Source organism: Rhipicephalus microplus, chromosome 3, assembly GCF_043290135.1.
Source record: "Rhipicephalus microplus isolate Deutch F79 chromosome 3, USDA_Rmic, whole genome shotgun sequence".
Taxonomy (NCBI): domain Eukaryota; kingdom Metazoa; phylum Arthropoda; class Arachnida; order Ixodida; family Ixodidae; genus Rhipicephalus; species Rhipicephalus microplus.
In genome coordinates this window covers 95987974-96132152 of record NC_134702.1, presented here as the reverse complement: position 1 = coordinate 96132152, position 144179 = coordinate 95987974, and the positions used below count along the sequence as shown (strand labels likewise).

At 46.9% G+C, this 144179-nt stretch overlaps 5 protein-coding genes across 6 annotated transcripts; 4 read left to right on the top strand and 1 right to left on the bottom strand.

The window, feature by feature from the left end:
- Positions 1 to 7171: 7171 nt before the first annotated feature.
- Positions 7172 to 29462, bottom strand: LOC119159726 (uncharacterized). The gene is made up of 6 exons (XM_075888395.1): positions 29121 to 29462; positions 23117 to 23223; positions 20480 to 20542; positions 18011 to 18070; positions 13141 to 13200; positions 7172 to 8331 (listed from the first exon to the last, which is right to left on the bottom strand). The coding sequence occupies exons 1-6, from the start codon at positions 29299 to 29301 to the stop codon at positions 8239 to 8241; spliced, it is 564 nt and encodes a 187-aa protein (XP_075744510.1). The 5' UTR covers positions 29302 to 29462; the 3' UTR covers positions 7172 to 8238.
- Positions 29463 to 52291: 22829 nt separating this feature from the next.
- LOC142802883 (uncharacterized) lies at positions 52292 to 67523 on the top strand. The gene is made up of 7 exons (XM_075887959.1): positions 52292 to 52378; positions 54272 to 54421; positions 55215 to 55439; positions 62435 to 62818; positions 64140 to 65074; positions 65879 to 66018; positions 67519 to 67523. The coding sequence occupies exons 1-7, from the start codon at positions 52292 to 52294 to the stop codon at positions 67521 to 67523; spliced, it is 1926 nt and encodes a 641-aa protein (XP_075744074.1).
- A 5256-nt stretch (positions 67524 to 72779) lies between these two features.
- Positions 72780 to 92054, top strand: LOC142803267 (solute carrier family 13 member 2-like). 2 transcript variants are annotated; one of them, XM_075888394.1, is made up of 5 exons: positions 72780 to 72906; positions 79432 to 79600; positions 81215 to 81382; positions 83793 to 83930; positions 91724 to 92054. In XM_075888394.1, exons 1-5 carry the CDS (start codon positions 72800 to 72802, stop codon positions 91799 to 91801), a joined length of 660 nt encoding a protein of 219 aa, XP_075744509.1. In that variant the 5' UTR covers positions 72780 to 72799; the 3' UTR covers positions 91802 to 92054. The 2 variants fall into 2 exon arrangements, with proteins under 2 accessions (XP_075744509.1, XP_075744508.1); XM_075888393.1 differs by lacking the exon at positions 72780 to 72906 and having other exon boundaries at positions 79309 to 79600.
- Positions 92055 to 106244: 14190 nt separating this feature from the next.
- LOC142802882 (uncharacterized) lies at positions 106245 to 122813 on the top strand. The gene is made up of 5 exons (XM_075887958.1): positions 106245 to 106283; positions 107520 to 107666; positions 109148 to 109449; positions 121879 to 122070; positions 122807 to 122813. The coding sequence occupies exons 1-5, from the start codon at positions 106245 to 106247 to the stop codon at positions 122811 to 122813; spliced, it is 687 nt and encodes a 228-aa protein (XP_075744073.1).
- A 9309-nt stretch (positions 122814 to 132122) lies between these two features.
- On the top strand, positions 132123 to 136754 carry LOC142802881 (uncharacterized). The gene is made up of 3 exons (XM_075887957.1): positions 132123 to 132140; positions 133520 to 133609; positions 136242 to 136754. Exons 1-3 carry the CDS (start codon positions 132123 to 132125, stop codon positions 136434 to 136436), a joined length of 303 nt encoding a protein of 100 aa, XP_075744072.1. The 3' UTR covers positions 136437 to 136754.
- The last annotated feature ends 7425 nt before the right edge of the window (positions 136755 to 144179 follow it).

Sequence of the window (144179 nt, the reverse complement as noted above, 5' to 3'; positions counted from 1 at the left end):
TTTGCCCTCCTGTTTTGCTCCTAAGCGATGAATTCGTTCAACTGAGTTAATTTTAAGGTTCAGCAGCTTATCGAAAACGTCGACGTTAACCTTCTCCCGTAAAACATCTTCAGCTTCATTCATGGCTTCTTTTATTCTTCTGAGGATAAGATTATTCCACCGAGAGCGGTTTTCGAGATCGTCAAGTCGCTTTAGGAGGGCATCCCTGTCGGTGCACGACTTAGTAACGAACTCATCAACTTTTTGACTAACAGTTGCTATTGAGGTTTCGGCTTCACTGGCAAACTTCTCAAGGTTAGCAAGCCTGAGTGGGGCTTCGCCCAGAATTTCTAGCCTTTCCTCTATTTTCAATAACCTGCCTTCTAACCCGAGCCTCAAAAGATGCTTATTTTTTTCTATTTTGGTTACTTTCTCCAGGACCGCCTTTTGTGTCTTAATTATTTCGTTAAGCTTTTCTTCAGTGATAGGCCCGGGATTTTCTTCAACATCACCCAAAAGTGACACTAGCAAGCTGGCAACGGCAAAACATTCAAATAAACAACAAAAAAGAGTATGTGGACACGGCAACAGCACTAAGCACAGGTAATCACTACGAAAACAGTATTTTCGATCCCCAACCTGCACAAGGAACGGGAAAGTTGGTGACATCGTCACAGCGGTGCCGCCGTGTCGACTGATGCTTGCAGAAGCGAGCGTCCCTTTTAAAGCATGAAAGCCAGCGGGTCCGGGATGTGCTGGTGACGTCACGGTGCGTGAAGAAGATGCGCTGTAGCCATACTCCACGTGTGCCTGCCGCCGCAGAAGATTGTCATCCAAGATTGCGCCCAGGACGTCGTTTGGCAGAAGCGAAGGCGATGCAGGCTGGCAGCGTCCATTACCCATGTAACCACATTACATTGGTTACATTACCCATGTCATGAACAGAAGTCATAATCTTCAAATAATCTTACTCCCTCATACTTATTTTGGTTTACCCAAGGTAATGGGGTGATCACGAGAGCATACAGACGTAGACCGCTAGATAGCAAGATAGGTATATAAGAAAAATTCGGCAGATCCCACGTACCTGGAAATTGGTGTTATGCCAAGCGTGTGTAGGGAAGGTGACCGTGTTGCAATTTTTAATTGAGCGACACTTCCTATAATGATTCATCTTGCTAGGAAGCGCAGCCACTATTACAAAGAACACACAACACAAGCGCTTGTGTTGTGTGTTCTTTGTAATAGTGGCTGCGCTTCCTAGCAAGATGAATCCTTACCAACTGGCCCGATACAATTGTTTATTGTCCTATAATGACGCTAAATATATTTACAAATGTTGCACGCACAGACATATGTTGAAGAGCTGCTGATTTTTATTTAACCAGTTTGCACTTGCGCAGTGATGTTCACTGGAACATGCGTATTCGCAACACCAGAAGCTCATATAAAGCGCTGATGCTCGCGAAGATGCTGGCCCTGGACCCTGATACATAAATCAAATTCAGTTCATGGCCCCTAACCACAATTGCCGTTAACCCGACGTGATGGCTGTATCAAAGGAGTACATATGTAATGTATATAAAACTGAGTAGGCAGCCCTGCAGCCACTATCGATGTTTCACGAATTTTAGTGTCTGTATAGAAAGTAGTTCTGAGACCTGGCGTAGCTCTATGGTAAAATTTTTCATTGCCAAGCAGATTGTTTGGGTTCGATTTCAGCTGAGACCCTGTTATATTTTTTGCATTCGTTGGGTTGACGCTACTGATGACGGGTATTTCTTAGCATTCGCGCGTTAAAATTGCCCATGTATGTTCTCGTCGTTTTTGGGTAGATCTACGTGTCAATCACCTGTGGCACATACCCGCATACCAGCGAAACACACTCACCCGTGGGTATGTGCCACTGTCTGGGGGGGAAGTGTTTGACGACGTACGTGACAGGATTGTGATAATGTCTTGACCAGCGCGTCATATTTGTCAAACCATCTTACCCTCCCATGCTAATTTTGGTTCACGCCAAGTTAAGGCGGTGACCATGAGAGCACCCGAACGCTAAAATATACGCGAAACGTTCTTGTAGTACGCAAAGAAATGACAAGGTAAACGAATAAAGTAAGTATTCAATATCCACACTAAAATAAATAGAATTTAAAAAGCAAACTATAAAAGGTAAAATAAGGCTAAATGCAGTGAAAAATGAATTGGGAAACAAGGATACGACTCCCAATGCCACAGACAACCAATTTTTCCAAAGCGCACGAAAATGCCACTTTCGTAAGGCTATCTCTACCAAAAAGTTGCCTGACAAATTTCGAACTAAGGCGCATTCTTGTCTATTAAATTTAATATTCTGTTTCGGTTGGATATTTCGTCTCGGTCGGTCATTCTTTCTCGTCGGACATACAGTCTTCGTTTGGCATTCCGTCTCGTTGGACATTCCGTCTGGGTTGGACATTCAGTCTCGTTGGAAATTCGGTCTCGTTGGACTCTCCGTTTCAGTTGGACACTCAGTCTCTTTGGACATTTATTCTCGTTGAACATTTCGTCTCAATGGGACATTTCGTTTCGTTGGACATCCAGTTTCGCCAGTCACGTGACCCATTGGACATTCCGTCTCGCTGTACATTCCATCTTGTTGGACATTCAGGCTCTGAATCCACCAGGAATGTATGCATATATGAAAGGACTGTGGGATGCCTCGCGTTGGATGCTCACGGGAAGACGACGAATAAGGCTGTAAAGGGGGATATGAGATGGACAGGCTCGGAGAAGCTCGGAGCACAATGAGATTTGAAGAGAAGCTTAGAAAAATGAAGGAGAGTAGAAGGCAGGCAAGGTGCTCAGGTATTCAGGAAGAGTGTGAAAACAAAGTGCAGAAAAAAAAACTAGCAGGCTCACCAATAAATATACGGCTGGTTGTGTTGGCGATATGGCAACAATGAGCATTATGCGAAAAGTCAGAGAAGCGTAGATGACTTATTGGATGAGAGCGATGGAACAGAAGCCGGCTCTTAGTAACTACTGAAACGGTAAAAAACGAATGAAGGAGGGAGGGGGTTTATGATAATTCAAAGGGAAGCGCTTCACTGTTCGAAGTGAGGTCGGGTTGGCTTAGAAGGAGTAGTCAAAAAGCAAGTTTCAAAAATAAATAAGAAGAACAGTGTTTATGCTCTCGGGGAGCTAATAAAGCGATAGAACCTGTTCTAATTGACTGTGGCGATATCTACCCAAGTATACGTGTGGATGCAAGTCTACACGAGGCTTTGGGTTTTAGGGACAACCGTGGGAAGCTGAACACGTCCGCAATAGAAGCAAGTAAGAGACGGTTAAAGCATTGGGGGATGAAAAGTAGCGATAAAGTACAGAAATAGTGAGAAAATGAGGTCATTCAGCCTGAAGAGGCAGAGAGATGAATCTGAATCTACTTTTTTTTTGTTAAAATAAGAGATTTAGTCGAAATAGATAAGACACCAGGCCCACATAAAAGGATAGTTTTGTTTTTTTTTGCAAGCCTGGTGACACAGACGCCCCCGCCTTGTTATAAAGGGGACGCTCACAGCATGCATCCATCCATGGAGCAAGGAACATGCTTTGAGTCGAGTATTTTACTTTACGACGCAAGAATAACCGGGTGGGTGTTTGAGGAAACTAGGACTAAAAGGAAAACAGTCCAGCTTCAGGTTTTCAAATCAATTACAAAGCTTAACTGCGTTCTATCTGTCATGCTGACTGTACTCGTTATTGGGCGAACCAAAGATGTTGAACAAGTTTTTCTTTAAACCTTTTTGGTGGGAATAAAGCAAAGGGCGGTGTTACTTTGCGATCAGTAATTAACTATTTGGCAGTATTATTGCAAAAATCACATTCAGACCTGATGAATATATAAAGGCAGTTTCTTTGCGATGTGGTCTAGCTTGATCACTTCTATCCACCAAAGTGGAGTACGATAAATATTCATGACCATATTCGGCTCCTGTATCTAAACGAGTGTTAACGGCACAGTTCAGACGTCGATTTTTTTAGCCGGTGTAGTACTGGCTAGATTTATGAGAAATGTTGAATGACGTTAGTGAACTATCAGCAACTCTCCTCTATATTGCTCACTGGTGGCTAGATTTTACTAAGGAGCAATAAATATTGGCTATATTCATTGTTACCAACAAAAAACCGCCAGGCTTGCGGAGAACGCGCAGTGCCGTCACATCTAATGCTGGAAGAGAGGCCTTTCAGATCGTTTTTTAACACTCTTTGGGTAGCTGCTGCCAGAACATCAGAAGGGTATCCATGACACCATCATTCATTGCGTAGTAGCCAGGCATTGACTATGCCACCCTTCGACAATGTTCGAAGAAGTGTGGTACCTGTTGCACACTTCAAATGAATACTATGCAATCATTTTCTGTCAGTGCTGAGTAGGATGAAGAATTATGCCAGAAGCTTTTGTATTCCACACAATCGCCCACAGTGGGTATCCACTGAGTTAATAGGGGAACAAGACTAAGCTTTTGTAATGGGTAGGAGTATTCCGCGAACAACTAGTTGCACAATTAGCCTTAAGTGACTCCTAGTTGTTCCTTTTCTGTTTTAAAACTCTTTATTACTCATGTTAACAAGATTCCTTACCCGACATGAGGCATGCCTAAGGCCAGTTTGCAAGAAAGTCTCAAGCACCGGCATGGCTCATTGGTAGAATACTGGGCTGGCACGCTGGGACCTGGGTTTGCGTTCCATTGGGTCCTTGGTGTTTTGAATTACGAAGTCTTTTTCTTATTTCGTGTGATAGTGGTTATGGACACCGGCGGCGGCGGCAGACAACTATGCGACACCGCACGAAACACTTGTGATATCATAATAGCTTTTGCTGTAAAATATTGGGCGTGTTTCGTTTGTGGGCATACTTGCAGTCAGTGTACACATCGAAAGTTTCAAAAAAAAAGAGTGTAAAGCCATAAGCGCCGTAGGAGTGGAACGCGTCTGAAAACGTTTTCCTTGCATGTTGACAGCTCTCGTGGAAAAGAGAAATTAAATAGGTAGTTTCTTTGTTCGAATGCGAAGCTTTGGGACGAGGCAAAGAATTTCAGCAGCCTGCAGAGGATGTCGCAGTAGGATTTATTGTGACTCAGCGACTGCACATGCTACCCTTAGGCAATAGAGTTGCAAGTCTATCTTGCAAAGACCACTGAAGTAGACTTGCATTAGTAAACGTTTATTCTCTGTCAAATATTTTCGTTACCTAAGAAGGTTAGGTATTTCTTAACGTGATAGCGCGAGAGAGCTCATTCGGTAGAAATATTGGCGTCGGCGTCGTGGGTTGTGAGCGAAAAATTACCATCTTTGCATGAAAAAAAAAAAAACGAGAAATTGTGGTGGTGAAAACTTATTTATTTTTACGTGATAAATTCAGGCGTCTGTGTCGCTGGTTGTGAGTGAAAAAAAAAACGTCTTTTCGTGACCGAGAAACTGAGAAAGTTGCAAATAAAACAAATAACGGAAATACGGGGCAGGAGTGGGGATGGAAGCCGGGTCGTTTACGTAGCAAGCGGGCATAGCAACAAACAGCCAAGCCTTTGTTTCTGAAGTACATAAGAATCTCATTTTTCACCCGGTCCTGGCAGGAAAGTGTACCCTCCATGGATTTTGTCATCGGCGCTGTCTTTGCGAAGCGTCAATTCTGCACGCAGCTATGCTCGAATGCTGATCCGAAGGTCTAGGAATCTCATCTCGGCCGTGGCGTCCGCTTATTTTGGAAGCGTACTGCTAGAGGCCTGTTTAGTTGGATTTAGGCGAACATTGATTATGATCATGATAACCACCACCATCACCAGCTCTGTAATCATAAGCATGACAAGGCCCGCTGCCGGGAAAGTGCCCTTCCCATGTTCCGCCAATAAACCCAGTCCTGCGTGTGCTGCATAATGTGCTGTGTTTATCTCTCTTCCCTCTCTCCTCTTTATCTTTCATCTCCCCTATCCCCCTCCCATGTACAGGGTAGCAAACCGGGTACCTATAGACTGGTTAACCTCTCTGCCGTTCTTTCCCTCCTACTTTCCTTCCTTCCTGTTGCCATGTTACATCTCCAATCTTCTAAATCTCACCTGCCCACAGAACTTTCTGTCTCCCCTTAGAGCGTTTGCCTACTTTTGGAGTCAAGTCTGCTACTCTTAATTACCAGCGGTTATCTTGCCTTTGCTGCATATGCCCTGTCCATGTCCATTTTTTTTTAAATTTCAGCTAAGATCCCCTTACCACAACTTCGTTCCCTGATCCACTGCGCTTTCTTTTTGTTCCTTGAGGCTGCACCTGCCACTGTCTTTTCCATTGCTCAATGCGCTGTCCTCATTTTAAGATGAACCGTCTTTGCAAGCGTGCTGACGAACCCTAAGTGATTAGAATTTCTGGAGCTCTTCACTAAAGGGTTCATCGAAATCATATCGAGGTTCTGAGACGTAAAACCCCATCATTTACGTCGACTGTTTTGCCGGCTTTTTGAGAATTACAATAGTACTTAATATGGCTCCTGCATGCTCAACTTCCTGGTTGGCCTAGTACGGAGATCTTTGAAAGACACCCAGTGTATTTATTCGATCGTAGTTCAAATGGCGATATTCCCGCGAACCTGCGAGAAATGAAGTCCGGCATACATGAGAAGCAAGAAAGCACTGATAAGCCGTTCCCTGAGCAGGTGGCCTCTCTGGCGAATGTTCAAGTGCTCTGCTCACCTGTTCAGTTGTTAAAACAGGAAAGTACACAAGCATCGTTTTCGTCTTGAAGACCGTCTTTGAGAAGTGCCAACTCCACTACACGCAGAAATGGTGTAGAGAATATGGTGCCCAATGGCTGACTGCAAGGTCGTGGGATCGCGCCGCGGTCGTGGAGTGCGCGTCGAAACGCCAAAGGCCCGCGCACGTAAGTTTATGGGCACGATAACGGACACAGACGCTGATACGTGATGATAATCTAATCGTCTTGTTTCAACGTAAAGCCCCAAATAATTGTATGCCTATTCTGCCGGCTTTGTGAGAGTTGTTGTGAGACTTGAAATGGCCGCTGCGCACTTATTTGTGTATATAGCTGTGCCGGGTGGTTATTGGAAGACACTGGTAATATTTATAGGATTTGGCGGCATCAGCAGAAGGCCATCTCTTGTAAGCGGCAGCGGCACAAGAGGATGAAAAAAAGGCAATGTACATGTAAAAAAAAAACTAGTTTTATTGACTTCAGGTTTATAGAGCAGCTGCCCAATACAACGTACTGGGAGGATTGCAGTGCCACAGCACAGCTTCCCAGAATATTGTTACAATGACCATTAGAACTCCGCGAAACTGATTGCAATATTTTTAATATTTTTGAAGACGAAGAAAAACTTCATTTTGCAAAATCGATCTATAACGTCAGACATTGTCCGTCGCCCTTAGCTGCCGGCGAAATCCCTTGAGACAAGGCAACAGCAAGGGCTTGACTGATGATGTCTAACTGTGACGTTGGCGTCTGCGCTGAGGAGCAGAGCCTATCAGCGTGTGAAGCGTTGTTCTAGCTCGCACATGTTCACACCATGTGGACAAAATTTGCCATTTCATCACAAAATTTGCACTGGTGGCAGACTATTTCAAAGTACGTGTTTTGAAAAAAAAAAACTATTGGCTGCGTGCTCTCTTGCACGCCACCTTCCCAGAACGTCTCAAAGGGTACGTAGAGAACGGGTGGTAGGATTTGTTAAGCAAGTATTTTCCCCACCTATGATTTCTTTTTTCTTAATTTACACTTAGTTAGGGCAGGCTGCCGTTGCCACTGCCGAGGGATGGAATGGCGATAGTTATAGTGGGAGAACAGAACGATGACACAGAGACAACTAGGACATGAAGGACACGAGCGTTCGAGTCCTTTGTGTCCTTCTTGTCTCTGTGTCATCGTTCTGTTCTCGCGCTATAACTATCGTCATGTCACACCAACTAGCCCAAGCTGCCACACTTCCGAGGGATGACACCATGAGAAAGTATTCATAAATTTTGGTTATGTGTTTTGCACCCAATATTTCTGGTGTATTGTCCAAGTGAAAGGTAGCCGCTTCTGTTATAGATTTCGAATCATATCTGAGGTTCCCTCTAGGGAAGTCCCGTAATAAATATTCACTTTATTAAGACCACCAGATAAAAAGGGCCCTCAGCAACAAATCCTACTGAGTGCACTCGCTTTGATATGTACACGAACGAGTTGACTGATTTAATACAGAAACTCCTTCCGGACGGATCGAATATTTCATGGCCGAATGACCTCGAAAATCCAGTGCAAGACGGCGTTGCCTTTTTTCTCGTTTTCCATGGGAAGGTCGAGCCGAGTCATGAAGCATTCCTGCAAAGTAGGGTCTTTTTTCATCAATATAACCTCATTATTGTGACATGCGTTGAGAAAGAAAAACTAATCAACGGGCCTTGCAACACCATTTAAACTAGGTATGAAATGTACACGCTAAAGCAGTTTACTGCCTTAAGAATTTACCACCACAAAAATTTTTAGAGTACGTCCAGTACGAACGGAGTTTCAAGGAATTGTTGTAGGTTGCAATTGCATTCTCTTTTTTCTCGTCCCGATGAAATCACTGGAAGCTAAGCAAGAAAGGATGGCACGGAAAAAGAAAATACGTCACGTGCACGTTGTGACCTTACGCACTTCTTTTTTTTTTCTTCGAATGCGCGGCTTTTCAGTGCGATTGCGCACGTACGCATGGACAAGTCGTGGCCTCCCACGGTGGCCCCCATAACGACCGAGCATGCCATGCTCAAGTTATCCGATGGCTGATACAACAACCGTTATGAATAATTTGATCTACTAGCGTCATTCGTCGAGAGAAGAGAAATAAAATTTAGGTGACCTTGATAATTTATTGTGAAATCCAGAGCGGTTGAGGTGCTGTAATACTTGGTTCGCGTGTTCTCCAATCGGCAGCATTTTCGACCATGCTCAAAAGGTGTTGCGGGGCCCTTTTAAAAGTTGACTTGAAAGCGAATCAACAAGCACATTGAATGATACAGACAAACACACAGCGCGAAAGAGAAAGCTCGTTCACACACACAGATACACGCATACACATTTATCGACCACAGTTTCCCTTTCCTATCGGATAATAGAGACGACTGCTGAATATAATGAATTATCGAAGCTAAAGTTGAATAATTTCCACGTATCGATCATGCACACAAACGCAGACACGTTGGGGCATGCCCACATACTCGCTGCTCCTACACCGTCAATTTCCAGAGTTCTCGGCAATCGTAATGGAAACCAGGGTCCTGTTGAACGCGTCCTCGCTGAGGCCGTCAAGCTTCATCGTGCTGCATGGTACAGTTTGCGATTTGAGCCGATGCGAGCCTCCTCCGACGCTTTTGCCGCCGTGTTGAATTTGAGTCCGAATGTTTAGATCACGTGGTTTGATCTAACCAGCCGAAGCCGCGATGCTGAAACCAGCTGTGCCTTCACGTGGCGGGAAAATAAGTCTCGGGCCAATTTTCGCCCGCCGCGTGGCGTGGTTTTCCGGCCGCTTGGGCGGTAAAACGAGGCAGTTTCCGGAGAGTTTTGCCGCTTTCGCTCCATTCGAGGTGAAGTGTGAACACGCAGTTATTCGCTTCCGCTAACGGCACGCTTGCAGGCGCCTCTCAGACAGAGTGGAATAACACATGTCGAGCTAGTTTTTTGTTCATACCGAAGTGAAAAACAGCACGTACAGACACCAACTTACTAGTATGTGGTAGTTACCACTGACTTTCCAGTGCCTGTGTGCAGGTTTGCAACTCCGCCCGGTAACACAAGGCGTGCAGGCAATGGAAAGTTCAACCTGCCTAACTGTATGACTCTATATTGCAGAAGGTTAATTGAGTTCACTGGTGCTAAATCTAGAACGCAATATCACTTGAAACTAAACTTGCACGCAACTTTATTTAGACCTGCAAAATGTACTCTGTAAACGAATGATGCTCTTCACTAAAGCTCACGTCCATACTTTTTTTACGACTCACCTTGCATATAATTTTTCTTCCCTTTTTGAAAATTACGTTTTGTTTCTTCAACGCAGTCTGGTCCAAAAAACTTGCACATAATTTTTTTTTCTCGTATCCATATGTCCCGCATTCTTAGAACGTATGCCTTAAGCTTTTCCTTATTGTTCGTCTACCTAGAATATAGTAGCGATTTTGTATTTATTGCAGAGTGTATATATGTATATACTATATACTTTGAAGCTATTCTTTTATTGAATTAGTGTTAAGATTCATCGTCATATTAACTGCACCTCTGCTCCTAACATGTACCAAAATACTCATGTAATAATTTAGACCAGTGACTAGCCGCACAGGCTTATGGTTCAAATATTTATGTAGCCGTATCTTTTATTAAATTGATCAAATAAACAAACATACATAAATAAATAGATAGATAGATAAATAGATAGATAGATAGATAAATAAATAGATAGATAGATAGATTGATTGACTGATTGATTGATTGATTGAAAGACAGACATAGCACCTGTGCCGTGTGTTTCTTCCGTTCGTTCTCGTCAGTACGCGTGGTTCTCACTCAAAGACTGAACATCTTTCGTGAATTTCACTTTCTGTTTACTTTAAGTATGATTATACACATGCAGGATAAAGGTACAAGTAAAGGCAAGAAAAGCTTCCGGTTCACAGCCTTACGCGGGAGAAGAGTGAAAACAATATCTATCGCGGTGGTTCCATCCGCCCGCCCATTCGTCCATCCGCCCGCCCATTCGTCCATCTGTCTGTCTGTCTGTCTGTCTGTCTGTCTGTCTGTCTGTCTGTCTGTCTGTCTGTCTGTCTGTCTGTCTGTCTGTCTGTCTGTCTATCTATCTATCTATCTATCTATCTATCTATCTATCTATCTATCTATCTATCTATCTATCTATCTATCTATCTATCTATCTATCTATCTATCTATCTATCTATCTATCTATCTATCTATCTATCTATCTATCTATCTATCTATCTATCTATCTATCTATCTATCTATCTATCTATCTATCTATCTATCTATCTATCTATCTATCTATCTATCTATCTATCTATCTATCTATCTATCTATCTATCTATCTATCTATCTATCTATCTATCTATCTATCTATCTATCTATCTATCTATCTATCTATCTATCTATCTATCTATCTATCTATCTATCTCTCTATCTATTTATCTATCTATCTATCTATCTATCTATCTATCTATCTATCTATCTATCTCTCTATCTATATCTATCTATCTCTCTATCTATATCTATCTATCTCTCTATCTATATCTATCTATCTCTCTCTATCTATCTATCTATCTATCTATCTATCTATCTATCTATCTATCTATCTATCTATCTATCTTGTCACCTACAACATTTAGCTCTCCTGGCCGTTTAGATAATGGGATACCAAAATTCGCATGATATAACAGGACTGTTTGACGAGCCTAATTGAAAATCATATAATAAAAATCATCACATGTGTGTGGTGAATATCCTGATTTACATATCATAGTCTTGCTGCTCTTTAAGTGATTTCCTTCACAATAAAAATTGAAAAAGTGGTATGGCATGACATCATTGCATGGTGCATGAACTTAAGTGACAGGCCCTAACGTGGAAATCATGACAAGGTTGTTATGTAAGTAATGACTTCACGCCGCGTTCATAGTGCACTCACGCTCATTTCTCAAGCTTCACATATAACAACTTTGGTGTTACGTGACGTCTATGGTTCACATACGTATCTGCCTGGTTCAAACATGATAATCATGACTCGGGTGTGATGTAAGAAGATGACAACATACCACGCATAAGATGCGCTCACGGCCGTTTCGCTAGCTTCCCATGTACTAAATTTTGTATCACATGATGTGAATAAACGACGAAGCTAAATAACACGTCCAAACATGATAATCATGATATGCGTATAATGTAAAGCTGTAACACATGACTACATGCTACACTCATAGCACAACCACGGCCGTTTCGCTAGCTTCACGTATACCAACTTTGGATTTGGTATCAGGGGACTTGAATGAACGGCGAACAAAACTTTCAGGCGCAAACATGATAGCCATGACCTGGAAGCAACGTACGGCTTAACTATCAACATTTCTCATTTGTGATTCGCATGTCATCAATTCCCAAGTACAGTCAACCACAAAAGTTTACGGACCACCCGAGCGCGTGGCCAGGAGCCTCTTCACGACATTTCTGCTACGTCAGCGGCTATCAGCAAGAGCGCAGTGCCCGAGACGAGTCCCTCTTTTAATCGATGGCCCGTCTGTTTCCTGAGCGGACGCAAATATTTATCACCTTTCACATTTTAACGCGACGTACAGCCACGGCGACGTCTGTGTAGAGCACGCGAGTAACCGGTTTTTGGCGATTTTAAGGTGACCGTGGATGTACTCTTTGGCCACCGCAGCTAATTGTTTTTGTCTCGAGAGCAGTCATCCAGAATAACTGTTACCAGTAGCGATGTTTCTGGCAGTGATATTTAACCCCACCCCGTTCGAGGCACGTCATATCATTTTTGACTCTGCTCTAGAAGCAGGAGTGTGACTGGCATACTGCAGATCAACGGTTTGCGTGAGAACTGAGAACTAACAATGAGCAGCGTGATAGCAGAAAATTGAAAGGCCAGTGACAATATAACAAGACCTATTTCCGGCCCTACACTGTGGTCGGCGGTAGATGGCGTGCCGCTAGGTGGCGCGGACATTCAGCTTGGCACGCGCTCGCGTGGTTTGTGAACTTTTGTCGACGACTCTACGTGGGATCTGCCATTTTTTTTTCTGTTCTTTCTTCCTGTAGGCTGAACCGCTAATTTTCAGGGAAATATTTTGAGATCCGATGAGTTAAGCTTCTCCGCTCTGCTTGCGCCGCTTAGCAGTTTCACTTTCCCAAGATGCGGTGTATGGTCAGAATGCGTCTGCCGCGGCCATGACGCTACTCCTCTAGTTTGCGCAGACGGGCGAGCCGAACGCAGTCACTCAATCCTCGTTCATGAGCAGCGTGGCTCTTGTACGTGCCCGCGAAGCCGCTTTGTCTCGGCCCGTGTAGATAACGCTACAACAATATTATAATATATATAACAGAAATATAAAGATAACAAAGGAGGCAACAAAGATTATGTACCAACATTGGAGCAACCAGTTCGCGCGGCTGATGCTGATCCCCTGTCGGCAAATCTGGTGGCTGCGAAGTAAAGAAAAAACGATGCAGGGATTGAGACGTTAGCAAAAAAAAAAAAAAAACAACAGTTAGAGCGGGACGCAAGCATGCTGCACAAAATTCGAGCATGTTAAGTGGGGGTGCCGACGCCACCACCGAATTCACGAATAAGTGCGACTATAACACGCTAAGGATCTAAAAAAAGACTGTGTCACCTGCATGTTTCCCTTTGAAATATAGAAGAAAAAAACGCAGGGATGTAAAGAGGAAAAATTGCAATGAATAATTCGTAAACATAGCGATAATGCTGGAGCCAACGTTTTGACAAGTGAACCTGCCTTCTTCAAGGCTGAAACTTCCTGAAAAGTTGCAGCCTAGATCAAGGCAGATTCGTTATAGTCAAACGTCAGTTGCTGCACCCACACACACTTTGTTGGCGAATTAGTGTCGTCAATTGCACGAAGATCTGTCGTCCCTTGTAAGGACAGCCAGACATTGCGGTTAGTTACTGTGTCAGGCAAAGAGAACGATGATGGCGGCGTCCGGTTAGTTGGTATGACATGCTAACTGTCGATATTCCCTATAGCCGTCCGTTGTAACGTGACCGAAACCACAGCCCCTTTATCACCTTCCGCTTGCCGTGCTGAAAGCTGATAAATGCGATCAAGATTATATATGTATGCTTGCTCTATATAAACCAGTTTCAGGCCTGCTCACTGTTCCAGCCATAAGCTCTTACGTCACTTCCCTGTGACCGTTGTGTTTTGCTGCACAAATGTTCGTACAGTTGCTGAAACTAGTCGAAAAAAAAACGCATTCCCAAGCCCGGAGAACTCTTTCGTGGCGTGCTTGTTGACGACTGGGGAGGGCCGCGTTCTTGTGTGTCTGTGAACAGCGGCGTGGATATTGAATGCGCATTATTCACTGGACATTCGCATAGCGTGTGGCTGCACATCCGCATGATTTCGCGATACCGCATGCCGAGTTGTCACGGCAATTACGGCAACGTACCGAAGGTGCGAGAGTTCTCGTTTCTTAAGGACGACTGACGAATGAAATAGGAACGTGCCGTTCATCGACATGACCTCCACATCCGTTGTCTTCATTAGCTGAAAGTGTGTGTGCGTCCGAACTACATACTTTTAAGCCATTCCAATAGCACCAACATGTTCCCATCTTGCTCTAAATCAAGGATGTCGTGTGCGCTTCTTATTAGTCTAAGCAAGCCCTCTCATCGAGCTCTCTTAAAGCTCAATCTCAGAACGTAGTGTTCTTTAGGGGTGAGGCTCCTCTTAGTTTAACCTTGTCCTGCGTCAAGCGTAACCGTTAGAAAAAGAGACGAGAAAAAAAGGAAGGCAGTATCTTCTGGAGAGCATAGTAGACAGCGCTGTCTCATAGAAGTACCTACAAACTGTAATTGAGTGAGGAGATTCTAGATGGCACTGTACCACTACTCTCCCATTGGCTGCGGCGCGGGTTGTGCATGGGTGCGCGAGGAAGGAGTGCCCCTCTGCCTCTTGGATGGTCGCCGCACGTGGCGGGTCGTTGGTTGCGCATGGACCAAGGATAGCGGCTGGCGTGGAGCGCCTCAGCGGCTTGTGCTCATCGCCTTGTTGGTGCGGCATGGAAGAAGCGGAGTGAAGGGCCTCAGCGGCTTGTGCTCGTTACCAGACCGACAAAAAGGCAGCTGGACGGGCGGACACACGGGCACATGGATGGACGGATGGATGGATGCTGCGCGCCACTTATCATTCAATCTGTGGATATGCTGGATTTTTTTTTCTTCAGGGTTGGTAAACATTTCGCTATTTGCGAATAGCATATCGAGCTTCTTGTAATACCTCAGTTTACTTGGTTGAGAAAGAAAGGAAAGATCTGCTAGTGCGTTCCTTAGTGCATTGGTTTTGTGCATTGTACTTTGCTGCTGATGTTTCAATCATTTTTGGAAGCATTATAATTTTGCGCCAGTCTCGTGAATACCTTAGCCTAATATGTTTCCTTGAAATACGTATTGATGTACTTAAGCCGAATTTAGATACCTGACTACACCTGCGGTAAAGCGCGTTCTTAAATGGTCGAGGTATACTTCAAGCCAGAATAATTAAGAACCATACTGATTCAAGAACTAGAAGTTCAGTAGCAGCTACCATCAGAGCGACACGGCTTCTCTGGACGCAATGCCAACAATTTTTTCTAATGCTCCAAGTTATATGAGTGACTATTCATGAGTGCGAGGGGGCCAGAATTTCGTGAAACGAAATATGTCGATGTCTGTTGCAATGGTGATCAGACATTGTGCTAAATAACACCCCTGTGGCAGTAGCAACACTCTTCTCAATAACGACATCTCTATGAAAACAGATGTTCTAAAGAGTACAATAGCGCCAACTCAACTAAGAAAATAGCAGAAACTTAGGAAATGAGTAGGAACAGTTTCTGCCCATCATCTACATAGCTTGTGTGTGTGAGCACGTGAGCGTGCATGCGTGGATGCACTTGTGTATGCAAATAATGAACGAAATCTACTTTGTTTATTTCTTCACTTCGTTGGGCTTCAATTATTGCTTTTCTAAGTCGATCACACGTTCGATAACGCGCAATATGTTCTGACGTTTTTTTGTGGTATAATAAATGGCTTACAGATAAATCACGAAAGACTCAAAAGTGTAGTACATTAGTTAAACCAGTGCTTTCCAGAAGGCAGAATAAAGCTGTTAGGCATGTAAAACTCGCCCCGAATGGTTTTTTCAATCGGAGACGATAATGGCAACAGATTCACAGTTTCTAGAAAGGGTCAAAACGAGTAGTGTCACGGCTGCAGTGAGCAGGCCTAAAAATATTCCTCTAGATGTCATTGTCAGTTTTACCAATGAATCGTCTTCCCTTAGGGCTGGTTGTGGGTTGTAGTCGGGACGGCATTATGCTCTTCCACGGTAGAGTACTATGTACTCTAAATCGTTAAACACTTTTTCTAAACTCAGATGTCATTGTCTAAACACGGTTTCGAGAGTCATAATTTCGGGGTGCTTGTGAAAAAAAAAAAGGCTTACGTTAAAGAAAATCTTAACATATCCACAGAGTGAATGATCATGAGTGGGGCGAAGCGGCCGTCAGTCTGTCCACGCTTCCGTCCGTCCGTGCGTCCGTTCATCCACCCGCCGTGCGTCTGTCCGTGCGTTTGGCTGTCCGTCTATTTATGCGTTCATTCGTGTGACCGTCGATGCGTTCGTCCATCCGTGCATCCGTGCGTGCATCTACGCAGCCATGTGTGTGTCTGTCTGTGCATCCGTTCATGCGTCCGTCCCTGCATTTGTCCACGTGTCCATGCGTCCGTCCATGCGTCAAACAGACAGACAGGCGACGGATGGAAGCGATTAGCAGATGATTCATGGTTTGCCGATAAAGCGCTCGGAAGCTTCGTCTCACTCATCATCATTCACTCCGTGGATACGCTGCGAGGTGGTTTCTGCATACTTGCATAGATACAGGTGACGACCACCCCGAACTTTGAAGAGCTTCGCCCCCAAAAGCTTTTGTAACACAAAATTTCCTCCAACCATGATGTGGAACATATCGTTAGCGAAGCCGACTGACAAATGGAAAAATGCGCGTACGAAAGAGAAACTTCGTTAATGCCACCTTTAATATCTATACGGGAAGCAGCTGAAAGCTTGGAATGAGAAACAATGAAATTTTAACGCAGTCTCGACCACGCGCTATCTCACTGAACAATTGGAGGAGGTTCAAAATCTGATGGCCAGGTATATTCATTTCGTTTATTCGTATGACATCAGCCACTTCATGAAAATAGCGATTCCGCCTTTCACCTCTTGCCCATCAACGCCACCTCGCCAATTAATCACTCCACGACAAGCTGTATTTAGTAGCGAAAGTCCTCAGGCCCACACCCCACCGTTGAAGCTTTCTGTTGAAGCTCCACCCCTATAAAACGGGGGTGGAATCCTTCAGCTTCCAATAAATGTTTTTCACCAATCCATCCACTCGCACCATTCTGCTACCTGTCTCTCTCATCCTTTTTTTTTTTTTTTTGCGTCTCTGCCCTCTCCTCTCGAACTGGCGGACGCGTTGCTCGGACAACGACTGAGGGAGCGTGCTGCACGTTCACTCACTCACGTTATCGATACAAGAAGCAGCAGACGCTCTCTCGACCCGCTCCTCACCCTACCACCTTCATAAAAGAAAGCAACGAAATCAGTCCTCTTCTACCCATTTCTAAGGCGCTTCACTCATCGGTTCGCTCATCGCTTCACTCATTCGTAAGCGAAACAACTGCTGGTTTTCAGCTATCTTCATCAACCAGCCTACATTTAACCCGCAGCGCACACATGTAGCCGCATAGGTCACTCGCACCAAGTTTTGCGTCGACGTACAGTATTTTTTCCCCTTTTCTTTTTCGTAAAACTGCCTCAGAATGGAACAGCCTTGCCGAGAAAATTGTTACCCCCAGCCTCCTGTCTCTGTTTCTATAATGGTTCACGCAATATGTTAAAGCTGAGAATGCATTTTAAAAGTTAACAACACTTTATATATAACAGCATTTCAATAGAATTAAATTACAATATTGTGTAAACAACGCCATTGTATTTAATTTCATGAAGCAACTAGGGCTTATGTAATACCCTCTTGGGGGTCCTTAAAGCATGAAACTGGCCTGGTCTGACGTGATTTTGGAGCTGCGCTTCATTGATTCTTGTTTGTGAAGTATTCGCACCTGGGAACTTCACACTGTGTATTAGCGTTTACTTTTGGCCAGGGCGAAAGAAAAAAAAGAGAAAAGAGTGCTACGGTTGCTTATAATGCTTCAAAAACTTACAAGATGCTCTTCCACGTACTTTTTGAGGCATAGTACGACTTCACTGCGGCCTTCCTTCGTCTGCAACGACAGTAAAAGCGCGATGAGGTAGTTATCGCTGAACACCACGCATCCAGCCGAGTTTCAGAAGGCACCATGGCTTCGAGACTTGCTGCATATGGCCATAAATAAATAAATAAATGAATAAATAAATAAATAAATAAATAAATAAATAAATAAATATAATATATAAATATATATATATATATATATGCTTTGACACGCAGACGCCTGACACTGTTTGCACGAAAGTATGCGAAATACACCTACCGTAAGACTGACGTTGAAGTAAATGTGTTACAGTGGTGCGGCGTTTCACTAGACTTTCAACGCAATATTCAAATGTCGATGAAAAACGAGCTTTATTCCTCTCCTAGCTCGCCATAAGTTCTGGCTGTCGCGATGAACATAGCTCTCTGTAAACCACTTGGCACCTTAAAAGCGATTTCAGGCCACCAGAATACCCTCTGGCCTCTACAAGTGTGTTTTGCTTGCCCAAATGGCCTTTTTGTTCTCGTTAGGTTGAAGACTTCACTGAAACATGTTCTGCGAGGTAAACGTGTTAAGGGTTACGAAAAGACCTGTGGCCAATACAAAAGAAATGCCAGCTGATAAGTGAAACTGGCCAACTGGAAGAAGATTGAATATAGACGAGTTTAGAATAAAAGATTTGTATGTTTCATTCGTGCCGTAAATCCAGGGTTCTTGTGTGAATGTTGCAGCGTTAATTATGTGAAAGAGAATTACTCCCACCGGCACTGAAAGATGGCTTGAGAAACTATGGCTATATATACCACATAGTCGGTGTGTAGTTGTGTAGCCCGAGCACTGCCTGTTTCGTGCTTATGTGACACGTAGTCGACTAAGATTGCTCGGTGGGCTTGTTGGTTTTCCATGGTGTCTGAAGTATAGCGTATCCAGAACAGGACAGAGAAGAAGACAAATAACGCATACAAAGCTAGTAGAGAAAACGACACCTGGGTGTCGCTGTCTTTGCTCCATTCAATTTATGCCATTTTTTTTATAACGTCGAGGCTGCGGCGGTGCTGGTTCGAACGCCGGGATGGCGTAGTTATTTATGCCAGCTGATTCATAACTAAGCGCAGCCAGCCTCGCAAGTCCTGGTAAAGGGAAGCACACAAAATATAAATTCTCTCAGCTCAGCTTGCCTTTGTTGCGTTAGGCGAAGTTGAACTTAAATCAGCCTAGTTAGGTGAATGTAAGTGTAGGCGAATCTAATCCAGCCTAGTGTAGCGCGGTATCAACTGATAAATCCGGGCGTTAGTAAGCTTAAGGTCAGTCTAGGTTCTTTTTATGTTAAGTGTACTAAAGCTTCAATGCGGCCAGATGGCTAGAGAAAAGTACACCTACAGCCAAACCCAATTATGCAAAGTTGATCACGCTATCATTTCAATTAGGCGGGCAAAATTAGTACAAATAATACAAACTTTATTGTGGCCAATTAATCCAAGTCAACTTCCCCATGAGTCAAAAGGTGCCAAACCATAGAAAATGCTAAATATTCTCTACTTACACTATAACAATCAAGCTAGTTTATGTATATTAGTGTAGTAAAGACACGTACCAGTTATGGTTGATTAATCAATCTGATAACCTATTACCCACGAAACATACTGGAGTTTGATGTGGCATAATTAGGCTAATCATGCGTGCTTATGTAAGAGGCGGCGCCAAGGTAGGTATAGAAAAATCTTAGTAACTGTAGTGAAGTATGGCTTCATAAAACTAGTCCGAATATAATTAGGTGCAAATAAACAAGTTCTAATAAAACAATTAAAGTAATTGAAGCTGAATTTTTATGAGCTCAGAGCGTCCAAGCTTAGGAAGATACTAATCACTAATCCCTGAGTCTTGTCTCGTTCTTCTAAGGTAAACGTAAGTAAGCTTAAACCAATTTAATTATGTCTTCGTAATTATTGCGCTTGTTTCATCATAACTAAGCTCATTTAAGTTCCGCTTGGCCTGACTCAACAAAAGCAAGCTGATCTGAGAAAACCTTATTTTGTGTGCTCGGCTTCATCAGGTTTTTGGAGGCTGGCTACGCTTAGTTATGCTAATAAACCGTTATGAATCCCGACGCGAACCCGACGCAAGAACCGGCATCATTGGAGCCGCTACGTGAAAAAAGAAAACAAAAACAACGGCACAAATTTGAGGGAGCAAAGGCAGCGACACCCAGTTGTCGTTCTGGTTACGAGCGCGTCGGAGAGAGCGACATGAGATGCCAACTGATACGACGAGACGCGCATGCGCACCGCAGCAGGCATCTCGTCCCCAGATAGCGCATCGATGCCTTTGGCCACGCGATCCCGTGGTCTGCACACTTATGCTAACGCCTGTACATCTAAAGAAGTAAGATGTGCAGCTGAAACATTGACATCAGCAGAATTGGAATAAAGGTGCACTCACAGCTTTTTTCCCCATATTTTTACCAGCACAGTTCAGGTATTCTTCGCACGTCAGTTGCAGTATCTGTAGTCACGCAGAAAGAAAAAAACAAAAGAGAAAACAAAAGTTATGCCGCCAATTTTTCTTGACGGTATACACTTTGCAATGACACACAAACAAGTTCCATTGACCATTCTTGAATGGTAATACTTGATGTCCGCTAGATAATGCTCGCTGTGCAATTGAAACAAGCAAGAACAAAGAAACAAGCAAGAACGAAAAAACACCAGCGTTCTTTCGTCAGGTCACGCCGGTGATGCCACGCCAGGTACCGATGTGCCTGGCATATACTTGCAGGAGCATGCCACGCTGCGTTGCTTTGACGCTTGCGCGTTTGAGCACGCCTGGCGTCCTTCCATCACGTAGCTAAGCAGACGCGGTGCTGTCTATGTAACGTCGTCGGCGCGAAATGCAGCATGTCGCATTTCGCGCCGGTTGCCGCCGGGCCTCGCCGACAGACGCTGGTCGCGCATAGCCTTAGATAAAGTGCTCGCGTTTTAGTGTAACGTCGCTGCGCCCAGCGTGCACGCGCGTCCACGTTACGTGCACTTGCCGCCGTTTCGCTAGCTTCACATATACCAAGCTTGGTATTACGGTACGTGAATGGACGACGAAGGTATGTGACATGTACTAACGAGATAATCATGATATTTGTGTCATGTAAAACATGAGTACATGGCACGCTCATAGCGTGCTCGCGGCTGTTTTCGCTAGCTGCACATATACCAAATTTGGTATCAGGTGACGTGAACAGAGCACGAAGGTAAATGACACGTCCGAGCATGATGGTCATGACATGAAAGTCATTGTTGTGCTCATAATGTTGTGCTGACTTTCAAGTGACAAATCAACCTTCCTCATTCGTACTTCGCATATCAGCGATTCCCTCTGTACGTGGAGTCTGCCAATATTTTTTTCGATGAATCACACAAAAACGAACAAACAGCATTTTGTTACGTCTCTTGATGCACAAAAGGCGGTTTATTTAGTACTGCTAGTTCGATTAGTAATTATATTTGTTGGAGGTACCACTCACGTCATCGGGATCACTTGGGAAGGTCTATACGCGTAGCATGTGTGTTCTTGGGCATTTAGTTTAATTTCTCGGTATGTAGGGCACTGCTGTTGACAATTTTGTCGTTTTAGACGTTGTCATACATTAAGCTGTCACCGTGACGTAAATTTTTATTTGGCTTTAATGTCCCTTGAAGGTGACTCCAATACTCAGCAACGACACAGACAAACGGCAAAGTGGTTCAGAAACTGCCGCTAATTGAAAAATTTAGGTCACCAATTGTTTTCAACGTAGGTGCCGATTGCAGAGTTGGCGTCATTTTGATCACAGGCAATGCGTTGCAAGTCATATTGAATGCGACACTACTATTCATGTACATGAGATGTATAGTTGTACGACAGAGAGCAATAAAGCGAGATGAAAAAGTTCATTTTTGCGGATATATAAAAAAAGGACCTCCTGAAGTTTACTGTCTAAGCTGCGCAAAGCAGCTTTGAACAGCTTCCGACCACACAAAAGTAGTAAGCTTCTATGCAGTTTTGCGTTTTTCGATAACAACAATGGTCCTTTTGTCAACTTGTTTAATTTTGTTTGATTTTTATTGTTTTATTAGCCATTGAGTGCGATAGCTCAAAGTAAGTTCGTTCAATTTAGTTGTCTCTGTCGTACAGTAGTGTTGTCTTCAGTAACGCACAAAAAATAAAGCATGATTGGCTACTTAATTCATATGCACAAAGGAAAAAAAAACATGAGGGCGATGCTATCTTACGAAAGGAGAACAATGTGACAGCTCAGACCACACAAACTAACATAAATATTTCTTCTACCTGTACTAGTTTCCACTAGTATCCACTAAGCAACTACGCCAAAATCAGACGTCTCGAGCTCGGGAACCGTTCTGGTTAAACTGTAACCAAACGCTTGACTTGGGTAACATGGTGGTGGCACTGGCACGCCCGCGTTCCTGCACTGTTTTTATTCTGTGGGAAAGCGTTGTGTTGCCCGCGCTGCCGAAGCTCGAAGAAGAACGTGGTTGGAACAAGGACGTGTTGGAAGAAGGACGTGGTTGAGGTACACTCCGCGAGGTACCGCAACGATACCATTTTCTCACCACCTTTCGATAAAATTCGTCAAACGGTTTTCAATAATCATTCTGAGACCTAATTGGCTCTTATGTTAAGCATTGTACCGACATCAGTTGCGTCCAATGTAACTTGACTTTATTTAGAACCACTGATTTCAATTTTTTTTCTAGGAGATCTTTTGTGATCATTCGGAAAGCTGAAGCAACTACTCGATCGGAAGTTCTTGAAAGAGGAGTGTTACTCGGGGTTTGTACCTCTAATAATATCAATTCCTTGAAATCTTCAAACAAAGCACCATTTATCACTGCGATTTGTGGTCTCGGCCCCACATGTGAAGTTTTTCAAGGTTTTGGGGCTGTCTTGGGTGTTTCCCAAGGAGCTCTCAAGTATAGACGGAAGCTGGGTGAAGCCGGTGCCCCGACCCCGCACAGCGCAAGTACAGAGATGTAAGACTTACGTGGAGAGGTGTAAGCCAGCGTATAGAAGTGAAAGACTTACCGCGCTCGCAACTTCTCCGCGAACTTTGTACGGCAGGATGACATCATCGACGCATTTGAAGATCGCCTTTGCCACGGGCTTGACCACCTGTAGCATGGTGGCCTCGTCTGCAGCGAGAAAGGAAAAAACGGCGTCCGGCTGCCTCAACTGTTGATTGCAGGCTTCGCCAGCACAACCATTGAGTGTGCCAGCGTACGACAGCGGTGACAGAGCAATAGTGTTGGCAGTAATTGATGGACTGGCACTAGCCATTCTACCGGGTATGAGTCGGAGACGACAGCTATGGGGTGCAGAGGGGCGCTTGATGATTCCCAGCCACGTAGTCGCAGACAATCGGTGTATTTTGCTCTAGATGTTTAGAGAAATTTATCCTCACTAACAGTGAACATTAATTATAATCCAACACAACATCACGACGGAGTACAGCATTCACAAACATACCGAATAAATTGTTACAAGAAAATATGGTGTGTACAATACATGGTAAACGAAAACACACAAACGAATTGTAAAGATCTATATGTTAGGTATTTACAATGTATTTACAAAATATTTGTGCAAGTACTAAAAAAACATCAACCTACCAAAACTGGGCCTTGGTAGGTTGATGTTTTGCACGAAACAGATAGTAGTTCTTTGTACAGTCATTCCAAAATCGGAAAGACAGCGTGACGGTGACGACCTGCTGCAACCGCCTCTTAGGGATTGTGCCAAAGACAGTAGGCACCAGCAACAATGAGAAGGCAGGCAACGCGGCCTCGATAACAACGCCCAGAATAAACAAAGCAATTTACTCTAAGGCCGCCAAATCCAGCATGCACGGCCCTCCAAAAAAAAAAAAAAAGGAGAGACGACGCACTGTTTTGAAACATGCTGATTCGTTTCCCGTGGGTAGCAGTTCAGGCATGTTGCTGATCAGACCATTCTACCTTTCGAGGCGGTCAAGGGTAGGAAGAACAACCCACCCCAGCCGCCACATGAATTCCCGGAGGTGGCCAGGCAGAAATGATGCCGTCGGCGTGCTCCAAGACACATGACTAGAGCGGGTGCGGCGTGCCAAAGGAACTAACGAGAGCAACAAAGCGGCTGTTGTGTCAACGATTGGATTGTCCAACTCATCTACCCCAGGACAAGTCGACTGGATATGGCAAAAAAATGCGACAGCTGTTGCATAAAACAAAGGAAGTACTACTGATTGTGGGCCCTGATTAAGGTGCAAATTAGGCATTAAATACCGAAAGCAAGTGCCTAGAAAATAATATGCAAAAGTTCGCGTGGGGGATTGCTGTTCTTGTGTGAGGTGCAACAGAAAGCGCAGTGCTATTAGCCGGCAGCGTATCGATACCGAAGGGAAAGCAAAGCCTCCCTGGGAACGCTGCTGTCCTAACGCCGCACGAGAAGCCAACTCACTGCCACCAGACCAAAAGAAGCAACACAAGACAGACTGCAGTGATCTCACGATACGTAAAGGCGGCTGCTTCACGTGATAAAGGTACCAATTGCGACCGCAGAACACAATCTGTGCAAGGTACCTCCGCTCAAAAAGCGGGAAGTCGACATCCCGGGCGTTCTCAATTTTTTGTTTTACTTCGTTTAAGTTGTTTGACCAAACAGAGTTACAAACGCCGTTTTGGTTGTACCGATTTCCTAAAATGCAAAGAGATGAGGCCGGCTGAAGAAGAGATGTGGAGCCAATCTGGAGTTTGGACAGCTGATAAACAAATACCGGTATTTAGAGAGGTTTAGCGCGGCACCTCAACTGTCATCATAATGAAAGAATAAACGCAGGCTATGTGAAAAAATATCTTCATCTGAAAGGTACTGGGTTATGTCGTCAGCAAAAGCTGTGACTTTCACGGCGCTGCTGCCCGGAAACGCAAGACCTCGGACATGCGAGTCTGCTTCTAGAGCACACATAGATGGCTCAAGGCTGAGGACAAATAAAACAGGAGACGATGGACGTTCCTTACGGACCCCACGTGTATGGCAGCACTCTCCCAACCATATAGAACTAGTGTGCTTTTTATATCAGAGTGGGTATTTGTAATTATTTCCGCAAAAGAACCAGGAAAACCCAAGGCTGTGAACACTTTAAAGTTATACGTGTGCTCTAGTCAGTCAAATGCTTTCTCTTAGTACAAAGACACAAGGAGATCACGAGAAGATTGCGACAAAGTACAGGTTATAATATCCCCGGAGGTAAAGGACAAGCTGTGTATTTCTCGTCCAGGCATCCATGCATCCTGGTGATGAGATTTATGAGCCACCAGGGTGTTCAACGGGGCTCTGAAACGTTCAACAATCAGAGTCACGAATATCTTATAGTCAACGTTAAGAAGCGTGATAGGTCTGTAATCTTCAAGACTAATAGAGGAAGCGTCAGCGTTTGGTATCAGTACAATGCGGCCATCTCGAATACATTGGAAAGACATGTGACTGGGCAAGTTAGTTCACACTCGGCGAGAAATAAACACCCTGCGTGTCTTTTTTCAACTTCCCATTTCTTAATTAGTGGTAATTTGTTCGGCGTCAAGCATTCCTGCCAATCTTATTGTACAGAAACTTGGAGGCATGTACTGCTGATCAAATGTCGGTGTTCCTCTTGTTTTCGCATTTTGTTCCTCTTTTCTGTTATGTCTAATACTTCCGTGTTCATGTACAGACGCGTACACTGTTAAGGGGAACATCTGCATGCACAGCGTGTTTAGATTTCTTTATCTTGCAGAAGCATAGTGGCTTTGATATGCATTAGACCCCTAGTGGCTGAAAGTTCTCACTTCTCTTGACAGATTAGCGACATGCATGCAGATTGTTTTCCTATCTCCTTGCTGCTACAGGGCCCGCCGTATTGATGGTGTTTGAGTGTTCGCTTTAACAGTGAACCATACTGCACATGTTTATTTTTTACTTTCTGTGAGGGCCAGTGCAAAGGCTCATGGTGTTGTTGAACAAGCCAACAAACAAATTACAGCTAGGCACTTCCTCATGCTTCCTCTTGCGTTCGGTTTACGTGCGCTGTGTATTTTTTATTTGTCCACCCGGCAGATAAATAAAACGTACTCGTCTAGTGTGAATATTAACTGATTTACTGCAACTTACTTCTCAAGCCCATGCAGAAAAAAATTGTGAGAAAAGGGGACTTGAAAGACGTAGCCTGATGTATTGTTCAAAGTAAGAACACATGTTCTACGTGTAACGTCTTGCGTGCTGTCATCTTCATGCCCTAAAGACTACAACATCCTATATCTGCAGCACTCTATTACCAGAACAAACTCGGTGTTAAAAGCACGTGTCAAGCGAGAGATAACATATGTCTTGTAGGTTGTTTGTATGAACATATGAGAGGATATCGAGGCCGATAAATGATATTTAAAACTAAACAGCAGTAAGAAACAAACAGACAAAAAGAATGAAAAATGCCAGCTATGCGTGGAGCATGCAGCACAATCACAGTGAAGCCTGGAAGAACAGCCTTTGTGCAACCCGTTGTAAACCCTCTTGCGGCGACAAATGCAAGTACACTTGCAAGGTACTCACTACACTATAAGTATATATTATTTTTGTGGACTATGGAAATGCCCGCTACACCGTTATTGGTCATTCGGTGGAAAAGCGAGGTACCTGCTACATATCTGTACGGGGTTATGAAGACTTCCTTGATGCAGTGGTTCATGACGATGAACAGTTATGGCTGAAGAGTTGGAAGTGTTTTGTTGATATAGCTTATGACAATGAATAATTGTGGCTGAGCCTTTCGCAATGGGCTGGAAGTATTAAGCGACACACTAATCGGCCAATTGATGTTGTGTGGCACTTGGTTGCTAGACGCCCAAGCTGACGTTCCTTCCACAATGGCTTCTTGCGGTAGGCTACGTTCCCGACTGGTTTAATAGATTCTGGCAAGAACGATTAGGTCGCTGTAAGTCTTTTTCTGCCCTTCTGGCGACAGAGGGCGTTAATACCCATCCGCCTGCGGTGAATACCTCCCTTGAGTGTCGCTGACAGGAGGAACATTGCGTCAGCGAATGCAATGGCTCATCGGCGACCATGTGTTATTGTCTGACGTCATGGAAGGTGGTGTCGTCTGTGTGACTGATTGCTGTCATAAAAGCAGAACCTCTCTTAGGGGGTAAAACGATGGTGCTATGTGCAGGAAGACGCTCAGGGCGTTGGGTTACCAGGCTCATCCACTATCACGGCTCGCCGAACTTCTATATTCTTTGATGTAAATAGTTGTAGAAAGCGTCAGCACACCAATTCGTTTTAGGGCGAAGCTCCTTATAGCGGCACCCGTTCGTCCCTCGTAGTCGTAGTCGTAGTCGTAGTCGTAGTGTGTAAGCAGTCTTACGTTTTGACCTGCAAGGTAGTGCCGGTGGGACATTTCTCCTGCGCGTTGTTGAACAATAAGAAATTCGTAGCATGCGCGTTAACTAAAAGCCGAATTATCCTGTCCCTCATTCCCCATTAGCAGCCATTTGCATGTACATTGAGCACTATCTGATAAAAAAAGGGTTGCTACGTTATACTCGCTGGGCGTAACCTCCTTGGTTTTGGAAAGGTTTAGCGAGCTTGAGCCGCAGTGCCATGAATACAGTGAAGAAGTACATGCCATGAACTCAAGGTGGTTAAAGGTGGGAAGTAGGTACGAAGCGCAAGCCGTAAGAAAGTAAAAGCTGAATTCTCTTGTCTCTTATTCCCCATTAGCAGCCATTGGCATCTACATTGAGCACTATCTGACAAGAAGGGGTTGCTACGTTATACTCGCCGGGCGTAACCTCCTTGGGTTTAGAAAGGTTTAGTGAGCATTGGGCCGCAGTGCGATGAATACAGTGAACTAAAATATACCGTGAAGTCCAGGTGGTTAAAGGTCGGCCGCTGTGGTAGCTCAGTGGTTAGAGCATCGAACGCGTTATTCGAAGGTGGTTAAAGGTGGGAAGTAGACACGAAGCGCAAGCCGTAAGAAATTGTGTATGTGCCACCTCTCGTTTAGTCCTTGGACTGTCCGCTGGATTGCGGTGCTTCTATATCGGGAATATATGATGAAAAGATGCAAGATGGTGGTACTTGGAGTGTTGAATAGAAGGTCGAACGGACACACAGACAGATGCATGGACGGACTCACGGATGGCTGCACCAACGGATGGACGCATGGACGGAGCAGGGGCGGATGCATGGACCAACGCAGGGACGCACGCACAGATGGACGTGGGGACGCACGAACAGACGCACGCACGGACGGGCGAATGGACGCACGGATGGTCACACAGACGGACGCATGGACGGACGGAAGCAATAACGAATGGACGGACGGATGCTTCGCCCCACTCTCCATCATTCACTCCGTGGATATGCTGCCACTGCTTCCTCTTGATGCGATTCCTCTTCTTGCAAGTGAAGCTCGCACCAGGGACATAGCAAGAAATGTTTTTTTTTTAGTTTTGCGAACTGGTTAGCATCATTTTTTGAACCCGGAGACTCACCTCGCTATCAAATGAAGTTCGGGTCCAACGTAACCAGAGCGTCTCAGCAACTAACGGCAGCAGGGAAGCGATGGTCAACCTCGGGTGCAACAGCGGTAAAGAACACCAAATCGTTCAAATTGATGCGGCTTTCCTCTACAGCATGTTTCACATGACTAAACCACAATTTAGTTTAGGCATTTGAAGTTTGGATGTTATATTTATAGTGATATTAGTAATATTATACTAAGAATATATTATTAATATAACGGCTTTCAGCTTCTCCAAAACGAGTTTCACAATTGACACAACGCTTCGCAGATTCGACTGCATAGTTATGATCTTTTTGCCCCAATTGTTATGGTTCAGCAAGATGACTTTGGCTGGACAAATAAGGACGTAAAAGTTGCTATTTTTTGGTGCCCTCCAGTATACGAACGTGCACCTACTCACAGGTTGCACCACGTTGTAGTTCTTGTGGCTCCGTGAAATTAGGTGGAAGGAAAAACCGGTTGAAGGAAAGAGAAACGTTTTGTAAAGCTCACCCGGTGCGACGTCGCAGAGGTTTTTCCCATTGCTAGCAGTTGCAGCGCAGCCCAGTAACAAGACGGCAACCAGGAGTTGTCGCCGGTGCAGAAAGGGATCGCCAAACATGGCGCTTTCCGCCAAGATGGCCGTGCAAGGTAGACGTCGCGCTCTCGCTTTTCCACTTTTCTTGTTGTTCATCTCACTACGCAAGAACGGATTGCGTCATTCATTCAGCGGGCGGCCCACGGTCGAGAAAGTTTAAGATAAGGTCTTAATATTCAAGACAGGAAACTGCCGCCAGGCGGGACTTTTCTAAGGTCATTTCTGTAATTTAACTCGTACGTGGCAACGTTCCTTTGTTATTGCTACCTCTCCTTTTCTGTTTTTTGACAATGTGGAGCTCGCGAGCAGCTGGTCTCATAAGCGCAGTCCCCTACACACGCAGAGGGCACACGCCAAACGTACAGCGTTAGAGCACACTTTCTCCATTTTTCTCTCTCAGTGGACGTCACCCATCTGAACAAATAATGGTGCATAAAATATGATGAAACAGAGTCTCCAAGTTTACCGAGGTCGACACGGACGCTACAGTGGACATTCTTTCACCTTCCTAAATTGTGCTCAGTTAAAGTTTGGTGCCCGGAATTTCTCCTATTTCCTCTTCCTGGTTGTTAACGTTTGAAACGTTCTCGGTCTCTTCCCCCACGCGTCGGTGTTATTGTATACGTATATGCATATTGTAGTGTCAAACAAGAAATGCATACGCAAAAAAACAAACGCACACACAGTCACACACACGTACACACACAGACCCCCCCCCACGCACACACACAAATACACACACGCGCACAGACACAAACACACACACTGTGGTTTAATGGTTCTAGGTTTTGACTGCTGACCGAAGGACAATAGAATCGCGGCCGCGGAAGCCGCATTTTCGATGGCCATGGCAATGCTTGCCGCATGATTAAAACACCAGGAGGTCGATATTTCTGGTGCCTTCCACTACAGCGTCCCTCGTAATCTTATCAGAGTATTAGAACGTTCAACGCAGAGAATTTTCGTATCCCTTCACCCCCCACACACACAAATTACAGAGATTGGTCGGGCAAATTAAAAAAATGAATAGAATTGAGCAAATCTGGTTTTATCTATCTATCTATCTATCTATCTATCTATCTATCTATCTATCTATCTATCTATCTATCTATCTATCTATCTATCTATCTATCTATCTATCTATCTATCTATCTATCTATCTATCTATCTATCTATCTATCTATCTATCTATCTATCTATCTATCTATCTATCTATCTATCTATCTATCTATCTATCTATCTACGACTTTGAGCTCTCCTGGCCGTTTGGATATGGCATCGATACCAAACTTGGCATGGCATAACATCACTGTATGAATAGCATTTTTGACTTGTCATAACATGAAAATCATGATATATATGTCATGAATGTCAAGATATACATTTCATGGTCTGGCTGCTCTTGCGGTGATCTCGTTCACATGACATGTTGCGAAACTGGTATGGTATGACATGATTGCTTGGCGAACCCAAGCTACAGAGCCTAGCATGAGAATGATGAGATGCGTGTCATGTAACAACATGACTACATGCCACGCTCATAATGTGCTGGCGGCCGTTTCGCTGACTTCACTTATACCAAATTTGGTGTTACGGGACGTGATTGGATGAAGAAGCCTCGCGATACTGGTGCAAACATGATAAACATGAGATGCGTGACATGTGACAACATGACTACAAGTAACGGTCATAATGCGCTCACGGCCGTTTCGCTAGCTTCACATGTACGAAGCTCGTTATTACTTGACGCGAACGGACGAACGACATAGGCAAATGACACGCCCAAACATGATAATCACGACATGCGTGTCATGTAACAACATGGCTACATGCCACACTCCTGGTGCCCTCACGGCCGTTTCGCCAGCTTCACATATGCCAAGTTTGGCATTATGCGCCGTCAATGGATGACGAAGGTATGTGACTGGGGCAAACATGATAATTATGAGATGCGTGTATTGTGAGAACATACATACCACACTCAATTAAGGCGCCATTACATTTAGACGTGACGTGGTGCGCGTTCTCGCTGGCATTCATTTCATCGCGTCATGCCGACGTTGCCACGCAAGGCACCGGTCCTGCCATATACTCGCAGGGGCGCGCCGCGATTCGTTGCTTTGACGCATGCGCGTTTCAGCGCGTCCAGCGTTCCTCCATCACAAAAAAGAGGAAGACGCGATGCTGTCTGGGTAACGCATCGGCATAGAGTAATGTTGCTGCATGGCATCGGCGTGAAATGCAGCATGTCGCATTTCACGCTGGTTGCTGTCTGGCCGCGCAGACAGACGCTGGTCGCGCTTGACGTCAGACTATAGAGTGCTCACGTTTTGCTAACTTAGCGACGCAGTGCCCAGCGTGCTCGCGCGTCAACGTTACATTGAAGTATATTGGGCCCTTCTTGATGCGCTCGCGGCCGTTTGGTTAGCTCCACATATACCAAACTTTGTGGTATGTGACGTCAATGGATGATAAATTATATGACTGGTGGAAAGATGATAATCCTGACACGCGCGTCATGTAACAACATGACAACATACCACGCTCATAGTGCGCTCGCGGCCGTTTCGCTAGCTCCACATATACTAAATTAGGTATCACGTGACGTGAAAAAATGACGACAGTAAAGACACATTCAAACATGATAATCATCATACGGAAGTCATGCATGACATCATTTACCTCCACTACGTAAAGTTGTGCTGAGTTTAAAGTGACATATCCACATTTATCATTTCTGCTTCGCCTATCATTGATTCTCACTGCACATGGGATCTGCCATTTTTTTTTCGCCTACGACTTTTAGCTCACCTGGCAGTTTAGATAATTGTACCGATACCAAAATTTGTATGGGATAACTTGACTGTATGACGAGCACACCTGACTAGTCATATTATGAAAATCTTGGCATGTATGCCATAAATGTCATGACTTACATTTCATGGTCTTGCTGCTCTTGAGGTAGTTTCGTTCGCCTGACATATTGCGAAACTGGTATGGTACGACATGACTGCATGGCGAAAATACGTGGCATACCCCAACGTAGAAATCATGACATATATGTCATGCAAGTCATGACTGCACGCCACGCTCATGTTGCACTCACGGTTGTTTCGCTTGCTTCACATCTACCAAATTTGGTATTACGTGACGTGAATGGATGGCCAAGATATTTGACTGGTGCGAACTTGATAATTGTGATGCGCGTGTTATGTAAAATCATGACTGCGCGCCACGCGCCTGATGTGCTCGTGGCTATTTCACTAGCGTCGCATATACCAAATTTGGTATTACGTGACGTGAACGGATGATGACGGTTGAAAAGGATGACGTTCGACAAAGAATGACATGTCCACACATGATAATAATAACATGCGTTTTATGTAAAACATGACTACATGCTACGCTCATAGCGTGCTTGCAGCTGTTTCGCTAGCTTCACATATACCAAGTTTGGTATCATGTGACGTGAATAGACTACGAAAGTAAATGACACGTTCAATCGTTATAATTATGGCATGGAAGTCATGTACGTCATAATTTACGTCTGCCTCGTAACGTTGTGCTGATTTTAAGGTGACATATCAAGCTCCCTCATTCGTGCTTCGCCTATCATTGATTCCCACTTTACGCGGGATCTGCCAATTTTTTCTCTGCTTCTTGCACGGTGCTTTTTCGTTTCCACCGAAGGAGGACGTGAAGCTCGAGGAACGCTGAAGAAGCAGCGTTCTTGGTCTGGCGACGCAACCATAGCCCGAGCACTGCCTCGAAGCATTAGGTTTAGCAGGTGGAGCTAGGCAACTAGCATATCTCGCAAATAACCACAAAAGATACTTGATGCCTTGTCCTCAGAGCAAGATGAAAGAAATCGATTGCTGAGTTCCCGATTTGTTCTTTGCCGTCAGTGCAGGGGGCGTGTAGCATGAACAGGCTCAGATCGAAGTGGGCGGTCACTACGGTATGGGTGCTGCCATGTTGATTTGCTACCGCAGTTACCGGTAGTAAGTGACGCAAGTAATTAAATGCATACGAAATAAATATGAAAAAAACGCATCATGTATCGATGAGGCGTAACACACTAAAAAATGACTACAGTTTCCCGGGTGGGAACACTGGTTAGCATGCGGAGCATATTTGTTGAACTGCGATAAATGTGGTTTGTAATTTGGGACATGCGTGTGTGTTATGAGTAAACACGAGTGAACACGAGTGAACACGAGTGAACACGCACGCACGTGTGCTGCGAAAGACGATGTTTATTGATGAGACGCTTTGGGCATTTTGAGCAAGATGGCTATATGGTCCGTAAAGTGAAGGGTTAGTAAGCCTAGTTGCAGCGGTCGAAGGTCGAAATTTGCAAAGGCGTGGTCGATGTACGTCCTGCGAACCATGGTCGGATGATGTTTGCCGTCGTGCGTTGCTCATTTCATCGAGTGCCGCGACTCCATGTAGTCGACCACCCAATCGTCCTTGATGACGTCCACGTTGAAGTCGCCAACTATCACGAAGGGTCGTCGTTGTGGTCGTTGTTTCCGGTATTCTTCCGCGGCTTCATCGACGTACTTCTCCACGGCGGCACGCGATAGGTTGGGCGCGAGGTAATTCGTCAAGACGTCGACTCCGCAGACGCTAGCGACGCAGTGCTCACCGTTGGCGCATTGTTGAGCGCCGGGCTCGACACTGACGACTCACGTTTATGAGTATACGAGTATGAGTACGTGGTCTTGCTCACGGAACGCAAACGCATCGCGAGCTCTTCTCCGCACGGCCTTGTCCACGGACGAAGTGTCTTCGGAATTGCTTGCGGTTCCGCCAACACATTGGCTCACGCTATTGGAAGGGACGTCAGTAAGTGTGTTTGCGGACTCGTTAGCATACATTTTCACCAGCGACATCGCATGTGGAGTGACCACACAACCAACCGACGAAGGGCGGCGCGCCCCAACACTCGGTGATTTATAACGAGTGCCGACCCCGGCCTGCGCATGAGCGCGTTAGCATACAGCTGGCGCACGTAAAAGTAAAGGTCGCGCGGCGCGCGGAGGGGAGAAGCGAGTGCAGCGTGCGCTGTGTTGAAAGGAGGAAGAGATGCACAGATGGCTGTCGGAGGAGGAGAGGAGGCTGAGGACGGTGACGGCGCATGACTAGCCCCTAGCATCAAATGCTCCGCATGTATAAAACGCCAATTTTCGAGGCAATTTTTCCAGTTTTTAGACACCAATAGCTGTGGCAATGTTTTGCTTGGAAAGCCTGTGGCTTTGTCACTTTTCGTAGCTTTAGCAGTGCTTAACCACAGTTTCCCGTTTCAAAATATCATTGGATTTCTATTGAAAGCACAAATATTAGGTGCCCATAACGCTACTCCTTCCGGAAATTGGCTAAGGGCCCACTACGCATCCGGCAACGCAAGCAACGCAACTGTTCACTCTGTGGATGATTCGGCTGCTACCGATGAATAAATATGTCTTAGCGCTTTGTAATCGGTGGAAATTGAAAGCATGCAGTCCTTGCTCAGTTCATATCTTTTGAAGCCTGGCTTGATTCTATGCATCTGTCACCCAAACAGGGTGTGTCAAGGAGACTCCTAGGCGCCCACTACGTGACGTCCATATATCTTTCTTTTCATATGCAGTTTTTACCAATATTGCCGCTCTGTGGTAGAACAACTGCCTGCCACGCCGATGGCCGGCAAAGCTTCAATACTCTCTGATACTCGGAAATTTCAATCACCCATTTCATTTGCATCTTTCTCGATTTTCTGGTAACGGACAAAATGATCATCTTTCGCTCACAAGCAACGACGCCGACCCGGAATTTTTTCGAAACGAGCCCCTTAACACTTTCGCAGTAAAATGAATGAATGAATGAATTACCTTTACTCGAAGTCCGACAGTGTTCGCGCTAAAAATTTTTTTTTGGCCTTGTGCTTGTGACATCTTCCTCGTGCCGTGTACGAGCTTCGCGTTTCGAGAACGAACAAGACCGTGAGTGCACACACTGGTCGTTCGGCGTTGTCGCGACCAGAGCCATAGCTCAACCATCAACGCTTGTTTTATGAGTAAGTAACCGTAACGCGTTCATCGCTAAAACAAGGGCTTCTCGTGCCTCAGGGTTCGTGAGATGGGGATTTAGGAATAACTTCAAAACAATGTCGCTTGTGCATCAAATGATGCATTCGCCGGTTACAACCGAGGAATGAATACATGCTGCGTCCCCACAACAGCGGTTTGTCTGCAAGGAAGCCGTGGTAGGTGCAAGGAAGCCGTGCAATAGTCGTGTTGGATGGCTTATGTTGTAACCATAAGTAGGTTCTTGCTCGCAGTACAAGTACTACAAACACTAATTATTACGTCGACAGCATCTTTGCTGGAATATGCCAGGAAGCTCAACTTCGTCTACTGAAAACCAAATACATGAACCTGTGTCTCTGTGGGAAGAACACCTACTTGAAACACGCGAGAGGTACCCAAAGTCACGGAAATGAGCACACGTATTCACATGGGGCCCACATCAAAATTTTCTTGGAAAGCCGGGGCACAGCTATGACTGCGGGCAAAGCATACATTATTTTTGGCTCGTAAACGAGTGCTTGTTGTTATAGTGATATGTGTCCATGCCGTTATTGCAGTTTCCTCAGCCGGGACACTAGCGTTGTCGGAGACAGAAGCTTCACAATTATGGAAATTTAAACTCATCACAGAACTTTTAAAACAAATGCATGGGTGTGCTGGTGTAAAATGCCGAGTAAGATTAACAAATCGATGTGTAACTAACGCGGGTGTGCACTGTGGTGTACATCGAAACTTTTCATAGTAGCACCGACCTATAATTGCCACAGCGAAGTGCGCGTGTTTGATTGATCATAATTGTTGAGCAATTCGCAGTGTTGGCAGGATCATGATATAATTTGAAGCGCCTTGCATGAGAGCTTCTGAAATTGATGGTCAATCTGTAACAATGCTTTACCCACTTTAAGTTGGCACCTATCTGTTTCAGAAGTTGCCTTCAGCACTGTGGAGGCTATAGTGCCCCTTAGCCAATAGGAAGGGCCATTAGCCTCTCCACTTGTATTCTACTGCGCCATGTCGTCTGCTGACAGTCTTCACGGCGTCTGCTCACCAGATTTTCTATACGCCCTCCTTGCAGTTAATATGACCATGATTGATTGATTTGTGAAGTTTAACGTCCCAAAACCACTATTTGATTATGAGAGACGCCGTAGTGGAGGGCTCCGGAAATTTTGACCACCTGGGGTTCTTTAACGTGCACCCGAATCTGAGTACACGGGCCTACAACATTTCCGCCTCCATCGGAAATGCAGCCGCCACAGCCGGGATTTGATCCCGCGACCTGCGGGTCAGCAGCCGAGTACCTAAGCCACTAGACCACCGTGGCTGGGCAGTAAAAATGACCAGTTTATTAACCTAAATGTAAAGTGACCCTGTGAAACAAGCAACTATACCGAGTCACCAACTTCGCCTCTTTCGAAACATTTGGTAGCTTCGAAATGTAGAGTTGCGGAGGCTCACTTGAGGCCATTTGTGCGGTATACACACGTGTATAATTGGTAACTGGGTGCTACATATTGTTACGTTTATAAATGGGTTTATTACGCTGTGGCAGACTGGGAGGCTTCAAGGGGTCGTGCACCGGAGGCCTATCTCGCTAGCCGAACGTCCTCTTCTCTATTCTGCCTGTTCCCCGCTACCCAGAGGCTCATACCCAAATCGCAAATGCAGTAACATTTCCCTCCGCGCAAACGAAGCCCACCGGGCTAGTTAAAGAGTCTCTCTGGGAATATAGCGCTTCAAACGTGCTATATGGACAAGTTCAGTCTTTGCAGACCGTCGGCCATTTGAATGAAGACGTGCTACGCGGTAAGTTAAATCGCTTATACGTTCTAGAACAACATATGGTCCCGTATAGTGTGCAAGCAGTTTTTCACACAACCCACGTTTCCTATTTGGCGTCCACAGCAACACGAGGTCTCCACGATTATACGTCACGTGTCGACGTCGACGGTCAAAACGTGTCTTCGAGCGATCTTGCGAAGCGAGGGTGCGCAGGTAAGCAAGACGTCGGGCTTCTTCTGCTCGGCAGACGATCTCAGATATACCTGAATTATGGTGGTCCAAAAACGGGAAGACAGTATCTAGGGTATGACGAGGTGGCTGAGCATACAGAAGAAAGAACGGACTGTAGTTGGTAGTCTCATGCTGTGTGGTGTTAAATGCGTAATTGATGAAAGGTAGTACGCCATCCCAGTTTTTGTGATCTGCTGCGACATACATAGAAATTATGTTCATGAGAGTCCTGTTAGTTCGTTCCGTCAGGCCATTTGTTTGGGGATGATTTGGCATAGAGTGCCGAAAGCTTGAAGCGCATAGACGAAGCATCTCTTCCACCACGTCTGCAGTGAATTGTCGCCCACGATCACCGATAACAATTTTTGGAGGTGTATGTCGTAGAACCACAAAACGCTGCATGAATAAACACACATCAGCTGCAGTTGACGATGGTATAGCAGCTGTCTCGCAGTACCGTGTTAAGTGGTTGGTACATATGACTATCCAGCGATTACCACTAGAAGACCTCGAAAAGGGACCTAGAAGGTCAATCCCAACTGGCTCGAATGGAGTTATAGGGGGTCGGATAGGATGTAGTCGCCCTGGAGGAGCACTGGTAGGGCGCTTGCTGCGTTGGCACTCGTTGCAACTAGAGACGTACTGTTCCGTCGTCTGGCGCATTTTCGGCCAGTAAAATCTTTCTTGAAGCCGGCAAAGAGTTTTCGCTGTGCCTAGATGGCTGGACGTTGGGTCATCATGCATGGCCTGCAAGACGGAAACGCGAAGGCTCTTCGGTACTACTAGAAGATATCGTAAGCCAGTCGTAGCATAGTTCTTTTTGTACACAAGCCCGTCGCGCATGCAGAAGCGAGTCGCCGATGGTCTTGACTCGGTAGGAAGGAGCTCCTGAACGGTGTGGTCCCTCTGCTGCTCAATCTTAAAGGCATTGGTATCGGGAAATGGCAGGTCCAATGGCGCAATGTAGGTGTCCAAATTGCCCGCATCGCAGTCCGTCAATGGGAGTGGTAGTCGCGAAAGACAATCTGCATCAGTGTGACGTCGACCACTTTCATAGAAAACCATAAAGTCGTATTCATGCAGACGGAGTGCCCAACGCGCCAGTCGACCAGATGGGTCACGCAGATTGACTAACCAGCAGAGTGAATGATGATCTGTCATGATGGTAAAGGGGCGTCCGTACAGGTAGGACCGGAAGCGCTGCACTGCGAAGACTACTGCGTGGCATTCTTGCTCTGTGACGGTGCAATTACGCTCGGACTTGCTTAGTGAGCGACTTGCATACGCAACGACATGTTCTTTGGTATCCAAGCGTTTAACCAGCACGGCCCCAACACCGACACCACTAGCGTCCGTGTGAAATTCTGTGAGAGCTAGAGAATCGAAGTGCCGAACAATCGGATGGGATGTCAAAAGGAACTTCAACTTAGAAAAAGCGGATGCACATTACGGAGTCCAGTCAAATGGCGCACCTTTCTGAAGCAGGCACGTGAGTGGGCGCGCGATATTGGCAAATCCAGGGATGAATCGACGGAAGTATGAGCAGAGGCCCAAAAAGCTGCGTAGTTCTTTCGCTGAGTGAGGTTGCTTGAACGCCGCCACTGCAGCCGTTTTTGCGGGATCTGGCCGTATGCCTTCTTTGTTCACCAAGTGTCCAAGAACGAGTGTTTGGCGTTCTCCGAAACGACATTTCTTTGTGTTGAGCACTAAGCGTGCTTTGCTTAGGCAGTTCAACATGAGGTCGAGTCGTGTGTTGTGCTCACAGAAAGTGGCCCCAAAAATCACAACATCATCCAGATAACACATGCATACTTCTCACCTAAAACCACAGAGAATGTTGTCCATGAAGCGCTCAAAAGTTGCAGGCGCATTGCATAGTCCGAATGGCATCACATTGAATTCAAAAAGTCCATCTGGTGGAACAAATGCCGTTTTCTCTTTGTCTTCCTCGTGCATTGGAATTTGCCAATACCCTGACCTCAAATCAACAGACGAAAAGTAGGAGGCTGATGAAAGACAGTCTATAGCATCATCAATACGTGGCAGTGGGTACACGTCTTTCTTTGTGATGGCGTTGAGACGGCGGTAGTCAACGCAAAATCGTCATGTGTCGTCTTTCTTCGTGACCAATATTACGGGAGCGGCCCACGGACTGCATGATTCCTGAATCACATTCTTCTTTAGCATCTCGCCAACCTGCTAATTTATCGCTGCGCGTTCCGAAGGGGATACCTGGTATGGCTTTTGTCGGGGAGGTCTATGGTATGCCGTATATATGCAATGCTTTACACGAGAAACAGGGATTGACAGTGGAGTCTGTAGCTGTGCGAAATCGAAAAGACCAGCATGTTTGAGCAGAATACTCGCCAGGTCATTACGCTAGTTGGGGCTAAGAGACTTGTCAATCAGTGCCATTATGGAGGTGTCCCTGGCATGCAAATGATTGGAATCGGGCTTTCTGGAGAATCACTGCTCTCTGCAAGAATGGCAAGAGAGAACACCTGATGCTGACGGATCTTAGCAAGTTGTAGACCCTCTGACAGTACCGAAGGTTCATTGGAGCCGTTGATCACCCACAAACCAGTATGCCCTTGCACAACCGACAGCGTACAATAGAGTATTAGATCATTCTTCTTTATGCAGCTGAGGTCACTGGGCTCTACAGTGGCATCAAATGCCGTCTCGGTTGCAGGGGAACTGATGACAGGAACACACTTTGCAGACAAGAGTGGTACAATTGTGTCCATGGACACGCAAAGGGTACTTTCCATACAGGGCGGGCTTTCCATAAACGCTACTGGAGCATTTGAACCTACTGTGATCTTTCCTGTGCGGCAATCGACAGTGGCACCACAAAGATTTAGGAAATCGAGTCCTAGAATTACATCATGCGTTGAATGAAAGAGAACAGCAAAATCAGCAGTAAAAGTCTGGCCACCCAAACTAACAGTCACTGTGCAAACACCAACAGGTTGTAAGACATCTCCGCTCACTCCACGAAGTGTATCAGCATGGTCCCAACGGAACATAACCTTTCGTCCAAGAAGGAATTTGAATGCTAGACTCATCACTGATATGGTTTCACCTGTGTTCACTAAGGCCATTGTTGAGACACCGTCAATTAGCACACGAACCTTATTTTTAAACATGCAAAATAGAGGAGGCATTTCTGTGAAAATCGAAGACTGTCAAGCGACCTCACCTCCAACGGTCGCACCGACTAGTTTTCCGGAGGCGGCGAAGGGTAGCGGCGCCTAGGAGACGGCGACCGATTGGGACGAGGGGCTGAAGGGGGTGTCAGACTGTGGTCAGAGGCTGGAGAACGGTTTCACAGTGACCTTATCTCGTGAGATGTGCTTCAAGGGAATGTTGGTGCTCGTGTGGACAGGGGGGATCTTGGTGAGCGTTCGTACCTCGGCGGCTACCGGTAGTTGCAGTACCTGGCAATGTGCCCTTCGACGCCACAGTTGTAGCAGACGGGTAGGGGTCGTTCGCCGAACCACTGCTGAGAGCGCTCCGCTGTGAAAGGTCGCCTACCCGAACTGAGTGGAGCAGCTTGCTGAACGGGAACTGCCCGCCTCTGTGGAGCGGGGCCGGTACGAAGGCGTCGGTCATACCGCTGGTCAGGTACGAATGAGTCTCGGCGTGGCCAAGCAGTTCCAGCTTCGCTAAAGTCCGTCACACAAACCGATGGTGGCAGAGGAGCAAATGGCACCGGGTAATAGGATGAACAGGCAGGCGGATGATGAATGGTGTCGTCGACCAGTGTGTCTTGTCGCTGTAGCTCTTCGCACACTATTGCCCTGATAGTAGCGGCAAGGTCAGCAGGCGGGCTTACGTCGACGCTGGCGACCATTGTTACATTTGCCAGCCTACCAGATTTCGGGGCAATACGACGGGCCTTCAGCTTTTCGAAAGTACGGCAGTGACGTTGGACGGCGGAGACGGAAGTGAGGTCTTCCCTTGCCTATCAAGAAATTGCAGACGTCCTCTGCTATACCTTTCAGAAGGTGTCCGACCATGTCCTCTTCAGACATATGCGGGTCTATGATCTTGCAGAGCATCAGAACCTCCTCTATGTATGGGGTACACGTTTCTCCAGGTGTCTGGGCTCTTTGAGCCAAAGTGCGCTCCGCGCTTTTCTTTTTCGCATCAGAGTCGCCGAAGCATTTTTTGAGTTCTTTGGCGAAACGATCCCACGTTGTTAATGAATCTTCGTGGTTTTTGTACCACATCAAGGCGGTTTTCGTGAGAAACAGCGCGACAGTCCCCAGTTGTTCGGTGGGATCCCAGCCGTTGTACCGGCTCACCCTTTTGTAGTGTGTCAGCCACGCATTCACATCTTCCCCTGCTCTTCCCGCGAATGGGCGGGGTTCCATATAGCGATACCGAGGTGGAGCCGGCACTGACCTTTGCGTGGTTGAGAAGCCGGGACCTTCGCTCTCGGCCATGACGGTTGTTGTTGGTGGCAGACAGGCAAGACGACGGCTCCGGCAAAGTTCAGACAGCTGTGACTCCGTGGTTCGTCGACGTGCTTTACCCAGCACCTCCACCACTCTGTTACGTTTATAAATGGTTTATTACGCGGTGGCGTACTGGGAGGCTTGAAGGGGTCGTGCACCGGAGGCCTATCTCGCTAGCCGAACGTCCTCTTTTCTAATCTGCCTGTTCCCCGCTACCCAGAGGCTCATACCCAAATCACATATGCAGTAACAATATTAACAGGTGCAATTGTTTGAACTTAGAAAAAACTTGGAAAAGCTCCCGCAAAAGGGAATTCCATGTGTACATGCGAAACAGCGTGCGGTTACGCTTACACCGGCGGTGACGTTGACGATAATGCTCATAAAGAATATGCCACGTAAAGAAGCCCTTGACTGAATTCCAAACAAGCGATTCAATGCCTACATATACAGGGTGGCCAGTGACCGGTAGTGCAACGCGAACAGCCGATTTTAATTGCGAAGCATTTTTTAGCGAGCTTCAGCGACTTTGAGCGTATCTATCTATCCATTTATCTATCTAGCCGCCTACGACTTTTAGATCTCCTCGCTGTTTCGATGATGGTATCAATACCAAACTTGGTATGGCATAACATGACTGTATGAAGAACATATTTCACTAGTCATAACATCAAAATCATGATATGTTTGTCATGACTTGCATTTCATGGTCTTGCAGTTCTCGCGGTTGTTTCATTTTCAGGGCATGTTGCAGGACTGGTACGCTATGGCATGATTGCATGGCGAACACAAGCGACAGACCCTGACATTAAAACCATGACATGCGTATCATAAAAAAACATGAGTAACATGCCACACACATGATGCGCTCGCGGCCGTTTTGCTAGCGTCACATATACCTAATTTGGTATTACAGTACGTAAATGAATGACGAAGGTATGTGACTGGTGCAAACATGATTATCATGAGATACGTGTCATGTAATAACATGACCACAATCCACGTTCTTGATGCGCTGGCGGCCCTTTCGCTAGCTTCACATATACCAAATTTGATATTAGGGGACGTAAATGAATGGCGAAGGTGTGATACTGGTGCAAACATGATAAACATGAGACACGTGTCATGTAACAACATGACTACATGCTACGCTCATGATGCGCTCGCTGCCGTTTCGCTAGCTTCACATGCACCAAACTCGGTATTACGCGACGCGAACGGACGACATAGGTAAATGACACATCCAAACATGATAATCACGACATGAGTGTCATGTAACAACATGACTACATGCCACACCGATGATGTGCTCACGGCCGTTTCGCTAGCTTCACATATGCCAAATGTGGTATTACGTGACGCCAATGGATGAAGAAGGTATGTGATTGGTACAAACATGATAATCATGAGATCCTTGTCTTGTAAGAACATGACTGCATGCCACAGTCAAGGCGCCATTACATTTCAATGTGACGCGGTGGGCGTGCTTGCCGGCGTTCCTTTCATCACGTCACGCCGGCGTTGCCACGCCAGGCACCGGTGCTGCCATATACTCGCAGGCACGCGCCGCGCTGCGTTGCTTTGACGCATGTGCGTTTCTGCGCGTTCGGTGTCCCTCCTCCCCGAAAATATAAGTGACTTTTGAAAGGGGAAAAGGAAGAAGTAAGCGCAGTTTCGTTACTGCCTCTCTATCAATGAAGGGTACTTTCACAGTTCTGTGCAGAGATGTGGGGAAAGGAGGGATTAAAAAGGTATAGGGAGGAAAGAAAGGTATAGAGATAAAGAGAGAAGTAGGAAGAGAGAGGTGCAGGGACAGCAGCATACGGAAGTAAAGAGAAGATAAGATAGGTGGACACGGTCGCAGAAGTCCCAGGACGGGGCACCATTCAGCGAGAGCTCTTGTCGGCGTCACGAGATGACGATGGGCGAGCCAGTCGGCCAGAGCTGCGCTGTCGTCGGAGGTCACGGGGGCACAACCGGTCGGCACGAAATCCAGCGAGTGAGTCGTCACGAAAAGAGGGAGATGCAGATGCAACGCATAGGTGCGAAATGCAGCTTGTCGCATTTCGCGCCAGTTGCCGTCGGGCCGCGCCGATGGATGCTGGTGGCGCCTGGCGTAGGAATGTAGAGTGCTCGCATTTAGCTAACGTTTCGTCGCTGTGCCCAGCGTGCGCGCGCGTCAACGCTACATTGTAGTAAATTGGCCCTTCATGATGCGCTGGCGGCCGTTTGGCTAGCTCCAGATATACCAAATTTGGAGTTATGTGACGTCAATTGATGACAAAATACATGACTGGTGCAAACATGATAATCCTGACACGCGTGTGATGTAAGAATATGACATCATACCACGCTCGTAGCGCGCTCGTGGCCGTTTCGCTAGCTCCACATATACTAAATTTGGTATCACGTGACGTAAATAGATGATGGAGGTAAACGACACATCCAAACGTAATAATAATGACATGGAAGTCTTGTACGGCATCATTTACCTCCACCTCGTAACGTTGTGCCAATTTCAAAGTAACATAGCAACATTTCTCATTCCTGCTTTGCATATAATCGATTCCCTCTGTACGTGAGATCTGCCAATTTTTATTTATTCCACAAAACTAAATAGGCAGCTTGCGAGCTGACGTGCCTTTTAAGCAAGAAGTAGATCACAGGAGGAATGATAGATAAAACATCCTTTCAAATCAATGTGTGAAACTTGCATGTGTGACGAGGTTTATTAGTCGAAAACGACAACGGCAAGACAGCGTGAAGAACCGTCCAGCAGAGATCAGCACAGCAGCGAGCCGAAGCACGAGGCGAGAGAGCCGGGCGTTGGCGATGCTGGGCGCCGCAGGCACATCTTCTTCTTCACAATCGCCCCCGCTGAAAAAGGAGCCATCCTGGCAACTCAAGAAGTTTCAGGCAGAGGCTCATGGTATGGTTTCAGTCGGGAAACATGGACGATGTCACGTGCGCGCCGGCGCATGTCGTCCGATCTGGAAACTGGCTCAATTAGGAAATTAACCGCAGAGGTTTTTTCCAAAACGGTGTAAGGGCCCTCGTACCGGGGGACAAGTTTCGAGGAGAGTCCCGGTGTTTGGTGTGGAATGGCGAGCCACACAAGAGACCCTGGGGCATAGCTGTTATCTGAAAGGGTGGTGCTACGGTGTTCTTTCTGGTGTTGCTGCTCTTTTAAGGTCAATGCACGGGCGAGTTGGTGGCACTCTTCGGCTTGTCGAGAAGCATCAGAGACAGGTGCGCATTCGGAAGCATCAGGACGGTAGGGTAGTAGGGTGTCGATTGCATGGGAAGGCTCGCGTCCATAAAGAAGAAAGAAAGGTGAGATTCCCGTGGTGGTTTGAACTGCGGTGTTATATGCGAATGTGACGTATGGGAGAACACGGTCCCAGTTGCTGTGATCAGATGCCACGTACATTGAGAGCATATCACCCAGCGTGCGGTTGAACCGTTCCGTTAGCCCGTTAGTCTGCGGGTGGTATGCTGTCGTTTTCCGATGAATGATGTGGCATTCCGAAAGCAGAGTTTCGACGACCTCAGAGAGGAAAGCGCGGCCTCTGTCACTAAGGAGCTCTCTAGGTGGACCATGTCGAAGGATAAAGCGGCGTAAAATGAAAGAGGCGACATCCTCAGCTGTAGCGCTCGGCAAAGCGGCTGTTTCGGCGTAGCGTGTCAGGTGGTCAACTGCTACTATAATCCACTGATTACCATTTGATGTCAATGGAAGGGGGTCGTAGAGGTCAACGCCGACGCGATCAAATGGCTTGGCAGGGCATGGAAGTGGCTGCAATGCGCCAGTCGCTCGTGGCGCTGTTGATTTGCGTCGCTGGCAGTCAGGACAGCATTGCACAAGTTTGCGTACAAAAATGTACATGCCGCGCCAGTAATAGCGATGGCGAAGGCGTTTATATGTTTTGAACACCCCGGCGTGGCCACATTGCGGATCGTCGTGAAGAGAGGCACATACTTGAGATCGTAAAGTGCGTGGAATGACCAGTATCCACCGGCGGCCATCGGGAGCGCAGTTGCGTCGATGAAGGAGTTGATCGCGGATGGCGAAATGGAAAGCTTGACGTCGGAGGGATCGAGATACTAGAAGGTTGGGCGTGCCAGATAGATATTCGATAAGAGATGCGATCCACGGGTCACGACGTTATTCGGTGGCAATCGAGTCGAGATTTAGCGATGACAAGGTCTCAAGGCGAGTGTTTCTGCACGTCGGATCTGGTGATAAAGGTGAGCGGGACAGGGCATCAGCGTCAGAGTGTTTGCGTCCGCAACGGTATACGACGCGAATGTCGTACTCCTGGATGCGGAGTGCCCATCGCGCAAGGCGGCCAGAAGGGTCTTTCAAAGTGGAGAGCCAGCAAAGCGCGTGGTGATCAGTTACTAGATCGAACGGGTGGCCGTATAAGTATGGCCGGAATTTTCCAAGCGCCCACACCAGAGCCAAACACTCTTTTTCTGTCACGCTGTAATTAGTTTCGGCTTTCGTCAGACTGCGGCTAGCGTAGGCTACAACGTATTCTGAATAGCCGGGCTTTCGCTGAGCGAGGACAGCGCCTAGCCTGATGCCGCTGGCGTCGGTGTGCACTTCGGTAGGAGCCGTCGGGTCGAAGTGGCGAAGAATAGGTGGAGAGGTGAGCAGACGGCGTAGAATAGTGAAGGCAACGTCACATACAGGGGACCAGGAGGAGAGGTTCGCGTCACCGCAAAGAAGCTGGGTTAATGGTGACATGATAGATGCAAAATTGTGAACAAAGCGCCGGAAATACGAGCATAGGCCTACAAAACTGCGAAGTTCTTTGATGGTCGTTGGCTTGGGAAAATCTGCGACTGCTCGAAGTTTTGCCGGGTCAGGTAATACGCCGTGTTTGGACACGATGTGGCCTAGTATGACGAGCTCGCGTGCAGCGAAGCGGCATTTTTTCAGGTTAAGCTGCAGGCCAGCGTTGGTCAGGCAAGTCAAAACGTGCCTGAGGCGAAGGAGGTGCGTAGGAAAATCATGGGAGAAAACTACGACATCGTCGAGGTAACAGAGGCACATATTCCACTTGAGGCCACGTAGCGTATTATCCATAAGACGTTCAAACGTGGCAGGCGCGTTACAAAGCCCAAAGGGCATGACGTTAAACTCGTATAGTCCGTCTGGTGTAATAAATGCCGTTTTTTGGCGATCGGCTTCAGCAATTGGGACTTGCCAATAGCCAGACCGCAAATATAGCGACGAGAAAAATTCCGCTCCGTGAAAGGTGTCGATGGCGTCATCAATGCGCGGCAAAGGATAGACGTCCTTGCGGGTTATCTTGTTCAAATGACGATAGTCTGCGCAAAATTGAATAGATCCGTCTTTCTTACGCACGAGGACGACAGGAGATGCCCAGGGACTGTGAGATGGTCGAATGACGTCTTTAAGAAGCATATCTTTGACTTGATTGTTGATGACGCGGCGCTCTTCAGCGGAGACATGGTATGGTCTTTGACGCAGTGGCTGGTGTAGGCCGGTATCAACATGATGTTTGACTTGCGACGTGCGGCCCAGTTGAGGCTGCGACACATCGAAACAACTCCTGAACTCTTGCAGAAGATCCAGCAGGTCGGCATGTTCGGTGGGAGTGAGAGTGTCGGCAATGGCGCTAGAAAACGTATCCTTGGACGACTCCTCGAGTGCCGACAGTGATTTTGGGTGGTCGCAGTAGTTATCCGGGACATCAACCAAAGCCGAAGGGTCGAGATCCTGCACGCGGCCGAGACATTCCCCCGCAAGCAAAGTGACAGGTGTGGAAAGCGAATTGCTTACGAACATTATGCTTCTTCCGGCGGCAAGGTCAATTGTTGCGAAAGGCAGCGGCAGAGCTCGACGACTATCGGAAGGCATAAAAAGGCATGTAGCGTCAGTGTAGGCGTTGCATGAAACGGGAACAAGGGCGAAATTTCCAGGTGGAATATCGGTATCTTCGTGAACGAGCAACTTCGCCGGCTGATGAATAGCGTCAAGTAATGGGACATCACACAAGGGTGAAAACTCAACTTCGCCACGAGCGCCGTCGATGACGGCATTATGGCGGGATAGGAAGTCCCACCCGAGGATGACGTCATGCGAAGAGACAGCGAGAACAATAAATTCCACGATGTAAAGATTGCCTTCGATTGACACTCTTGCAGTGCAGGCTGCGAGAGGCGTTACTTGCTGTGCGCTTGCGGTGTGGATCGACAGTCCCGAAAGCGGCATCGTGACTTTGTGCAATAAACGGCAGAGATTAGCGGCAATTACAGAAACAGCTGATCCGGTGTCCACAAGGGCGAAAGTACAATAACCTTCAACAGTTACTGCGACCACGTTAGCAGGAGAAGGGCGAGGGCCCTGACAGTTCAAAAACGGCGCAGTTCTCGCCTCTTGAACTGCGGTGCTTAGTTTTCCTGTTCGGAAGGTCCGGGCCGGCGACGCATAGGGGAGGGCGATCGCCGACGAGGAGACGGTGCGCGCTGCGGCTGGAAGTCAAGGTGGTCAGTAGGGGCATAGCGAGGTGACGAGACCGGCCCGTATTGGTCGAAGGGTTGGCTGCCGGGTTGCGACGACCGGGCATAGTTGCCGAACGTCTGAGGTCGACGGCGGCAGTAGCGGGCAACGTGTCCGGGAGTGAAGCAGGCGTAGCAAATCGGTCGGTTATCGGGTGTCCTCCATGGATTGGCGACTGGTGGTGCCGCCCAAGGTGTAGTATAAGCAGCCGGGTGTGCGCGCTGTGAGCGCGTGGTGTAGGGCGGTTGCGGAAGCCTACGCACAGCGTCTTCATATGTGAGCGGGGCGGCTACGGGCTGCATCTCTTGCGAACAGGCGACAGGAGGAGCCACAGGCTGTGCTGCATACGTTAGGGGCGCGGCCACCGGCTGAATCGCTGGCTGATAGGCGACAGGGGCACCTACCGGCTGTGCGACAGGCGGGCAGTGGACACGGCTAGATAGAGGCGGCTCGTAGTGCGCAAGGGGAACACTTGTGCAACCTCTTACGATATAGCAGTGCGAAGCGGGGCGGGTAGACGGGTGGCGGTCTCGTGAGCAAAAGGCACTAGAGAAAGTTTGGCGGGCGAGTTCCTCACGGACGAAGGCTCGGACTTGCAGAAGCAATGGTGAATTGTCAGGTATGGTGTCAAAACTGGACAGCGACTCACCAGCACGCTGAGGTTGTCGAGTCAGAGAGCGTTGCTTCTTCAACTCGTCGTAGCTTTGACATAAGCTGACGACTTCAGAAACTGTGCTCGGATTTCTAGCCAAGAGCATTTGAAATGCGCCATCGTCGATGCCCTTCAGGATGTGTTTGACCTTGTCCAACTCGGGCATGGTGTCATTCGCGCGTCGACAAAGGTCGACGACATCCTCAATATAGCTGGTGAAATTTTCGCCAGTCTGCTGAGAGCGGACGCGCAAGCGCTGTTCTGCCCGCTGCTTGCGAACAGCCGGCCGACCAAACACTTCAGAACATGACGTCTTGGAGACGCTCCATGTGGGGATGTTGTGTTTGTGGTTGTTAACAATTCTGCGACGCCGTTGAGGTAAAATATGACGCGTCCCAGCTTGTCGGCTTCATCCCACTTATTATTGGCGCTCACCAGCTCGTAGTGCTCAAGCCAGTCTTCCACGTCGGTCCCATCCACACCGCTGAAGACCTTCGGGTCCCGTAGCCTAGGATGGCCAGGGCAGTTGAACTGGGTCGACAATGCCGATGGGTTGGCGTTGTCTGTCATGACGGGCGGTAGCGTGCGGCTTCGCAGTTCCAGGGTGTAGCGACGGGGATGAACAGCACTCTCCACCAAATGTGACGAGGTTTATTAGTCAATAACGACAACGGCAAGACAGCGTGAAGAACCTTCCAGCAGAGATCAGCACAGCAGCGAGCCGAAGCACGAGCCGAGAGAGCCGGGCGTTGGCGATGCTGCTCGCCGTAGGCACATCTTTTTCTTCACATATGTAATGTTGTATACACATTGTAGTAGCAGCCGAAGTGATATGTAACACCCGCTGCTAGAGCAATTAGGTGTGCGGCGTGGTTGGACGCTGACCACATGTACTGACGTTGGCCGGTTGAGGGACAACTTTATGCTGTACGTAGTGCCAATTGTTTGCTTTGAACCCGCGAACCAAATAAGAATGTCGCGCTATTCCGAACAAGCTCACAGAAAATATTGCCGAACCTTGCTATCTAGCGTCGGTTATCATCAGAGCCTGTGTTACTGCTACTTGGTTATAGCTAGTGACAAGCCGATAATTAAGTACTTTAACAAGCTACAGTACGTGTTTTATGTTTTTTCGAAAATAGACAGAATGGTGACTGCGGTTTGATAAAAATAGTGTGGGAATGCTTGTGATGCACAATCCAATGCACCCAGGTGGTGCTTCTGCCTCCGGGAGGTCATCTCACAAGGCATAGATGTTTCTGCTACTGTAGACTAGCCGAAGACGAAGTTGAAGTGACTGTTGCTTATAATGATGGTGTTGTACTTGTCATAGTGCGCCAGCGCTAAACCTCGTACGTATTGTAGATGTACTGTAAATACTGCAACGCTTCGCGTAACTATATGATCCCGTGCACTGTGGAAGCTGGTCCTTTTTGGAATAGTGTAACCAATGGCACCACTAACCGAAGAGCTTCAATTGCCTTGAACACTGCTAATTGCCTTGAGCACTGCTAACTGGTACATTCTACGGCCTCGTACAAACTATGGGTCACAGCTACTGCAATTTATACTACCCACTGCACTAAATGAGTTCAAATTAATAAGTGATACTCTATGTGTAATGGCTAAAAATTCCATTTTAATTATGGTTTCATTAAATGTTTAGCTACCCAAAAAATGTTTCTTGAGAGTTTGCAGTGATTTTCGCTGTGCAACTTGAAATGTTTTGCCTTAAGTAAACCTGTCTCTGTCCCGCACGTTGCTTCCATTGTGTCGGGATGGCGGGGTTTGTCAAGCTGCAGATATTGCAGCTTTCACCCTGCTATCCTCCTCATGTATGATATTTTTCCTCTTTTCTATTCGATCTTTTGTTCAAACTGTATATATCATTACACATCAATTATGGCAAAATAAACCAAGTCTGAAATCTCAAAATCTCAAATATATAAAGAGTATTAGGGACATAATAGGAAAAAGGGAGAAGGATGACATACAAATTAATGATGAAAAATTTTCTGTTATGGCGAAAACAATGTGCGAAGCCCCTGATGTGCTTTATCGCGGTTCTGTTCAATCTTAAACACACGAATAATCCGTGACTACCTATACAAAAGAGGAGACTTCTGCTCCATGTCTCGCAAGTTATTTCATCTCGTCAAGGTTACCTGACGCCGTAGAGTTTCTCCCAAAAATATCTAGAGGGAAATTCGGCGCTAGTGAGTTGCTGTATGCAAGAGAATGCCGGAATATGTGAGCTTCGAACTTGACTCGGATTTGTGTTCCTCAAGTACACGTCTCATTTCACGTTAAAATTGTTGATTTTTCAGTAAAAGGGCACGTACTAAGACATTTATGTTTTGCTATTGCACAGAAACGTGTTTTATTTTGTGTCGTGTGGAAATTTCACGAAGCGTAAAAAGTATTCAACAGCCGCTAAACTTCAGGCAGACGACGAAGCCAGTGCTCCCTCTGCCATTTTATGTCGTCTGTTTCTTGCTTTCGCCGTTTGGATGAGCCGTAGGCTTGAGTTGACTTTTATTATAGAGTATAATATGCGTGAACGAGATATACTTATAAAGGTTTTGTTTTAGAGAAGCTTTCTTTGCGCAGTTGTATCCACTTTTGATCTGAAGCCTCACAGAACACCAGCCAACACAAGCCTCGCTAACACGTATACCGTCATTCCAAGGATTCCAACGAGGCCCCTTAAGAAAATTGCATAGAGGATGGCGCCATATTTTACGCTAAGTATTTTTGTGAAGAATTTTGTGTCTCGAGCTGCCCGAGCGCTTGTGTTAGAAGCGTGACGTGACGCCACAGTTTCACAGGGAAGAGGTGTCACATTTGCGCTCCATCGGAGCCCTGCCGCTGCATTACGACATGACAAAGGGAAGGTTTAATGTCAGCTTCGGTGGTGTTTGACTTCTCTGCCTCGCTATAGATGGCGCGCCTCTGCGCAAGCGACTGGTTGAATCCAATCATCCCGTAGATATAGCTGGATGGCACATTTCAGAGTTTTAAACCAAGCAAAGTACCCATTTTAACATTGGGGCAAAGGGCGGGCAGATAACCAGCGGAGCGACTATTCTGAGAAACAAAGGCGAAATCAAGCCAATACTTAGCCGCTGTACCGTTTAGCAAGAAAAACGGCAGTGAGAAGAGTACTAAAGTTCAACGAAACAATGTGTGCACAGTCTATGCGAAACAAAGCCCCACATTACTTTCTCTCGCACCATAGGCTTACACGAGTTTAACCTACTCCACCTTTTCATTGCTTTTCTCCAGAGCTGGCGAGGGGAAGCTTGAACCAGGGGATCGTTGTGAAGTGATCTGGGACCACCAGCGGGGTTTCTGAATGGCCAAACAAGATGGTAGCATCAAGGCACTTCTTGGTGTCGCTGCACCCTTGTACCTGGCACCGCTATTGCTGATCAAGAGCCTGGTACCTTGCTTTCAACCTCTTACGTTCTGGCACCTGTTAAAGGTCTCGCATTTCACGCGATGGTCCTAGACAGAAACCACAGTTGCCTACTGACTTTAGAGAAGAACTCACTCAGTGATGGTGTTTGAAATTCCAAAGTTTTAAAAGAACAATGTTAAAGTATAAGCCATGTAGATCTTTTTTTGTTTATAAAACCATCTACATGACCTAAGTGATGTAGATTGGTAAATAAACAGCTGTCCTATTGCAAAGCGGCACTCTAATGCACCAACTTGCGTAGTATATACTACCGCCCAATGAAGTATATAGTAACGGCCCAATGAAGTCACCTTTACGTGATCATGGAAACACGGTTGAGGAATTCAATCTTCTCGAGGTCGGAGTTCTTCTAAAATGTGCTATTCCCGATATCGACGTTACGCGTTCTCCATGAGGTCACTTTTAGCCTGTCACCACGGAATATTTCAATGAAGTGTCCTTAGCAAGTATACTGCTTTCAATTGCACATTGCTCAGCTCCCATTGGACAAGTGCGTGTACACCTTGCCTTGTGTTCAAAGCGCTCGTTTTCATACTGTGGAGTTCGAGCCCTGGAAAATTTATTTCGTTTTATTCATCATTAATTTTTGTTCACGCGTGCTAGCTGTAGGTTAACAAGGTTTTTTGTTATTGAAGAGTGTTTTAGGAACACCCCCAACTTAACAGTTTCATAAGCACAGGGCTCAATTAAAAATATAAAGATCCAGTTAACGTGTAGGGCACAATTTGTGAAACTGGTTGGCCAATGGCGAATACACTGTTCGAATTTATAGAACAGCTTCGTAATGTCAGTCACTGCATGTCTCACTAAGCTTGCATCTGTTAGCAAACTGGCCACACACACACACACACACACACACACACACACACACACACACACACACACACACACACACACACACACACACACACACACACACACACACACACACACACACACACACACACACACACACACACACACACACACACACACACACACACACACACACACACACACACACACACACACACACACACACACACACACACACACACACACACACACACACACACACACACACACACACACACACACACACACACGCACGCACGCACGCACGCACACTCTTATAAAACGAATGGGAAACTGGTTGCGAATTCTGTAATCATGGTTGTAAACGCGTGCCACCCTTTAAATGTGGCGCACGTATCAAATCTTTCTACCCCGCCTCGCCCAGCAGTCATATGCAGCGTACGCTTTCACCAACGAGGTGACGACGATGCGAAAACAGTCGCGCTTTGTCAGCTGGATAGCGTGTTAGTCGCCGTTGACATATGGTCTTAGAGCAATATTGCGCAATGAGGCGATGAATGCGCGGCATGTGAAGTGCTTCACGCGCCGGCCGGTCGACATAAAAAAGCAACGCTTCCTCGTTCACATATTAGCTGCAATCATCGCTCAATTTGACAGTTCAGACGGGCTGGCACAGCTTGACTCCGTAACGGATGGCATTGAAAGGTTGCTTTTCGCGCCAAAGAAGAAGCACGGGTGCTACGTTCACACCCTGGCCAGCGGTAATGGCGTGTAGCCTTGCTTTCGTCACGTCAAGGTAAACACATACGAGCAGCTGCCTGCTTTGGTTTCGGTATTGACGCGTCGTTTATTGCTCATTTAAAATTATTGATGAATCTCTTGAAAAAATGAACCACCATAGCTGTTACAGATCTGCTTATGCTATTCGAAAGCGGCATCAGCCAAGTATGGTCGAAAAGACACCAGAGTCCTCTTTTGATGCTGCACAAAAGCGACTTTCATTAATAGGAATAAAACTTTGCCATTGAGAAATCTGTCAGTTACCCTTACTCAACGCAGGCGTTGCCTTCTGCCGTTATGCTGGTGGTTGTGCTCACAGTATTGGAGACCCTACCGCTTCCCGTCGTGTCCCTCGTACCATGGGTAGCCTCGGCCTTACTCGGTCGCTCTACGTCAGCCTACGAAGACGTCCTTGACAACAGTGGCACGGTGAGTCAGCAAGCTTATATCAGCAGCCAATGACTGTGATCGGAAATTGATATTATTTAGGCAACTTTTCAGTTAATAGGGGTGCTAAATATACTGCAGAAAGTTGCGGGGTTAGTTCGTTGATTTCCTTGTGAGCTTACGTTATGAAAAACAAATCTTGATAATAGGTGCCACGGGCCATGGCACTTGAATAATAGTGATGATAATCGAGTGAATATTCAATAAATCTTGATAATTAGTGCTAATGCAATAGTCCCATGGGCCGTGGAACAAGTGATGGAACTAAAGGAACTCAAAAAATGGGCTTGAGTTTGGCCTAGTCCCTGTGTAAAGGCTGACGGTAAACTTTAGCAGCAACAGTGAGTGGTGATATAGCGTTAATAACAGTAAGAATTCGCATTACACATACGTTCTCTGTGCTATATACGCAAGCCAGATGCTATTTGAAATGGCATGCGCTACGCAACTAATAACACATGCGAACACTATATACAAAATACACAACGCGACAAATTTTTTTAAAAACGAACATATTAGATAGCCGCCCCCGTGAAGGCACCGAGAGTCTATTTAAAGTTGTCCAGTTTGATAGCATAGGTATATTCAAGATAGCGAAAGACAATGTTGAGGAGATTTGAAATATAGCCTTTAGTACTTTATCGAACGCCTTTTCCTCGACATCCTTATAGCCAGAGAAAAATCAGGCCACGTTGAAAACCATAATGACAACTCTATGTGTTTTACATGTCCCCTTCGAAGAGTGCTTGATTCATTCGGTGTTTTGTGTGTTCAGGAACTGGTGTCTCTGACGGGTTTCCTGGTCGTCTATGTGATGGTGGACTCTACGCGGCTGTGGACGAAGCTGTCGACGCTGCTGCTGCGTTGGCAGGGCGCGCGATTGGCACCTCTCTTCGCGTCGCTCATGTTTGTCGCCTTCGCGGCGTCTCTCGTGCTGCCGGCAACATTCATCACCCTCCTGCTCGCTGCCTTCGTTTGTCGCCACTTGGAAAACATCAAGGCACGTGATCGCAGTTAATTAGGAAAAAAGCTGACGGAGAAGTATAAGTTTTGCTGCGTTTTTTTTGCTGTTCTATTGAGAAACACAAATGACATAATTTTGTGCAGGCCATGTTGTGGTAAAGATAACACCGGGTTTAGAAGAATTTAGAAGTGAAATTCAGAAATCAGCTTACTTTTTGAGCAATCTCTGTGGATTTCCTAGCATAGGCGCATGAACAGGAGAGGCGCGGGGCGGGGTGAAAGGAGGAGGGTGTGAGGCGAAAGAAGGAAGAACGCATAGCCATCCCCATACATTGACATGATAGGGAAAAGGGCGTTGCGAGAAACCTCCTCCCCTTCATGAAGGGGAACTCTGCGCACGCTTACCTTTCTTAGTGTCTTCGTGCCCAAATGAGGTGACTTTCGATTTCACCTTCTTGACCTTTCGGTGAACTAGCGAAATTCAACGGAACCGATTAGCAGTATACAGTGTCCACATGCTCTGTGTTGTAGATTAATACACCTTGTCTTCCTCGTTACTATTGATATGTGGGGTTTAACGTGCCAAGGCCACCATATGATTATGAGAGACGCTGTAGTAGAGGGCTCCGCAAATTTCGACCAACTGGGGTTGTTTAACGTGCACCGAATTCTGAGCACACGGGCCTACAGCATTTTTGCCTCCATCAAAAATGCAGACACCGTAGCCGGGGTTCAATTCCACGACCTGCAGATCAGCAGCCGAGTACATTAGCCACTAGAACGCCGTGGCGGGGCGTCCTCCTGGTTCCTAGCTTCCTGGTTGGCTCAATTGGTAGAGCGACTATATCGGGATGGCGTTGGTCACAGGCTTGACTTCTGGGCAGGGCGAATGTTTCGGCTACAAGGCATCTTTCCCGCATATATATATTCCACAGGGACTTCCATGTGGCTTCGTGAAACAAAATGAGTAGTTGTCACCTTCCCTTGCTTGATCCTTCCGCCACCTGACGGGATTCTCAGAGCCTAACTGCTGAGTAATGGTGGGTTACCGGGCGATGAGTGACATTTGGTGAAGCTTCGTCCAACCGAGTTTGGAGGCACCAGTGGGAAAAAGATGGGAAACGACAAAAGAAGGTAGACAAGAAAGGAATTCATCGCACTAACTTTAAACAGTACCCGCAGAAAAGCGGCGTAATATGGAGGATGTATTTGTACTAGCATTATCAGCCAGTGTGACTCAACACTCAAGGCATATGCGGCGGCATACGCAGTCGAGCAATCACTTAAGGTTTACGACATGTTCATACTACGCCATCCGAAAATTGAACTCAATGGTTCTGGCGTTAGGATTCATAACGAATACATACGATGTTGAGTATTACCCATGTTAAAAAAAATCGACGAAGAAGACCACGATTGGTTCGGCCTTCGATTCACTCGCTGCAGCAGCAACCCATGTTGTCGGGGTGCTGTTTATTCTAAATAAGCACCTTTTTCTACTCAACGGGAGGCTAGATTTTCTTCAAGTGGTGCCGAAAGCGATCGGAACAGAGAACTACTTCGATGACCCCAAGGTAACCGCCTCCCCGCCTACATATCGAATGCGCCGGCCTACAGCCAGCTGTTGAACGCGGGTACGTAATACGGAAGCTCTAAAACTCAAGCGTAAATTTGAGAGAGCTTCATTAACACGCCTTATTTACGAGGCAGAAGCAACGCTCACTCAAGAAAGCGTTATGGAAGAGGAGATTTGTGTTCCCAATGAACGCATCAACCAGCTTCACACCGACTTGAAGGCAACCGACTCCGACATCGTCCCTCTGCTGTCAACCATGGAAGCAGAGGTAGAGTTTGTCCGGTTTGTCGATTATAATGATCGAGCCACAACTATTTCAGCGAAAGTCTCGTATTAGATACGGGAGCTGCAAGGATCTTAGAACAGACCACTACCACCAGCATCTACTGAACCCGTGCAACGCACGCCCCAGCCCACCACCCAACTTTCAAAAATTGACTTCATGAAGTTCGATGGCCAACCGCCATCGCGGACGCTTTTTTGGGAACAGTTTAGTTAACTGATCCACAACAACGGTGGGCTCACCGACGTACACCTGCTTACCTACCTAAGTTTGGTTTATTGGGGACAAGGCATCAGCTATCGGGAGACTTCCAACAACTGCAAGCTGCTATAGTGAAGCCCTCGACATTTTCAAACAGCGCTTCGCCAAAACCAACGTCATCATTCAGGATCACATGCAGCGACTCATCAAAATGACCCGAGCAGTCCTCAAACAAGCTTCGAGGACTTCGATATCTTAACGACATGGTCCAATCCCAGACGCGTGCCCTCAAAACTCTCAAAGTATCGGAGGGCAATTACTCCATAATGTTATACTCTATCCTGCTGAAGTCACTTCCTTACGACATCATCCTCGAGTTCAACAAAATCATTGCTCGCCAACGTACAGAGCACACGGGCCAGCGAGGGCAGCACAGCGAGCACCAGAAGGCCAGCATTAAGTATTTACTGCTTTCCGTTCAAATGAAAGTTGAGGCTCGAGAGCAAAGAACTCTGCACGTTTCTGTAAGAGAAAGTGCGTCGAAAAGCCAAGGTAAAGATTCTCGTATAAGCACGACATCCTCTTCGCGACATCGATGAACCACGTGGTGTTTTACCTCATTCGGGAAACCAGCTTCACGGAAGATTGCCCACTTTTTTGTGTGTGTGACGCAAACAGCCATAACAAAGAGCAGTGCGACTGTCCGATTCTCCACGAGGAAAAAAAACGACTACTCAGTGCGGGTTGATGTTTCCGTAGTACATTGCGACATCATTTGGTAATAAATGACAGACGGAACTTTACATGTACAATGTGCAATCAAAACAATGTGCAAGCCTCGGTTCTTTAATTCGATTACCAGTCCCCAAATGTCGACAGCGCCGATGCAGCACATGATAGAAACTAGCAGCTGTAAACAGTGTGTGTTCCTTCAAACATAGAGTTTCCTAAAACTAACTAGAGGGGACTCTGGTGCTGCGATCGTTCAGTGACCATGGAAATTATGGGTAGTACACATATTTGCCTAGCCTTAGTACCTGCGGGCGGCGAATCGTACTTGCGGCTTCGTTTATTGCTGTGTTTTGGTTTTGTTTTGAAAGAAATTTTCAACCACTTTAAACTTTGTGACCCTATTTGAAAAGGTAAGTTTAAAAAATAGGGTGGTGAAGCGCAATTGTTGAACATTTGCTGATTTTTGTTTCGTGAGAAAATAACTTCAAGCCACACGAACACACACGAAGCCAAAAGCAGGCCAGAAGCACGAAGTTTAGACAAATGTTTGTACTAACCGTCATACCCATGCTCACTGAAGCACCATGCGTTGCAACTCCCATGGACACTTGCGCCAGAGTTCCCTCTAGTGTATATTAGGAAACTCTATGCCTTCAAACAGCTACTAAGCTTGGGCAGCCGGACAAGAAAACAAATGCCTTGGTTGAGTTTTATTCAATGGGGGCAGCCAGCGCAGTTTCGTGACGAAGCGACTGGCTGAACTGGCATTGTCGTTTATTCGGTCACAAAAGCCTTCAGTGTGCTATTTTGGAGGACGACATGACGAGAAGCCCTTCTCTCGTATGTTTGTTGCCCTGAGTACAGCGCATGGCTGCAAGTCACAGCAGATAGAAGCTGTCGTCACGGCGAAGATTAGTCACCAATTGATTCCACGACCGACTAGAGACCGAATCCAAGGACATTACTTCTCTGCCATCGACCAAGCTCAGAGCCCAAATGCTGTTGACATCTTGATCGGCAGTAACTATTACTGCTCATTTGTCACCGGAAACATCGATGATTTAGAAACCGGACTAAAGGCCGTCGAGACCTCTCTAGCCTGGACGTTACAATAACCAGCAGCCTCTTGCGCTACTGCAACGCATTGTAATGAGGTCATTCTACTCAAAGCAGCAGTGAACAACAATAAAACCACAGTAGAGAACAACAACGGCTTAGGAATCATCGAAATTATGTCCAAGAAATATAATGTGACCCGGAACTGAAACCGAGAAGCTGGTTGCCTCAATATAGTTACACATTTCGTCTTCGATATATCCATGTTATCTTGTTATGAAGTCTAAGCAGCCTCCGTACTTATCAAACAGGGGGAAGAAATGCAAAAATCACAGCATATCTGCAGAGTGATTGATGATATGTGGGGTGTAGCGTCCGTCCGTGCGTCTGTCTGTCTGTCTGTCTGTCTGTCCGCCCATCCAACAGTCCATTCGTCCATCCATCCATCCGTCTGTCTGTCTGTGCGCGTGTCTGTCCAACCTTCTGTCTTTCTGTTTGTCTGTAGATCCACTCGTCCGCTCCTGTAACACTAGAGCACACATTGGACGGACGGATGCCTCGCCTCACTCATCATCATTCACTCAGTGGATATGCTGGCTTCGCCGGATGGAAGGACAAGTACGATGGGAACACAACGGAGTACAGATGATGGTCGACGGTCGACGGCCGACGCTGCTCGACAAAGCCAGGTTTCGCCATAAGGATCTTCGCCCCCAAAAGCTTCAGGACTGGTAAGACATCCAGACACAGACATACTGTCTTTCAGTCCAGAAAACGCTAATGAAATACCTCTGCAAAACACCGCTAAAATATCGTTTATCCTACCGACGACATCTTGCTTGTGTTACATGTCATCACAAGTTGAATTGATTGATTGATTTGTAGGGTTTAACGTCCCAAAACCACCAGATGATTATGAGAGACGCCGTAGTGGAGGGCTCCGGAAATTTTGACCACCTGGGGTTCTTCAACGTGCACCCAAATCTGAGTACACGGGCCTACAACATTTCCGCCTCCATCGGAAATGCAGCCGCCACAGCCGGGATTTGATCCCGCGACCTGCGGGTCAGCAGCCGAGTACCTTAGCCACTAGACCACCGTGGCGGGGCATCACAAGTTGAAGTCTTCCCCAGTTAAAAGGAAGCGAAACTCCGGAAAACGGAATTCTTCTGACTTTCTAACAAGAAAAGCGTATGCCCGTGAATGAAAGTAGAAGTTGATCTGGTCGACGGGACTCGCACGGCTTAACTGTGAAGAGAGTGAGTGGCCACCACCTGGTATCTCTATCAACTATAACAGTGCTACAACTGGCTTACAACGACATGTTTCGAAGGTGAAGTGGTAAAGTGTGTTTCAGTGAGCCTTAAACGGAAAAGGCAATACGGATTGACAAGACAAGATCCTGGCCAGATGAATATATTGTCAAACAGGCCATTCCACATGTGTGCTCACCGCCAACATACCTTTTCGTGAGCATCGGCGCGAGGGGAGCTTGTTGGAAAAATATCGACGAAGAAGACGGTGATAAGCTTAGCCTCCGTTTCACGTGCTGCAGCAACAACCCAGGGAGTCGGGCTGCGGTTTATTGTAAATAAAAATGGCAGCATATCCACGGAGTGAATGATGGAGAGTGGGGCGAAGCATTCGTCCGTCCATGCGTCCGTCTGTGTGACCGTCCATGCGTCTGTTTGTGCGCCCGTCCCTGCGTTCTTTCATGCATCCGCCCCTGCGTCCGTTCATGCGTCGATCCATGCATCTGTTTGTGTGTCCGTTCGTTCATCTATTCAACACTCCAAGTCCCACCATCTCGCATCTTTTTATCATATATTCCCCATGTAGAAGCACCGCCATCCAGCGGACATTCCAAGGACTAAACGAGAGGTGGCACACGCACACTTTCTTACTGCTTGCGCTTTGGGTCCACTTGCCACCTTTAACCACCTCGAGTTCATGGTATATTCTAGTTCACTGTATTCATGGCACTGCGGCCAAACGCTCGCTAAACCTTTCGAAAACCAAGGAGGTTACGCCCAGCGAGTATAACGTAGCAACCTTTCCCTGTCAGATAGGGCTCAATTTACATGCCAATGGCTGCTAATGAGAAATGAGAGACAGGAGAATTCGGCTTTTACTTTCTTACGGCTTGCGCTTCGTATCTACTTCTCATTTTTAACCACCTTGAGTTCATTCATGGTATATACAAGTTCATTGTATTCATGGCACTGCGGCTCAACGCTCGCTAAACCTTTCTAAAGCTAAGGAGGTTACACCCAGCGAGTATAATGTAGCATCCCTTCCTTGTCCGATAGTGCTCAATGTACATGCCAATGGCTGCTAATGGGGATCGCAGCGTGCGCGTTGACTAAAAGCCGAATGCTCATGTCTCTCATTCCCCATTAGCAGCCATTGGCATGTACATTGAGCACTATTTTTTATTGTTATACAACGCACAGAAGAAATCTCTCACTGGCACCACCTTGGAGGTCAAGTGTTATACCTATTTCGGGTATGTGCCACTGGTGGTTACGTACGAGGGACGCCCAAGCCACGTCATAAGGAGCTTCGCCCCTAAAACCCCTTTTTCTACCCAACGAGAACCTCGTTTTTCTTCAGCATCAGTTAGTAAATGAACCAATGAACTGCCGTTATAACTAATGGGATTCTTTTCACTGAAGTATTGCGAGCCACAGGGTGGTTAAGGCAGCTTACAGGGCAATATCAACCACGCATTCCACTTCTGCAGCACGCGGAACACTAAGTTATCCCTTGGAGTACACCTGGGCACACTGGCGCTAACAAGCGAGCACCACTACCACACCTATGGTATTTACTGAAACGTGTCAATCAATCAATCAATCAATCAATCAATCAATCAATCAATCAATCAATCAATCAATCAATTAATCAATAAATCAATATCAATCAATCAATATGTCTGTCTGTGTGTGTGTCTGTCTGTCTGTCTGTCTGTCTGTCTGTCTGTCTGTCTGTGAATGCATCAATAAACTCGGCGGCCGTGTGGTGATTTTTTTCAATACTGCGGTTTTCTTGTGTGCTCTGCGAACGTGGTTCCAAATCACCAACTAGTCCAAGCAATCATTTTATCAAACAAACCAGGAAGTAAATAAATTTATTCACAAAGAAAACTGCTCTCTGTTTTGTTTTCACTTTCGTATTCTCTCAGGAAGACATAGCAGCGCTGCAGGGTCATGTAGACCTGCGACAAGCCCAGGCGCCTCCACGGGCACCACCTGCACGCCACAGCATGGACCGCACGAACGAGGACCATTTGAAGCCGCGGGATGGACAGTTGGTTACGCCCAGGTTCAGGACGGTGAGTGAAGTCCTGCCGGTGTTCGAGAGCGGGCCATCGGCGGCGCTAGTCCGCATCAACGACGTCGCCAGGCAAATGGTGACGGCGCTTCGCTCAGTGTCCACTGACTCACCCTGGTGGCTGCTTAAGCGATCAAAGAGGCGTTCCCAACTCGGCCATTTTCGCGATGTGCCTACCTCGTCCAACACCGATGGGATTCATGAGAGCGTCATTTCGACGGCGTCTGCTTTAGAGGTATAAACTTTAGCTTTAGATTTGGATCACTGTAGTCCGCAGAAGCGTGTTATTTAGGGTGTTGACTGGCGCAAAAACAACTCTAAGCTAGTTCAATTGAGTAGTTACATGTGCACATCTAGTTTTTTCCCGAGATGATGTGTAGGGTACAAATGATGAAGCGAAGCATTGAACCTGAACCAAAACGTTTCGCACATTGGTAATGTTGTGAAAATAGTTAGTTGAGTGCAGGGAGAAACAAATAGGAAGGGGTGGAGCATTTAGGGAATGGTGTTTCAGCTCCTCTCATGGAGAAATCTGGGAAGCGAAAAATTATACCTCACTTTGAGAGAGATTTTTTTGACGAGGTACTTGTGGTGCCAAACCTGAAATCCGGCATGTAACGGGTGTTCTCTCGCTCCACTCACGTCGCCTGAAAACTCCGTCTGAAGGCAGGTTACCCAAAGGTGGTGCTTCTTTTTACCTACATGCCGTAGGAAACAGACACGTGCCCTTTTTTACTTCCCAACTGCGTGTAAGGAAGGGTGGTTCTGCTGCACTAGCGTTGTGGCCTATTTGTTGGGCTAACTTTATCCGTCTACATCTTGAGTGAACGAGTAGTACCATTTTTGGTTCATGCCCATTTGTATAATGGACCGTAACTACATGATACAACGCGATGACGGGAGACACCGACAAGACTAACCATTAAGCTGCTTCACATCTGATAGCTTTATTCTAAGCCAGATTGTTCACCAGATTGAACGGGTCTGTGGTGGGTAAGGTTACTCCAGTTCGTGCGTACTGTGTCGTCAGCTGTTAACCTAAACGCCAACGATCTACATTGACATGGCGGTAAATGATATGACGTGTGCGTGCGAGAGGGGAGGAGTCGAGATTGGTTTGCTGGCAATGGGGATTACCGCAACCATTAAATTATGTTCTACAGTTTTGATGTTCTTGCTGGGAAGTATTCTGTAAGAAATACCAAGCACTCTCGGATTACTGAAATTTTTGAACATGGTTTTTAAAAAAGGACTAGTATTTGTGTAAAAAATTTGGCTGATAAGCGACACACTGCTCCGCTGGGTTGTCTGCTTCAGGAATGAAGCATCCATAACCTGTATTTCTTCGGCTTGTCAGTAGGGTTATTACGAGAGTGGACCAATGAGGGTCTAAACTACCAATGTATGGATGAGTATAAGGGTCGCGAATTTTCTATTCAGTAAATTGTTCATCTATTTTTAGATGGGCTATTGATTGAGTCTGTCTTGCTCGGTTTTATTCAGGTTCCCATACTAATAGTTAGCTGTCTGTTCAAATCTTGCATTATTCTTTTTAGCGCTTTCACTTGAAGCTGTTAGCGCCATCCCGATCATCGCACCACCCTCAGTTTCCGAGTGGAGCGCTTGGAGCACGCAGACGCAGCGGCCCTCAACACGAAGATGAAACGGAGAAGGGGACAACGTTGGTACCCCACGTCAGGTCTCTCTGGTCAATCCGCCGCTCAATGTCTCGGCAGGTACTCTCTGGTTCCGACTCACTACACAATCCACTCGAACATTCACGAAGCGAGAGCATGGACGGTGCCACTGATTCGAAAGGGCTAGCGTCCCTCTCGAAATCGCAGATGACGATAACTTTTCCGCTTAGCAGCCAGCTACAACTGCACAGAACCGAGGACGGCCACTCGGGATCGTCAACGCCTCGTGACCACTGCTACACAAGAACTCGACCGAAGGAGGCGACGACCAAGACTTCGGCTGACAAGTCGCGACGCTCGAGGCTCCTGAAATCTCAGGGGTTGCCCACTTTGCTTATCACGTGCGTCGGTGGTAGGACGGCAGGACGCCAATCCAAGGGCTGCCCGCCTCGCACGTTACCATCGAGAAGAGCTGACAGTGCATCTGATTTCTTGGGTGACTCGTGGTTAATCCTGCACCCACCCCCATTTGCGTCACCCTCGGATTCTCCCGATGAGAGCGTAATCGAACAGAGTTGCACCGTGAGGAGCCGCACTCCGTCACCTCACGGAAGGTTTGCACCCTCGCCGAGGACCACTCCTCCGAAACAATCAGACGAGCAAGGTGGTAGCAGCTCTCAGTCCCCGAAAACCGGATACGACACGCTGTCTCCGAATCGGAGCAAAACAAACAGCGGCCAGCTGCCATCTTCGCCGTCAGGACCAGTGAGCACATGCCCCACGGTGAGCCGGGTGACATCGCCTAGTGGAGTTGCAAGCCCAGCGATCAGCGGGCTTAGGCTGGAAAATACAGGGTAAGTGAAAGCAACGCCGTTTTAAAAAACTGGTACAGAAGAGAAAAGCTGGAATTAACCGAAGCCACTTTTTTATTTATCGAAGCCAGCGATTGTCGATAGCACAATAGTTTTCGTATCGGGCACTCTCCAAAAGTGATTCCTCAGATGCATCACCAAACTAGAAATACGATTGCCGGTGGCGTCAACATAAGTGATGCAAACAATCATCATCACGAAATCAGTCAACATAAGGTGTCATCAGATGTTAAAGATTGCCACATTTTGTGTAGCCATCATGAACTCAGTTGGATAGTATGACTTCACATGATGGTGGTATTGTCATGGGGAAAAAGCTGGTCCGATTGCAGAGACACTTATAGACCGTGAAAGTGTGGTGCAGAACAGCTGCAATGAAATTTGAAGCAGGGTGAAAACATTTTACGCACATAAAGCATTTTTTGCATGGTGGTGGCGGCGTGCGGGGGGGGGGAGAGGTCCATACAGTTTAGAGATAAACAAGACACTTTTACTTTCGGGTCAGCGTACGCAAATGCCTAAGAGGCCACGTGACAGTTCTTATATAAATACATTTTCCTGATATAAGTTGTGCCTGTAGTGTAGCTATCGCCGAGCCCTTGCTCCTTTTGCCCTCATTCTCCATACAAAGTGCGATACTTCACCACATATAAGGTATAAGGATCACGCACAATATAGCCCTCAACCTTATTTTTGCTAGAGCAACACCACTCTATATTGATGCTAGGCAGATTATCCTGAATTCACATGATCCCATAATTTATAGTACTTGTTTTGTTGGTGCAGCGTCTTCAGATCATACAGTAGCGTACGATCAGGCCACAGTTGCTTCTCCCTGAGCAACGGCTCCGGCTCAACAGAGTTTGGCGCCCACCAAAAGAACGTCACAGTGAACAAGAATGTGTCGGGGGCTCCTAGAAAACAAGGTAAATACTAACATCAAATGCATTCAACCTCAAATGACATGTTCAAGGTGATTAACAGATGAATTTTTTTCTGACTATAAGTTTTCAGAAAAAAAAAGATGGAGTTTATTCTGGTTGACCTGTGATCAGAACCAGCGTCATTTTGTTTATTCAGACTCACTTGTACTAAGACTGAGGAAAACATAGCTTTACTGCATTTTTTCGGGCCCAAATTCATCAACATGTGACTCACCCGAACACACTGGAACATGCGATTTACGGCTCTACCTGGGTCTCTGGCAGTGTGAATGAATCGATTTATTAGTGAACTTACCGGCCTATGTTGCTATCAGTCATATGATGGTTCACAACTTGGTTCACTCTCTGCAAAAAAATTTCATAGTTGAGTATACGCACGTTTCAAGTCATAATATTTTTGTGTCTGCACGCGCTTTGGGCTAAGCTTTGATCTTTCGGCTTCGTGTGGCTACGTGTGACCTACCACCGATATGTCGCGACACTCACAAGTTCATGAAGCGTTCAGCAGTACCGTTTTACTACCATGACCTCTTTAGGCCCGACAGTCGAATTCAGCTCCGCAGGCTCACAATAAGTCGTTTTTTTGCCAAAACTACAATAAACAAAGACACAAGTGCGTTAGAAGGTGCAAACACGAGTTCTAGGTGATTCCACGTTCTGTAAATCATCGCCATGGCGACTAAGTGCTCACAGTACGAAATATTGTAGTGAAGTCTTTGTACCCTTTCATACTTGTTTGTTTTGTATGAAGACCTTATACCAAAAACCTAATTGAATTGATCAACTTAATTGATCAGTACCTTAGCCACTAGACCACCGTGGTGGATCTAATTAAAGGTGAACAAACCTTGACTGGGAAATCGATAAACACTGCTTATATGTAATAAAATGATTCGTCCTTTCTGTTTAATGGCTGACGGGGTGGCAACTACAACGTGGGCGATTTCACGCAATATAGCACCTCAATCTTGTCAGAGTTTGATGGTTATAGCGACAGACGAACTATATGAACTTCGATCACATGGATATTATGACATAATGTGAGCAAGTGATGCGAGCTCATGACATGTCTGACGACGTCATGACATGACGCACTCAGAGCCGTGGATTCTTCGGTACGCTATAAGGCCATCTCGATGGCTCTACTCAGATGAGTTTTCTTCCAATTTGATGTTAGTTTCGCGTTTTGTGGAAAAGCAATGTTATTTTGTTAAGGGAAACATTCAAAGAAATTAAGACATTGATATGTGCTGTCATATGTATTTATTCTATCCCTGCCTTATGTGCCACAATATAATACGTGAAGCTTTGAGTTCCAAAACCGAGATATGTTCATGAAAGATGCCACAGTAGAGGGCTCCACAACTTTCTATCATTAGGTGTTGTTCAACGTGGACTGGCATTGCACAGTACTTGGACTGCTACCATTTTGCCTTCATTGAAAGTGATCGCTAGAGCCAGAATTAAACCCTTGTTCTTCAGGCTGAGAACGTTAGCCACTGATCCTCCGCTCACCACAATGTTGAACATGTCCTATATAGCATGTTGTAGTGCGTACTGGGTATGCTATATGGCTAGAAAAGTGCATGGCATGCGTTGAAAACTTTTCGCATAACATTGCTACTAAAACATTGACCGGTAACGTCCACAAATTACTGTTGGTATGTGTGCTACAGCTTTGCGGTACTCAGACGCCCACATTCTTTTGCTTTCCAGAAATTCCTGCAATGGAACCAAGTGCCGAAGCCAGTGAGGCGTGAGTATGCTTCAGCCCCAACGCATTGCAATGAGAGTAGACTGTAAATGCTGGAATAGTTTGCATAGGATTGTACAGTGCGGTCCACTCTTATGGCGAATTACATTGGGAGAACAGGAGTAGAGGGGTTGTGCAGTGAGGAGGGGGGGAAGAACACTGAGTGCATGGCCACTCGAGCTGCCACTGGAAGACGCAATGCTTCCGGAGAGCAGGTGAGGGGGTTACAAGTCGGAAGAATCATACCATGCCATCATTAAAATCGATGGCCCTGCATTTTGTAAGACAGCGCCAAAATACGCCTAAATTATGTCGGTCACATGTTCGTTATCATAGAAATTCACATTTACGTAGTATTTTTGTGCAACAATGGATTTAAAAAAATTGGCCCCGTATCTGCATGTTACATTGCAAATGTCATCGAATGACGATAGTCTTGCGTCTGGAGAGAGTGAACAAAACGTTTACTTGATGTTCTGCGCTAGGAAAAAGGTGAATAACATTCGGAAGACACTGCGTTAGAGTGCCTCGACCGTGCATCGGAGGCGAACGAGCACATCAAGTCACGTTACACGTGAGACATGAGCGCTGTCTGGCAGTTATCTTGGAAACCGAAGCGTGCGCGCCCTCGCGCCGGTCTCGGAGGTGATAAGGTGTAGAACGCAAGGCGACGGGTATGTGTCACCACCGTGTCATCTTAGCAAAGCGTTGGAAACACTTGCCTTTTTTTGCAAGCGTTGCATGGTCAGCCCAACGTGATAAACGATACAGTCCTTACAAATACTTATGTATGCCTTTTCTAGTATAAAGGCACACATACAGAATATTGGCGTGTTGTTATAATGCCTCAGATATGCGCAATAATAGCTTTTTGTTTGACAATCGCACAAGCATGAACGCTGAGCCTTGAGCAATACTGGTGGGCGCTGCGGATGGGGTCGGCCATTTGGAGTATCGTTTGGCCACTTCAGTGCCGCCTTAAGTACCGTTAAGCGTGGAAAAATAGACAAAAAAAAACAGGCAGACCGAAATTTTTGCATTGAAGATCCCCAAGAACGACTATCATCTTTAAAAACATGGCTGCATACTTTCCTAGCCATCATCCAGCCACTCGTACGAACGGCTAACATCAGTGGCACGAATCGTGAAACTCTACGAGTGGTGCCACTCATGGCGTCAAACATCGTTGCTACCCTTCCCGCCGCGCAGGTTGGCTGATGTAAAATAATAGAAAACACGGCGTCTATTGCCCTTTTTTAGGAGAAAGCAATACAAACTGCTCCTTGCTGCTTTCCGTGCAGCAACAGAGCTCTTGCTCAGCCACTGGATGCCGGTGCTCCTACTCCTGTACCCCCAACACTTAAGTGCCCCGGCTTTAAAGTGAGCTCTTTCAGCGCGATTTTGAGTGCTCGTGTTCAACCATTGGATTTTGCTCTAGAGTGCCTAACACGGCGGAGCGCGGCTACAGTTTTTAGTACACTTTATCATAGAGTTTCCTAAAATTAAATAGAGGGGACTTTGGCGCTGCGATCGTTCAGCGACCACGTGAATGATGGCTAGTACACAGATTTGCTTAGTCTTCGTACTTTCTGTCGGCGAGCCGTACTTGTGGCTTCGTTAATTGCTGTGTTTCGGTTTTGTTTTGAAAAATTCAATCCTTTTGAACTTCGTAACCAAATTTGGAAAGGTAAGTCTAAAATAATAAGATGGTGAAGCGCAACCGCGGAACACCTGCTTGTACACCTGCTTGTAAGCCACACGAACACACACGGAGCCAAAAGCAGGGCAGAAGTACGAATATTAGACAAATGTGTGTACTACCCATCATTCCCATGCTCGCTGAAGCGCCGCGCGTTGCAGCTGCCATAGACACTAGCGCCAGAGTTCCCTCTAGCGTATATTAGGAAACTCTATGCACTCTATAGCGCGGCTCTGCTTCGGCGAGTGCCATTGCACCTTGCAAGACCGTGCATAAAATCGAAGCAGCTCTGGCGCACACGAGCACTCCAGATGGACTATGGTCAGGTACAAGAGCTGCGCTACAGCCAAGCAACATCTGCGCCACGCCAATAGTGGCTACTATAGTAAGCGGCGCACTCCTGCGCCGTAACCGACAATTCTAAGTACCAGTTGTGGGTCCATCTGCGCATGCGCTACTATGCTTCTATTCGCCGCCATGGTGGGTGCGGTGACACTGCGTGGAGCATGGCCACGCTGCACCGTCTTCGCCCTAAGAGTGGACGGCAGTATACTTTAAGACAACACTTTAAAACGAGACGTGGAACTAAACGCCGAAAACTATGTATACTAGGCGTGTTGATACATTATGATTGAACGTATACACTTCATCAGACAGAAGAGAGGGTGCAGAGCGCTGAACTCCCAGCAATGTATTTCTCAAAAAAATTTTCATGCAGCTACGCACTGTTGCAACAGCCTGTGTATAACTGTGTAGAAAAAGGATTTCCGAAAATGTGAATTTGCGGTTACCCAGCACATACAGGCGTATCCAGAAAGCGCTCATAGTGGGCGCTGCATACACGTCCATCATTGCCGAAGAGTGCGGATTCAAGGGGAGAACCAGGCTCATCATCAACGAATATTATGCCACGTACGTACATTTTACTCAACTGAACTTGTAGCAAGCGTGCACACTAGATCAAAGGAACTTCCTCACGACACTTTAGAGTCGATAGGAAATAAAAAACGCACACATGTTTAGATCTTGATTTTGGTATTTGCTTATTGTCAGCTTTTTGATCGATGATTGACACTATGAGAAAAATAAACATTGATAACATGAAGTATAAGCGTATTCTCTAACAGTCGTTAAGCGGCCGGTCGGCCGGTGACAGTAGGTAAGCGGTTGTGATAGGTGTGGCTTGTCATATACAGGGTGCTTCACCTAACTGGGGCCGAATGTTAAGAAACAAAGATAGACAATTCACGTGTTGAATCTGCACAATGTTGCTCTGTACAACACGAAGCTTTTTTCAGTCTGCTGAACGGCGTAATGCACAGAAGATGTCGCCGCTTTACTACTCCACGTCATGTGGCCGTCATGTGAAAGTTTTCATGTCTTGACACTAGGGTTTTTTTTCCACGTGATGACAACTCTCTAAATCATGACGGGCTCAATAAAAATTATATATTATTAAAATACGGGTTTCACCATTGAGTGCTTATCAGTCGTTACCGGGAACCAGTGAATGCATTCGGAAAATGTTTTCACAAACGCTTTTTGACGTTATAATGTCAACTGTTGTCGCGCAGTCAGAAGCAGCCGAGTCTGTCAAATACGGCGTCATTTTTGTTCTGCCTGGTTCCCGCCTCGCTGGTCTCGATCGTGCTTTTCTTGGCCTTTATATATTACTTCTACCTCAGAGAGGTGTAAGTATTTAGTAAGATAATACTGTTTATGATTATTTGCTATGTAATGATTAAGCATCGTGACATCGATGTCATGAGAAAAGTGCATGTGTGCTCGTATGGGGTGTAGTCTTTTAATCACACCCGCTTTGTAGTATTCATGAGGTAGTCCCCAGTTTCAAAGCCAGGTATGAAAATAAGTGATGTGAGATTGTGGGATGAAGCTCGTAAGATATGTCTGTTAATTATTAGTCGAAGTTTAAGAAGTGATAAGTTATCGTAAAATTACAACAGGACGAAAGTCAAATTGCAATTACTGGAAAGTCGAACCCACAAGCTTCCATTGGGAGGTGTGGCGTAGGAACAAATCAAAAGAGTGCAAGATGGGCGGATAAAACTAATCTGAACCGCGTTAGCCCTGGCGTTCATCAAATTATAGAGCAATAAAACCCTTCTCCCTTAATAGAATGGGGACTAGTCTAGAACAGTAGTAGATACTAGTCGTTTATTATGAGCACTGAACCTGTGGTAGCTTGCGACAAGAATGCGCCTAATAGCAGCTTATCCTTTCTGTTAGCAAGACTGCATATTACTCTCTACAGAAGAACGTACATGTAGTGCACTAAGCTGCTCATCATTTCTTTCAATCTAATGAACTCCTCTAAACTTATATACTTCAATATCTGCGAACATAATTATGTAAACTATTTCTGAAGTTTCACGTGCTCAGACTTGCATATGGTGGTGAAGTACGTGGCACTAAGGTTAATATGAGCTGTCAGGGCTGCACGTGGTCCTGATTCGATTTACATGGGCGTTTGCATTTCTCCCCCACTGAAATGATGCCGCTGTGGCCTGTGATGGAAACCGCACCGCAAAGTTTATGTAAAACTATAAAGCGTTCGCCTTTCGTTCTACCTACTCGTGCATCATACGCTATTAGGGAGATTGTTGCTCACCTCTAGTAAAGTGAATAGCACACTGAATTGTCAAGATTTTTGTATGCAGAAACGGCCCAGAGACAGCCCCCCAACTGTTGAATAGGGGCGTTTTTTAAAATAGCTAAAAACATCGTACGCTTAACTTTTGACCATTTAACCAAAACACTAGCCCAACATCTTGCTATATTAAGCCACAAGCTTCAAACTACGTGCTCAGTACTATATGGTACCAGAGCAGCGGTTCATGGCACGTTCATGCCACTGCGTAATTACGCATGGGCATAAAATTTGATCCGGGCAGTTTAAGTTAGCGCCATTCTTGCGCCGGCGTTAAACATTACACGCTTTGTACTGACTGAAAATCACGTAGTCCTTATAGCATATACATAAGACAGTTTCTCAAGAACACCACATTAAGGTTTATTGAACGATTACTTGTATGGTATTCCCTTGAACGTGCTGCAGTAAGTTGCCAGAAATACCTTTCTTCTTGAGAATATCGTGTCAAGAATACTTGAGGGCTTAACAACCGCGTTCAGCCGTATGACAGTTAAAATGTCATTCGATTTCAGCGTGCCAGGTGCAAATTTATAGTACGAAAGTAGGGCTGACCATACAAGCTTTGTTTAAGAAGCTAGTTCGCAATAATTAAGCATACGACATTCCTCGGAAAACAGTAATGGTAAAATTTTCTACAGATATGTACAAATATAGTATACTTTGCAGAGACTTGGCTTCAACACCAGCATCACGCACTGCCATTCACGAAGCCTGCAAGGTAAAATGCCAACAGGAAGACGGCTTGTCGTGAGTGCCCTTCAAATAATCATATTGCTCGTATATCTTGTATCGGTGCTGCTTAGGGTAAATTTGCACGGAATAAGCACCTTATGTCCACCACTGAAGCTTTCCTTGCAAAACACTAACGCTGTTACTGAATGTTCTGCTAAAGCTACTACTGGCACAGCCACGGTAATCAACGAAAGCACATGTTATGAGACATGATATGTAGATATACGAGTGCTGACGGTGCCTGAAATCAGCGTAAAGGTTTATACTTGCTATATAAGTCAGGCCCGCATGGTTTTGTTAATTGGTGTCGTCAAAAGTGGTTTCAAAAAAAAAAAAACATTGCTGGAGTTACCAGGTATGGCAAGAGTCGACGCATACAGGCATGCATTAGCTACATAAGCACCCTCCCGTTCCTTTTTTTCGTATTAAGGCATCTGTTTCGAGAGGGACTGACGTCTTTCTGCACTTTCATTAGTCATGGGAGCTTGAACGAAATTTTAGGCTACGTTACCATTGGTAAGCTTGTTTGAAACAATGTAATTCCCATATCTCGTATGTGGGCTATTTTGGAAGGGGTCGTAGCGGGCGTTAGGTATCCTTAAATACACCTATACGAAGCAGATCTGAAGAATAACTGATAAGTGCACGTCGATATTCATATTTAGAGTTTTTTGTTAATTTACGGCTATGTTTTACACGTGGTGATCTGATTGTATGCCTCAACAGCAGTACGCCTGTGTAATCTCATGAACATACTCATTAAGAAAATAATTATGGAATCAAGACTGTAAAGATGGCGCCAAGCCGCTAGCAAAAGGTGCAGACACGTGGGTACAAGGGCCTCAAGCGACTCACGGGCCACGTGTTTGAGACCCTTGATTAGAGAGTCTCGAACATGGCACTAAATCCTGCAATGCATTTCTGGAAAGTGTAGATGCTTTGAACGTAATCTCCATCCTCATCCGCAATTGTAGAGAGTATATACTAAAGATGCACACTGGATTGGAAATTAATCCCGGTGCTCACTCAAATCAGGTCATTGGTGATTGCTGCAGCGCTGTGATTGTCCGAACCTTCCATGTTGGCAAAAATGAAAGGAGACGTTGTTGGGATTCGAGATCAGTTCATTACTTTCCAGTAGTGGCAGGCACCTTCGAAAGAAGTGGTTAGTGGAACATTGAGCGTAAACGTGACTTCCCTGCAACTCGTGTGCAGGACGCGAGAAATCCCATATGGTCGTCTTGCTGCTCATTGCCATCGGCACCTCGCTTATTTTGGACACGGAGAAGGGCCTCTGGTAAGTAGGACCAAGGTGTCTGTAAAGGCGCGTTTACACTAGAGTGATACGACACTGAAATGACCCCGACGAATACACAAGGCAGACGCAAACCATCGGCCAACGAGTCGCCCGCTGACGAAGTCGCGAGACCACATGGTCTCACTAGGCCGACGACGACGTCTGAAAAGACAGCATTTAAGCGTAGTGTAATATTATGGCAGACTGAAAACACCAGCAAGCACATCCACAGACCTGTCCTCATTGTGTTTGCTGGATATCTGCGACTGAACAAAAATTTTCCGCATGTCTTTGTTTCAAACGACCACGAAGCGGGCAATCTTGGGGGAGTTAACAATGCCCTCTCCTAGGCTTCCCCAGCGTCTGAATAGGCAGCTTCAGCACACAACAGAAGTATTTTCACTGCTTCCCTATTGTGTCTAACCATCCCGTCTCTCATCACCGTGGATCATGGCGCGGGAGCTGCGCCACGTAGCCGGAGAGGGACAAAGACAGAGCCGGGAGCATAGCTGAAAATCAGGTGCAGGTGTCCAAGTTTAGTCGGTGTCGCTGCGTGTGCCTCCAATGTGACTACAGAATGGGCCAACAAAAGACTGTGAGCACGGCAAGGCACGGGCGGAGTCTTCGAAAGACCGCTTGTGGACTGTTTGTGTCCTTACAGTGTATGTAGGGCGACGGCCAGACAAGACACTCCCAAAGACAGCTCGCAGACCAAAAGCGCCTTAACTGATAATTTCCTCCAACATTTATGCCATTATGAGGCAGTGATGTGTAGGCAGCACACTATTGCCTACTTTGCTCGCGCACTGTAAGACTGCTGTGTTCTGTTGCTTTTCCTCCAATATCGTCCACCGCGGTGAATGACCGGGTGCTCTGCTGCTGACTCGAGGGTGCAGCTTCTATCCTGGCGGCGGCGGTCGTATTTCTGTGCAGGCGAAATGGTTGAGGACCGCGTGCTACGTGATTTCAATGCACTTTAAAATACGCCAGACGGTCGAAATTTTCGGAGTCTTCTACTTCGGCATCACTCATAACCATATAATGGTTTCAGGTCAGAAACGTTTCACCTATCCTTCGGGTAGGTCAACGTAGTGCCAAGCGACGACGTCATTAGATAAGGTCGTCATGTTACAGCATGGCTTATGACGTGATGATGAAGTCACCTACCATGCTTGTATGGTATGTGTTGTCATGACGTCGTGTGTGACGTCATGACATCATGAGATAAGGTCGTCGTGTCACGGCATGGCTTATGTTTTGATGATGACTTCACATACAATGCTTGGAACATAACGCAGCTTCGTCTTTGACGGCTTAATTTTTTAAGACAAAGGCGTACTGCTATCGCCTGCATTCACGTCAGACTACTTGGACCGTTTGCTTTGACAACCACGATGCAGATGGCAAATTTTCGCGTTTATTGCGGTATTTGAGGATCCTGCATACAAAGTGTAAGGTGCATACGCTGTAATGTACTTGGTTTTAGCAAACCAACCACGTCTTACGCTCCCAACAGCCTGTCTGCGCTTTTTAAAGACGATAGTCTTTCTTGAGGACCTTCGACACAAAAATTTTGGTCCGTCCGTTCGTCCGTCCGTCCGTCCGTCTGCCTGCCTGCCTGCCTGCCTGTCTGTCTTACCCCAAACGGCTGACCCCATGCGCAGCGCCCACCAATGCTGCTCAAGATTCAGCGTTCATACTTGTGCGGTTGTCAATTAAAAAGCAACTATCGCACATATATGAAGCATAGGCTTGTGCGAATATTCGAATGCTTCGAATATTCGAACGAATAGGTGAGTATTCGAATTCGCTTCGATTTCAGTTTAAATTATCCAATATTTTCTAAGTATTCGCAATGAACAAATTAATGTACAATAGTCTGCCTGTAAAGGTGGTTTCACTGCATTGTGCTAGTGTGACACCGTGAAAGTATTTTTTCAAGAGAAATTCGCTTTGCCGCGAAGCCTCCCCTCAGATTTATAGGGGCCCTGCAACACTTGCTGAGGATGGTCAAAAAACGTTGCCGATCGGTAGTAGAGGCTACCGAGAACACGCGAGGCAAGTATTATTGCGCAGCACGCGGCCTGAAATAATTCACAATAAATTTTCAAAGCTGAAAATTTCTCTCTTCCCTCAGCAAATGACACTACAGGCTCAAAAATCACTTGTCACAGCCAAGAAAGAAAATACGGCTCTGGTCACAGTTACTGGCTGATTTGAGAATGGCGCGCTCGTCGTTATCGGACCGCCGCGTGAGGCCACCGCTTGTCCACAAGTAAGTGCACGGTTGCACTGAAAGGCCTCGTATTCGAAGAAAAAAGAGAGAGAAAAGATGCTCAAGGTCGCTAGGTGATCATGACGTTTTTTTTCTATTCTCGTGCCATCCTTCCCTACTTAGCTTCCAGATCTTTTGACGGGTCAAAAATGGAGAATGCAATTGCAGCATGCGACAAATTTTTGGAACTCCGCTCGTACTGGACCAATTCTAGAAACTTTGCGGCGGTGAATTTGTGAGGCGACAAGCATGTTTACTGGCTCCATGGATACTTGAAAAAGTGTTGCAGGGCCCCTTTAAAGGAACATGTTACCCTCAAATCAATCCATTTTATTAAGCTTGTCATTGATGGTTTATATGAATTAAGTAAAATAAATTTTAAAACGTTATGTATCTTACAGGTTATCACTCGGATCCTACCGAAACTAATAATCAAGGTTGTTTCGACTTCCTTTCAACGAAAAAAAAGGCATTTGCATAGAGCCCCTATTTCAATTCAAAAGAAATATCGTGCAGGTTAGTTCGGCTATGATAAATATTCTCTTTTTTATATGTCATACATACTATTTGAATTCGATTCTAAATTATTCGACCAAAATCACTATTCACTTCGAATTCACTTCGACCCTTGAAATTCACTATTCGCACAAGCGTACTGAAGCACCATAACAACACGTATATATTTTGTATGTGCCTCTTTTACTAGAAAAGGCATACATAAGTTATTCTAAGAACCATACCGTTTATCACGCGGCGCTGCCCATGCAACGCTTGCCGGAAATGGGAAGCGTCTCCAACGCTTTGCTAAGACGACACGGTGGTGGCACCTACCCGTCACCTTGCGTTCTACACCTTATCACCTCTGAGACGGACGTGCGTGCGCGTCTCAGAGTCACGCATTTTGTTTTCGAAGATAACTGCAAGATAGCGCTCATGTCTCACAGGTGACGTGACTTGGTGCGCTCGTTCGCCTCCGCTGCATGCTCGAGGCAGTCTAACGCAGCGCCTCCAAAATACCATTCACCGATCTTCTTGCGCAGAGCATCAAATCAACGTTTTGTTCAATCTCTCCAGACGCAAGACTATCGTCTTTCGATGACATTTGCAGATTAACATGCAGATATGGGGCCATTTTTTTGTCATACAGGCCGATTAAGTATACAAGGCTGCTGCATCACTTACAGGATGGGTTTTTCTCGGTAATTTTCAGTGGCGCCTACCCATGGACCTCGTCAGATTTTTCAGGTAGTTCAGAAGAATTGAGCGTTGGGCGAGTTGGTATTTTATTGTGGATGGCATTTTGCACAAAAAATAGACAAAAAGGAAGAGAGCACAGGCAGGCGCATCTGTGCCCTTTTTTTCTTGTCCGTTTTTTGTGCGTTAGTTTTCTCGTTCTGTCTGTGCTTTCTAAGTCGTTATTGTGTGCCGTTTTGTATCACTACTCCCAACATGTTGCGCTGTTTGATAAAAGTGTGAGTGACGATGCTTCGACAGCGAAGTACTAGCGATAGCTCCATGGTGTTTCCTATATGCGATCTTGGTTGCTTGAGTCGACAAGCTTAAGGATAACAGTTATTCCTCAATTGAGTGTAGCCGGATTGAATCCCGGCCGTATTTTCGATGCAGGTGAAAATACTAGAGGCCCGTGTACAGCGCCCCTCATATTCCTTGCGCAGTTTTAGAGCATTGGACGCCGATAATTAATAATCGTCTCTTTGAGCGAGTATGGCCTGTGAGTAAGACCTTAAGACTACTATTCGCTTGAGACCCGGATGGTGTCACAGCTAATGCCAGGCATCTATAGAAGGTAGCACTATCATTTACGTGATGGATTTAATATTTTCATAGTGCTTTCGTTATGGCTAAGTTAATAGGCGGTCACCTGATGGTTTCTACAAGTTTTTTTTTACTACATGGCTTGGACCATGGCATCGAAAGCGCACAGCTGTACATGTCGATCCTCTTAAAGGTGACGCTAGGTCGTGTAGACAAATCTTGAAGTAATACGTGCAGAAGAGTCAGGATGACCATGAATTGACAAGGCCATTATAAGCGCGCATCATCATATGTCTTTGTGTCTGCGATCAAAAACCGCGCTGCAGAAATATGCTTTCGGGTATAAACTACATGAAAGTGTCATTGTGCAACCTGTTTCCGTGTACAAAGCACGCTCAAACAAGAGGTTGTCCAGCATTAACATCAATATAATATGTATTTCATTGTCGATTAAGAATCGTAATAAACCAGGAACAAACAAACGCTTTCCTGACAGTATCGCTTCTCTTTTGGCAGATATCTCGTCACAGCGAGGTGTAACCATTCATAACATCGCTAATAGTCGGTTGCGACCAACGGATGATTGTAAACTCCGCTCACAGCAACTGCTACCGTACCCGCATACACACTCTGTGCAGTCGTTTTTTGTTCTCATTCCCGTGACACCCAGCATCATTCGCGTATTCGAGGTAGACGATTTTCCCACTAGCGTCAGAGGTCTCCCCTGAAAATTTCAACTTTTGCACAACTACAGCCAAGATGCCGACACCACTGCTCAGCCAAACGTAATATTTGAGATAAGCATGACAAAATGAATGATTACTACGCTTACTATTCGCATTAGCAGCCAAAACCTATTTAAATTGGGAACGAAAAGATTCTAGCATCACTTTCTTGCAGACATGAATGGCCTAAAAGGTGTCGTATCGCTGACAAGCACGAAAGACAGGGACAAACCGCAACGAGCACTTGTGTCTCCCTAAGGCCTTCTTTGACGGTGTCTGTTAGTACTATGACACCTTTTGATACTTTTAATAAACTAGCCCGAAAAGCTGCGGTGAATGGCTGATGCACCTATGCTCTGGGTGCGCATCTTGTGTTTAATTCTTCGTTTAAGCCACACTAGTGAAGTACCCTTTACTGGGACCCCGAGCGCGACTCCAACAACTCAAGCGTTCTTCTATCCAATCAGGGTTGACTGGACGACAGTGTCCTCGCTGTGTGCCGTGGTGGCCGCCAGCTTGCCACAAAGGGCCACGCCCACAGATCACGTGTTCACCTGGCCACAGGTACTGCGCCACATGCCTTGGGAGCTGATCATGGTGCGACTTGGAGGAAGTGCCCTGCAAGTCATTGCCGAAGTATGTTGCTCAAGATGACTTACATTGGTTGAAAATGGACCTATCCTCAAACGTCCGAACATCTTCAAGTCTTATGAACGAAACAGTATTTTGAACTTCTTCTTAATCAAGATAGTGTCCAGCACGACCTAGCAGCGATTTGTCATGGCTGATAATGTTTCTTGATAGTTGCAATACGTTGCGTCAAATATATTTCCATGCACAGTAACTATTTTACAACTTGACAAAAAGTAATACTCAAAGATTTAACATTTGACCATCCATAGTATGCATGTGTTTCTGTGCTTTTCTGTTGTTCATGCCCTCAATTTTTTATAGTAAGCTATTCTACACCACATGTGTATTCCTGTCTATAAACGTCATAAGTTCACAAGGTTCTCCGATAGGCTAACCCATAAAAACGAGATGGAGCTTCGGCATTTAGCTCTGAATACTGTAATAAATTAACAAAACATAAACTGCTGACTTTGAGTGGTCAGAGCTTTCCCTTTGCTCCAGCATTCACTGTAGTTGCAGCGGGCTCCTCTTTTGTATTACGAAACTACGTTCCATGACGGGCAACTCTGTACAGCCAATGTAGTTCCGATGAAAATATATTTTGCAAGCAATTTCCTTTAATGCACGTAAGCTACGCGAGTCGCAATGCTTTCACGTTAGCGAGACACTGAAAAGCCGCAAGAAAAATAGAACAATAAACGAGATTAGATAGGCGAAGTTCGTGATTGTGCTGCGCTCATTTATTGATTTGACAATACAATTAGTAAAGAATCAGAAAAGATGAAAAGTGTAGACGTGCATGGTGCAAAAAGTAGGCATGATTGTACCAAGTACGTTTGCTTGTGCTTCGTTTATTTACGTCAGGTCTTCCGTTTTTCTCGTCAGTAACACTAAGCCGAACGCAAACATGGACTACGACTACACTTGCCTACGCAGTTTGTCATTCCTGCATGGACTTTACTATCGCCACTTCTTTTTCTTTCTAACTGCCTGTAACCTTCACATTCCAGGTGGAGTGATTCCTAAACGCAGAAAACTTCTTTTTTGAAGGAATACTTCAAACGGGGTCTCTAAATTAGTGAAATTAGGTGAACTGTGACAGTAAGCAATATACGGATCACATGGTGCATTCACGCACGCACACACAGACACATTCAATGAAGCCTTTCTCCCAACCCATAATGTAAATGATTCCGTATATCTTAGAGGCTGCATTCAGATGATTTAAATATTTATAGGAAACAGTTAGTACCCATCAATGTTTATGTTTCAGGCATCTTCTGGCGTTCTTATCCTAAATTTTGGCCATAGACGCATGTATTCTTGAATGTTCAAGCTGACCACTTGCGTTGAAAATGCACACAAAAAGTAGCTTTTCTGGCAAATAATTGGCTGGGTGATTTGGTTGAGCATTCGGACGTCTGTGATGGCAAAGTTCTACTTAATGTTCGGGTACATCAATCTCGATGCCACAATTTTTATACTACAGCAATAAAGAACTATGCACTATAACTTTCTTGGCATTATTGTTTCTTGAATTCATAAGCTTATGACTACAGGCATATCTCCACGAAGATTTGCTTCGACGCCTTTCTAGCAGAGATTGACGCTTTTCAGGCTTCAGTGGCGCCCTCGTGGTTGCTGGAGACGGTACTGCTGGAAAATATGGACACGAGGACGCACTCCGCGTGGTGCCTTGTCGCACTGATGGCTGCGACGGCGCTGGTCTGTGAAGTGGACAGCGTCGCAGCCGGACCCCGTCTCGTCTACAAGCTGATACATCTAGTGAGCGGCAGATACCATAGATTTTCCTATGTTACCCAGAAGGAGCTCTGGCGATGCGGTCGTTCAGCCTTCATGGGAATGATGAGTATACCACACTAATTCGCCTGGTCTTCGTGCTTGCGGCTTCGAACACACTTGTGACATTGTTTATTGTTTTGTTTTGGCGTTCGTTTCGAATAAAAGTATGGATCGCTGTGAACTTTTCGTCCAGATTTGAATTGAACGAGCGAAGTAAAAAAGTTAATGGCTTGTTTTTTCTGTGTTAGACCTAATATTAACGAGATATAACAGACAAATATGCCAAGGAAAGTATACAGGGAGGGGGTAGTAATTGTTATGTTGATGTGAAGAAAGAAAAGTGGAAGAAAATGGATAAAAGGTTGGATCCCTGCCATGAGCATGGACCAAACCTGTGGCCTTCGAATAACAAATCCGATGCTATTGCAGCTGAGCTACCATGTTGGCTATCACCCCGTCCCATTTATGGGGTATATATGTGCAATGAACGTGGGAGCTAGATTTGAATTGGCTAGCCTAAAATGTTTAGGGGTGAAGTGAAGCTACTGAATGTTGCGTACGCAGTGTGTCATTCCTGTATTCCACTGTCGCCGCTTTTTCTTTCTTTATAACTGCCTTTAACCTTCAGATTCTAGGTGGATGTTTAAACGCAGAAAACTTCCTTAATTTAATGAATAGTTAAAATGGAGTATCTTATTTGGTGGAACTAGGTGAGCGGTGACAGTAAGCAACATACAAATCACGCGGTGAATTCATGCACGCACACACAGACGCATTCAATGAAGCGTTTCTCCCAACCCGATATGTAAATGTTTGCTAAACCGCGTCTTGCAACAAAGTGAATGCAGGCCATATCAAGCCAAACGAAGCGAGAAGTATGAACCTTAGACAAATTCGTTCACTACACCCATCATTCCCATACCGGTTGAAGCGCCATGCATTGCCGATTCCCATGGATAGTATAGTGGCAGAATATCCGTTAGTTTACTCATAAGAAACTTGACGGCAGAGAAAATGTCGTTTACAAACTAAGGATAAATTAAAGCTTAGTACATCCCTACTCCTACTAGACAGAATCAGCATAGACTTGCCAACCAATCAAATCGGCTTATTTTCGTGACGTAAAGAACGTCTTGCTTGATTCAAACAGCCTCATGTTGCCGTACCTAACTTTAAGTAGATAACTGAAATCCAATCAACCTAAAAGAAATTTGATAGGGCGCTAAAGTTAGTGGACATTTCACATGAAACTTTAAGTTCGGACATAACGTCCTGACAAGTTTCATCAGATAATCTGACATCACTCCTTAGACTATATAATGGACTGGATAGGTGGACCTTTAGTTTTTGTATGCATGGTATTTTCACGTGGTCATGACGTTGACGAATGCAGCAGTCGAAGTGTTGAAGACAGAAATAATACGCGCAGTGCATTGATAGCGGTGAACAGACGGCCGGAAATTGATAATTTCTTCCACAGTAAGACGCGTTGGCATTCATACATACGTCCTCGAACAATCACACCTTATCGCTGATCACCGTGTTAGATTCAGAATAAACACGATTGCTCACGTCCTGCGCTATTCTAAAGGAATGATTTTAAACAATCACAAAGCTGCTGAAAGTAGCGGCATGGTGAGCTGCGCGCCACGAACAGTCTTCGCGGGGGAGATATGAATACATCAATATAATACGCGTGGCAACGCCCCCGATCTGGAAAAGTATTACTCCGTTGCTTAAAACAATATTGTCTGGAATTTAACGTCGAAAACCTGAAACATATGATTACGAGAAGCGCCTTAGTAGAGGGCTCCGGAAATTTCTACCATCTGGTGTTCTTTAACGTGTGCTGTGTAAGAGTCACAAAGGCACTGAGTAGTAGGACAGTAGGAGTCACTTTATTACCGCTCCCGTTGGGCTACTATAACTTATGTTGTAACAACAAAGTAAACAGTGCTGCTGCAGATCTGTGTGAAAAAGCTTTACCATCAAAGAAAAAAAGAAGGTTGGGGGAGGGGGGTTGTGTGTCGCCTGTGGAATTTTCTCTTGGGAAACTTGCATCGTTTCTCAATGGAGGCAAAATTGCTTGAAGCCAGTGTGCATAGGTTTAGGTGCACATTAATGAACCACTGGTGGTTGAAAATTCTGGAGTCCCCCACCATAGCCTCTCTAATGATCATATGGTGATGTTGGGACGTTAAGCCTGAATGATTAATAATAAAACCTACACCGTGTATATTAAGACTGTTCTGGAGTCACTGATAGGAGCGGAGCGGGGCAGGTGGGGCAGGACAGACTGATACTGGCACGCATGGACGTGCGCAGAAGGGGGTGGAGAGTGGCGGATGAAATAATAAAGCTCTCTTGTGTCTTTTTATCCAACTCAACACAGTCGGAACGATTCAAGCTGCACCCGTTATACTTCGCGTTGCCCGTGGTGATGCAGTCTCGCTGCGTCATGCTGGTGCCCTACACGAGCACGCCGCTCGTGTTCCTACATCTGTACGCCCCGATTCGAAGCGCAGAACTGGTGAGTACATGTGATCTCTAGCTTGCGCTTGAGATAACATTTCTATCTAGCACGACTACATTTAAGGCAGCGATGATTTCCAGAGAGTAATTCATAAATTGGCCATCCTTAGTACAACCGCACAATACTTATCATAACTTTCCGTAACCTCGCAAAACTGAGGAAATTTAGCATGAACTCGAAATATTTAGAAAATATTAGCGATCCCCTACAACACCTAGCCTAACCACGCAATATTCACCAAAACCTAGTATAACCTCGGAAAACTTAGCAGAAGCTTAGCGAAACCTCGAAGGTGAGGACAAGGTTTAGGTGTGAATCAGTTCTACTGTGTGTCCAGCCTTGCGCCGCTATAGCGCAAGTTGCTCCCGGTTATTTTGCTGAAAGTGCATGAACAAATATCCATAGAAAGAACACATGATAGGAATAGATAGAGTTTTTGGAAGAGAAAAAGCAAATGGAGCGTACAGTTGTTCTTTTTTGTGTATAAATAAAATCTGGTTATATGGTGGTACTGGTTATCGAAATGCCGAAATGGAAATCGAAGGATTCATCATACTGATTGGTTTAATTTGTGTTTCTTGTACACCATTACATAGTGGCTAAGACGGATGATCAGAAGGGCGCAGCACTGCATAAAATATGATTTCTACGTGTTCTTCTGGCAGTGAAATTCTTGGCTGGCAAAAGGAGATCTTGGTAATGGGTATTCCAAAAATACAGACTCGCGTATCTGTAAAACATGTCCTGAAAATGGCAAATCTGTTTCGTCTAAATGGCAGTCTCTAACAGTATATTAACCTAACAGTGCAAATGTTCTTTCCTGTCAAGCGCAAAGTATGCTCGTATTTTCCATCACAGAGGGGCGCAACTTCTATAGTCGTTGGTCAAAGTTGTCTTATCAAGTCATGCTCCTAGCGCTGGGTAGTTCACATAGATGTGTATCATTGCACAAATTGCTGAGTGACATGACTAATTGGAAATTATACGTGTTCCTAATTTTCTGCCAACAGTGCTTCGCGATTAGTAGCATATTAGATGGGAAGTATCTTATGGTCGAGTTGAATCCAGCGTGCGGCGTGACCACCCTGACTGCACACGCGCGTCCCCCCCCCCTCTTCATTTTTTACAATCCCTCCACTCTCCCCTCGCAACGCCGACGCGAGCAGCGTCTGCTAGCCTACGCTTCGTCCCCTCTCTCTCCTCGGGGTACCCTTTCCGCGGCGTTTATGCTCTATTGTGGTTGCGCGTCCCCTCCCACGCTCATACGCTCCACCCTCTCTCGCATCGCAACGCTGACGCAGGCAAAGTCTGGTAGCTATTTTTTTACGGTTCGCTCTGCACAACCGTTGTCTGGTCACTCATACATACAGGCACTGGATCTGAACCTCCAAGGCAGTGCTGGTGGGAGATGTCTCGTGTGCGTTGTTGAACAATAAAAATTCTCAGCATCAACGTTAACTAAAAGAGGACAGCGGGCCTTCATGTCCAATCGGAACCTTCTGTCTCTCATTGCCCGATGTCTTCACTCGGCCGTGGAACGGAACGGACGTATTTTTCCACCGCTCCTCCCAGTCCTTTGACGCTTCTATGGGTTTTTGTCCACCGCGCTCTCGTTGACCAGACCTACTTTCGACTTTCACATAAGGACTTTCACAGCCAAATATGTTTAAAGTGTTTCGAAACGTGAAAGTGCTCTTCTCAACAACTTTCTGGTCACCAGGCATGGCCGATGCAGCGGCGTCTCCGTGACACCGCACCGACGCCGCTGCAACTTTCGGCGCTTGGCCGCGTTCGCGCGAACGCCGAGCGCGTTGCAGTGACATTCGGTGTGTGCCTGAGCTACACTGCTTAGGCACGACTTCTCCTGTTTCTACCATTGAATCAGCAGCAATGGATGCTGCAGACATCAACGAATATCTAATGGATCCGGACGATGGTTCTTGGTTCACTGCTACCCGCCGACGCAAGCCAAAGACCGCAACGAATTCCGCACGCGAGCCCTTGCCTGCCAAAAATCAAGTGACCCCGCGGCCACCACCCCTACCTGTACATGACTTAAAGGTGATCTTCCGACCACGAGGAGGCCTTCGCCTCAGTGAATGGGCACATCACGCTTTGGCACGCGCCATCTGCATGACTGCTGGGTTGCCAGGAGAAACAGTCAACAAGCTCCTTTTTCGCATCCAATCGGAACGCAATATAGCGATCGCAAGCACACCAGACGAAACTATTGTTACAAAGTTGCAAGCCGTCACTGCACTAAATCTAGGATCGCAGAGATATAAAATTCAAGCTGATGTAGCCGCTCCTGGCAATTCTTGTAAGGGAGTCATCATCGTCCCCGAGAAGAATACTTCACCCCACCGAACTCCTCGACAACATCTACGCACCCGACGCCGAAGTCTTGCACGCCCGAATGATGGGATCCGCAAACACGGCGTTGATAACTTTTGCAGGCCTTCAAAATCCATGGTATGTTTACTACTACCACGCGGAATACCGGGGCTACATTCACTGACCTCGCAAACAAGTTTGCACAATCTGCCTTGCACTTGGACATCGGGCAGACGTGTGTCCAACCCCGACAAAACGCCAATGCCAAGCATGTGGAGTTGAGACACCAGCGCCGGAGCATGACTGTACAACTCAATGCTTCTACTGCAAGGGTGACCACCCAGCTACGCACCCCAAATGTCCTGCGAGATAACTGAAACCTCCAAACAAGCATTACGTCAAGAAAGCACTGGACGCGAACGCGTTAGCGCCACCACCTACATCACCACCCAAGGGACACTGGCCCAGGTCCAGAACGAGGCGCAGCCAATCCAAGAGCAGAGAGAAGTCTCAGGACAGGGCCTTGGAATCCTTAAACAACGAGCCAGGAACCGCATCCAAAACCAGCACCACCGCCCTGGGACTGATCCCCCAAAAGAACAGAGTCGCGAGTGCGGAGAGACGAGAATCGCCACCAGCCAAGAAGCCAGCGCCCGCTGGACAGACGCCTCCGGCTAAGGTGAGTTGGGCAGTGGGGCCTCCCAGCCTGAAACATTCTTTACCTAATTCCTCCCATCCGCCCTCATCACATAACCACCCCAACGTACCTCTCACATCTAACGCACATAACTGCACTCAGCAAGAGCTGCGAGATGCCCTCACAAACTGAGAGACTCGCTTAAGGCTGAAGTAACCAGGATGATCACCCAGGCAATTAATGATTTCCGTGTAGAACTTAGGGATATGTTAAAGGCCCATACCCAAGCACTTGTAACAGAGCTAAAGCAGCACATACAAGAAAGCTTCGCGTCATTCAGTACAAGGCCCCAATACTCATTGCCACTAGCTACAAACCCCAAAAGTACACTGCCACTTTCGTGCACCCTCTGGATATCGTGTCTCTGCAGGAGACGCATTGCACACCTACCCTCTCGGGCTTCCATACATACACAGATCAACAAACACTATCACTTGCGGCAATACTCGTATCCAAACACTTGGCAACTATAGAACACACACTGACGTCATCCATTCCACATGTGTTTGTTGAAATTATTCCTCAGAAACGCAGTCAGCAGAGCTTGTTTACACTAAACTTCTACAGCTCCCCTAAATCTAGGAGGGACGACTTCGGGTACCTTGTAGCGGAAACGTGCAAGCTAGGAGAACAAGTTGTAGTGGTTGGTGATTTTAATGCCCCACACACGTCATGGGGATTCCTATCGGCCACCCGTGAGGTACCAAATTAGAACGCCTCATCTGCAATCACAGATTTACACTGCTCATAGATCCTCAAGAGCCAACCAGAATCGGAACCGGCGCAACCAGAGATACGTGTCCTGACCTAACGTTTGTATGGGGACTAAGCAATTATAACTGGTCAAATCTACATGAAACGTTAGGTAGCGATCATTGCATAATTTCTACTACACTGCACATCTCCAACCCCCATGCTCCAGAGTGGAAGGTCCGTCTCACTAATTGGGATACATTTAGAAAACAACGTTCTCAGACTGACAACAACGGGAGACCTTTAAATGAATGGCTACATTGTCTGCAAGCTGACCTTGATAAAGCGACCAAGAGGATAAGCACTACAACCGCAATTCCAGGTGTTGACCGGCACCTTCTACACCTGTGGGAAGCACGCAGAAGCCTTATAAAACGCTGCCGTAGGCAGAGACGCAATCGCAAGCTTAAGCTTCGCATTGCTCAACTCACGTTGCAAGCCGAACAATACGCCACAGAGCTCACGAGGAACAATTGGCACAACTTTTGTAAGTCACCTAATGGAACACTAAGCACTGCACGCACGTGGGCCATACTAGGAGCCCTTGTTGACCCGAAAAGTACCAGGTCCTACACGAGCAGTACCATCCAAACACTTCTTCACAAGCAGGATGGGGACGACAACACCATCTTGCAGATGCTTCAAGAAAAGTACATCGCTGCAGGCCCTCAGCCAAAATATAAAAACTACCCATATACAGAGTCAACACCACTGGATGCTGATATCACTGGGTACGAAGTTCGAGCTGCCCTTCTGAATATCAAGCGCAACACAGCGCCAGGGAAAGACAACATCCAATACTCTCTCATACGAAACTTCAACGACGATCTAGAGCAGCTCACGTATTTTTAAAACACTCACTGGAAATCCGGAACGTTACCCCAGGAATGGAGACATGCCGAAATAACACTAATTCCTAAGTCCGCCAAACCCCTAGAGCTTGGAAACATGCGACCAATCTCGTTGACGTCTTGCCTCGGTAAATTAATAGAGCATGTCGTCCTCCAAAGACTGCAACCATATCTTGAAGACCAGGGATTTTTTGCGGACACACTGTTTGGGTACCGGGCCCATCTTTCCACGCAAGACGTACTTCTCCAAATAAAAGAGGAAGTAATGGACAGGCTCCGTTATACGCAAACTAGAGCTCTGCTTGCCTTGGACATCCGCGGTGTGTTTGACAACGTCTCGCATGACCTAATACTGGAGAATCTCGCGTCAACACGCTGCGGACGACGAGTTTACGACTATGTGAAAGCATTCCTAACAAACAGGACGGCCACCATAGGATTAGGCTCTCTTCGCAGTGGCATCATTAAGCTCGTGGGTAAAGGCACGCCACAAGGATCGGTGTTATCCCCGACACTCTTCAACATCGCCATGGCTAAGTTACCGCCTCTACTCGCCACCATTCCAAGTCTGCGACATGCTTTATACGCCGACGACGTCACTATATAGGTCACCAAAGGCTCAGACGAACAAATACAAGATGCCCTCAAAGAAGCAGTAAATACAGTTCAAGCATACGCACGAGCAGGTGGTCTAACGTGCTCTGCAAATACGTCAGAACTTCTATTCATTCGTCGTCCCCAGCGAAAGCCCGACAACAGCCCGCAAATCACAGTCACCTTACAGGACCATGTAATTCCCTGCGTACAGAAACTCCGCGTCCTTGGCCTTCATATACAAGCTGATCTCAAGGCAACGCACACGATGAAAATATTAGAACAGCAAGTTTCTCAAATCACGCATATGATCCGCCGCATCACCAGCATGGACATCAGGAACAAGACATTCTACGTATAGTTAATGCCTGCATTGTAAGTCGCATCACCTACCACGTGCCTTATGAAACTCTAACGCTTGCACAAGAGAGAAGACTGGACATTCTCCTCCGTAGAGCTGTCAAGGTGGCGCTTGGACTACCTACGTACGCATCCACCAACCGTCTACTAACCATGGGTGTACACAACAACCTGAGGGAGCTAACCGAGGCACAACGTAATAGTCAGCTACGAAGACTCCGCAGCACCCAAGTGGGAGAGCGACTACTCGTCAGGCTAGGGTACCCTCCGAATAAATGTGAATACAGCGCACCAGGGAAACAGCTACCCACTGACTTCTGAGCAAGAATTACAGTCGCGCCACTTCCACGCAATATGCACGCTGAACGCAACGCTCAGCGCCGGCGGGCAAGGGTGAAAAACCTCATGCACCTCATTAATCAGTCTCCTCCAAACACTCTTTTATACTGCGACGCCGCTAGACACCACTCCCACAGTTTTACAGTTGGAGCAGTGGTGAACAATGATCACGACGTAGTAGCCTCAATCAGCGTACCTACAAAGAACATATCTGCAGGCGAAGAGTGTGCCGTCGCACTGGCGATTTCCCACGCTGCCATAAACCTTCCTCACGCAGATGTTATTCTAATCTTTACAGACTCAATGGATACCTGCCGTGTCTTCACACGGGGTATTGTCTCACAGCACACACACACCGAATTTTGAATACCACATTCCACACGCCACACAAGTTCAGACTTGTCTGCACCCCTGGGCACGCCTCTCTCCCCGGTCATGACTGTGCTCATGCAGCTGCCCGAGCACTCACTAACCGGGATCCAGAGGAAGAGCTGTCCAACCCAGATGAGGAGGACACAAACACGAAAGTTCTAGGATATGGAGACACTCTCGATTACTATAGACGAGAACGAATTCGGTACCCTCCACCAAACCACACGCTCACACGAGAAGATGCAACTGCGGTGCGTAAACTGCAGGCGAACACGTTTCCGAACCTCTATTTCCTCCACATCCTCCATCCCACTTCTTACCCTGACAAATGCCCTGGCTGTGGAGCGGTACCGACGTTATTTCACGTAACGCTAGAATGTCAGCGTCCGCCAGCCAGGCGCTCTGCCAACTCCTCTCCTATTCCTACCCTACTAGACTGGGAGGCCATGCTGCGTGATGAAAGCCCGAGTGGCCAGCGGGCGCTGGTTCAGCGGGCGCGGGACGCAGCAGCGGCTGTTGGAGCTCTGGACTGAGAGCCCCACCCGACATTTTTCCATGCTTGAAATAAAAAGTTTCTCTCTCTGTCTGTCTCTCTCTCATTGCCTATTAGCAGTAATTGGCATGTACGAGAAGGGAATACCGGCCCATCGCTGCTTGCTTTTCGCCTCCCCAGACTTCTCTCCTGTGCAACGCCGCGAGGAGCGCGAGCGTTACTGGCGCCGCGTAGCATACGCGTAAGCTCACGCAGCTTCGCATCTACATGTGATTTCCTTTAACGATAGCTGACGTAATTATTTTATTTACGTGGATGTGAGGATGTGAGCATGTTAGCATAGCTCGCTGTGCTGTAGGCGCTGTACTCTCAACGCTTTTTTTTTTGGCAACGACTGCTCGTCCTTCGTCCTTCACTAATGACAGATCCCGCATTACGACTGATTCCTTCCTGCTCGCAGGCGAAGATACTTTAAAAATAGGAATCGGGTAGGAGGACTTAGTTGACAGCATTATTTTCCCATGCCTCCATGGTTCATAAGGTTTTGTCTCATTTCTAGCAATCACGTTCTATCAGCAGCCACGCGTGAGCTAAGAAAGTACATTGAAACAGCCAAGTGAATGCTCAAGTTGAGTGAGACATGATCATGTGATTCATGTTTAGCAAACTTATCACACTTAGTCGCACCTCATGGGCCTCATGTTCAGAAATCTCACCACACCTATTCAAACCTCATGGACTTCATGTTAGGCAGACTTTTCCTACCTATTTGTTATGGGACATCTGTAAGTGGCCACGACCACCCTCAGTTTAGCCTTATTACCATGATAACTGTTTTCAGTGACTGTGCGAAAGCACGTCTATATTGAACGGCTTCCTTCAATAGTGGTTTTGTGAACACGTGCTCTTGGAATCGTAACAATAGCGACGCAATTAGAGATTTATCTTCCTCAAATCAATTCGTCTCTGATCACCGCCTTACGTCTTTACTTCGCAGTACTGGCTGGGACTGCTGCTCAAGGCCATCTTGTGCGTGAATTTGGTGATAGCGGCCAGTACCGTGCTGCTCGTCTAGTATCCAGTTGCATAACACCACCTCTCTTACCTGTGCGGCACGGACAGCCTTGTTGTTATTATTTAGCAGGTTGCACTGACAAATACTTACTGGTGTTTTTCAATGGGTACACTTTCTCTCCTTTTAGATCTACACCACCGGACAGAGCATGTATGTGCTTCTTGACGAGAAATACTTCAAAGCGAATGCGTTAGTAACATGTTATTCATTTTCATGTTTACACCATGTTGGAGTTTTCTTTATTTACGGATTCCTGTTGATTAAAGTTAGGCGAGACCCACTGCACCGTGGCGCGATAGCGTTTCCGGAATACATCGCAAGAGAAAACACAATTTTTGTAAATGCTCCGAACATACTCTCTATATGACATGCATGACACAATAAATTTATGCATCGATGGTGAGGCGTTTGTGTTTATATATAGGTAGCTTAAAACAGGGATGATACGATCACGGCTTGTGCGAAATTCGGAGTAACAAAAGTCCTTCTGCGGTGAAGGTCAAGGTCCATTAACCTGCAGTCTAAAGGAGTATGGTTCTTGCGATCCGAATTTAGCCCCATGACGTTTCACACGAACGCACGCTAGCGGACAAAAACGAACAGGTGCTGCCGCCAATGTCGTGGACTACACAATGGCACACAGTTGCGGGAAGCCAAGAGTGGTGTGCGCATAAACCTTAGCGGCCTTAAATGTGCCTTTTTTGTATTCTCGTTTGTATTGCAGATGGCGCTGCCGTCACGTTATTTCCTTTTTGTCAACGCGTCGAAGCGTGCTGCAGTGCTCGCGGCAGCGCCATTTGTGTTCACACGTGCTTGTCATGTCGATGCAAGCTATCTTCTCACAATCGGACGTCGGAAAAAAGACGGACGGCCGAAATAGGAAGCAGAAGTTATCGGCAAAGGCGCCAGGCATCACAACGTCAACGCGGACGATCGTTGGGGACATGCACACCTGCCGATTCTCCTGTTTTCTTGGGAGACTCCCGATGTTCAAGCAAATGTTCCAGTTTTGTTGTCACAGCCGGGTGTCTCCCGAAAAACAGCCCCAACACCCCCATGATGAAAAGCAAAGTCGTTCTGAAGCCTTGCGGCCTTCATCTATCGCGTGCAAAGGAAAGCGCGTCTTGAATTGTTTTTCCAGTAGTACTTTTGTGTCGTACGAAAGAGCGTACACAGGTTAGGAAGGAGCTACTAGTAGCCTCGGATCCTAGCCCATCAAGTTGTTGAACTACCCTCGCGCGCAGGCACCGTGTATTTGGCGCTTCCAGTATGATCCCTCACGTCTAAAACTTTTACTGGCAGCGATTCGGAGCTGTCCATGAGGTTGCTAATGACCTTGAGAAACAATAAATGAAAAATAAAAATTTTCACTAGCTTTCTTTTGTCGCATACTAATTTTGCACATTTTCTTGTGACATGGTGAGATTCTATAGCGAGTCTTTACCTAGGTAAGTATGCTGTACTTTGGAAACTAAATACGCATTTGTTGTGGTGGCTGTTTTGTAATTATATTGCGTACAAGTATTTTGAACGGCGCGACCGCAAAGCTGACTTGGTCACATGTGACGCCCAAAAACTAGATAGCAACAAAAATAATGCAATGTTTTTATACAGAAGGGTAGATGAGCCAACGAGATTTTAAAAAGTAAACTGAGTCTTTTTGAGAAAAGTATCATATTGAGAGCTTAGGAATTTTCGGTAAACCTCAAGTTTCGCCATTTATGTGGTGTAAAACGAAAACTCCATCACACCGTGAGAATTGCTTAAAAAAAGCGCAAGCATCAAGTTATTACGTGCCAAGTTTCACTAAGTTGTTTGGAGGAATATTTATTTGGAATGCAGACATTTTGTGCGCTCTGCATTGCTTTTTTTTTCTATAAAGCATTTTAATGCATAAAAAAAGTAACTCAGAAGATACCATTTTATTTGTTGTTTTTGACTAAGAAGCGCACAGTTTTTTTTTACTTCGGTGCGCCTAAAGTTGAAAAATCTCGAAAGTGGTTGAAAAACGTATCTCGCCACCAAAATTTTAATTTGTTTTAGATGAGCGCATTTTTTTCCCACAAAAGTGGCTCTCAAGCCATCGTTCCGGCTGCATTGCCTAAGCTCGCAGTTAGTTTCAAATTTCATCACACTCGGGAACGGTTATCAGGACCTCGGTATTCAGCCTCATCCGGACACACCTTTGAGTCAGTTTGGGTGACCGGTATTAACATAACGTTGTATTCCTTGCGCTATATCTCGTTCAAAATTGACCTGTACATGAGGTGTGGGAAGGACCGCTTATAGCTGCTCCTTTCTGCCGTCTATTATTGTAGCGAACTCGGCCTTAATCGAATGCCGTGGAGCGCCAGCAAGTGATTGGACCCACGAAGGCTACTCGGGGCGAGAGAAAAGGATTTAGAGCTAACTGCTTCGCAAAATAGCTTCGCGCCGCTTCAAGATAGTGGTTTTGTGGTTCGCAATGAATCGATTCAAAACATTCATGCAACGTTATGTTTTTCAATCAGCACACAGCGTCTTACTACGAAAAAATCGCACCATGCCCACGGAGTGAATGATGAGTGGAAAAGGCTGCGGAGGTAGATCGGTAAACCGCGAATCCTCCGTAAGTCTTACCCGGTTAATCGTCATGTAAATACATGAAAAACATTTTGTGCGCGTTTCACCGCCGCTTTGCGGGCTCTCCGCTCAGATTTTTCTTGCCGGTGCTTCCATGAAACTTCAGCTCCACGGGCCCTCACCTGTAAATCTTGACGGCGAGCATGCGCTGCAACCGATTTCCGAGCACTCCACTGTGCCGCCTTGTCTTCGTATCTACTACTTAAGTGGCGCTGTGTGTATATGTCCTTGGGATTAATATTATATAGCAGGATGGCGTCAGTGGTTTTCACAGAATATCTGCGGAGTGAATAATAATGAGTGGGGCGAAGGGTGCGGCCGTCAATCTGTGTGTCCGACGGTCCATCCGTCCATGCTACCATCTATCCGCTCACGCTTCCATCCATCTGTAGGTGCGTGCTTCTGTCCATGCCTCCGGGTGTTCATCCATCTGTCTTTCCATGCATGCTTCCAGCCGTCCATCTGTGTGTCCATCCACCCGTGCGTGCGTGCGTCCGTGCTTCCGTCTGTCCATCCGTTCACCCGTGCTTCTGTCGGTCCATGCTTCCGTTCACCCATGCGTCTGTCAGTGAGTCCGTCCATCCATGTGTCCGTTCGGGCGCACGGACAGATGGACAAAGGGACAGAGACACGAGCGCATGGACGTACGCATGGACGAGCGCACGGACAGAAGCTCGGATGAACTGACGAATGCATGGACGGACGGATGGACGGAAGCAAGAACGAAATAATAGACAAAAGCACGGACGATTGGACAGACGAACGCATGGGCGGACGGGCAGAAACATGGACGCACGAACGGACGGATGGACGCTTTTCCCCACTCATCATCATTCACTCCGTGGATGTGCTGTGATCTTTTTCTTGTTAAGAACGCACACGAGAAATCTCCCACCGGCCCCAGCAAGGGATGATTCACCTAAATAAAGGGGGGGGGGCATGGAAAGGACCCGCACGCACTGCACTCAGGAGGGTCGCGACTGACCGGTCTGACCTAAAGTCTGATCTCATTTCCTCGACGCCTTTGTTGGCAGTACGCTATCTAGTGAGCGTTGTTGGAATCACCGCATGGGATGATGTGAGCAGCGACAGGAGAAACATACATTGGCAACACTGGTGTACACGCCCGACAGTACCGCCGGACAAGGTGCGAGTATAAGAAGCTTGCCGAGCAGACTCCTGAAATTGTGACAAGTTTTATGATTGGCTTCCATCGGGATAGTCGATTCCTTCGCGTAACGTGGGCGTCTACAACAAATGATGCAAAAAGTCATAACTTTATGACGTCATCATGGCGTTACAGCTCTGCGCAATTTGTAATGTCATTTTGGCGTCATCGAGAGGCTGCTACGGCGTCATCGTGGCGTACCGTAACACAATGGGATACTGCGAGAAGGGATCGAATCCCGGCTGCGGCGGCTGCGTTTCCGATGGAGGTGGAAATGTTGTAGGCCCGTGTGCTCAGATTTGGGTGCACGTTAAACAACCCCAGTTGGTCGAAATTTGCGGAGCCCTCTACTACAGCGTCTCTCATAATCATATGGTGGTTTTGGGACGTTAAACCCCACAAATCAATCAATACTGCGAGAAGCTGTCATACCGCGACACAGTTGATTAGTAAAAGATTGGCAGATATAGGAGGCAATGCTGCATAACCACGTCAAGTGTTGAGAGTTGCTCCAATCCTGGAGGGGCCTTCAAGACCTCGTTAAATACGGAAAGCTGTTGGTACAATAGAATTTAATTAATGCAATTGAGTCAAAAGAAAAGGAAAAGAAGGTGGTTATTGACTTCGATTTGCTTAGGCGAATGCAAAAGGTACTGTGTGACTACAATCTATCATCATCATTATCATCCTCATCATTATTAGCCTGACTCTGCTCACTGCAGGGCAAATGCATCTCTCATGTTTCACAAATTAACCCGGTCTTGTGTTTTCTCCTGCCACGTTATCCCTTTGACAAGTCTGCCCTAAAGTCTGATGGAATGAAATGAAAAACTTTATTTGAATGAAAAAACTTTATTTGAATGAAAAAACTTTGTTTACCTAAAGTCTGATCTCATTTCCCGACGCCTTAGTTGGCGTTGGAATCTCATGGGCCTACTTAACTTTCAGTCTTCCCTCCGTATGTTTGCCTTATTTGGAAATTCAGTCCGTTACCCTTAATTTGGTAAGCCTCCAGGTATCTGCTTCGTAGGTAAGTACCAGCAAGATACCGCTGTATATACCTTTCTATTGGGGGTTCCAATAATTGTTGCGACTCTTAAAACATCTTTGCGCTTTGTGCACATTCTACCTAGCCCTCGTAAGCGCATCTAAACTTTTCTTTTTCTACATTTACACCATTACTTCAAGAACCCCTTTTTTAATCATACTTGCAATGTGGTAAACTGATTATGAATGTATAAATAACCTTTCTTCCTTTCTTCTAGTTATTAGTTTCTTTAGTAGTCGTTAATGATGACGATACTGATGTACTACGTCACCGGCTTACACTCATGCAGTGGAAGTGACCAAGAAATTGTCAAATTTTAGAAAATGAATATATGAATTGTATGACTTTTGAGAAATTACATAAATATGGCTAATGAAAATTATAGAATAATTGACAACAAGAACTTCTCAATTTAGAATGATAACCATTATGAGTCAAGTGAATATTTTTAGATGATGAAGCTGGCATCCCTGTGATAGCCGTCGAACGAGGATGAAGTGTCCTTGTCACCTTCATGATGACATTTTTTTGCCATTAACAGTTGATCATGGACGAACTTTTAAAATAAATTTTGTTGAATAATCTTTCAATAATCGGCTGCATTAGGAAAGGAACACTTTAATTTACAAGTCATTTCATGTGAAATAATTAACGCCTAAGTAATTTCGGATATTGCTTTTTTTAGACTTCATAGGAAATACATCAAACGTACTTTTGATGATTTTTGCATCTACACAGTGACTACACAGTCCAAATATTGACTTCCTCTTATTTTGTACACATTTGCTTATCCGCTTTTTCTGATGATCTTGCTGATGAATCCACAACCGCAACAGTCCAAATACTGACATTGTCACCCTTTATTTAGATCACACTTCTTCCTTGTCTTTCTTTTTAGGGGCGAAGCTCCTTAAAGCGGTACCCGTTCGTCCCTCGTTGTAGTAGTAGTAGTAGTAGTCGTAGTGTGTAACCACTTTTAGATTTTGACCTCAAAAGAGGTACCGGTGGGAGATTTCTTCTGTGCGTTGTTGAACAATAAAAAAAAATCGCAGCGTGCACGTTAACTGAAAGCCGAATTCTTCGGTCTCTCATTACCCCTTAGCAGCCATTGGCATGTACATTGAGCACTATCTGACAAGAGAGGGTTGCTACGTTATACTCGCTGGGTGTAACCTCCTTGGTTTTTGAAAAGTTTAGCTAGCGTTGGGTCACAGTGCCATGAATACAGTGAACTAGTATATACCATGAACTCGAGGTGGTTAAAGGTGGGAAGTAGACACGAAGCGCAAGCCGTCAGAAAACGTGCGTGTACCTCCTTCGTTCAGTCCTTGGAATGTCCGCTGGACATTCCAAGGACTGACGGTGCTTCTATATGAGGAATATATGATGAAAGATGCGAGATGGTAGTACTTGGAGTGTTGAATAGGTGGACGAACGGCCACACAGACAGCCATCCATACGTCCGTGCATAGACGGACGGATGGATGGCTGCACGGACGGATGGACGCATGGGACGTGCGGACGCATGAACAGACGCACGCACGGACGGGTGGATGAACGCACGGGCGGCCACACAGACGCACGCATGGACGGACGGAAGCAAGAATGAATGAACGGACGGATGCTTCGCCCCACTCTCCATCATTCACTCCATGGATATGCTGCCATTTTTTTTCAATTTTTGCACAGCATAGATGGTTACCTTAGCTGATACTTTTTTTTCTAATAAATCGTCTCACTCTTTCTGTGTTTTATTCCTTTTATTCATTTGACGTTGCAATCGACAGTGTGGCCAACCCCCTTCGTGGGTTTTGAGATACTTTCCCCGAGGCTAGGTGTTGGGAACCTTTGTGGCGATAGGCCAAGTTGCATGAAGCCAATTTGGCAGCCAACAAAAAAGAGTGGGTGGCTTCACAGGCAATGACAAAAAAATTTGGCCAATTGACAAATGTACAATACTGCAATAAAAATTGCTTATTTTCAGCACAAGTGTACTATGGTTGCAATTTAAAAACACCAGTTGGAATGTCAACTGGAAGTGATCATTCTCTGTTCCTTACTCACCTCTCTTCAGAGAGAAACTGCCAACGTGGGTCTTCTGTGCCGAGAGGAAAAGGGGGAGGGGGAGTCCCGACAGCGTGCCGTGCCGCAGGTTTTCAACCCCTTCACCAGGTCACCAGGTCACCAGGTGGTTGCGGTGTCATCATATTGCCGCATTCAACCTGCAGAGGAGAGCTCGCACAGCCAGAGAAGACGAAGCTCTTGCCCGGTCCTCTTTACGAGCGCCTTTCATTTTTAATTAAAGTGAGCTCTTCAATATCGACCTCCTGCTGTGTCTGCGTCGTGACACTGGTGGAGGAGCTGGGTACATGTCCAGGACACCTTCCAACAGCCCAGGATCTAGTCCACAAAGACTTCCGCTCGTCGAAACACCCGTTCACCGCGCCAGCCGCCGCCTGTTAGGCCTGAGCCCAGAGTTCAGTCCTTCGACGGAAAACATGACCCTACCGGGAAGCAGTTGCCCCACCATGACGAGCCCAAGCATGACACAGGTGACTGGTTTCACCCCTAAAACTCCTGTGGACTTCCATGGCAACTCATATGAGGACGCAGATGACTGGCTTGAGGAGTTCGAGCGCACAGCCAACGTTAACGGGTGGAACGCCGCACAGAAGTTGGGGTACGTGTATTTTCCTCTTCAAGACGGGGCTCGCACGTGGTTCACGAATCGCGTGTGGTCAACGTGGGACGAGTTCCGGCGGAAGTTCCTGGACACCTTCGCAAACACCGAAAGGCGGGAGCATGCACAACGACTCCTTGAATCACGGATTCAAAAGCCCAACGAGTCTGTTGCTATGTTTGTTCTGGACATGGCTCGTCTCTTTCATCGAGCTGATCCCGACATGTCCGAGAACAGAAAGATCAGCCACCTCATGCGTGGTGTTAAAGAGCAGCTGTTTGCTGGTCTCGTACGGAACTCACCTTCAAACGTCGACGAATTTTCAAAGGAGGCGACCGCCATAGAACGCGCCCTACAGCTACGGTACCGCCAGTACGACCGTCCAAACAACAGCGGACAAATCAGCGCAACCGCCGTGACCACGGTGACTCCTGACGAGCGTTCTTTGCGTGACCTGATACGCGAAATTGTGCAAGAAGAGGTGAAGAAGCTCGCCGCCACACCAAATGACTGCGCGATTGCGTCGGTCACAGAAGTTGTTCGCCAAGAAATAAGGCAAGCGCTTTCACTTCCCGAGCCGAACACTGAAATAGTTAGGCCAACATATGCAGATATTCTCCGTTGACAGCCTAGATCTAACGTGCCGCCACCTCAACAGTACCACCAGCAACAGCCGCCGACAGTGCCTTGGTACTACAGGGAAACGTCGACGCCGATGCGACCCCCACTCCGCAAAACCGACATATGGCGTACCCCTGACTACAGGCCCCTGCGCTTCCATTGTGGGGAAGCAGGCCACTTCGTGCGGTATTGTCCTCATCGCGTTGCCGGGTATCAAAGATTTCCGTCCACTACCCCTCGGCGCTATTTCGACGGAAGACGCAACGTTGAAACGAGCGCGACGATCCCGCGAGACTTTTCTCCTGGGTTCCGGTCACGCTCGCCCTCCCCAGGTCATTTTCCCCGATCTAATAGAGGTAGCACCATGGACATGGCGAGAGGAAGGTCTCCCAGTCCACGCCGGGGAAACTAAAAGCAGCGACCTTAAGGGGGAAGGTTGCGAATTGCCGAAGATTTGAAAATCCCCCATTGCCGCCGCATGAAGTGCCACACATTTCGAATGAACCGACGAAAGACAAGATTGTCACCGCCGACATTACACTTTCAATTGACGGTCACGACGTGACCGCATCGGTCGACACTGGTGCGGACTTTTCAATAATGAGTGCGAATCTGGCCGACCAACTCAAGAAGGTAAAAATGGAATGGACGGGGCCGCAAATTCGAGGAGCCGGAGGCCAGCTGCTGACACCTACCGGAAAGTGCACCGCACGAATCAAGATCGGGGATTCATCATTCGTGGCAACCTTCATTATTCTTTCTGAGTGTTGTAAACAGGCCATCTTGGGTATGGATTTCCTGTGGGAGTACGGTGCCATTATAAATATACCGGACGGTGTACTGACCTTCTCAGCGGACCATAGTGCAGCGCTGCAGCGCAAGCCCATGCGCGTGATTGACGACGTGACCATGCCACCGTTGTCATGCCGCCTCGTCTCTGTCACGTGTAACACGCAGCATAGTGGAGAAGGTGTCGCGGAACAAATATCGACGCTTTTACTCTGTCGAGGAATCGCTATTGCCAGAAGTCTCGTCAGTGTAGTGTCTGGGCAAGCAGAGGTCCTGTTGACAAACTTCAGCAACGAGCGTCGACACATTGCAGAGGGTACCACAGTTGCATACTTCGAAGAAATTGTAGAATTCCGCGAGTGCTTCGCAGTACAACAGGCAGAGACGCCGGCCGCTTCAACACCACTGCCTGTCGACGTGAGCACAGATTTCTCGCCAGCGCAGAGGCAGAGTCTTCTAGATATTCTCGGCCAGTTTGAAGATTGTTTTTCGTCGACCTCGAGAGTAAATCAAACGAAGCACCGAATTATAACGGAAGAGACGGCAAGACCAATTCGACAAAACCCATACCGCGTGGCACCGAAAGAACGGGAAGCAATCCAAGAACAAGTCCAGAAAATGCTCAATGATGACATCATTCAGCCGTCAAAAAGCCCTTGGGCATCACCGGTAGTGCTAGTTAAGAAGAAAGACGGCAGCTTACGCTTCTGTGTGGACTACCGCAAGCTGAACCGCGTGACAAAGAAAGACGTATACCCACTACCGCGTATTGACGATTCACTTGAAAGGCTGAGGCATGCACGCTTCTTCTCGTCGATGGACCTGAAAAGCGGTTATTGGCAAATCGAGGTCGATGAGCGGGACAGAGAAAAGACTGCTTTTGTTACGCCTGACGGGCTTTTACGAGTTTAAAGTCTTGCCCTTCGGATTGTGCTCAGCCCCAGCAACATTTCAGAGACTGATGGATACCATCCTATCAGGCCTTAAGTGGCACACGTGTCTGGTATACCTCGACGACGTCATTGTTTTCTCACCAACAGTCGAGGAACATCTAAGACGGCTGCTATTAGTATGTCGAGCAATACGGTCCGCTGGCTTATCGCTGAAACCTGAGAAATGTCATTTCGGTTTCAAGGAACTCCGATTCTTAGGACATGTGGTGAGCCATGAAGGTGTTCGTCCGGACCCCGACAAGATCGACGCCGTCCGAAAATTTCCGGTGCCAACAGAAAAGAAGGCCGTAAGACGTTTTCTTGGCCTTTGCGCCTACTACCGCAGATTTATCACCAATTTCTCGCACATAGCGTCGCCCTTAACGCGCATAACGAGAGACGATGTTCCATTTTTATGGGGCGAAGAGGAACAAGCAGCATTTGACGGTCTACGACAGCGCCTGCAGACACCCCCTGTGCTTGCTCACTTTGACGAGGACGCTCCAACAATGATCCACACTGATGCCAGCAACGTAGGTTTAGGCGCTGTACTCGTCCAGTGGCAAGACTCAGCCGAGAGAGTGATTGTATATGCAAGTAGGACGCTTTCCCGTGCCGAGTCCCATTATTCCACAACAGAAAAGGAATGTCTTGCTGTAGTATGGGCAGTTCTGAAGTTTCGCCCATACCTCTACGGCCGTCCCTTCCACGTAGTCAGCGACCACCACTCTCTTTGCTGGCTGACCAACTTGAAGGACCCATCCGGTCGGCTAGCGCGCTGGAGCTTACGCCTACAAGAATTCGATATGACGGTCGTCTATAAGTCGGGACGACAGCACTCTGATGCTGATTGCTTATCCAGGTCGCAAGATGATGTCTCAGAAGATGATGACATGGCATTTTTAGGAGTGGTCGACACGGTCACCATTTCGTCTAAGCAGAAAGAAGACAGTGAGTTGCTCCCTGTTATTAATTTTCTTAACGTCCAGTGTACAAGCGTTCCCAAGATATTTGCAAGGAGCCTGCCATCATTCTGCTTGCGCAGTGGTGTCCTATACAAGAAGAACTTTGCCCCCAGCGGAAATGCCCACTTACTTGTCGTCCCGACATCCATTCGCGATGAGATCCTGAGCGCTTGCCACGATGAGCCAACCTCCGGCCACCTCGGATACACGCGCACATTGGCCAGAATCCAACAAAAGTACTACTGGCCGAAGCTTCCAGGCACTGTAAAGCATTACGTCCGCACGTGTCTCGATTGTCAACGACGAAAATCGCCACCTTTAAAACCAGCCGGATTGTTGCAACCAGTTCACGTGCCAACCATGCCTTTTGCACAAATCGGAATGGATCTCCTTGGACCATTTCCGACTTCGCACACTGGAAATAAGTGGGTAATTGTCGCTATACGGACTATCTTACTCGCTATGCAGAAACAAAGGCTTTATCAAGTGGAACCGCAGTAGAAGCGGCACGATTTTTCATTGAAAATATCGTTCTGAGGCATGGTGCTCCTAGAATTATAATTACAGACAGAGTTACCGCTTTCACGGCCATGCTCCTCAAGTCAGTGCTTGATTTGAGTGGAACAGCGCATCGAAAAACTACCTCCTACCACCCACAAACCAACGGCTTAACAGAACGCCTCAACAAGACAATTGCTGATATGCTTAGTATGTACATCGACGTGGATCATAAAAATTGGGACGACGTTCTACCATACGTGACGTTTGCTTATAATACGGCGCAGCAGGAAACTACGCGGAGCACGCCATTTAGTCTTCTTTATGGCCGTGAAGTGACGACAATGCTTGATGCCATGCTGCTGCACGACTGCGAGGATACAGAAACGGATGTTCAAGCCTTTACCCAACTAGCTGAAGAGGCACGGCAGCTAGCACGCGTGCGAATCGCCCGACAGCAGAGTTATGACACACAACGTTATAACCTGTGACACCGATACGTCACTTATCAACCAGGCGAGAAAGTGTGAGTCTGGAGCCCTATTCGCCGACGCGGCTTTTGTGAAAAGTTATTGAAGAAGTACTTTGGTCCCTACAATGTTATACGGCGCCTAAGTGACGTGAATTATGAGGTCATCCCTGACAGTTCCTCGCAAGCTCAAAAATCTGAAATCGTACACGTTGTGCGGATGAAGCCATATTGCAGTGAGCCAGTTGCGTAATACGTCAACTACATACACCGCGTATTCTGTAGCCGAGCATCGGGTCGATGCTCTTCCTGGAGGGAGGTAAATGCCGCATTCAACCTGCAGAGGAGAGCTCGCACAGCCAGAGAAGAAGACGAAGCTCTTGCCCGGTCCTGTTTACGAGCGCCTTCATTTTTAATTAAAGTGAGCTCTTCTATATCGAACTCCTGCTGTGTCTGCGTCGTGACAATATGAAAGAAACAAATAACTAAAAAATGGATGCACTTTCCTACTGTAACTATGCCGTGGTAAAGAAGCAAAACATTGGGCTTGCGAGAAATTGTGAGTCATTATCGTCTCTCCCTCACTACTACAGCTTTCACCATAACCAATATTACTGGAGTAGTGAGTGAAAGGCCCCCCAGTAACCAGCAAACCTCGCGTGCTTTCTTGTACCCTTCCGTGAAAAGGAAAAAAATCTGCACGTGAGCAGCTTGTTTCGTGGCCTGGTATAGAAGAAGAAGTGAATTCATTCCCGGGCGCCATGTCGGACTCCAGCAAGGCCTCACCAAAGGACGTCGAACGTGAGAAGTTGCGTCAAAAGCTAACGCCGAGGCACCAATTTCATCGTAAGTAATGATTTCTCTTTTCGCTCGAGTCGTTAGAGCAAGTGGTTGTAACATTGAAAACTTAGTAAAGGAACTGAAGGATTGGGTGTGTCGGTACACGGTCGAGAGGGCAAATCAGCGCAACCGAAAGGAGGAGACCGAAGAGAGCACACAGAGCGATGAAGTTCCAACAATTTATTGTTGGATAACAATTAGAAGCTCAGCGCTAATAATATTATTACTATTATTTAAAAATACTGCAGGCCCTACTCGGGCCCAAACAGGCAGGAGTGCGAATATCAATAAAAAAAGAAATACCCACAATAAAGCTTAGAACTATCGACAACTTAAGTAGTAAACCACAATTAACAAGGAAAATAAAATTAACAAATAAATATGCTTCGCAATAACAAACAGTAAGAAACACAAATTTCAAAAACACGCACGTAGAATATTTCAACACATGAGATGGACGCTATGCATAAAAAGTGAACGCCAGAATCAACTGCAACAGAGCTGTTAAGCATACACAACGTGAAATATCAAACGAAAAGCTATTTAAAGACACAAAAAAATATTCAGCTGCGTTAGCGTTTCCTACTTCTTCGGGTAATTTATTTCATTGCGATATAGCATGTGGAAAAAGGAAATACTGATGTATATCAAAATTACTAAACGGCTGCTTGATTGTTTTGCTATGGTTTGCACGACCAAACCACATGGGGGGCTCAGTTATGTAGTTTTCACGTGGTATTTTGATTGATAGAATGATTATTTGATTGATTGATTGATTTGCGGGGTTTAACGTACCAAAACCTCCATAAAATTATGAGAGACGCCGTAAAGGAGGGCTTCAAAAATTTCGACCACCCGGGGTTCTTTAACGTGCCCACAAATATGAGCACACGGGCCTACAGCATTCCCGCCTCAATCGGAAATGCAGCCGCCACCGCCGGGATTCAATCGCGCGACCTGCGGGTCAGCAGCCGAGTACCTTAGCCACTAGAGTATACAGTGGCGGGGCACGTGGTACTTTGTAGTGACCTTGGTACACCTGATATAAAAATTTCAAGCTCGATACAGTTCTGCGATGAGCTAGTTTTTTTTTCTCAATTTGGCCCTATCGCGAAGAAACGACACACTGAAACAACGTGAGTATGTAGTGTATATATAAGCCTCGAAGCCAAGTTTTGTTCTCTGATTTCCGGATCAAGTACTTTTGGTGTGGGCTGCAGATCAGATCCGCATATTCTAATATCGGGAATGCACCGCGGTGGAAGGTCTAACCTGCCGACCTGAAGGTCGCAAGTTGTAGCGCGAATGCTCGGAAGTTTGTTAGATGATATAACTAGGCCAACTTTCAGCACTAGAACGACTTCACGTAATTCTGAATCACTGCGACATTTGTCGGGAAACCTGACAATAACTTCGTGTTTGCTTTACGCAGATACAAGATCGTGGGACCTTCTCGGCTATTTCGTGCCACTGTACCTCTCCCCGTTTCTCTACTTTGGCGGAAAGGTAAGTCGATTTGTGGAAAACTTAATTACATCTCGCCACACGCTTTACGCGGTGCCAACACTTTGAAGAAAAACGTACTCGCAGGTGAACGTCTTTTTTTCTTTTAGTGGAAAAAGTGAAGGTGATATGCAATCTAAACAAATGTGGATCTGAAGTATCAAAGTAACATGACAACGTTTGAAATCGCTTCATTTGCGTAAGAGATTCTTCACTTAATTTGCAGGACGCTGAAGTAGCTTAACCATGAGGTTTCGTGAAGGAAGCGATAAAGTAGTTTGCAGTTCAGATTAAAAATATCGAACGCGATGACGTCTAATAATCATAAGGGCAAGCTGGACAAGTTGGTAATTAAACATAATTTTGCTCAGCGTAGTGTGACTCAGACGGATGAATAAAAACTAACAAACGCAGATAAGCTCTGACTGACAAGTCTTTTTCCCTTCACAAGCATGCATTTTATAAGTACAAAAAGATGATCAAGTTGCGCTTACATGTTGCGAAAGGATTTCATTAATTTATATCATTCAAAAATCGCACTTCATTTTGCAGAGAAGTCGAGGCCTGTTGTCAGTCAGTGCTTGTCTGTGTCCGTTTCTTTTTGTCTTCTGTCCGGGTCACCCTACTTACGGCAAAATTATGTTTAAAGCGTTGAAGAGCTCGTTTTGGTGAAATTTGGGTGTCGGCGTCGTTAATTGTAAGCAAAAAATCGGCGTTGCGCGGAAGCGAGAAAGCGCGATGAATAGAAATAATAAAAGTCATTTTGTATGAGCTGCAATCTAACTCAAGTGAAGCTACGCCAGCGCTCAAAACTGTTTCGGTAAAAAAAAAAGAAAAGTTGATCATATCCGTGCAAAAGTAAAAAAAATAACAGTGAAGCTGGTTAACCTTAGGGGCTTACCCCGACTTTTTTGGTTGATGTTAGGTCTTTTCTTGGTGTGGACAAAATAGAGTGGAACCACAGCCTTTCCCAGACCATGCAAGAACGTCCAATCTACAGCGACAAAACTAGCGTGTAAAGCTGGCTGTGGCACCACCAGTAGAAAGCGCTGGTGTTTCTTAGCTCGTACTCGGCTTGCGTCACGCCGGGAAACTCGACCCGGCGTTTGAGCGGACTGTCTTCACCGGATGGCGCGGCTGATAAGCTATGGCGACAATAGTTTTTTGTAGATACCCAAAAGATATTAAAGTTCCGCAACAAAGTCGAGGTGCCCACCGAGGATATGGCTGGCCAATGAAAAGGCGATGCAAAAGGGACCGAATCGTGCTATCGCCTTTTGCTTTTGAAGAAGCAGCTCAGTAGTTCTACTACCTTCTTGTCGCTACCTTCGGGTTATACCAGTATTAAACCTACTATACTTAAGCGCTTTCTCGAATAAAATGCACCAGTTTTTGGCAGCACCTCTTTCCGTGTTCTTTATGCGGTGACGTCGCTTTTTGCATGCTTTTTCACGTCCTGAGTCATGTGTTTATTGAAAGAATTTGAAATAACCATAACGAATGATTTGTTGACTTCCCAGCAGAAACAACTCCTGCTTCAATTCGTTCTTTTTATTGCTTCGTTTGCCGGGCCACCATTGCAGGGCGCCTACCTTTATGGGGCCTTTCTCCCGTTAAGCTGGTGGCTGGTGGGCACACTGCCCAAGGCTCTTGCGGGGTTCGTGCCCGTGGTGCTCCTGCCGCTGCTCCGTTTGGAAGCGGACGACAATTTCGTTGCACGCTACTACTCTGTGAGTTGATCGATTTATGCCGAACGCTCTAAACTCAATAGCTGCGCCATGTCTTCAAATATTTTTCTAAATTTTTTCTACTGACATTAGCGTTAGCTCAATATTTCCTCAGGCCAACTCTGCATGTACAGTTTACCCTTTCGTTGAGGAGCCTTGAATGTGCAGCGATTTCAGGCTCAGCAATGCGCATATTGCGATAGCAATTATATGGGCACATTCGACGCGTCTTTCCCGTCACCATCACGTTCCGCATAAAGGCCAAATTGATAAGGTACCCCACGCATCGTAGGTTTTAACCGCACGTAGAAGCGCACGATCGGCGGCGACGAAAGCAGCTGAAGCAGACATCAAACGAGCCGGCCCATTTCTCTGTAGTTCGGAGGAAGCATGCGATGACATCATAGCCCGTTTATTCATACACCATCAAATGCTGTCAAAACCGAGTGAAAACACTGCACCCGCCTTGATGAAGCATGAAATGATGTGGAGGAGGAGGGATCGGTGGTGTCATTAAAAGTGTTCGTGGTGGGGGATGGAAAGGGGGCCTAATGTCAGTTGCTTCAACTCTGCTGCGCACACAGCCTGTGAACCGAGATATCATGACCAAGACATCGCCTCGAGATCAATGGAACAGAGCTCTTCTTGTTTGGAAGCTTAAACGTCTACCTAGCATACTCTTTTGTGTGATTGCATCCATTTCAATGCGCAAAGACAAGAACTCACTGCAGCTCTAGATAGACTGGACGATCGGCCTTTGTTGGAACAAAGGATTCTGGGTCATTGGCCGAGCCCATCCTCCGCTCAGAAGGCTTTGAAAGCGTTGCGGCGCTTTTTGCGGACAACTGGCCTCAGAGACAGACTTTAGTGTCTCATACTCTTTGATGTTGTCTTTCTTCTGTCGCATTTTTTTTGTAATTTCTCTCTCTCTCCGCAACATTTCTTTTCAACATATTTCAATCCCCTCACCCCTTTCCCCAGCACAGGGTAGCCAGCCGGTCTAAGAACTGGCTAACCTCCCTGTCTCTTCGCTTAAACTTTCTCTCCCGCTCTCCTCCTTTGAAAGTAAAGCTCGCTTGCTTGTTTGATCACTCACTGCAATGATTATTTAAATAACTAAATAATTAATAATAAATAATTTTGTTATAATCTACTCACTCACACGGCTGACATCAACAAAAATAAAGTCCCATGACGAACTTTGATCAGAAAAAATAAACGAGCACATTTCATCTCGTAATAAATGAGCAGAATGTTCATAAGTTTGCACGTGCGATGGTTTCAGTTCACTTTTCTTAGAAGTGATAGACAGTAAGGAGCTAGCTTCCCTCACCAGGTGGTTAAAATTTCCGGAGCCCTCCACTACGGCGCCTCTCATAATCATATGGTGATTTTGGGACGTTCATCAGGTATCATCCCTCGATAGAGTGGCCATACTCCTTTACCTCAGAGTTTTGCAGAGTTCCCTATTGGCGCGTTCGCAGCACGACGTGCTTACGGCGACGGCGCTCTTTTTGCTCGCTGTTCGCACCAAGAGCCAGCTGAGCGATCTGCTGAAGCGGATGTCACTCAACGTGGGCCTCTCGTTCGGCTTGCACGTGCGGTGGCTCTTCTTCAGCGTCTCGCTGCTCGCCTTCCTGGTCGGTCTGGTGCTATCCGAGGGCCCCGCATCCGTGCTGTTCGCGTGCCTCGTGGACACCATGATTCGCATTTGGTACGACGACACCATTCGCATGTTCAGTCTTCAAAGCGGTGCTTTCGGCATTCGGCGAGTCAGCGAAACACAGTGAGTATACCGCAGACACATCTGAGCCAAGGCGTTGCCGACTCAAGGTTCGAGGGTGGAACCGCGTTGGCTAACAGATGCTGAAACAGCACCATCTGCACAACTTTATTGAGGTGGCTACTATGTGGACAATCGGTGCGCATTTTTAAAAGCTGCGGTCTTTCTTGGAGTACTTCGCAAAAAATTCTGCCTGCCTGCCTGCCTGCCTGCCTGTCTGTCTGTCTGTCTGTCTGTCTGTCTGTCTGTCTGTCTGTCTGTCTGTCTGTCTCTCTGTCTGTCTGTCTGTCTGTCTGTCTGTCTGTCTGTCTGTCTGTCTGTCTGTCTGTCTGTCTGTCTGTCTGTCTTCCATACCGATGCCCCAAACGGCACAAAGCGATACCACAAACGGCCAACCCTCGCAGCACCCACCAATGTTGTTCAAGTTTCACCGTTCACGTTTATGCTATTATCAATTAAAAAGCAATTGTTGAGCATATCTGAGGCACCATAACAACACGTCAATATTTTGTATGTGTGTCTTTATACTAGAGAAGGCACACATAAATAATTCTGAGGACCGTAGCGTTCATCATGCTGCGCTGGCAGTGCAACGCGATGCTCAAAAGAGCAAGTGTTTCCAACGCTTTGCTAAGACTAAGGTTCTTAGATGAAAGAAGCAACTTGTTTCATCTAGCGACCTTAACAACCCGGTGGTGGCGCCTGTCCGTCGCTTTGCGTTCTACATCTCATCGCCTCAAAGACAGGCGCGCATCTTTCTCCGTGGGCGCGCACGTGGCGTACGCCTTCCTTTGTTTTCGAAGATAACCGTCAGAGCGCGCTCGTGTCTAACGTGCCTCGATGCTCTCGTTCGCCTTTGCTGAACGGATCGAGACTCTATAACGGAGCGCTTTCAGAATAAAATTCATCGATTTTCTCGTGCAGAACATCAAATACACGTTTTTTGCAATCTCTCCACACGGAAGACTACCATCTTTTGACGACATTTGCAGTGAATCATGCAGATACGGGGTCATTTTTTTCATATATAGCTACTCCGGGCTGTCGTAGAGTCATCACTATCTGAATTCATCATCATCATCATTATCATTATTATTATCATCATTTTCTACAGTCAACACACCTCCTCTCTCGCGCGTCTCATGCGGAGTTCGAGGCGCGAGCTGGAGAACGAGCACACTACGATGGCAGGGACGTCGCGGCCTGTCCGCTTCGGCACTTCGAAGTGGCCAGATTGGCCCGGCTGAATCGGCCGCCTTCACCTCTTCTCTCGTCCCTCAGACTACGGTTTCTGCGTAAAGTCTAGTAAGATAGCATTGTCCCACCCTTCGTACTATGTCCCCTGTGCGAGTGAAAGCGCGCCATCGCTGCCACCTGTCACGGCTCAAGCGGAGATGAAACGCTGCGGCCGCCTTTATCGATTTCAACTGGGAGCTCACTATGTAGTCTATCTTTAAATGATGAAAAAAAGGGCACGCCAACAGTCGGTCAATATACAGTTTTGTAGAGACACAAAAATGAAGAAACGCGTCTGATGATTGAGACATGGCATATTGGTAATGTTAGCAGCATATGCATGAGCCAACTGTCGTTTAAATAACATTAAATCAAGTGCAAGAGCAGTTGCCTTCCTCGTAGGCTACTACACGTACCGAACTGCTAGGTATTACTTCTTTTTTGGGCACAGCAAGATAGCTTTTGTGCCTCCTCTTTTTCGCCGTTTACACATACTTAGCGCTACATAATGTATGCTGCATTCCGGTCGTTTTTCATTGTTAGTGGTCATTAATGGTGTAATTTACTCTCATGTGTCTATGTTTGACGCCTTGATATTTTACCATCATTCATTTTTTTTCGGCCGAAAAGTAGGCCTCGTTGATCATGGCGTCGTCGGCGTCTACACGAGTGATGCCAAAAATCACCGTCACGTGATGATGTCGCCATGAAGACATCACAGATCGGGAAATCTGTGACGCTATTACACAATCATTATGTCATTGTTATGTCATCACGTGAAATCGTCCCTTTGTACTGCCTCTGTGATCGCACCACCAATCACGGAGCCAGTGCAAAGCCATGGCGAGTTGCACAAATCTAGCAGTGCCCCGGATCCTAGACCTGGATCAATGAAACACTCTTTTATTGAAGGTACCGAAACCCATTAGGCGGACAAAGCTTTCGGTGGTGGGCAGGGGAAGATTAATACATTTACTGCAGTCCACCGAGTCGTCTTGGGTGAAGCATAGGGACCCTGCGAGATTCCCTGCCTCTTATTATGCTTCTCGCTCTTTTTTAAACCAGTATGTTTTCCCCAAGTTCACTAGAGTGAACTCAGGCGCTCAGTGTCCATGGGAGCTGTCGTGCACGGCTCTTCAGCCAGCATGGGAATGATGGGTATTGCATGGATTTGCCCATTCTTCGTTATATCAGCTCCATTTGACTTCACGTGGCCTGGAAATCCTTTGACGCAAGACGAAAATCAGCGAATATTGAGCTGTTGCACTTTAACACCTTAATATTTTAGGCTTCCCAAATCAAGTCAGTTCGCGAAGCTTAAAATGAGGCATTATATTTTTCCAAAAGAAGTGCCAAAACACAACAATAAATGGAGCTGCGCGTGTGTACCACACCACGAGTACGATGTTAAGGTCAATTCACGCACTACCTTTCATTCCCATGGTGGCTGAACGATCTCAGCATGATAGGTTTCTGTAGTTAATTTTGGGAAATTCTATGGTTTAAACATTCTGAGAGTCTGGTTGTTGGCGTACACAAACAATCTCCCTTCGCAAGAGGGTCGTGCCGTTGTCATTTTGTATACGGACCATTTTGTATACCGAGAGCAAAAGAACCACTCGTTGCTGATATAAAACCAGCAGCAAGATGGCGACCCCTACCCCTTTCAGGTGATTACCAGCTCTCGCGTAATCGCCTTGAAGGGGGAGGAGGTCGCAATCTTGCCGGTGGTTCCACATCAGCAACAAGTGGTTGTTTTTCTCGCCGCGAGATGACGCAAAAAAAAAGTGTGGTTGCTCTCTATCCCACATGATTTCGCTGCCAGCAGTAGCCGGAGCACGCAGGCCACGCGCTCCCGTGTTCTCCTGCATAAAAATTGACACTGTACATCGCTTCTTGCATTTAGCACACAGTTAGCGTACCCAATGTGAATTACGTGACGACCGTCGAGAAAAAAAACATCCTAATATCGCAAAAATTATTAGAACGTCTGGCTTCTGCAGGGGCCTACACACAGAGTATCCTCAAGCGAAAAGAAAAAAGTAGGTTTAATCTAGAGGCAGTATTCTACCGACACTGTGACCCCTCCCCTAAAGCCCATTATATAATATTGCCTAATCCCGTAAAACGAGTTGTAGCGAAAGAGAAATAGCAATTCAAGTTAAACTTTCGTTTGATTAAAAAGGGAAAAATTCTTAACGTCGAATAGCTTATTCGTTTTTCGCAGGCAAAAACACCGCAATTTGCAGCACGGCCTACACTAATCACCTCGGCTTGCTTTGTCGGACAGCGAAAACTTTTCGCGTTCGATAAAATAATATTCAGTGAGGTAGCCATTGTGGACACTAACCTTGATACTAGACGATACTCAGTTCTAACAAACGCGGGAGCGGACGCCTCGCAAGCGGCTCATTCACTCCTCACGACAAGGTGACCAACCAAAAGCACGGGGCTTCCGGGGTCATGTCAATGGTCACAGGGGACTTCTGCCCCTGCTGGGGGCCTCCGAGTCGCTGCTGGATATTCGGTGGCGCTTGATGCCAAGGCTCTTGAGAGAAGACGGTACTAACGCGTCCAAACTATCCCGGCTGATATAGCTTGGAGTGCTGTCATCGTCTATCTGCAGGGCCATCTCACTCACTGTGCTGTTCGAGTCCTCGTAGATGGAAACATCGTCCCCTTGGGACAAATTCGCTTCAATTACAGGACGACTAACAGGAGACTGGGAGCCAAGAAGAGAGCGTCAAATACCGCATCGTTAACTGCGACGCGTTTGATGAGAGGCGCCTTCTATGGCGAGGGCTCGAGCTGTGGTTCTGTGGGAATGACCATTGGTCGTGGGCTGTCGAATGAATCCTCCGTACTTTGAAGGTGTGCCTGGTTCGGGCTGGCTAAAGACACTGCGGGCGTTTGGTGTGGCGTCTGGTGTGGCGTCGCAATCCGGCAAACTTCGTCCTGGCATCCGGGCCTGGCATCGATGAGGCGACATCCTTCATCTTGGACTGCATTCCTGGTTGAAGTGGCGCGTAATTCTTGGACGCTGCCTCTGAATACGACAGCCTGATGGTGCAGGCGATGATGGCATGCAGGGCATCACAATGGTGATTTGACAGCGAACAGCCTTTCCCCTCGTGGCCATAAACGCCGTACCTTCGTCAAACCAGAGCTGTGCAATTGATACAGAAGGGCCCATTGTCTTCACATGAACGGCACACCCGCTGGATCCCTTCATAGTCACAGGTTACTCGATGGCCCGCGACCATGAAGTAGTTGGGCACAGGCGACGATCTCTTCATTTCTACCCGAACGTATCACGTCCCAGTGGTCACGGTTGGGCGCGACCCCATACGTCCTCTGCTGATGTGCAGCATCTTGCCGTAGGAAGACCATGCTTGCGCGAGGACCTCACTGGGGAAGTGGCACGGCAGGAACAGAACGTTCACTTGAGTGACTTGGGGCCCCACGGGCACGACAGCAACGCGCTCTCCTCTGATGATGAGGTGTGACGTGTTGGCGATTTGAGCCAGAGTGGCTTCTCTGTTAGCAGTGGCTTCATAGTTCCAGCCTCCAAAGTGCTGTACACAGTAGACCTCTTTGATCCCTACTATGGAAGACCTCGTGTCAATGACGTCTTCGGGACTAGTCTCCTCAGAGACGACAACGTCGGGGCTGGCTTGCCATAACGGGTGTCTGCCATCCCAGGGACGTCCTGAGTCACTTGCAAAGATGACGAGCCAACTAGAAAGGCTTGCCTTTTTGCTCTTTGCCTCGTGTTTTGTAACAAAATGTTTTATAATTTTAGAGTACTATATTGTCACGGCTAAAGGCCGGGAACAGAGGACGATGAAGTGATGAGCGTGGACAGCACCCACGGTTCCTCCGAGGAAGAAGAAGTCGAAGCGGCTGCTCTTTTTGTTCTGTTAATACAGACCTCGTTTTTTCTGGTCGCACCGTCGTCCTGTATTCTGTTATTTTCCCCTAGCGACATTGGTGGAGGTGCTGGACTTCTCCAACTGATGCTTGGGACAACTCCGCGCACTAGCACATCGAGTCCACCACCGCAATCCGTTCCTGCAGTGGATACTCCTGTCCACCGCTACAGTCGCCGACAGCGAGGCCTTAGTCCCGAGGCGATCCCGCTCGAACTCCTCCAGCAACACACCGTACCAGGAGAAATGGCTACCGGAGGGCCTTCACAGCTTACTGTTGATCAGCCTATAATTCCTGAGACCTTCCACGGTGAGGTTTATGAAGACGTCGAGGACTGGTTAGCCCAGTATGAGCGAGTCGCCAAAGCCAACCGCTGGCCCACTGAACAAAAGCTATCACGCGCCTACTTTGCTTTGGCAGACAGCGCTTGTACGTGGTACGAGAACCACGAGTCAACGCTGTCTTCGTGGGAGGAATTTCGGCAGCAAATTCTCGGGACATTCGCAAACATCGACCGCCGTGATTCTGCTCTGCAACTCATCGAGGCACGCATACAGAAACCAAACGCGAGCGTCGCCATGTTTGCGGAAGACATGGCCCGCCTATTTCACCGGGCCGACCCCGAGATGCCTGAAGGTAAAAAACTCCGACATCTGATGAGGGGCGTCCAGGAAGAGCTGTTTGCCGGTCTTCTAGCAACCCACCAACAAGCGTAGTGGAATTCGTCAAAGAGGCTACAACAATCGAGCGAGCACTACAGCAATGGCGCCGATACCATGAACAACCAAACAAAACATCTCCCAGCCTCTCTGCTTTGAATGCCGGTAGTGAGTGTTCTCTGCGCGAACTCATTCGTGAGGTCGTTCGGGAGTAGATCCGAAACCTCCTTGTGACTCCGCAAGAAAATACCATGGCTTGCGTTGCAGAAGTTGTGTGGCAAGAACTCCGCCAGGCATTTTCGTTGCCCGAATCGCTCTCAGACCAGCGGTCTGTAAGCTACGCATCAGCTGTCCGTCGACCCACTCCAGTGTCGTACAACTCGTCACCACTGGCTTATCGCGACGTCAGCCAAGGGCCTTACAACGAGCCGCGGGCCCCAGCTCCCAATCCGCCGCAGCCGCATCCACAGTACAACGTGCCTATGCAAACGGCGCCGATGTACACTCCGCCGACATCTGCATCTTGGTCGCAAGGTAGGCCCACCAGTCGACCATTCATCCGTAAGACGGACTTGTGGCGCACCGTCGACCGTCGACCACTTTGCTTTTATTGCGGAGAAGCCGGCCATATTTTCCGCAATCGCCCGTACCGTGACCGTAGACATCATAACTTTCTACAAACCTCCCCTCGTGCCTATTTCGATAACCGCCGTGACAGCAGTGCAGGCCCGCAAGCACAGCAACCCGAAGTGCCATGTCGTCGACCCCGCTCTCCTTCACCTGCACCGAACTCGCCGCCGCAGCGCAGTTACTCCGAGGTGGTCCGGGGCAGATCTCCTAGCCCTCGTCAGGGAAACTAACAGCTGCGACCTTTGGGGGGAAGGTTGCTGCCCATCGAGATGCTATCACACCCCAACATCTTCTATACGACGCGATACGACGAATGATACCGCGGATCGTACGACGCATGATACCAAGGACGATACGACGTCACCGACATCAACGGAAATCGTAAGCGCCAATCTAGACATTTGTATAGACGGACGCCCAATAACAGCACTGGTAGATACTGGTGCGGACTTCTCTATTATCAGCCGTAAACTCGCCGACTGCCTAAAGAAAGTAAGAACAATATGGACGGGCCCAAACATAAGAACCGCAGGAGGTCAATTGGTGACGCCGACGGGCGAATGTACAGCTCGAATTAATATCGGCAGTTCAGATTTCGTCGCTACTTTCGTTATTTTACCAGAGTGCTGCAAAGACCTGATCTTAGGCATGGACTTCTTGCGTGAATACGGTGCCATTATCAACATTCCTGAGAGATGGGTTACGTTTTGGACGGCCTCAGATCAAGTTTCAGATGTGCCCTGTACAGACCAGTGACGCCAGCCTTTGCGCGTCTTCGAAGACGACGTGACCATCCCACCGCGGTTGAGTGCACTCGTGGCTCTGACATGTGACACGTCGAGCGATTCTGAAAACATCGCCTAGCAAATTCAAACACTGCTATTCAGCCATGGTTTATCTATCGCAAGAGGCGTCGTAAGCATAAAATGCGGACACACGCACGCCCTTGTTACGAACTTCAGCTCTGAACGCCGACATCTAACGAGGGGCATGGCAGTCGCGTACGTGGAAGAGCTCACCGAGATGACGGACTGCCTAACTCTTGAAAAAGATAACTCAACTGATCTGACCCCCGCACCTCTATCTGTTGATATTGGCCCAAGTTTGCTGCCGGCGCAGAAGCAAAGTATCATGCAGCTTATTAACAAGTTTGAAGATTGTTTCTCTTCGATTTCCAGGGTCCGTCAAACGCCGCTGACGAAACATCGAATTATAACGGACGACATGACCAGACCCATCAGGCAAAACCCGTACCGGGTAGCTCCGCGAGAACGTGAAGCCATCGAAAAGCAGATGCGACAGATGCTTGAAGACGATGTTATTCAGCCGTCGAAAAGCCCTTGGGCTTCACCGGTTGTATTAGTGAAGAAAAAAGACGGCACCTTACGTTTCTGCGAGGATTACCGCAAGCTGAATAAGGTGACGAAAAAAGACGTCTACCCACTTCCACGTATCGACGATTCACTCGACCGACTACGCCACGCGCGTTATTTCTCGTCGATGGATCTAAGGAGTGGGTATTGGCAGATAGAAGTCGATGAAAGAGACCGGGAGAAAACAGCTTTCGTGACACCTGATGGCCTTTTTGAATTTAAGGTACTTCCATTTGGCTTGTGCTCAGCACCGGCAACGTTTCAGCGGCTAATGGACACCGTACTCTCAGGCCTCAAGTGGCAGACGTGCTTAGTGTATTTAGATGACGTCATCGTATTTTCTGCCACATTCGACGAACACGTCAGGCGACTGCACTCAGTATTTCAAGCTATCCGTTCCGCCGGACTAACACTTAAGCCGGAAAAATGCCATTTCGGCTTCGAAGAGCTTCTGTTCCTGGGGTATCTTGTCAGTAGTGAAGGTGTGCGGCCTGACCCTGGAAAAATAGCTGCCGTTACGAATTTTCCAGCGCCAACTGACAAAAAGGCGGTCAGACGGTTTTTAGGACTGTGTGCTTACTACCGACGCTTCATTAAGAACTTCTCGCGCATTGCCTCGCCGTTGACCCACCTTACCAGAGAAGACGTCGCATTCGTATGGAATGAAGAGCAGCAAAAATCATTCGACGAGCTGCGGCAACGCCTTCAGAAGCCACCAGTCCTCGCACACTTTGATGATGACGCACCGACAACAGTGCACACCGACGCTAGCAATGTCGGCTTAGGAGCTGTACTCGTGCAGTGGCAGGATGGCGCCGAACGAGTAATTGCTTACGCGAGCAGAACTCTTTCACGTGCGGAAGAAAAGTATTCCACTACGGAAAAAGAGTGCCTTGCTGTGGTGTGGGCGGTTATAAAATTCCGCCCATACCTGTATGGTCGTCCTTTCAATGTTGTCAGCGACCATCACTCCCTCTGCTGGCTGACGAATTTAAGAGACCCTTCAGGACGGTTGGCGCGCTGGAGCCTGAAGCTTCAAGAATTTGACATGATGGTGGTGTACAGATCGAGGAAGCGACATTCAGACGCTGATTGCCTTTCTCGTGCGCCATACGAACCTGCGACGGCAGAAGATGACGATACAGCCTTTGTCGGAGTTGTAAACACAGCAGCTGTCGCACAGCTGCAACGAGACGACCCCGAACTAGAACCCATAATACGTTTTTTAGAGGGTCGCACTTCAGCTGTACCAAGACTGTTTGAGAGAGGGCTTTCGTCATTTTGCTTGCGCAACGACGTCCTGTATAAGATGAACTTCACGCCACACGGAAACGACTACTTACCCGTCATCCCAACATCTCTAAGGAGCGAAGTATTGCAGGCATGCCACGATGAACCAACAACCGGCCACCTGGGTTACACGCGTACGTTGTGCAGAGTGAGGCAGAAATACTACTGGCCAAGACTGACGGCGACCGTTCAACACTATGTTCGAACGTGCCTTGATTGCCAGCGCAGAAAAGTTCCACCCGTCAAACCAGCAGGCCTCCTCCATCCTATTGACGTGCCTGTTACTCCATTCGCTCAAGTCGGAATGGATCTTTTAGGCCCATTTCCAACCTCATCAGAAGTCGCAGATGGATTATAGTAGTCACCGACTACCTCACTCGTTACGCCGAAACCAAGGCTTTGGAGAGGGGCACGGCAAGTGAAGCAGCCCGATTTTTCGTAGAGAATGTGTTGCTGAGGCATGGTGCTCCATCAGTGGTAATAACTGACAAGGGAACTGCATTCGCAGCCGAACTATTACAGACAGTTTTAAAACTTAGTGGCACATCCCACCGGCGAACAACGGCGTATAACCCACAAACGAATGGTCTTACGGAGCGTCTCAACAAGACACTAGCGGATATGCTCTGCATGTACGTCGATGTGGAGCATAAAAACTGGGACGAGATCTTGCCGTATGTCACGTTTGCCTATAACACGGCTCATGAAGAAACAACAAGAACAACGCCATTCCGCCTTCTGCATGGTCGTGAAGTCACCACTATGCTGGATGCTATGCTGCCGCACGAGTGCAAAGACGCTGAAACGGATGCTGATTATATCACTCAGCTGGCCGAAGAAGCCCGACAACTTGCACGCCTACGTAGTAGTCGCCAGCAGGACTACGATTCAAGATGGTACAACCTTCGTCACCGACCAGTCTCCTACGAGTCGGGAGAGAAAGTTTGGATATGGACGCCTTTTCGGCGCCGTGGCCTCTCAGAAAAACTGTTAAGACGGTACTTCGGTCCCTATAAAGTTCTGCGATGTCTCAGTGACATTAATTATGAGGTTGTTCCTGATATTGCGCACTCTTCAAGGCGTCGAAGGTATGCTCCAGAAGTTGTGCACGTGGTACGCATGAAGCCTTATGTCTCCGAATGAACTCATGCGTTTCCAACGAGTACAAACCGCTCTGATTATAAAGCATCGGGACGATGCTTTTTTGAATGAGAGGCTAATGTCACGGCTAAAGGCCGGGAAAGAAGACAGAGGACGATGAAGTGATGAGCGTGGACAGCACCCACGGTTCCTCCGAGGAAGAAGAAGTCGAAGCGGCTGCTCTTTTTGTTCTGTTAATACAGACCTCGTTTTTTCTGGACGCACCGTCGTCCTGTATTCTGTTATTTTCACCTAGCGACAATATTATGCAGGGTTTTCCAGGTAACTTTAGCCAGAGTTTGAAACTATGCTGCCACACGCGATGACGACGCGACCAAATGCCTGCTGCTCACCGTAGCCTGGAATTAGAAAATTTTTTGTGTTCTGAATTATTGTTTAATTAAATATGTTTAAATAACTAACTCTTATATTAACGACTGTAAATAAAAATTTCAATGAGAAAGTTGTAGATAGGTTTGCAAAACGTCGGATTAGACAGTTTTGAACTTTATATCTGTTAGGTATTAGCGTTTTTCTTCTAATTACAAATGTACGTGAAATGCAAAAAAAAAGTTCCACGTGACAAACCCGCTCGTGTGCCAGTGCGCACAGTGATTCTAGTGCTCCCTAACGTTCCGCGTACGAACGACCATAGCATTTGCCCCACTGTGCTGTCTCGACAGGGCCGCAACGATGGTGGTGGCTTCACGACGAACGCGTTTTGCTATCGGCCACAAAAACGATAACCGCTGTGACGGCTTTTTGCTGTCATGAACCGGTGTGCGGGAAGCGTGTCGTTCGTACGCGAAACGTCAGGGAGCCCTAGAATCATCTTGCGCACTGACGCGTGAGCGGGTTCGTCATGTGGTGATTTTTTTTTATTTCGCGGGCGTTTGTAATTAGCGAAAAAACACTGATACATAAGATATATAAAGTTCGAAACTATCTATTTGAACGTTTTGCGAACCGATTCACAACTTCCTCATTGAAATTTTTTATCCATCATCGTTGTTTGAAAAGTTAGTTAATTAAACAGATCTAGTTTAACTATATTTGGGAACACAAAAAATAGTCAGACTAACTCCAGGCAACAGTGAGCAACATGTCTTTGGGGGCGTCGCAATTACGTGTTCCGGCATATTTTTAAACTCTGGATGAAGTTACGTGGGGCACCCTGTTTTGTCTACTATAAAGAGCGGTAAATTCTTTCATCCAGGATATTCACGGCATTTCCTTCGTCTATCAACCTTTTCACTCAAGGCTCCCTGGGCGCCCCCATAGTCCTCTCTGGGCTGTTGTTAGTGCGCGTAACCCCGCAAAAAAATGCACTGCTGAGGCTGTGATGTCGGCTTTTGTACTCTCCTGCAACAACCAATGTAAGGCGGAAATCCTCCTCAATGAATAAAAGATAAATACTGCCAATAGAATCGAGTCGAAGATGCGATGGGCCACTTAAGTGAAGTCTTCTTTGAAAGCCCCCGGATTAAATCTGGTCAGATTTCAGAGTTATAGTGTGTGTCCGAGTATTTTAACGCTGGACTCGCAGAATAGAAAACATCGTAAACGAAGATTACGTCACCCTTTCGTCTTTTTAACCACACGACTGTAAATAACAAAACTGCCTGAAATAGTGGTGTGAAAATGTCTTCCGCGAATTCTTCACCAAGAAACAGCCTTGTAGAACTTGCTGTTAGCCACGGAGTGCTCATAAAAGTGCTGGATTGGATTGGGGATCGGATAAACTTTTATTTGGTCCTCCAAAACAAAACACAGATCACTGTGTTGCGGGCAGCTCCCACGTGGGGACTGAGATGCCAAGCTCCTCAGCCACCTCGCGGGCTTGGTGGACAGCCCAGCGCTGATCTGCCAAGGACGAGCTGCGGATTGCTTGCATTGCAAGCAAGCACGTATACGTAATTGCTTACGGACGCATTCATGCACGCACGAACAAACGAACGAACCAACGCACGAAGGACGAGTGGTTACCACGTAAACTCGTGTGGTGGTCGAATGGTGCTTTACGTTTGCCCAAGCGACGCGGGCAGGCGGACCATTCAAACTTAAAATGCAATGGATCACCGTATCATTCTGAAGCCACGCGAGTTTTAACAACTCGTTTGTTTATCAGCAGCATGTCTTCTACAAAATGTGGCCGATGCTTTTCCTTGATGCAGTGGTTCCTTGAGCGGAAGCGAGCCACCACCGACCGAGCAGCAGACCACAAGCGAAAGCTCCAGGTACCATACTGGCTCTGAAGGACGGCCGGAACCAATAGAAACAGTCGCCCTCGCGCTCCACAAGGGAGCCGCCGCAGCAACCACTGAAGGGCCATCAGATTCGACCGCAGCTGGACCAACGCGCCGCAGGCAAGTCTTGCGGTGTGATAAAAAATATGCAGAGCAGTTAATGTAAGACCAACAATGATTCCGCCAAACAATGATGCTATGAAGTTTAAAAAGCTAATGTTTACACGGAATGCTGAAGAAAGACAGATTGGAGCTAGAAACAAGAGAAAATCTTCGAAAAAAAAATAGAGCTAAGAGACTGATATGAGCACTCCAAAAAGTTTCGAAATATGAAGGAAGACGTAAGTCGGAAAATTTTATTAGGCCTATTAAATGGCCAGGTTTTTTTATGCATGACTGCGAAACCTCGATCAAAAATCAATTATTAATATTTTTCAGGAAGACACGTGCAGAAAGACAGTTTTGAGAATCCTCCAGACTGCGATAAAGTACCAACATCTTGTTCATCGAAGCAAAAACAAATGTTAGCAAGGGGGTGTATTGGGTGGTACAAATCCTCCACTCGACCCCCTCCGAAATCTTGAAACTTCGCTTTTGTATTTATACGCAGACATACATGCGAACGCACGGGCACACACAACGTGTGGTTGAACCTCCTCTCCCACCGCGAAAGCATTTCTGGCTTTTTTATTGATACTAGCTAAAGCAAAAAAAAAAAACAATATCTACAAAGAGAACCGCCTAAAAATGTAATAAGTAAGTAAACCCACTAACTCTTGCTTAGTAAAACAGCGCGACAGTCAATGAGGGTAAATCTAACTATTAACAGAATAACTGTTATCGGTATGATTTTTAGGTTCTAGTAAAAGCCCGCCCACGCTCGGCATTTTGGTCGGATCGAAATTGAGCGGCATGCAGCGGCTGCAGTTGAACACGCGGCCTGAAGCCAAGCAGCACAGCGCCACATGCATCCTGCAAAACAGCCCAAAATGGCTTTCGCCGAACGGCTTGAAACAGGGCAAACGAACTGTACTTCCGTCATTTGACAATGATGCAGGGGTATGTGTGCAATTCCTTTCAAATACCTCGTCGTAAATGCCTGCAAAAGCATTGCTCTGTGTCGGCTGAATTATGCGCTCTCAATGAGCTCAGCCTACAGCCGCCATTATGTGTCTTCCGCCACCCTGGCATGCTTACTTGCTCATTCCGTTGAATTTTGCATTAACGAAGACATCTGTCTTCGAATAATTTCAAATTCGCTGAACTTCACTTGATGGCGCAAATGTTTATACAGGGATGAAAAAGACACGTAAGACGCGGTTGCACGCATGCTGGAGGGTTCTTAAGCTAGGCCATCGGAAGATTAAAATTTAGTTGCGAGTGTGCGCTTGTCTCTGTCTTGCGTGTCTTCTTCGCACCTGTCTAAACATTTGTGTCTTAAATGCAAGTTCAGCTATGCAACAACTAGCACAACAGCAAACGTTACTAAATTTTAGAATTCACTACTGAAATACAAAATTGGGGTATTCTATACGCCCTATGAAATTGAAGCATTACAAAGCCACTGTAGTGCGTCTCAGTGCAGGCTGCTTCGAAAAAGAATATGCAACAGTCTTGTAGCCTTTCTATGTAGGTCATCGCGGTTCCTTATGTATCCGCTGCAGCCTTCCTGGTCTTACGAAAAAAATGCATAAACAAAAGTAATTTTCTCTGCAAAATTGTTCAACTCGTTTTCGGAGGTCACTAGGCCAGCGTCAGTGGAACAAATTTCTGCGGCATGTTTTTTTTCTCTTTCTCTACAGGGTCAGCATCAGCCTCAGTGCGGAACAAAAACGGGATTCTTTTGTCTCATTGCAAAATGACAGCGAGGTACGTGGAATTTGCCGACTACCGTTCTTAAAACAAAGAATCAAAGCTTTTATTAGGTTCTCGGACCCATAGAGTTTCATAAATATACATTAGAGTGAACTCAGGCACTAGTGTCTATAGGAGCTGCAACGCACGGCGCTTCAGCGAGCATGGGAATGATGGGTAGGGCACTTATCTTCCTATCCTTATAGGGGTCTTATCTTCCTATCCTTCTGGCTCCGCGTGTGCTCGTGTGGCTTGACGCTGTTTTCTCATGAAAAAAGATCGGCAAATGTTCAGCGGTAGTGCTTCACCACCTTATTCTTTTAGGCTTACCATTTCAAATCGGGTCACGAAGTTCAGAACGGCTCATTCTCTCTTTGAAAAGACAACAGAAACAGAACACTTAACGAAGCCACAGAGTGCGATTTGCAGTCCGCAAGTACGAAGACTAGGCAAATCCGTGTACTGCTCATCATTCCCATGGTCGCTCAACGATCGCATCGCCAGAGTACCCTCTAGTTAATTTTAGAAAACTCTATGCTTGGACCATCTTATTTTGCGTTCAAACAAAGATACGCCAATCATTCATCACGACCGTCGTATTAAGAGCAGTCAGCGCATGGGTTGGTTGTTATGGTTGTTGTGTTATTTCCATGTAGTGGCTGTGTCGGTACACTAAATTTATAGCATCTTTGTAGTGCCAGTGAACTGTTGCAAAACGGGTCACGTTTACCGCACAATGCGTGAACTTAAACAAAAAAAAGTCAGCTTTGTATAGATTAATTCTTTCCTGAGCCCCCCTCCTTCCCCCATGCCACCGCTTTTCTCTGCGCCTAAAGGTGTCTCATGACGAACGTTATCGTGAAAAGATCATTAACGTGACATGTGACGTAATTGCTATCCCTCCGCAACTATCATTCTTTCCACGGGGGCAGAATTTAGTGTATAGAAGCGAGGTTTTGGGCATCGGTCCCCGACGATACTGTCACGTGAGAGTGAGGGTAGCCCGAAGACAGGAGACCGGGAGGTTAGTAGAAATAGAAGGAGATCCGTTTATTTGGCGGACTTGCGCCCACTAAAGAAAAAAAAAAGACACACCGGCTTAGCGGGAGGCGAACAGCGCGTTCGACGGCCGTCGGGTAACAGAAATGTCCCACTGGAACGCAAGGCGCGTTCGACGGCCGCAGGTAACAGAAATGGCCCACTGAAACGCAAGGCGCGTTCACCATCCGAGATACAGTCGATGAGTCGCGGTGCATCCTGGACCAGGATAAGGCCGCGTGCCGGCGGTATCGGCATGCGCAACACTATCCGCAATACGCCTCGTAACATTGCTCCCCTCCTCAACGTAAGCATCGACCCGATGCTTTGTTTAAAATAAAACCAAAACAAAAGGACAGCCTGTGCGAAAGTAAATGGCAAATAAGCACGAATCACGCACACATAAACAAAATAAGAGATGCAAACAGGGAGCCTCCTTTAGCGCGCATGATAGGGCTTCAAACGGGTGACGTGTACCGCTTCTTGTCGTGCGCGGCGTCGTTGGGATGGGCTAGCCCCATCAGGGACCACTTCATAGTCCACTTCACCCACTTGACGGATGACTTTGTATGGGCCGAAATAACGGCGCATGAGTTTTTCGCTTAATCCTCGGCGGCGAATGGGCGTCCAAACCCAGACTTTGTCAACTGGCCTGTATGTTAAATTGCGTCTCCGCAGGTTGTAGCGTCTTGCGTCGTTTCGCTGTTGGTCTTTTATGCGCAGACTAGCAAGCTGCCGGGCTTCTTCTGCGCGCTGAAGGTAGGCGGCCACGTCTAGGTTGTTTTCATCGGTGACATTAGGCAGCATGGCGTCCAGGGTAGTAACGGCATGCCTCCCATGGACGAGATTAAATGGTGTCATTTTAGTGATCTCCTGCACCGCGGTGTTGTAGGCGAAGACCACGTAAGGCAGAATTAAGTCCCAGGTCTTGTGTTCTGTGTCCACGTACATGGCGAGCATATCGGCGATGGTCTTGTTCAAGCGTTCCGTGAGAACATTTGTCTGCGGATGGTACGCAGTTGTTCTTCGGTGATCTGTATGACTGTAATGTAAAATTGCCTGAGTAAGATCAGCCGTAAACGCCGTTCCCCTGTCTGTTATTAGTACCTCAGGTGCGCCATGACGAAGTAGAATTGATTCGACAAAAAATTTGGCAACTTCTACGGCTGTGCCGTTCGGGAGGGCCTTAGCTTCAGCGTATCGGGTAAGGTAAACAGTGGCCACTATGATCCACTTGTTACCGGATGTTGACGTGGGGAAAGGTCCAAGCGGGTCCATACCAATCTGTTGGAATGGTCTCGACGGGGGTTCAATTGGCTTGAGAAATCCAGCTAATTTTGTTGGAGGTCTCTTCCGGCGCTGACATTCGCGGCAACTCTTGACGTACCGCGCAACATCTGAGGAGAGGCGGGGCCAGTAGTGTCGTTCTTGAATTCTGTGGAGTGTGCGTGTAAAACCGAGGTGGCCTGCAGTGGGTTAGTCATGTAACGCTTGTAAAATTTCTTCTCTGAGGCTGCTTGGGACAACAAGAAGGTAAGCTGCCTTATTTGGTGCGAAGTTCTTTTTAACTACCACCCCGTTTTGCACACAGAAGGAAGATATCCCACGCTTGAACAGTGCAGGTGGTATGAAGGCCTTTCCTTCGATGTAGTTGATCAACTGTTGTAGGATCGGGTCTGAGCGCTGCTGTAATGCAAAGGTGCTGCTGCTGATAGGCCCAAGAAAGGCATCGTCGTCTTCATGGCTTGGTGGTGCGCCGACAGGGGCTCTTGAGAGGCACTCTGCGTCGGAGTGCTTACGACCAGATGTGTAGACTACCTTCACGTCAAACTCCTGAAGCCGTAGGCTCCATCGAGCGAAGCGGCCAGAAGGGTCTTTCAAACTGGCCAACCAGCACAACGCATGATGGTCCGCTACGACCTTGAAGGGTCTGCCATATAAGTATGGGCGGAATTTCGAGGTGGCCCATACTATCGCAAGACACTCCTTCTCAGACGTGGAATAGTTCACTTCCGCTTTCGACAGTGAGCGGCTTGCATACGCGATGACGCGCTCGCAGCCCTTGTGCTTCTGAACGAGAACGGCACCTAAGCCGATGCTGCTGGCGTCTGTATGTATCTCAGTTTGGACATTTTCATCAAAGTGACCCAGCTTAGGCGGCGACTGTAAACGTTGTTGAAGTTCTTTTAATGCCTGACTGTCTCCGTGGCGCAATTGGCTAGCGCGATGGGCTGTTAACCGAAAGGTTGGAGGTTCGAGCCCACCCGGTGGTGGTGCGTCGCTTTTTTTCGTTTGGGCTGATAGCTTTGAAGATATGTTCTTTGAATGCCTCACGTTTCTCAGCTTTCCATTCGAAAGGGGCGTCCGACTTGGTGAGCTGCGTCAAAGGGGCAGCAATGTGTGAGAAGTTCTTGACGAAGCGTCGGTAATAGGCGCACAGTCCTAAGAATCGGCGCACTGCTCTCTTATCTTGCGGTTGAGGAAACTGTGCGATAGTGGCTGTCTTCTCGGGATCTGGTCTTACGCCATCTTTGCTTATAACATGGCCAAGGAACTGTAGTTATTCATAGGCAAAATGGCATTTTTCTTGCTTCAGTGTCAGCCCTGGTGACCTAATTGCATCCAGTACCGTCTGGAGCCTTTTCAGGTGGGCGCTAAAGTTGGAGGCGAAGACGACCACATCGTCCAGGTATACTAGACGTATTTGCCACTTGAGACCTGCCAGTACTGTGTCCATTAGACGCTGGAAGGTTGCTGGAGCAGAACAAAGTCCAAATGGCATTACTTTGAACTCATACAATCCATCCGGCGTGATGAAGGCGGTCTTTTCTCTGTCTCTTTCATCAACCTGAACTTGCCAATACCCTGTCTTCAGATCAATGGACGAGAAGTACCTTGCATCACTAAGACGATCTAGGGCATCGTCGATCCTTGGCAAAGGGTACACGTCCTTCTTGGTTACACTATTCAACCATCGGTAATCGACGCAAAACCGAAGACCTCCATCTTTCTTTTTGACAAGGACGACTGGTGCCACCCATGGGCTTTTCGATGGCTGAACTACATCGTCGTGTAACACTTCCTCAACTTGCTCTCGGATGGCCTGACGTTCACGTGCCGACACACGATAAGGGCTTTGATGGGGAGGGCGGATGTCTTCTTGTGTTATGATTCGATGCTTTCCCAGAGAAGTGTGTCGGACCTGTGAAGAAGTGGCGAAACAGTCGTCATAACATGATGATGATGATATGTGGGGTTTAACGTCCCAAAACCACTATATGATTATGAGAGACGCCGTAGTGGAGGACTCCGGAAATTTAGACCACCTGGGGTTCTTTAACGTGCACCCAAATCTGAGCACACGGGCCTACAACATTTCCGCCTCCAGTCGTCATAACATCGAAGGAGGTTCTGGAGCAGTTGCTGCTTGAACTGAGGCAAGGAAAGGTTAATGTCGAATGACAGCTGCGAGTTGTGGGTCTGTGGGATGATGGTCGCTGGATTCGAGAAGGCGAGGGTGTCACTGACTTCCGCAATTTCATCGAGAAAGGCAATGGTCGTGCCTTTGGCCAGGTGACGGTGTTCTTGACTGAAATTTGTTAGCAGCACTGGGCCCTGTCCATTCCGGAAGCCCGCAATGCCTCTTGCGATTGCGATATCACGGCCAAGCAAAAGCTGTATGTTACCTTCGACGACGCCATGAGCATTTTCGGCAGTACCAGTGGTTACGGGAATTAGGGTCGTTGATCGGAGTGGGACGCTCACGTCATTCTCGAGCACACGGAGGGCTGCGCGATTATGTGGTGCGGAGTATGAATTTATGGCTTCATCCGAGGAAAGTTTGATGGATCGGGACGCCAGGTCAATAACCGCGTGATGTTGAGTCAAGAAGTTCATGCCGAGAATGACGTCACGGGAGCACTGTGGGAGCACCAAGAAAGTGGCAAGGTATGTGTGACCATCGAATGTCACTCTTGCAGTACATCGCCCCGATGGGGTGAGGAGGTGGCCTCCCGCTGTGCGGATCTGCGGGCCGTCCCAAGCCGTCTTAACCTTCTTCAGTTGTGCTGTCAATGGCCCGCTGATGACCGAGTAGTCAGCTCCTGTGTCAATCAAGGCAGTTACCGGGTGGCCGTAGATAGATACTTCAAAATCGGTGGCACGTGGGCTGGAGTTGCGCGTTGGTTTTGGGTTCGGGTCACGGCTTCGTCTTGTTGCTTCGTTTTGCTTCGTCTCGCGGCTTCGGTTGTTGTGCGTTGTCGTCGTAGATGATGTGCTGTCGTCATATATGGTCATCGGTGGAGGGTCTTCAGCTTTTCCTCTTGAAGCAACCTCACCTCCAAAGGTTGCTGGTTTAGTTTCCCCTACGGGGGCTTGGGGACATTCTTCGTTCGTTGTTGCTGTGGTTCGGTGACGTGAAGCGTGGGGATGGCGGTGATGGAGAACGGCTGGACAAGTACTCTGTATGGCGCAAGTAGTCTTCGATTGCCGGAGGTCGTTGTCCAGGGCGTGGCCGTGGTGCCTGAGATGAGAAGCCATGCAGTCCCATCCACCTGTAGGGGCAGTGTCGAAGAATGTGGCCAGCCTCACCGTAGTGAAAGCATAGGGGACGGTCGTCGGGAGTTCTCCAGGTGTCGCATTTTCTTTGGCTCGGGCGTCTCTCGTATGTATGGTGGGCGGGTAAGGGCGGACGGCTACTTGGGGCTGCAGCGTACCGTCGAGGACTGGGCTCGTTTCGTCGGGGTGGCCTAGTGTTCACTGCAGCGACGTAAGTCATTGCTTCGGCCTCTGTTCGAGTCGTCGCTGATGAAGAGCCAAGCGCCTGCTGGACTTCATCACGCACTATGTCCAAGAGAGATGCTCCTTGGGGGGGCGGGGGGGTAGGAGGTAGCAATCGGCGTAGTTCTTCCTTAACCACTCCTCGAAAAGCTTCCCGCAGATCGTTGGTGGTTAGCCCACCTCGAATCGGTTCCGAGTAGGGCGAGCTGAGCTGAAACGGGCGGTTGTATTGCCGAGTCCAGGCGTCCAGGGTCCTTTCTATGGTGTGCGCTTCTTCAGTAAATTCGGCGACTGGTTTAGGAGGGTTCCTTATGAGACCGGCGAAAAGCGACTCCTTCACCCCTCGCATTAGGTATCCGAACTTTTTGTCTTCGGACATGTCTTGGTCCGCTCGCCTAAAAAGACGTTTCATTTCTTCGACGTACACGTTTAGGGTCTCATTGGGCTGTTGGGTCCTCGATTCTAGCAGCAGCTGGGCCTTTTCTTTTCGCATGACGCTGGTGAAGGTCCTGAGCTACTCATTCTTCAGAAATTCCCAGGTGGTCAGTGTGGTCTCATGGTTTTCATACCACGTTTTAGCGGGGCCGTCCAGAGAAAAGTAAACGTATCGCAGCTTCATTTCTTCATCCCGTCTGTTTATGGTAGCCACGCGCTCGAATTGGTCGAGCCAGTCTTCTGGTTCTTCAGCGGCATAACCATGGAAAGTTGGGGGCACCCGCGGCTGCTGCATGACAGGGGTAGGTGATTGCGGGGTGCTCATGGTGGCTGTGGAAGCGTCCTTTCGTGGTCGCGTGGGGTGCGGTAGCGGTCCCAGCTCAGGTGGCAGGTTTCGGAGGCGGCGACTGCTTCGAGTATCTGTGTCTTCAGCGTCCCCGTTCTCTGCAGTGGCTGTTTTAAGGTCGTTTTCGTGCATACCCCGCACCTCCACCAGATGTCACGTGAGAGTGAGGGTAGCCCAAAGGCAGGAGACCGGGAGATTAGTAGAAATAGAAGGAGATCCGTGTATTTGGCGGACTTGCGCCCACTAAAGGAAAAAAAAGACACACCGGCTTAGCGGGAGGCGAACAGCACGTTCGACGGCCGTCGGGTAACAGAAATGTCCAGCTGGAACGCAAGGCGCGTTCGACGGCCGTCGGGTAACAGAAATGTCCCACGGGAACGCAAGGCGCGTTCACCATCCGAGATACAGTCGCCGTAGCGTCTGGTGCTATCTCGTTATCAATGAATGGTCGACGTGCGGGCCATGATCTTCGCAGATGAGTCGCGGTGCATCCTGGACCACGATAAGGCCGCGTGCCGGCGGTATCGGCATGCGCAACACTATCCACAATACGCCTCGTGGCAATACCTACTTCGATTTAGGCTTCCATCGTTTAACAAATCGGTCCATACAGACTGAGCGACAAAGCGGAAAAGGGCTGACGTATGGTGACGTGGTACGCAATCCGCAGGCTCGAATCCCAATTTAATCCGTCGGGTCAATACAGCTTTGCGCGTGTTTCTTGTGCCCCCCAGGATCCACAAACCTCTGAAAAAGCGAAATTGTCACGTGATGAAGTCATCATACTTACATCACAAGATTTAACAGTATGTAAAGTTCTCGTGACGTCGCATGGTGAAGCCATGATGGGGAATTACCACTAGGAAGACACAGGGGCTTTTAGACGGAAATGTACAACTGCTAGCCCGTACGATTCTGAAAAAAAAACTTGGGCAAGTATTGTGGTCGGGATTGCCAACAAAGCCACTCAAGGTTTTCGCCGTAACGAGAACCTCTAGTTAGGCGCAATGTGATTTTACTTTTTATGTTGTTTTCTTCCACTGACGTTGTAGTGTTCTATACAAGAGTTTTTTTATGCGGAATAGGAAGCGAAGACTCGCTAGTTCATTGCGCATTATCATATCAATGAAGGCTTTATTGTTTAATTATTGGCGAACATGAAATAAGCTTCGGTAATTGTCGTCAGTGTCTTTTTGACGTTTGTCTATGGCTATAAGAGAGCGCTATCCCTGAACTGGTAACGGTGGTTTTGATTTCAAGATACGATCTAAAAACAATTGACCGTCTTCGATTATTTTACACACCCGAACGAACGTGCAAAAGCTAGTTCTACAGTTTCTTAAACTCAGAAAAAGCAGGTAATTGTTAGGAATAGTTACGAAGGCTCTTTGCAATACATTAACGCTACCTCCTTGGTACGAAAGTATAAGGTTCTGCATTAAGTTCCCGTTTCACGCCCAGATTCAGCGGCACGGCTCCGACGCATCGACGAAAGACAACAAGCCGACGAGGAAGCGACGTCCCTCAGTGGTATTTATTACCGCTCTGGAGTCACAGGCAAGTTCAAGTGATCCGCAATACCTGCCGGCAAATGTATATACTGGCAAATATACACTGTTCTTAGTGTGAAGTTCCGGTCAAAACTTCTGGATCTTGCGCCGTTCGTTACTTGGAACAGTGTCCAATAAGATGGGAGCGTAGCTCCAGAATCAAGTCGAATATGGAACAGCTTTTGCAAGTACAAAAATGTTTTATACCGTGGTCCACCAAAAATTCACTGACGTCATTTCTTCCACGAAAAGGACATTGGTAAAATTTCATTTGCCAGATGACAAAAAAAAAAAACCTAGAACAAGAAGGCTTCGTTGACGAAGATGACCTGTCAGTTCAACACCCGATCTCTCCTCGGTCGGGCGTTGAACCTGCGCTAAACTAAGCACCTGCGCTGCAAACCAGTCTGCACACTTAAGGGTGTTCTGCCATGTACATATAATTGAAACCCCGTGATAAGACTGCTAGTTATAGGCAAGGCAAGTACCCTTGCCTTGCCTATAAAAGTGATCAAAACAATGAGGTTTCAAGATTGTGACAACCAAAAAATTGCACCATTTCCCGCTAAAAAGAACTATGTATAGATGCGAAGCAGCGGGCGCTAACGCTTGCTCTGGCGACAACGATGACGATGGCGCTTGTCACTGCGCTGCCCAGGATAGAAAATTTGAGAGGCGCAAAGCATGCATTAATGAACCGATGTGTCATACTGGAACATGCCAATTGCTGCTGATAGGCAATGAGAGACAGAAGACTCCAAGTTGGCACAGGGACCAGCAGTCCGCTTTTATTGAACGCGCACGCTGCAAATATATATTGTTCAACAATGCAGAGGAGAAATATTCCACCGGCACTACCTTGGAGTTCAAGGTCCAGTCAGTGCTTTCAAAGAAGCTCACTAGCAGCAGACATTGCCTGCATCAGCGTTGCGAGGCGAGAGAGGGGCAGAGGTTGCGCATGCGCAGTGAGACTAGCTACGCCGCACACTGGATTGAGCTTGACCACAAGAAGCTTCACATCTAAAAACTGCTAAAGTGAAAGTTATGTTCGAAAAGTGAATCCGGAACACCGCCATGTTACTCTAGGCACAATGAGACGTTAGCACAGAGCACAAGAACAACAGCGTGCGGCTCACATGCCGTACAAATTCAATGCTGGTAGATTCCTCAGATAGATACTGTTCAAATTCTGTCCAAGTATATTACGGGAAGTCTGGACAAATATGACTGAAGATCAAGCTATCTGTACAAATACAGCATCATTTTTTGTGTTAGGAGCAGCCGCTTCTCATTTTATTTTTAGGCTAGCATTCACTTTAGCAGAACAAAGCACTTAATCTCAGGTTCGGTATCACGTGAGAAAGCCATGCTTTTTCAAGTAGACTCCAAGCAAATGCTGGCTTCACAAACACTGAAAAGACGTATATGAAAGCTTCCTTCCACTCAATTTTTTTCAACTTCCTTGGTTGTAAGCGAGCAAAGTTCCTCAGGCACACTAGAACAAATATTCACATATTGCTGTCATAACTGCTAACATAAATGCTACTACAACGAGTTTTATTTGCAGCCAAGTGCTCCTCCTATTTTGGATCCGCTACCACCGGAGTCGAAACTACGCAGGCCTTCCATTCTCAAGGACTCGTCCCGGTTTTCTGAGGTACGGAAGCGCCCTGGTGTGGGCACTCTCGACTTTAGCTCTACTCTCTATATGTACACGGCAGCCAGTGTTAACGTCGCGCGTGGCGGCAGTTGGATGCCACCACCAGCAAGAACTGGTTTCTCACAGGCGGAGTGAGCACCACGTGAGGTGCTCTTTCGTCGCACGAGTGGTTCGCTGCGCCACGACTTGAAGTGCGACATTAGATTGTAGCAAACGACTAAAGAGAACCACTGCTTTTGCGAAAAACTAGTTTCAGCCGCTAAGCAGCGGTGGCGCCAAGCGGACGCCACGCGCTCTTGTGTTCTTTTTAACCATTGATCGTCGTGTATACGTACTGGTACTCTGGAAACTATAGCTCGAATGAACTAAATATCCCCGCAATAATTTTGAGGCATCTTGAAAAATTAAGCCCGTTGTATGCGTCGCATGTACACGGCTTACTTCTACGAACATTGCTATGAGATAGACGTTATGAGTATGCACTGGACAGTACGTTACGTCTGCGGCTTAAATTCTTTTAGACGGCAGGTACAAGAACGCCCCCAAAAAGGTGGTGAAGACGACGATGGAAATCACGTCGGCGTTGTTGCTGTTGCGCCATATTAGCTTGCTCCTTTTTGTACCTCTCCCCGAATAATTAAAAGATTTACTTCCTTTCATAACCTCCGCGCTTTACATGAGCTGTGGTAAACATTGTTGACTGTTTAAACGTTTAAAGTAAAATCAAATTATGAACGTGAGCAGATGAAAAAAAATCCATGTTTTCTTTTTTTTTCCTTGTGCAAACTTACCTGCAAGTACGCAAGGCAAATAACAGAGAGCCGTTCTCGAAACCAGGCCAAGTTTTCATCCATGGCTTCCACTTTATATACTTTACTGAGAGGCCCCGCCGCAGTGGTTTAGTGGCGATCCCACAGGTCGCGGGATCGAATCTCGGCTGCGGCGGCTGCATCTCCGATGGAGGCGGAAATGTTGTAGGCCCGTGTGCTCAAATTTGGGTGCACGTTAAAGAACCCCAGGTCCTCAAAATTTCCGGAGCCCTCCACTACGGCGTCTCTCATATTCATATGGTGGTTTTGGGACGTTAAATCCCACATATCAATCAATCAACTTTACTAAGACTTAAGTCAACAGAAATATAGCAAAGCCATCAAGTAAAGAAAAAGTCTCTCATATTCCATCGCAGGTGCAGCTTGAAGTTACTCCATTTAAAATAACGTTTCTATGGAAAAGTGACAATAAGATTTACTTGCATGCGTCGGCGCCAATATCAGTTTCAACAAAGCACGATCAGCGATGAGCTATTGTGAGCTGCACATGCGATGACGCTGGATCACGTTGACTGATCGTAAATACGCATTGTGGATTGTGGTGGCGTCTGTCTGTGTAAAGCCTCATAAGAAGGCTTATCACTATTTCTATGATGTATTGGAAATGCAGTCACTCACTTTCAATTGACCTTTATATCAACTAAACAAAAAGACATATCCTGGTCGCGGAATCTTATCCCGGCCGTGCCAGCTCTATTTCGGAAGGACGCCAGAAGCTCGAGGCCCGTCCGCGTGCTTAGTTTTAGGTGCACGTTAAAGAACCCCAGGTGGTCGAAATTTCCGGAGCCCTCCGCTTCAGCGTTCATTGTAATAACTGCACGGTTTTGGGACGGTGAACCCCAACCATTATTATTAAGACAACATATATACATACTGTGTGGGCTTGCTGAGTCAGAGTATGCTTTCGGGGCTGTAAACGGGAAAGTGAACTGCCCATTGTTTTAGCTGTTGAACGGAGTCACTGCGAATGATCAGTTGTTTTTATGTATATATGTTGTCTTTCCGACAGCATATACAGCAGTTGAAATCATGCGCTTGTGTCACAAATCTCACTCGCCTGCGTGTGTGTGAGGGGTTTTTTTGTGTGGGTGGGTGTTTGTGTGTGTTATTTGAGCTATTCGACAATGCACTCGTATCAACTAGCTGGGCTCCCTACTCCTGTAGTGTAGTTTGAGTGATCAGACACAATGCATACAATGTATGCAATCGCTTCTATGCAGGACAGGCAGGTATTGTAGTGTAGATCTCTAAATCCCAATGCCATGAGCTAGGACGGTTTATGCTTTATTTATGTATCTGCTTATTTATTTATTTATTTATTTATTTATTTACATATATAACCAACAGTAATAGCCTTAGGGCCAATGGCAATCCAGAACGTTGTGGGAAACATAGAAAAACCCCACAAGTTGCTTAGCGACAGAAAGTATGGAATAAATCCGAATGTTGCAATTTAAGCATGGTTCATAAATGAATTCTGAATAGAATAAAGTTAGCAACAGAAATATTAGCAGCACGAATATTTACGATACATAATAGAATCACTACTTACTGATAGGTTATTATTATTATTATTATTATTATTATTATTATTATTATTATTATTAATATTATTATTATTATTATTATATTATTATATTATTATTATTATTATTATTATTATTATTATTATTATTATTATTATTATTATTGTTGTTGTTGTTGTTGTTGTTGTTGTTTGCAATCTTTACCGATGACCCGAACTTATACCAGGTAGCTACAAGAGTTAATTGGCGTCGTACGCTTGCCTCCGCTGACAGGCTGACATCGACCATGCAGCGCTTGCCAAGGTAGCCGGAAAATCGAACCCCGCTGTCTCGCGCATGCCTCACCTGTGGACGCGAACTACTGCCACGCCCTCTGTACCGTTGGGTGACATCAACCTTCGTCGTCGTTCAAGCGCCCTGTCGTTTGACTCTCTGGCTGGTGAGGAGGACAATGACCTCTGGCTTTAATGATCTCAAAGTGTTGTAGCAGTAAGTCACGCTAACTACAACGTGTTTATTTCTTTGAGCACTCATGAATTTTTGTGCGCAATGCTAACGTATATCTTTGCGCATTCTGCGTTATTGTATTAGCTATGTGTAAAATTATTCACGCTGTTCTGCGTTATTATGCCAGTTTTGTGTAATCCTTATAACTGTGTCACTGCTCTCTGCCAAATTTGATGGCCAGCGTATGCTTTCAAGCCCCCTTTTGAGTATTTTTGTCCAGTGACGTCAACATTGTACTTTCAGGTTCAAAATAAAATTGAATTTATTGTTTGCGTGGTTAGTACGAGTGTTATTATCTGTCAAAATGTTCGGTAACACCATTACTTCTCTAACCACAGCTTGCATCCCGTTCAAGGATACAGAGGATGAATATGCTAACAGTTACAATATTTGCAGTCCATTTTTGTTTTGTTTTTGGCTTTCCGGATACCAGGTTATTGCTCGAAGAACAAAAACAATCACTCTTGATTAGATGGCTAAGTTCTGTAAACATGTTAGTTTCCACCAGGGTTACAATTGTGTGCGCGTGACTTTTTTGTTACATTTTATTATTCTTTTTCATTTGTATTTTCATCGAATGTTAACACCCTCGTGAAGGAGCTGCATGGCACGACGTACTTCTCTGTCGCAGCAAATGTTGGCGGTTTAACAAAAGATGAAACTTGGTGACACGGTGCACAGCTGATAGGGTTAACACGTGTACGAGAGAGCAAAGCCGGGCTCTGTGGCAGTCGACGTGAGAAGTTGCTTTCCATGCATGCAGGACTCTGAAAAGAAATTTTGTGGCGTGACTCAACAAGAAGGGGGTGAGAAGCGTGCTGCCATGGTTTTGGAAAATAAAGCATTCCCAGGGGTCCTTATTTTTGTTCTCCCCTTCAACAACACCTCTGTCTCTGACTAATGGCGAATTTCATTGAAAGAACAGGGGTAGAGGGGCAGGGCCTTGAGGAGTGGGAAGCAGAGCACTGAGAGCAGGGCCACTCAACCTGCCACTGAAATTCGGCGCACTGCCGGAGGGCAGGTGAAGGGGGTGATGAGTGGGGAGACCATGTGTTCGAAACATTACAAGCCCCGGCATATTCTCTGTGGGTAAGCAGCAAAATACACGTGAAACTGGTCAACCACACGCTCTTCATAATTCTTATACCTAGTCTTTTAGTGCAATGACGCTAACGACGCATTACCCATACAAAACAGTGGTGTCAAACTACATACGGTGGCTACCATTGCCACCACGCTTGCCGCTGAGAAAAATTTTGGAGAATGTGACATTCAAGAACCACGTGACTCGTTGCACTGCGCCTACTCCGCTTTTCAGGCGCGAGCACTGCAAACTGCTCCTGGCTGCTCTCGGCGCAGCGAAAGCACTCTCAGTCTACCAATAGATGACAGTGCTCCTGCACCTGTTTGACCACTGCAACACGCGGGCTCCGAAGAGAGCACTTTCAGCGTGCTTTTGAGTGCTCCAGCTTTCCCTATGGAATTCGCCATTAAACCAAGGCTCAGTTGTCCGCGTCCCCTGTAGCGCTGCACAACGCTCAAGTTTCAGGTTCGGCGAGTCTTGCCACACTGCAGGTCATCTGCTCTTCGTGAAACTTGGTGCTGGAATGTCCGGCTGCCTGAGCAAATATAGATGTCCAATCACGAGCACAACATAAACTGCACAGATTGGCAACTTTCAGTGAATATAGGGGGCGCCACAAGGAAATCCATGTGGCTGTCGATGCGGTGATCCCCTGGCTTGCGCGGAGCCTTCGTCACAGGATTTATCTCTGCGTGGTTGCCCGCGCATTCGGCTAGGATGATTTTCCGCGGCATTTAAATTCCCACGGAGGAGGCAGCTCTTGCTTGAGTGCATAAAGTATGGGACACGCGGTATGATCTTTCACAAAATGTGATGTCGAACGTGCTCGTGTAGCAGCCTGTTCGGGGACATTCCGTCCCACTGCACTGCCGGATCGAGCATCTAGCGTGCGTGAAACTCGGCAGATTTTTGTCATCCACTCGGTCCGTCATTCGCGCGGCCGTATATCAACAACGGTAAACAACACGGGAGACAGGTGACGTAGGGCCACTTGCACTACCGGTGGTTTCTTTATCACTCTGATCTTTTTGACCTCGAGTGCTGGTTTCATGCCAGCGAAGGTTGTTTACAATTGTTTCATCACACAAACTAATGCCTAACCCAATAAACTGGTGCTCCAGTATGTCACTCATTCAAAACAGCACTGGCTTACAAGCTACGAGAGAGATCGGGAACCACGGTGCTTGGGCATTTCGCAAGTAAACATGCGACACTGCAGGCCATCTCGCCAACCGGCTTACCTCCCTTCGCTCTTCATATCAAGGGTATGGAGAAAACTGCTTGCGTATATATATATATATATATATATATATATATATATATATATATATATATATATATATATATATATATATATATATATATATATATATATATATATATATATTGAAATACGACGGTTCAGCTGACACTTTATTCAAGCAACAGCAAGATGGCGCCAATGAGGAAGAGGAACGGAATGAATACTGATGGTGGTGTTTCACAGATGAGAAAAATGATGTCCAATGAATTCTTACAATATGTATATTGTTGCTGAAATTTGAGCGCCCAAGACAAGCTTGCGCTCGATCGCGGATGGCAGCGGTGTCTGCCCGGCTGCTTCTCGCATGTGTCTGCCCAGCTGCTGCTCGCAGGTCTCTTCGACAACTTTGTAGGGGCCAAGATAGCATGACTCAAGCTTCTCGCATAAGCCAAGCGTTCGCGCAGGAGTCCACAGAAGTACATCGTCGCCAGGGCGGTAGAGAACGACGCTGTGAGTGGCATCGTAACGATATTTGCGATCTTCTTGGCTAGCTTCGGTGTTTACACGGGCAAGATGACGGCATTGAGAAACACGGGACAGAAAGTGGTCGCAAACGAATGGTGAAGAGTTGACGGGGCCAAAAAAGAATGAAACGTCGAGTGGTGATGTCGGTTGTCGTCCGTATACTAGGAAAATGGAGAATAGCCTGAGGTTCGTTGAACTGACGTATTATATGCATACGTTACAAAGGGAAGTAAGGCATCCCAATTGCAATGGTCTGGTCGGTTATACATGGACCGCATGTCACACAGCGTGCGATGAAATCTTTCTGTTAAGCCAGTGGTTTGTGGGTGATAGCTAGATGTTGTTTTATGAACTGTTTTGATGCTTGAACTTCACTGAGCGTGCTTGAAAGAAATGCCTTGCCTCGATCGCTCAAAAGAACACGGGGGGCTCCGTGACGTAGGTAAATAGCATTCAAGAAGAAAGTTGCTACTTCCGACTCAGCGTCAAGTGATAAACCACGGTGACGATCCATCTCTTGCCGTCTGATGTAGTTGGGAGGGGCCCGAAGAGGTCAATTCTGACGACAGAGAACGGCTCTGATGGAGAAGGAAATGGTTGTGGGGTCCCTACTGGACCAGTAGTGTGCCGCTTGCGGTGTTGGCAAAGTGGGCACGAGGCAATATATTTAGCTACCATCGCGGAAAGACCTGGCCAGAAGAATCGACTGCGGAAGCGCACATATGTTTTGTAGTAACCCAAGTGTCCTGACGTCGGGTCGTCGTGGGAAGTGCGCAGAACTTCAGTGCGTAGTGCGCGTGGTATGACGGGAACCCATCCGTGCCCTTCCGGTTGGAAAATGTATCGATATAGCACATCGTTCTCCAATTTGAATAGTCGGAGTTGTTTCCGGAGCCTGGCATTTGGGGAAGATGAAGCACCGGTAAGCCGACCGATGATGTCAGTGCAATAAGAATCGGCTCGCTCGTGATTGGTAAGTACTGACGGACGGGTGGATGAAGGTAGGGAAGAAATGGATGATATCGACGAGGCGTCCTCCGTATAGCCAATTTGACAAGGGGATGTGACGTGCGCCGAAAACTGCGGCAAAGGGCATCGTGACAAAGCGTCGGCATCTTGGTGTTGTCTTTTAGTCTTGTAGATGACGTCAAATTCATATGATTGTAATTGGAGAATCCAGCGGCCAAGTCGTCAAAAACGTTTTTGATTGTGAACAACTAGCAAAGAGCATGGTGGTCTGTCACAACAGTAAAATGTTGACCATGTAGATACGGACGAAATTTTTGGATGAACCAGACAACAGTCAAGCACTCTTGTTCGGTTATCGAGTATCTCTTCTCTGCAGAGGTCAGAGTGCGGCTTGCATACGCGACAATTTTCTTGCGAAAGGCACAGTCGCGCTGGTGGAGTACGGCGCCGATTCCTTGTCCCCTAGCGTCAGTGTGTAATATTGTAGGTGCCTGGTCTTCGAAATAACAAAGCACCGATGGGAATGTCAGTACCTGCTTGAGTTTTTGAAATGAGGCTTCGCATTGATCATTCCAATTGAAGGAACCGGTACTAGCAAGGAGCTTGTGGAGAGGAGCGGCAATATTGGCAAAGTTGCGAATGAAGCGGCGAAAGTACGATGCGAGTCCAAAGAAACTGCGTAGTTCTTTGGAACGAAAGGGTCGCGGAAAGTTGAAGACTGCGGAAATTTTGTCCGGATCAGGCTGGATGCCAGCTTTAAAAACGAGATATCCTAGAACTTTTATAGCTGTGCTGCCGAAGTGGCACTTCTTTGTGTTTAGTTGAAGTCCAGCATTGGAGACACATGTGAGTCTTTGATCTAGGCGTTGCAGATGATCAGCAAAAGTGGAAGAAAACACGACGATATCATGGAGGTAGCATAGACAAGTTTTCCACTTGAGGCCACGAAGAACATTGTCGATCATCCTTTCAACTGTGGCTGGAGCATTACATAGGCCAAATGGCAATACGTTAAACTCGTAAAGACCATCCGGCGTAGAAAAGGCGGTCTTTTCTTTGTCTGCTTCGTCCATAGGTATTTGCTAATACCCGGACCGGAGGTCAAGGATGAAGAATTGGGCGCCTTGCAATGAATCAAGTGCATCATCTATATTGGGCATCGGATATACATTCTTTCGGGTAAACTTGTCGAGCGCGCGGTAATCAACACAAAATCGTACCGATCCATCCTTTTTTTTGTACCAACACAACGGGTGATGACTAAGAACTGGTAGAGGGTCGTATGATGTTTCTTTTTAGCATATCGGTCATATTCTCCTCGATGACTTTGCGCTCGGTCAAGGAGACTCGGTAGGGATGACGGCGTACAACAGTCTGACCTTCAGTGTCGATGCGATGATGCGTAACTGCGGTCTGTCCTAGTGCCGAAGCATTGGCGTCGAAGGAGGCCCGGTGTTTCGTTAGCAAATTTAGCAACGCCTCAGGTTGAGAAGCAGAAAGGTCAGGATTTATCCCGAGAGCAAAGGAGGAGGAAGTAACAGACTGGGCCTGCTGTGGCTGAGCTCTCAAGGCGTCAAGAAAGACCAAAGATACCGTTTGGGTATCCACATAACACGACACTGCAGAACCTTGGGGTAGGAGGACAGGCTCTGGGGTAGGGTTCAGGCCAAGGATTATCGCAGCACTGTCGTTGAACCGCACCAGGCTGGAGGGGACTACAACGCCGCGAGCTAGACAGCGGCTGGAAGGGGTGATAAGGACGTCACCATTGGCAATATTCGGAGAAGTGATGGTGATGAGTTGCTCCTGACCGTGGAGCAGTATGGTATCGGAAGCTGTGAAAAACGCAATAGTTTTTCGTCGACGCGTTCGCTGCAGTGATCGGTCTCGGTCATCTCGACTACATGTTGACGGCAAGAAATTAATGCAGATGCCGATGAGAGAAAGTCCCATCCTAAAATTAGTTCATGAGCAGATGAAAGTAAGACTGCGAAGGAGATGTGATGGCGAATACCATCAATGAAGACACGCGCTGTACATTGGACCGATGGTCTAATTATTGCGCCATTGGCGCCAATCAAAGATGATCCAAGGTAGGGTGTCTTCACTTTCCGCAATAGAGAACACAAGTTGGCACGCATAACTGAAATTGTTGCTCCCGTGTCCAACAAAGCCAACACCCTCACACCTTGCACAGTCACCAGTAACATGTTTGACGGTCGTTCAGGAGGACTTGGGTCATTTCGCCGCGATGCAGTTTTCCCTCCAAACACTGCACCGTTTAGTTTTCCGATCGCTGGGCAGCCAGTTGAGAGACAGGTCGAAGTGGTGAAACAGAGCGTCGGAGTGGCGAAGGGGAGCGTGGTCGGGACGCACGCGTATTGTTTGTCGTGTTGGAAATGCGCACAGGAGACGGGAATCAGTGGTTGGAAGGACTGTCGGCATAGCGGTAGACCTCGAGCACATGTGTCGTCCCGTTCAAAAGCAGCATAAGCACGACGTTCATCTTGCTGCCGCCGTCGACAGACCCGGGAAATGTGTCCTCGAATTTCACAGTAGTAGCGAATAGGCCGTGGGGCCCGCCAGGAAGAATGGTAGGTAGGCTTCGGTGGACGGGCGACTAGAGGTGAGAGATGTTCGTAATCAGGCACAGGTGGTCGCACTTGAGACCACGAGGGTTGCATTGAAGCGATCTCTGCATACGAAGCGGGTTGGGGGCATGGTGGAGCACGGTGGGTGCTTTGAAACACTGACATTTCTTCCCTAATAATGCCACGCAGATCGCTAGAAGCGGGTTGACGGGAACGTTGTTAAAAGGAGGTAAGCTGTAGGCTTGCAGTTCTCCACGAATTATGGCTCGAATGATGGACCGGAGCTTCATACTGTTTGCTAGGGAGTTTTCGGAGAAGTCGGGTCACAGGTGGATTGACTGCAAGGTATTAAGCCGCTGGCATACAGAGACGACGTCGAAAACCACCGAATGGTTGTGCGCGACGAGGGCGTTGAGAGTGGTAGGTCCGATACCCTTCAGAAGGTGCCGGACACGATTACCTTCTGGCATGGTGTCGTCGATACGGCGGCACAGTGCAAGCACATCCTCAATATAGGAAGTGTAGCACTCACCGCGATGTTTAACGCGTTCTGCCAGTTTCTTCCGTGCAACTTCTGAACGGGCGGTCGGTGTGCCGAAAATGCGTCGGAGCTGGTCTTTGAACGAAGACCAATCGCGGAAGTCGCTCTCATTATTTAGGAACCACGCCTTGGTAACCTCAGAGACGTAAACTGGACGCGTGCTAATTTCGATGCCTCGTTCCAGTTGTTGTAGACACCTACGCGGTCATAATTCTCGAGCCAGTCTTTGACATCTTCACTAGGCAGACCTTAGAAGATTGGAGGCTCCCGAGGGTTGGCGGCGGGTGGTTGCGCCGACGGGTGGTTCGGTTGGGCTTGCTCTTGCGCCATGGTGCTCTGCTGGCGTAAGCGACATCCCGAACGGAGCTCTAGGAGCTGGCTTTGGATGGAGAGAGGTCGAAGAGATCGGGAAGCACCTTACAGCACTTGAAATATGACGGTTCAGCTGACGCTTTATTCAAGCAACAGCAAGATGGTGCCGACGATGAAGAGGAACGGAACGAACACTGATAATGATTATTGACAGATGAGGAAGATGACGTCCAATGAATTCTTACAATATATATATTGTTGCTGAAATTTGAGCGCCCTAGACAAGCTTGCGCTCGATCGCGGATGACGGCGGTGTCTGCTCAGCTGCTGCTCGCATGTGTCAGTTGCGGCAAGCTGTGTGTGAGCGTTTTTGCTGGCGAAAGCACAGTTAAACCCAACAAAAGCACTAGCACTGAACAGTTTGTATCACGATTGATAG

What these genes read in the sequence shown, in the direction of transcription:
- LOC142802881 (XM_075887957.1), top strand. An exon ending in ACTCGTCCCGGTTTTCTGAG is followed by an intron (nt 133,610 to 136,241) that starts GTACGGAAGCGC and finishes CTCCGCTGACAG; the next exon opens with GCTGACATCGACCATGCAGC.
- LOC142802883 (XM_075887959.1), top strand. Translation starts at nt 52,292, where the DNA reads ATGGCCAAACAAGATGGTAGCATCAAGGCACTTCTTGGTGTCGCTGCA. An exon ending in TATTGCTGATCAAGAGCCTG is followed by an intron (nt 52,379 to 54,271) that starts GTACCTTGCTTT and finishes TACTCAACGCAG; the next exon opens with GCGTTGCCTTCTGCCGTTAT. An exon ending in TCCTTGACAACAGTGGCACG is followed by an intron (nt 54,422 to 55,214) that starts GTGAGTCAGCAA and finishes TTGTGTGTTCAG; the next exon opens with GAACTGGTGTCTCTGACGGG.
- LOC142802882 (XM_075887958.1), top strand. Translation starts at nt 106,245, where the DNA reads ATGACGTCTAATAATCATAAGGGCAAGCTGGACAAGTTG. An exon ending in AGGGCAAGCTGGACAAGTTG is followed by an intron (nt 106,284 to 107,519) that starts GTAATTAAACAT and finishes CCACCATTGCAG; the next exon opens with GGCGCCTACCTTTATGGGGC. An exon ending in TCGTTGCACGCTACTACTCT is followed by an intron (nt 107,667 to 109,147) that starts GTGAGTTGATCG and finishes GCGCGTTCGCAG; the next exon opens with CACGACGTGCTTACGGCGAC.
- LOC119159726 (XM_075888395.1), bottom strand. Translation starts at nt 29,301, where the DNA reads ATGAACAACAAGAAAAGTGGAAAAGCGAGAGCGCGACGTCTACCTTGC. An exon ending in CCTCTGCGACGTCGCACCGG is followed by an intron (nt 23,224 to 29,120) that starts GTGAGCTTTACA and finishes TTCTCGCTGCAG; the next exon opens with ACGAGGCCACCATGCTACAG. An exon ending in AAAATATGGGGAAAAAAGCT is followed by an intron (nt 18,071 to 20,479) that starts GTGAGTGCACCT and finishes CTGTCGTTGCAG; the next exon opens with ACGAAGGAAGGCCGCAGTGA.
- LOC142803267 (XM_075888393.1), top strand. Translation starts at nt 79,316, where the DNA reads ATGCTCTGGGTGCGCATCTTGTGTTTAATTCTTCGTTTAAGCCACACT. An exon ending in CCCTGCAAGTCATTGCCGAA is followed by an intron (nt 79,601 to 81,214) that starts GTATGTTGCTCA and finishes GACGCTTTTCAG; the next exon opens with GCTTCAGTGGCGCCCTCGTG. An exon ending in TCTACAAGCTGATACATCTA is followed by an intron (nt 81,383 to 83,792) that starts GTGAGCGGCAGA and finishes AACTCAACACAG; the next exon opens with TCGGAACGATTCAAGCTGCA.